At 39.5% G+C, this 144,179-nt stretch overlaps 3 protein-coding genes across 4 annotated transcripts; 1 reads left to right on the top strand and 2 right to left on the bottom strand.

Moving 5' to 3' along the window:
• Positions 1-45,961: 45,961 nt before the first annotated feature.
• On the bottom strand, positions 45,962-87,335 carry CA13 (carbonic anhydrase 13). Its single transcript, XM_023545844.2, has 6 exons — positions 87,067-87,335; positions 77,458-77,576; positions 62,307-62,402; positions 60,391-60,453; positions 58,856-59,011; positions 45,962-48,652 (listed from the first exon to the last, which is right to left on the bottom strand). The coding sequence occupies exons 1-6, from the start codon at positions 87,305-87,307 to the stop codon at positions 48,533-48,535; spliced, it is 795 nt and encodes a 264-aa protein (XP_023401612.1). The 5' UTR covers positions 87,308-87,335; the 3' UTR covers positions 45,962-48,532.
• A 20,437-nt stretch (positions 87,336-107,772) lies between these two features.
• RBIS (ribosomal biogenesis factor) lies at positions 107,773-115,542 on the top strand. Its single transcript, XM_010588380.3, has 4 exons — positions 107,773-107,948; positions 111,398-111,514; positions 114,843-114,959; positions 115,404-115,542. Exons 2-4 carry the CDS (start codon positions 111,401-111,403, stop codon positions 115,473-115,475), a joined length of 303 nt encoding a protein of 100 aa, XP_010586682.2. The 5' UTR covers positions 107,773-107,948; positions 111,398-111,400; the 3' UTR covers positions 115,476-115,542.
• A 3-nt stretch (positions 115,543-115,545) lies between these two features.
• On the bottom strand, positions 115,546-127,175 carry E2F5 (E2F transcription factor 5). Of its 2 annotated transcripts, none has more exons than XM_023545843.2 (6): positions 127,030-127,175; positions 124,680-124,723; positions 122,725-122,789; positions 121,351-121,618; positions 118,650-118,694; positions 115,546-116,285 (listed from the first exon to the last, which is right to left on the bottom strand). In XM_023545843.2, the coding sequence occupies exons 1-6, from the start codon at positions 127,050-127,052 to the stop codon at positions 116,176-116,178; spliced, it is 555 nt and encodes a 184-aa protein (XP_023401611.2). In that variant the 5' UTR covers positions 127,053-127,175; the 3' UTR covers positions 115,546-116,175. The 2 variants fall into 2 exon arrangements, with proteins under 2 accessions (XP_023401611.2, XP_023401610.2); XM_023545842.2 differs by having other exon boundaries at positions 115,548-116,285; positions 118,650-118,697.
• Between the last annotated feature and the right edge of the window lie 17,004 nt (positions 127,176-144,179).

The following is a 144,179-nucleotide window of genomic DNA, read 5'->3' as shown; positions in this document are numbered from 1 at the left end:
GAAGATGGCATAGGATCAGGCAATGTTTGGTTCTGTTGTACGTTGGATCACCACGAGTCGGAGCAGACTCAACAGTAACTAGATCACGACAAAGATGCAGCATGTGTGAACATCATTTCAATTGATGACAAGGTGAATATTGATTGCTAGTATTGGAAATACTTTTTACTAAAATACGTAATACAATTTAATTAAATTTTCAAAATTTTGAATTCAAATTTCAAATTTAGTTAATTTTTAAATTTTTAAAATTAATAAATTATATTTTACATTTTTCTTAATATATAATTTCAATATTTTATTAAAAATAATTTTTGAAAAATGAAAATTTAAATTTTTGTTTTATACATTTAATTTATATTTTGATGAAAATATGTTCAGATTTTATATACTTTGAACACAATCTATTTTTAAACATTTAGGTAATAGCTGTGAATAGAAATACAAATTATGTGAAAATCTTGGTCATAACAACATACTTGGTTGATTTTTTTTTTTTTTTTTCCTGAAATGAAGGCAGGAAAACAAAACATTGTTATTTAGGGGCATGAATTTTTCAGCCTATCCATCCAGGTTGAAATCCTGGCTCTGATATTGTCTTATAAACCAGAGCAGTCATCTTAATCTCTTGCCCACTTGATTTCCTCACCTGTAAAACAGAATTATTAAGAGCACCTACCTTAAAAACGTATTAGGATTTAAATATTAAATGAAATAATGAATGAGTTATTATTTGCAAAGACTTACAACTGTGCCTGTACATTAGATGTTAAGTATTTGCTAAATAAACACCTAATAAAATTCTTTAGATCTTACCATTTAATCATCACAACAACCCTATGAACTACACACAGGTTTTCTCCCCATTTTACAGATCAGAAAATTGAGGCTTGGCAAGCTTTAAAAGCTTGCTCAAAGCCACAAACCCAGGACTGGAATCCCAGTTTTGGCAGTGTCAGAGCCTGAACTTTTAACTATCAAATGAACTTTCTTTCAAGATGCAATCACTTAAAAAGTACATGCATATGCCTTGCCTCCTACATCACCTCTCCCAACTGGAGGCTTGTGCTCACTCTGACCACCATTGTCCAGCCCAGCCTGCCCAGGACCATCGGTGAGAGTTTTCATGGCACCCACTGGTGACCCAGGCACCCTCGCCCAGAACACTCAGCAACCGACCGTATGCACACACAACGCTCAATCCAGCAACCAATGAGAACGCACGCACAGCTGAGCAGCCAGACAGACACATCATCTCAGTCAGAAATGCCAGCTACATCCTCAGCAAAACCACAAGACCAGTGAACAAAGAACCATGCTCATACACTCACTCACTGCCCCACCTACCCAGAGATAGGAGGTGAGAGCTTCAGTGTGAAAACACTAGCGACCAGAGTAGCACATATGCCCTCACCTACTCAGATATATCAAAACAAAATAAAAATTCAGGATGCAGCAAACAAACATACAATAAATCAATAAATTGTATCTTGATGCCTCAGAGACAACAGACAATATCGAATCACTGAAAGAAGCAGATCAAGATGGTTCCAGCAAGTGAACAAAATAAAAAGCCGGAAAACCTTCTGGAGGAAGAAATGGTAATGAAACTACCTGATAAGGAATTCAAAAGACTAATACACAGGGTTCTCCAAGAGATTAAGGAAAACACAGACAAAATCAAAGAAAACGCAGGTGAAACAATAGAAGAATTCAGGAAAACAACACAAGAACAAATGACAAAATAACAGACAATTAGAATCCAGGCAAAAACAGCAACTAGAAATCTAAAAGTATAACAATAAAATTTTACAGATACACAACTTAATATAAGGCTATAGGAGCAGAAGTGAATTATTGGGAGATAGACTTAGCTAAATTGAGAACAAATCCCTTGACACTGATTTGTTTGAGGAAAATTCAGAAAAAAAAAAATGAAGAAAAAAGAAGACAGCCTAAGAATTATGTGGGACACTGTCAAGAGGAAAAATCTGCATGTGATGGGAGTTCCAGAGGAGGCGGGGAGGGGCAATGGAAAACACAGTGAGAATTGTCGAAGATTTGCTGACAGAAAATTGCCTTATATCAAGAAAGATGAAAATGAGCAAACCTCTTACAGGATAGATGTCCCCCCAAAAAGTTACCAAGACATATTGTAATCAAACCTACCAAAACTAAAAAAAGAAAGAGCCCTGAAAGCAGCTCAGGAAAAATGAAAAGTCACTTACAAAGGAAAACCAATAAGACTAAACTCTTATTATTTGGCAGAAACCACGCAGGCAAGAAGGCAAGGGGATAACATACATAAAACCTTGGAGAAAAAAATTGCCAACCAAGAAGTATATATCCAGCAAAATTATCTCTCAAATATGGTGGAGAAATTAGAACATTTCCAGATAAACAGAAATTAAGGGAATTTATAAAAAAAACTGGACCAATCTTAAAAGAAATATTAAAGGGAATCCCTTAGGCAGAGAACCAACAACATCAAGCAAGAACCTGAGATTAGGACATAGGACAGAATCAACCAGATACCAACCCAAATAAAGAATTCCCAAAATCAAAACAAAGCTAAAAAACTGAAAACTGGGAACCAGAGAAGTCAATTCGTAGATCGCTACAATGTCAAAACAAATAGAGGGAATAAATGGTGTAATTATAGAATTTTCATATGGAAAGAAAGTCAAGGTGATATCAAGAAATAAAAGACTGTTTAAACTTAGGAAGATAAAGGCAAATTTCGAGGTAATCACAAAGAAAGGTAACAAACCTACCCATCAAAATAAAAAAGGAGAAAAACATAAAGCCCCAATAACCACAAAATCAGCGACAATTAAAAAAAATGAAAAGAACATCCATAGACAAAAAGAAATCAGTGCAGAAAATTAAACACAACATAAAAATTGTTGACAACACACACACACAAACAACAAAATGACAGCAGTAAACACATACCTGTTGATAATCACACTGAATGTAAATGGCTTAAATGCACCAGTAAAGAGCCAGAGAGTGACAGAATGGGTTTAAAAAAAAAAAAAAAAATGACCTATCAATATGCTGTCTATGGGAGGCACACCTTAGACACAGAGGCAAAAACAAATTAAAACTCAAAGAAAAGAAAAAATATATCAAGCAATCAATAAGCAAAAAAGAGCAGGAGTGGCAATATTAATCTCTGACAAAATAGACTTCAAGACAAAATCCATCATACAAGATAAAGAAGGACACTATATAATGATTAAAGGATCGATCCACCAAGAGGACATAGCCATAATAAATACATACACATCCAATGACAGGGCATCGAAGTACATAAAACAACCTCTAACAGCTTTGAAAAGAGCAATAGACATTTCCACAGTAAATTGTAGGAGACTTCAACACACTACTAGAAAGAAACTCAACAAAAATACAGAAGATCTAATTGCTACCGTCAACCTACTTGCTCTCATAGACATACGGAACACTCCGTGCAACAGCAGAAAAGTATACATTCTTTTGCACAATGCACAGGGATTATTCTCCAGAATAGACCAAACTTTAGGTCCCAAAACAAGCCACAAAATAAAACCCAGAACACAGCACTTTCTTTGATCACATCACTATAAAAGTTGAAATCAGTAACGGGAAGAGTGAGGAAAAAAATACTTGGAAACTTAAAACTACTGGGTAATAGAAGAAATCAAAGATGAAATTTAAAAATTTCCTAGAATCAAATGCAGTGCTCAGGGGACAATTTATAACAATAAATGCACACATCAAAAAAGAAGAAAGGGAAATATCAAAACATTATATCTGGAACAAATAGAGAGCAGCAGAAGAAACCAACAGTCACCAGAAGAAAGGAAATAATAAAGATTAGAGAGAAAATAAATGAAATAGAAAACAAAAACAATAGAATCAACAAAACCAGAAGATGTTTCTTTGAAAAGATCAATAAAATTGACAAAACAAAAGAAAAGCAGCAGAGGAACAAATAACCCATATAAGAAATGAAATGGGAGACACTCAAACAGAACCAACTGAAATAAAAAGGATCATAACAGAACTTTATGGAAAATTAGACTCCAACAAGCTTGAAAATCTAGAGAAAAATGAATAAATTTCTAGAACACACAATCCACCTAAACTAACACAAACTGAGGTAGAAGAACTGAACAGGCCCATAACAAAAGAAGAGATTGAGAGGCAATTAAAAAAAAAAAACAAAAAAAAAAAACCTCCCTCTCCACTCCCAAAAAAGCCCTGGTCCTGTTGGTTTCACTGGAGAATTCTGCCCACTATTCAGAGAAGAACTCACACCAATACTACTCAAACTATTTCAGAACATAGAAAAGGAAGGAGTACTCCTAAATTCATTCTATGAAGCTAGTGTAACCCTGATACCAAAGTCAGCCAAAGACACTGCAAAAACAGGAAATTACAGACCAATATCCCTCATGAGTATAAACGCAAAAATTCTCAAATAACTTCTAGCCAATAGGATTCAACAGCATATCAAAAAATAATACACCATGATCAAGTAGGATTCATACCAGGTATAGACAGATGTTTCAACATTAGAAAATCAATCAACTTAATCTACCATGTAAATAGAACAAAAGAAAAGAATCATACGATCATCTCAGTTGACCCAGAAAAGGCATTAGATAAAGTCCAACACCAATTCCTGATAAAAACTCCTGGAAAAATAGAATAGAAGGGTAACACCCCAACATAATAAAGGATATTTATTTAAAAAAAAAAAAAAAAAAAACAGCATTATTCGCAACGGAGAGAGACTGAAAACACCTCCCTTGAGAACAGGAACCAGACAAGGACGACCTTTATCACCACTGCTATTTAACATTGTGCTGGAAGTCCTAGATAGGCAATAAGGCAACAAAAGGAAATAAAGGGTGTACAAATTGGCAACGAAGAAGTAAAACTATCCCTGTTCCAATATGATATGATACTATACATAGGGAACCTCAAATATCCCACAAGAAAACTACTGGAACTAATAAAAGGATTCAGCAAAGTAGCAGGATAAAAGATCAACATATAAAAATCAGTTGAATTCCTCTACACCAACAAAGAAAACTTTGAAAAGGAAATTGGGAAAACAATACCATTTACAATAGCTCTAAAAAGATAAAAACAGAAATAATTCTAACCAGGGACAAAAAAGACCTATACAAAGAAAACTACAAAACAGTACTACAAGAAACCAAAAGAGACCTACATAATAGAAAAGCATACTATGCTCATGGATAGGAAGACTCAGCATTGTGAAAATGTCAATACTACCCAAAAAAAAAAAGCAATCTACAAATATAATGTCATCCAGATCCAAATTCCAACATCATTCTTTAACAAGATGGAAAAACTAATCACCAACTTCATATGGAAAGGAAAGAGGCCCCAGATAATTAAAGCATTACTGAAGAAGAAAACAGAGCAGGAGGCTTCACACTACCTGATCTCAGAACAGCCACAGGAATCAAAACACCCTGGCACTGGTACAATGACAGACACAAGGAACAGAATTGAGAAGTCAGACATAAATCCATCCACCTATGGTCAGCTGATCTTCGACAAAAGGCCAAAGTCCATTGAACAGGGAAGAGTTAGTCTCTTCAACAAATGATGCTAACAAAACTGCATATATATCTGTAGAAAAATGAAAAAGGACCCATACCTCATACCATACAAAAAAAACTAATTCAAAATTGATCAAAAACCTAAATACAAAACCTAAAACTATTAAGATCATGGGGGAAATAATAGGGACAATGCCAGGGGCCCTAATACATGGCATAAACAGAATACCAAACATAACTGAAAATGCACCCACAAGAAGGAGATGCCCCCATGTGTCTGTCAGTTTGTCGTACTGTGGGGACTTGCCTCTTGCTGTGATACTGGAACCTATGCCACAGGTATTCAGATACCAGCAGGGTCGACCATGGAGGACAGGTTTCAGTGGAGCTTCCAGACTAAGACAGACTGGGAAGAAAGACCTGGCAATCTACTTCTGAAAAGCATTAGCCAGGGAAAACCTTATGAATAGCAGAGAAACACTGATATAGTGCTGGAAAATAAGCCCCCCAGATTGGAAAAAAAATGGAAGGCACTCAAAAAATGACTGGGGAAGAGCTGCCTCCTCAAAATAGAGTCGATCTTAATGACATGGATGGAGTAAAGCTTTCAGGACCTTCATTTGCTGATGTGGCACGACTCATAATGAGAAGAAACAGCTGCAAACATCCATTAATAATCGGAACCTGGAATGTACGATCTATGAATCCAGGAATTTTGGAAATCATCAAAAATGAAATGAAACGCGTAAACATCAATATCCTGAGCATTAGTGAGCTGAAATGGACTGGTATTGGCCATTTTGAATCAGACAATCATATAGCCTACTATGCTGGGAATGACAACTCGAAGAGGAATGCTGTTGCATTCATCGTCAAAAAGAATGTTTCAAGATCTATCCTGAAGTACAACGCTGTCAGTGATAGGATAATATCCATACGCCTACAAGGAAGACCAGTTAATACGACTATTATTCAAATTTACGCACCAACCACTAGGGCCAAAGATGAAGAAATAGAAGATTTTTATCTGCTGCTGCAGTCTGAAATTGATCAAAAATGCAATCAAGATGCATTGATAATTACTGGCGATTGGAATGTGAAAGTTAGAAACAAAGAAGAAGGATCAGTAGTTGGAAAATATGGCCTCAGTGATAGAAACAATGCCGGAGATCAAATGATAGAATTTTGCAAGACTAACGACTTCTTCATTGAGAATACCTTCTTTCACCAACATAAACGGCAACTATACACATGGATCTCACCAGACGGAACACACAGAAATCAAATTGACTACATCTGTGGAAAGAGACAATGGAAAAGCTCAATATCATCAGTCAGAACAAGGTTAGGGGCTGACTGTGGAACAGACCCTCAATTGCTCAAATGCAATTCAAACTGAAACTGAAGAAAATCAGAGCAAGTCCATGAGAGCCAAACTAAGACCTTGAGTATATCACACCTGAATTTAGAGACCATCTGAAGAATAGATTTGACGCACTGAACACTAGTGACCGAAGACCAGGTGAGTTGTGAAATGACATCAAGGACATCATCCATGAAGAAAGCAAGAGGTCACTGAAAAGACAAGAAAGAAAGAAACGACCAAGATGGATGCCAGAGGAGACTCTGAAACTTGCTTTTGAGTGTCAAGCAGCTAAAGCAAAAGGAAGAATTGATGAAGTAAAAGAACTGAACAGAAGATTTCAAAGGACAGCTTGAAAAGACAAAGCAAAGTATTATAATGACGTGTGCAAAGAGCTGGAGATGGAAAACCAAAAGGGAAGAACACGTTCGGCGTTTCTCAAGCTGAAAGAACTGAAGAAAAAATTCAAGCCTCCAGTTGCAATAGTGAAGAATTCCATGGGGAAAATATTAAATGACTCAGGAAGCATCAAAAGAAGATAGAAGGAATACACAGAGTCATTATACCAAAAACAATTAGTCAATATTCAACCATTTCAAGAGGTGGTATATGATCAGGAACCGATGGCACTGAAGGAAGAAGTCCAAACTGCTCTGAAGGCATTGGCAAAAAACAAGGCTCCAGGAAATGATGGAATACCAATTGAGATGTTTCAACAAACAGATGCATTACTGGAGGTGTTCAGTCGTTTATGCCAAGAAATATGGAAGACAGCTTCCTGGCCAACTGACTGGAAGAGATCCATATTTATGCCTATTCCCAAGAAAAGTGATACAACCAAACATGGAGATTATAGAACAATATCATTAATATCACACACAAGCAAAATTTTGCTGAAGATCATTCAAAAACAGCTGCAGCAGTATGTCGACAGGGAACTGCCAGAAATTCAGGCAGGTTTCAGAAGAGGACATAGAAGCAGGGATATCATTGCCGATGTCAGATGGATCCTGGCTGAAGGCAGAGAATACCAGAAGGATGTTTACCTGTGTTTTACTGACTATGCAAAGGCATTCGACTGTGTGAATCATAACAAACTGTGGATAACATTGTGAAGAATGGGAATTCCAGAACACTTAATTGTGCTCTTGAGGAACCTGTACATAGATCAAAAGGCAGTTGTTTGAACAGAACAAGGGGATACTGATTGGTTTAAAGTCAGGAAAGGTGTGCATCAGGGTTGTATTCTTTCACCATACCTATTTAATCTGTATGCTGAGCAAATAATATGAGAAGCTGGACTATATGAAGAAGAATGGGGCATCAGGATTGGAGGAAGACTCATTATCAACCTGCGTTATGCAGATGACACAACTTTGCTTGCTGAAAGTGAAGAGGACTTGAAGCACCTACTAATGAAGATCAAAGACCACAGCCTTCAGTAAGGACTGCACCTGAACATAAAGAAAACAAAAATCCTCACAACTGGACCAATGAGCAACATCATGATAAACGGAGAAAAGATTGAAGTTGTCAAGGATTTCATTTTACTTGGATCCACAATCAACAGCCATGGGAGCAGCAGTCAAGAAATCAAAAGACACATTGCATTGGGTAAATCTGCTGCAAAGGACCTCTTTAAAGTGTTGAAGAATAAGATGTGCTTGACCCAAGCCATGGTATTTTCAATCGCATCATATGCATGTGAAAGCTGGACAATGAATAAGGAAGACCGAAGAAGAGTTGAAGGCTTTGAATTGTGGTGTTGGCGAAGAATATTGCATATACCATGGACTGCCAAAAGAACGAACAAATCTGTCTTAGAAGAAGTACAACCAGAATGCTCCTTAGAAGCAAGGATGGCAAGACTGCATCTTACATACTTTGGACATGTTGTTGGGGGGATCAGTCCCTGGAGAAGGACATCATGCTTGGCAGAGTATAGGGTCAGCGGAAAAGAGGAAGACCCTCAACGAGGTGGATTGACACAGTGGCTGCAACAATGAGCTCAAGCATAATAACCATTATAAGGATGGCTCAGGACCGGACAGTGTTTCGTTCTGTTGTGCATAGGGTTGCTATGAGTCGGAACCGACTCGACGGCACCCAACAACGACAACAGTTCATACAGATAAAGTTCGGCATTCTACACTGGTGAATAGCATCTGGGGTCTTAAAAGCTTGTGAGCAACCATCTAAGATACAACTATTTGTCTCTTCCTGTCTGGAGCAAAGGAAAGTGAAAAAAACTAAAGACTCAAGGGAGCAATTAGTCCAAAGGACTGACGGACCATATGAGCCACAGTTTACACGACCCCAAGACTAGAAGAACTACATGGGGCACAGCTACCAGTACCAACCATTCTGACTGGGATCACAACAGAGAGTCCCGGGCAGAGCAGGAAAAAAATGTAGAACAAAAAATCAAATTCACAAAAAAGACCAGACTTAACTGGTCTGTTGGAGACTGAAGAAACCCCTGAGACAATTGCCTTAAGACATCCTTCTGAACTGGAACTGAAGCCATTCCCAGAGACCACCTTTCAGGCAAATAATAGACAGGCCAGTAAACTAAACAATAACACCTGAGAGGAACGTGCACCTTAGAACCATCAATTATATGAGATCAGAAGAACAATATTTGGCCGAAAGCAAAGCTGAGAAGGCAGGAAGGAGTAGAAAATCAGGATGAAAGGAAATGGGGAGACTACTGACACATTGAGGGGAATAAAACCAAGGCCATGAAACACTTTATTTACAAACTATCAAATGGGAATCTAATTTGCTCTGTAGACTTCCACCTGATGCACAAGAAATACATATATGTATATATACATATGTATTATAAAAACACAGTACTAACTCTTAATGCTAAATTTCCTTTAATTTTTCTGAAATTGTCATAATGCTCTGAAAACATTTCAAGAGAAAAAATGTTTTTAATCTAAACAGCAAACAATAGAGTTTAGTAGGCAAAAAGTCAAAAAAGCAATACATTATATGAATAAATCAATAAGCCTAAATACTAGTATAAGTCATTAGCCCTTAGAAATACAACTTGCTCCTAAGTGACCTGGTATATTGAATTATTTTATGAACACTATTATGTTAATTCTGGGGTACCAACAGGAAGTTCATGAGAATTATAGCTACCTACCTGAAGAAAAAAGAAAAAATTAAGTTACTCCTGTCAGGTCATTTTTATAGCAGAGACAATGACTTTAATATTCTTTCCTAGAATGAGTTAGAGTGATCCTAGCCTTTGCTGTCAAGTCAGTGTCAACTCATAGTGACCCCATAGCATCATGTATAAATATCATTAAGTAACTTCATAGGATTTGAGGTGTTGCCACTGTATTATGCTACCAGGTTAATAAACTTTTCATGAAACACTCTTTGCCCTCAATGATTTCATAATCTAATAGAGAAATAAAAATGACCAACGCTGGTTTCGTAAGATGTCCCTGCTAACATGGCCTGAAATGAGAGATATTTAAGTTTATAAACCTAGGAATATTGCGTAATTCTATGTTCACCAGGGCAGAGTGAATTACATGGTATAGTTAGAAAAACATACTGAGATATAAAACAAACGGCAATGGAGGAGTCAGGATATGACGGAAGATGTTAAGTTGCTTGCCCTGTTGAAGCAAGAACAGCACCCATGAGTAGATTTGATCAAGATGGCAATGTCATACTAGAAATGCCACGGATAGGAGTTTGTACTAAGTCCATAGAGTAATCATTTACCAACCAAGAGAGGAAGGCTGCTAAAATTGAGAGAATGATGGGTGAAAAAGACAGAGAGACTCTCCGAGATGACAGTTCCTGAAATTCAATGTATTCTTCCTGCCTTAGGCTTTGTTATTTCTGCATTCTCTAAGTAAAAAATAAAATTACACTGATTACCAGATGCCATATAGGTGATTCTCACTCACAGAGACCGCAAGTGAGTCAGAGTAGAACTGTGCTGCAGAGGGTAACCAATTACCAATATTTTGGAAGTAGATCACCAGACATTTCTTCCGAGGCACCTCTGGGTGAACTAGAACCTCCAACCTTTGGGTAGCACGTTAGCCATTTACAGCACCCAGGAACTCCTCTCTAAGCATGCTTAATGCTATTCAAGAATCTGTTTTCTGCACATAGTAACTGTAGATCCTAGACAGTAAAGGCACCAGTAAAAAATATTAACTTTTTTTTCTGTTTTATATTAGCTATCTTTTTTTTTTTTTAATTGTGTTTAGGAGAAAGTTTACAGTGCAAATTAGTTTCTCATTCAAAACTTTATACATAAATGTTTTGTGACATCGATTGTGATCCCCGCAATGTGTCAACACTCTTCCCCTTTCATTCTGGGTTCCTCATGTCCATTTGTCCAGTTTTCCAGTCCCTTCTTGCCTTCTCGTCTTGCTTTTGGGCTCATTTGGTCTTGTATACTTGATTGAATGAAGGAGCACCTTCCTCACGTATGTTATTATTTGTTTTATAGGTCTGTCTAATCTTTGGCTGAAAGCTAGACTTCTGGAGTGACTTCAGTTCAAAGTTAGCAGGGTGGCCAGGGGCCATGGTCTTAGGGGTCCCTCCAGTCTCTGTCAGGCCAGTAAGTTTGGTTTTTTTTGTGTGTGAATTTAGTTTTGTTCTATACTTTTCTCCTGTTCTGTTCAAGACCCTCTATTGTGATTTCTGTTGGAGTGGTTGGGGTGGTAGCTGGGCACCATCTAGTTCTTCTGGGCTCAGGCTGGTGGAGGCTGTGGTTCATGTGGTCCATTAGTCCTTTGGACTAATATTTTCCTTGTGTCTTTGGTCTTCTTCATTCTTCTTTGCTCTGGACAGGATGGGACTAATAGGTGCATCTTAGATGGCAGTTCACCAGACACTACTTACCAAAGTAGGATGTAGAACATTTTCTTTATGAACTATGTTATGCCAATTGACCTAGATGTCCCCTGAGGCCATGGTTCTAAGCCATCAGGCCCAGTAACCTGGTCCCTCAAGATAGTTGGATGAAACTCCCTGAGGGACCAAATTACTGGGCGTAGCACTGGGGACCATGGTCTTGGGGGCCATCTGGATCAATTGGCATAACATAGTTCATAAAGAAAATGTTCTACATCCTACTTTGTTGAGTAGCATCTGGGGTCTTAAAAGCTGTGAGCAGAAATCTAAGATACTCCACTGGTCCCACCCGTCTGGAGTAAGGGAGAATAAAGAAAACAAAAGGCACAAGGGAAAAATTAATCCAAAGGACTAATGGACCACAACTACCACAGCCTCCACCAGACTGAGTCCAGCACAGCTAGATGGTGCCCAGCTACTACCACCAATTGCTCTGACAGGGGTCACCATAGAGGGTCCCAGACTGGGCTGGAGGAAAATGTAGAAATTTTAATTCACAAAAAAAGACCAGACTTACTGGTCTGACAGAGACTGGAGAAACGCCTACAGTAGGGCCCCTGGACACTCTTTAACTCAGTACTGAAGTCACTCTTGAGGTTCACCCTTCAGTCAAAGATTAGACAGGTCCATAAAGCAAAGTGAGACTAAATGGGCATACCATCCCAGGGGCAAGGACAAGAAGATAGTAGGGGACAGGAACGCTGGTAATGGGGAATCCAAGGTCAAGAAGGGGAGAGCATTGACAAGTCATGATGTTGGCAACCAGAGTCACAAAACAATATGTGTATTAATTGTTTAATGAGAAACTAATTTGGTTTGTAAACCTTCATCTAAAGTATAATAAAAAAAAAAAAGAAAAAAAGATGCTTCTAAGAAGCTTCTATGACCTTGCCTTAGTCAAGTTGTACAGACTTCCCCTATATTATGTATTGTCTTTCCCTTCACCAAAGCTAACACTTGTCTACTGTCTAGTTTGTGATTTCCCCTACCCACTCCTCTCCTCCCTTGTATCCCTCAAAGACTGTTTTATTCTGTGTGTAAACCTTTTCTTGACTTTTTATAATAGTGGTCTCATATGATATTTGTCCTTTTGTGATTGATTCATTTCACTCAGCATAATGCCATCCAGATTCTTCCATGTTGTGAGATGTTTTGCAGATTCATCCATGTTGTGGGATGTTTTGAGGATTCTTCATTTGAAAATTTGCATTTGAAAATGCTGTATAGTATTTTATTTAAATTTTTAAAATGAATGTGCAGATGAACTAAGGAACACTGAGCTCAGTCCCTGTCACTGTTCATCGCTGACATAGTATATGGCATTAGATCATCAGGTTCTAGGAGTTCCCATGATACCTGTAGCCTATTAGAGACAAGTATGTAAAGTGTCAGTGTGGAAAAAGACAATTTGGACATTTTGTTAACAAAGCAACTGAAAGATTAGACTCTGCTGAAATTAACTCTGAGAAAATACCTTTGTAATGCCCTAAATCACCATAGCAGTGTTTACTCACTTCCTGAAAGAGCAAGTCAACCGTAAGAATGGATTCTGTTGGCAAGAGCTAAATTCTTATGTAGCAGTGTTTTTAAAAGCTGGTATTAATCACACTGAGCTTTGAATGTGGGTGGGCATGCTGCGTTAAACGCTCTGGCATGGAAACCTTGCCCTGATAATCCCTGAGCTAAAAATTTAAAAGGCATCTCGGCAGCAGGAACACTGGCAACGCTGTCCTCTTCCGTGACCAAACCAGTACCTTTCATCATTGTTGAACCATCTTCACTTTACTTTCCCAGGCACTGCTGCCTTGTAGAACCGTATCTTGCTGGTATTCTCTAAGAAAAATTCATTTAAAAAATTTTAGGAGACCCAGAATGCCTCACTACTGCTCAGAATTCCATGGAGATTGGGAAGAATGACACTGCACCTGTGCAGGAGAGCACCCCCCTTCTTGAACAGAATTGTGAACTTGCCACCGTCTGGTATTTTCCAGCATATGTGGGTGAAGGATATAGGATTGTGAACAGGTTCAGTGTATAAAAATTATAATGGATGGATTAAAATTACCCGTAATCCCACTATCCAAGCACCACTGCTAGCACTTTGGTATATAATCTTCCAAACTTTGTATTTCTCTGTGTGTGGTGTGTATGAGTGTGTGTGTGTGTGTTACAGATTGAGACCTTATTCTCTGTTAATTTGATTTTTTTCATTCATAAATAACTTATCAGTATCTTTCCATGTCAATGAACACATTTCTACAAGGTAACCATTAATGACAAAACAGCATTCTATTAAGTGGGTGAGACATAATTTATTTAACAAATCCCTTCTTGTTGGACATTTAAGTTGTGACCAATATGTGTTTTTACAGACATCTTCATGGTGATCGTCTTGCACAAAATGTACATAAATATTGTCACTCTCCCTTTAATTTTTTTTCTTGATAAAAATTTACAGAAGATCAAAAGTTATTCATATTTTCAAGCTTTTGGAATATAATTTCCCCCTGAAAGACATCCAGTGTCATGGGGACTCTGAGGTATGCTCTTCTATCACAGGATCACCTCCACCCTGGACAATCATCCAAATTGGAGTCTAATATCCCCTTTGATAAAGAGGACTTCCTAAGGAAATCCTCTTTTACGGGAAATTTTTGCTTTCTTAAATCTCACAGACTAGTCTTAGCACCCAGAGCAGATCCATTGAGCCAATGTGCTGCATATTTATGTCTGAAATTCTGTGGCAGTTTGATGGTAGCTTGAAGAAATGGGGGGGGGGGGGACGAAGAGATTCAGGACCTACCTTCCTGTCCCAGGGAAGAAAGTGGGGGCAAAATCATTCTTCCTCAGATGGGATTTGGGACTCCAAGGCCATCCTCTCTCTTCCTGCAATTAAGTCTGAAGTCACAGACATGAAGGCTTGAACCATGGCTCTTGCCCTTGAGATTTATATTCACAGAGTGTAGTTACTTTACTGTGATCATTGCCTCCATTACCTTTCCAAGAATACCCTGCTGTTCCCTCTCTTCCTGCATGCTTTTTATAATCCTTTACAAACTATGCAGCCCTGGTGCCCCAGTGATTAAGAGCTGTGGCTGCTAACCAAAAGGTTGGTTATTCGAATCTACCAGTTGCTGCTTGGAAACACTACAGGGCAGTTCTGCTCTGTCTTATAGGGCCACAATGAGTTGGAATAGACTTGATGGCAACAGGTTTTGTTTTGGTTTTATAAACTGTATACCTCCTTTTGTATACTTCTTTCTTGCTCTCTTTTATACACCATCTACATTTCCCCATTGCACAAAGTTCTTCTATCTGTAGTTTCTTCCCTGTTTCTCAGTCTCCTCCTAGATGATGTGGCTCTTTCTAAGACAGGACAAGACCTAGAACACTAGTGATTTGGGAGTAACTTGGGGAATGGTAGTAAACATCTAAAAATGATCTAAAATGCACAATGCTGAGGGAAAAATAAAGGACAGAAAGGATTCACCTTTGGCACTACGGAAAGATGACCTGAACGATTTTCACTCATCGAGTCAGTAGTCAAACTGTTCAGCAACTGTTGTAAAGCCAAAAGTTCATTTACAAAAATTCTCCCTCTTGAGAGTGAAGAACACCAAGGTCACACGATAACTATGAGCCCAAGAGACAGAAAGGGCCACATGAACCAGAGACTTACATCATCCTGAGACCAGAAGAACTAGTTGGTGCCTGGCCACAACCGATGACTGCCCTGACAGGGAGCACAACAGAGAACCCCTGAGGGAGCAGGAGATCAGTGGGATGCAGACCCCAAATTCTCACAAAAAGACCAGACTTAATGGTCTGACTTAGACTAGAGGAATCCCAGCAGTCATGGTCCCCAAACCTTCTGTTGGCCCAGGACAGGAACCATTCCCGAAGACAACTCATCAGACATGGAAGGGACTGGACAGTGGGTAGAAGAGAGATGCTGATGAAGAGTGAGTTACTTGTATCAGGTGGACACTTGAGACTGTGTTGGCATCTCCTGTCTGGAGGGGGGATGGGAGGGTAGAGAGGGTTGAAAGCTGGCAAAATTGTCACGAAAGGAGAGACTAGAAGAGCTGACTCATTAGGGGGAGAGCAAGTGGGAGTATGGAGTCAGGTGTATATAAACTTACATGTAACAGACTGAAAAAAAAAATTCTCCCTCTTTACATCTGAATTACTGTGGTTAGAAAGAAGGCACAAATAAATTTAAAACACAACATACTTAATACTTTGGAAATTATGTTTTAGTGGCTTATTAACACATCTTTGTCTTTTTCTTATTTATAGCTCCTGGTGGTTCCAAAAAAAAAAAAAAGCCTTACATGCACTGTGCTATATTTTGACTATATTTATGTATAATATTGCACATTCCTGCATGTAGCTGCTCTAAGTTATATTATTTGAATAAAACAGTACATATGCTAATGATTCCCATCAGAGCTTGGGTTCCTGCTCTGAAAAAGGTAAAAAAAAAAAAAAAGTCAAAATAAAAATCAGCTAATCTGAGGCTGAGATAACTCAGTTTTTGCTTATTTTTCTAATATGTTCAAATACAGTTTTGTTTATGACGGTTGTAGAAAAATGATATATATCTGGTTTTGCTCCATAGATAGAATACAAAACCCAACTTTTGTAGGAAATCTTTACTGCATTTCAATACTCAGTAATATGTAACAAGTGTAGAAAAGAGAATGGTCCAGTCTTCTTTGTACAAAAGCATTTGTTTTGAGGATGAGTGAGAATTACTACAGTCTCACAATAGGCTTTGAGTTCTTCCTCCCTCCGTTATTGGATGAACCTTTTAACATGTTACCTGGAGTTTCTTTTAACTTCTCACCTGTAGTTCCTCTTATGCAAAATGTGAGCAGTACAAATCAGGATCCTTTTGAAGACGAAAGGAAATATTGTACAAAGTGATCAGTAAGTGTTAGTTCTCAGCAGTGAACTACACACACCAAGCCAGAATCTACTTTCTTCACAAGAATTTATATGATCTTTTCCAGATTTCCCAGGCAGGGGCTGAAGATATTCTTTTCTCCTTATTCCAAAAGAAGCATTACTTCCCTCCAATTGAGCCACACTACTGAATGGGATCTGCCTGCCAACAGAATATTCCATGAAGAACCACAGCAAGTTGTGCATTACTTCCTTGTTCCATAAGTCAGACTCCAAAGTTTTCTTGCCAGGAATTGATAATTATCATCATCATCATGTATCCTCACATTAGTTTTCTATTGCTGCTGTAAAAAATTTACTACAAATTTAGTGAATGAAAACAATACAAATTTATTACTTATAGTTCTGAAGGTCAGAAGTCTAATGCAGATGTCACCGGACTAAAATCAAATGGTCAGCAGGGATGTGTTCCTTTTTGGAGGCTCTAGGAGAGAATTCGTTTCCTTGCCTTCACCAGCTTCTAGAGGCTGCCCAAACTTTTTGTTCTTGGCCCCTTTCCTACACCTTCAAAAGCCAGCGATGTAGCAAATTCCTGACCCTGCTTCCTTTGTCACATCTCTTTCTCTAGCCACAATCAAGAAAGTTCTCCACTCTTAAAGCTTTGTGCGATTAGATTGAGCTCACTTGGATAATCTGCGATAACCTTTCCATTTTAAAGTTTCAACCCTTAATCACATCTGTAAAGTCACTGTTGTCATGTAAGGTAACGTAGTCACAAGATTTGGGGATTAGAATGTGGGCATCTTCCGGGGACCATTATTTTGCTTACTACAATTCTGAACAGTTCAAAGGTCTTTCATAAAAATGAGGAGGCACACCTTCATGTGATGCCCACACTGAGTATGTTTCTTGAGGCCTTCTTCCTAAATGCATCCCAGAAAGCTTTCTGATCTCAGACATAGTACCTCGTCTATCATCCATCCTAGTGTCAGTGATTGTCTTTAATTATTAAGCCAAAACTTACCTTTTCTGTCATTACCCAGATCATCTTTTGTAGATTCCTACATCACAGATTGACATATTACATTTCCAATGTAATTGCTAGGCTTTTCTGGAAAATGGTGGCAAAAGGCATCAGATTTTTTTTCTACAAGCATTATTGAACTTCTGGAAATCTGCCAGGGAAAGAAAGATGATACATTAAAAGAGTTGAAAATAATATCACAGAAGGTCTCCGTAATCAATAAATAATATTGCTTACATTATGAAGAGCTCATCACTGCTTTGCTAAAAATCTCCATAATAAACTTTTCTGATTCTTCACTATTTTACATATCCAGTGGCTTTGCATTTACACAATGGAGCCAACACTTGCTCCTCTGCCCCAAAGAAGACCAACAGTACATCCCCTCCTATAACAGGACTGACATTTGTTTCTACGGTATTTTTCAAGGTCACCCACTTCACAGCAAACATTATGATAGAATAAATCAAGCACTGTATTATCTTTTATAATCTTAATAAACTCACTCTCAAGAGATGAACGAAGAAAACTAGCAATACAGGTAAGGAAATTCTAAAATGTCTTTCTAAAAATCATCTATTCTAGAACATCAGCTCACATATCATACAGGAGATAACCAATGCCACTTGCTGGGAAAACATTTGACTTCTTAAATAGGAACAGATTTAATGGGTTCATTCTATTTTCTCTTATTTTTTAAAAATGAATGTCTTCCTGCTCAGAGGCAAGGGCTGAACTACCCAACCTTTTGACATCCCTTCTAGTCTTGTGATCCCATGCATGTGGATTTTCCTCCTTGTGTAGTGGAAGAATGACTCTTGTCTCTGCACAAGTCCTTTTATAGTAACCTCTGACCTTTACAAAATGCCAGTTGACTGTCTCAGGTTGTCTCTTTTTATGTCATGGTGCATTAATAACTGAGACTCCTTGTATCATTCGGACAACTTAGAGGAAGTCTATACCAAACACTCCAGCCCTATAAGACGATAGGCTTGTACTGAAATCGAAGACTGATGCAAGGCTCCCTTCTGGTTATCTGATTGAATTCTGATTGACGTTCTACCTTTACCAGGAGAAGGCTGAGGATACTTGTGGGGATACCATTGCTTTTGCTGCTAGCACTATGGATTCTTGGAACAGCAGAGAATCTCAGCAGGGTTCTGGCAGCAAAGGAAGCAGGCTTTCTCTGTATTCTTAGCACCACTGCTCTTCTCCCAGGCATCCTAGTCCACCGTGGGGCTGGCTGCACGTGGTGGAAAAGGGAGAGAGTCTAAATCTGCAGCACATCCAGTGGAAACAGTCAGGGTTGTGCCCTTGCTGGTAGAAAAAAAGGAAATACTCTTAAGTGTCAACTTTTCTGAATAGTACAGACCAGAAATTAGACATACTTTATACGTTTTTGCTACTTACACATTTAACATACCATATCCACTCTTATTTCAAGCAATTAAAAAAAAAATCCAAAGTTAAGAAAATTTTTCTATATTAAATAAATAAACTAATATAATTCATGCTTATATGTCTACCTTCCTTACAAGATTATGGGCCTTTTCAGGTCAGGAGCTATGTCTTAATCATCTTCGAGTGCCAGTGTCCATCAGTGTGACTGGAACACTGCAGGGGCTCCAGAAAGCATCATTAAATAAATAAATATTGGAAATAATCAGTATTTACTATTTTTTACAATGTAAACATTTAAATAAATATTTATTTTTATCATATAAGCATTATATTATATTATATTATATTATATTATATTATATTATATTATATTATATTATATTATATTATATTATATTATATTATATTATATTATATTATATTATATTATATTATATTATATTATATTATATTATATTATATTATATTATATTATATTATATTATATTATATTATATTATATTATATTATATAATAAATTATAACAAATAGTAAACATTCGCTATTTCAATAAACCATTTTTTAAATTAATTTACCAGTGCCCATAACCTATTACAAATGAATGCATTCATTAAAAAATATGTTAAATAAGCACGTAAAAAAAAATTTTTTTTTTATGTGTCTGACACTGTGCTAGCTCTAGGACGCAAACATGAATAAGACACACTCCCTCCCCCGAGGAGTTGCAGTTTGCCAGGAGTGGGAGACACAAATACAAAGAACTCTAACAAGGCGGGCAGCGCTATGATCAAAATACATATGAGCAGAGCTGAAAAAAAAATCTTACTTCTGCCCAATGGAGGGAAGCTGTCAAAAGCCTCTACTCTTCACAGTAGAGGCTACATTTGTGCTGGACCTTAAAGGGACAGAGATAGAGAAAGGGAATTTCATGAAGAGAAGAAATATGAACGAAAGCAATGGCAGAAAAGAACAGAGTTTGTTTAGAGAATGGTAAGGTTGTCTGGAGGGACCAGAATGCAGAGGAACAGCAGGGAGAGTGAAAGGAAGTGAGACTGGAAAAGTGGGCTGAAGCCAGAGAGTGAAAGCTCTTGAATGCAAGACTAAGGTGTTTGGGCTCTACTCTTTGGGCAGTATAACCCTCATCAAAGGTACGTACCCAGGGAAGAACATCACCAGCTCTGTGTTTTAGAGAGATGACTGTTATGATGATGAGGTGGTTGGAATGAAGGCAAGAGAGTTGGGAGGTTATGATAATAAAGGCTTGAACTAGGGCAACGGGCGTGAAGAAGAGTTTCTGTATCAAAAATAGCCCCTAGTATTGCATACACAACATTCAGGTTCACTGGTGGGATCTGAGTGTCAATATGTGAGGTTAGTCCAATCACTACCACGCCCATACAGCCAAAGTTAAAATCAACTTATCTGTGCAAAAAGGCATACATGTGACTTTTGACAGTTAAAATCTCAGCATCTACTTGAATCCATATTTAATAAAGAAAAACATTCTTTCTCTGTTTGTTCCAACCCTAATGTTGGCATCGATGTGACACCTTAGACTGAATGTCTGTGTTTCATGAGAAGAGAGCTTAGCATCAGCAGGGCTCTGTGTGACATTCTTCAACCATGTGACACTACCCTGCCATGGGTGATGTCATGTGGAGGTGAGGAAATACTACAATCACTCCTTGTCCTCTCTGCTGGGCTTGCAGGCAAAGATGCCAGCTGGAGGGTTTACATGTTTCACTGAGGGAAGTAAACTAGAGCTTTTGGATGGAAAGCAACTTTTACTGTTCATATTATAAAGTACAGCGCAAATTACCACAAAATCTGGAATTTACAAGCTAGGAGTTACACCCAGTTTTTCAGGTTCTCTAAATTTTCTACCACCTTATCCAATTTCTTAAAAAGAATAACAAATTATCTAAACTTTATAAGAGCAAGACTCACTATTGATTCATTTTTTTAATACCTAAAGACAAAAATGTTAGCAGTTGTGATTGCCATGGAGGCAGGAATATGAGTGATGTCTTCCATTTTTTTCCTTTGTCTTTGATAATGTGATATTTTTCGAACCCCTATCTGTATGTGTTAGGAGTCTCTGGGTGGCACAAATGGTTACGCACTCAACTTGTAACCACAAGGTCGATGGTTTGAACACACCTAGAGGTGCCATGGAAGAAAGGCTTGGCAACCTGCTTCCAAAAGGTCATAGCCTTGAAAATCCTATGGAGCTAATTCTATTCTGCAGCACATGGGGTCACCATAAGTAAGAACCAACTCAAGGGCAACTGGTTTGGTTTTTTTTGTTTTATCTACATGTGCTAAATATGTTAACATTTCCCAGTAGAGCCTGGGGAATGAGCAGCACCAGTTAAGATCTGCCCTATCTTTCAGAGTTAGATAGGGGAAAGTCTAGTTTCCGACATCAGGGTCACTTGAAGATGGCTTCCACGATTCCAGGAGGACCAGGGGCACTTACCTTTTCTGTGGTCCTTAAAGAAACCTTCGTAAATGGCCCCTGGAGTTCTTCTACCTAAAGAAACTTCTTCAGAGTTAACACCTTTTTTTTCATTAATTCTCCAGTCACCCATTATAGCACTTCAGTGAGCTGAAACTCCGTGCTGCTAATCCACACAGCCATACCAACCTCCAGTTTGGGGCATAACAACCTACCTTTTAAATTAAAAAAAAAAAAAAAAAAAAACCTGCTGTCACCAAGTCGATTCCGACTCATAGCAAACGTACAGCACCATAGGACCAAGTAGAACTGCCGCATGGGGTTTCCAAGCAGCAGCCGGTAGATTTAAACTGCTGACATTTTGGTTAGCAGCTGAGTTCCTAAACACTACTCCACTGGGGCTCTCCTTTTAAATTAGGGTGATCCAAATACTCTAATTGATGTTACTAGTTTTTTGTTCCTGATTTTGCTGTTTGCTTTTTCAAAGGTGTTACTATTGGACTGTGGGCAAAGGGCGGCTATGTTCACACTGGCACTGGCATCGTACACTGCTTTACACAATGTAATTTGGCAATATCACTTACAATACTTAAAAATCTTCATGCACTTTGGGCCTAATCCAACTCCTGGAAATTTATTTAATAAACAATTAAAAGGAATAAAATAGTATTATATACAATGATGTTAATAGCAAAAATACTTATAACAATAAAAAAGAGAATCATAGGTTACGGTACAATTAGTGGTATTTAAGCTTTGATTTAACACTGGATCATTTCTTCAATGAACTATTATGCAAAAGCTAAAGATGTAAACTGGTTTTAAACATTTTCTTTTTAAGGAGGAGTTGCTCCAGGTGAAGCAAGGAAGTAGGGTAGGAACCAAGGGCACCAAGAACCACAGTATGAAAACAACTGTTACGTCACTTTTGTTGTCACCACTCTGTCCTATAGGGTCACTATGAGTCAGAATTGACTCAACAGCACACAAAAACAACAACAGCAATATGAACAAATGCTTATAAAGTAATGTTAAATGAGAAGAATGCACTACACACACGCCCCGTATATATATATACAGATATATATACACATATACATATACATGTCTTAGTTATCTAGTGCTGCTCTAAAAGTCAAAAAATACTGACTTAAGACACAACCTAATCTTGTAGATTGAGCCCTGCCTTATTATCATGACTGCTTCTAATCCTGCCTCATTAACATCATAGAGGTAGGATTTACAACACATAGGAAAATCGCATCAGATGACAAAATGGTGAAGGATCACACAATACTGGGAATCATGGCCTAGCCACATTGACACACATTTAGGGGGTACACAATTAAATCCATGACAATTTACAACTGTATAAAATATGTATAAAAAACTAAGAAGATTGCAAAGATGAATAGATTGATTTTCTCGTACAATATTTTTCAGAAATATAACTCTATTTGATGAAAATATATTTAATGAAGCCTCCAATTAGCTGTAATTCTTTGGGCAACTAATATGGACTTTCTCATTCTCATCTGTCATTTCAGCATTCTCATCTGTCAAACAGGAGAATTTATAGTACCCGCATCATGGGGTTATTGTGAGCTGCCAATGAGTTAATTCACATAAAGTGCTTAGAACGGTGCCTTAAAAGGATTTTAGCTATCATTAGTACAGTGTCATTCCACCAACTTTCATTATAAGGTTTTTGAGGTACAGCATGGAAGCAAAAAAGAAATATTCAGATTTAACCAGCCATCCCTCTCTCGTTCTTTTACTTGGCACGGTAAAAGCCTACCTACACTGACCTAGGAGGCTGCTTCTGCCCTAAGGCTTTTCACTGAAGGCAGTCAGGGAACCACAGAAAATAGCTGTTGTTAGGTATGCCTCTAATATTTTCCTTATCAAATCTCTAATGAGATTAGCAAAATCAATATAGCTACTTGAAAATCATTCTTTTTGTATATATATACTGAGTTTATGATTTTTTTTACTTTAGGCTATGTACTTATTTTCGATGATTTATTCATTGCAAATATCTTTTTTCAACAACATCACCTGCACCTATACACTTGGACTTCGCCAGAGGGAATACACAGAAATCAAATCAACTGCATCTGTGGAAAGAGACGATGAAGAAGCTCAATATGATCAGTCAGACCAAGGCCAGGGGTTGACTGCAAAACAGACCATCAATTACTCATACACAAGTTGAAGTTGGAGAAAATTAGAGTAAGTTCACGAGAGCCAAAATACAACCTTGAGTATATCCCACCTGAATTTAGAGACCATCTCAAAAATAGATTTGACTCATTGAATACTAATGGCTAATGACCAGACGAGTTGAGGGATAATATCAAGCAAATCACACATGAAGAAAACAAAAAGTCATTTAAAAGACAGGAAAGAAAGAATAGATCGAAATGAATATCATATAAGACTCTGAGACTTGCTCTTGAACGTAGAGAAGCTAAAGGGAACAGATGAAATGAGCTGAACAGAAGATTTCAAAGGGCAGTTTCAGAAGACAAAGTAAAGTATAACAAGTAAATGTGCAGGACAGGGATCCAGAGTTTAGAAAACCAAAAGGGAAGAACACGCTCAGCATTTCTCAAGCTGAAAAAAATTGAAGAAAAAATTCAAGCCAAGGTTACAATGTTAAAGGATTCTATGGGGGGAAATATTTAATGATGTAGAAAGCATCAAAAGAAGATGGAAGAAATACACAGAGTCACTATACTAAAAAGAATTGGTCAACGTTCAACCATTTCAGAAGATAGCACATGACGGTACTATAGGAAGAAGTCCCAGCTGCACTGAAGGCACTGGCAAAAATCAAGGTTCCAGGAATTGACTGCATACCAACTGAGATGTTTCAACAAACGAACGCAACGCTGGAGGTGCTCGCTCATCTATGCCAAGAAAATTGGAAGATAGCTACCTGCCCAACCAACTAGAACAGATCCATATTTGTGCCCATTTGAAAGAAAGGTCATCCAACAGAATGCAGAAATTATTAAACAATATCATTAATATCACAAACAAATAAAAATTTGCTAAGGATCATTGAAAAGCAGTTGCAGCAGCACATCAACGGGGAACTGCCAGAAATTCAAGCCGGATTTAGAAGAAGATGTGGAACAAGGGATATCACTCCCAACAGGGACAAAGACTTGAAAAGCAAAGATGTCGCCTTGAGGACTAAGGTGTGCCTGACCCAAGGCATCATATTTTCATATGCATGCAAAAGTTAGACAAGGAAAAGAATCACTGAAGAAGAATGGACACCTTTGTATTATGGTGTTGACAAAGAATATTGAATATACCATGGACTGCCAGAAGAACGAATAAATCTGTCTTGGAAAAAGTACAGCCAGAATGCTCCTTAGCAGCAAGGATGGCGAGACTTCATCTCACATACTTTGGACGTATATTTCAGGAGGGATTAGTTCCTGGAGGACATCATGCTTGGTAAAGTAGAGGGTCAGCTAATAAGAAGACCCTCAACGAGATGGATTGACACACTGGCTGCAACAATGGACTCAAGCAGAACAATATAACGTTTGTGAGGATGATGCAGGACCGGACAGTGTCTCATCCTGTTGTACATAGGGTCACTATGAGTCAGAACCGACTCAGCAACACATAACAACATATGTTTTCATTTAATCTGATATTCTATACACATTCAGATTGAGAAAGTCATTTAAAATAAGATTTCAATATTTAAATACATTGGCTAAATATTTAATGAGAAGAAAACGAGCCATATTTATATGATGCTACTTGTCATATGGAGTCCCTGGGTGTTGCAAGTGGTTAAAACACTTGGCTGCTAACCTAAGGGTTGGAGGTTTGAGTCCACCCAAAGATGCTTTGGAAGAAAGGCCTGGTGATCCACTTCTGAAAAAACAGCCGTTGAAAAGCCCATGGAGCACAGTTGTACTCTGACATGCATGGGATTGCCATGAGTTGGAATTGACACCATAGCAATTAGTTTTTGCAACTGGACCTGTCGTACAAATACAGGGTCAGTAGAACATCTTATTGTTTTCTTCTCTCTGATATTCATCTGTCTTCTAACATTCTCTCTTCATCTCCTCATTCATGCCTCTAATTTTTGAGGCTGTTGATCCTGTTATTTCAACCTTACATCTGAAGCTGTAGTTTCTTAAATATACCAGCATTTATTTTTACACCAATTCCAGTCGGTTAATCAGCAAACCATACTGGCATAATTGATGTCTAAGTATGTTGATTAAAGCCTTACAATTTTCTTAAGGCTTATTCACTATCAAAATGGCATTAAAAGGAATATTTTGTGTCTTATTAAGAGAGAGACCTTTTCTTTCTTTCTTTTTTTTTTTTTCCTTTTTTCATCAGAACTTTTGAAAACTTTCATCTGCTAAGTATCAAACATCAGCAGAGACACCTAGTGGCAGAACCTAAAAGGAATCTGGAACTATTAGACTGTTCTTGTGCCTTCTTAGTTGAAAGTGCCAGGTCAAACAGTGACAGCTAACGTTTCTTGAGTGTGCCAGGCACTGTGATAATTTCTTTAAGTGCCTCACCTATGTAAGATGCACAGCAAGCTTATTTTCTTAATACTGCTGTTATTCTCATTTTATGGATTGCATAAGTGAGACTTGGAGAAGTTAAGGAATTTCCCCGCACTCGTGAGCCACTGCACTTCATCCTCTTTCCTTCTGATTAAAATCAGTATTTCCTTCATGGTAACTGCTTTTAATCTCAAACCTAAAAATATGCACAGAGAAGTGCTGGTATTTGGTGATCCAGCTGTGGGTGGGTAGAGCTAGGGCTCCTGAGTACTTTTCTCACTCTTTAGAAATCAGTAACCTGACTTCTCTAGAATTCCAAAGCAGAAAAAGATCTTAATCATGCTCCTGTAACTTTTTTATGAACAAAGTATGTTTTTTCATTCCCATAAGTCTAGGAATCGCTTCTGAGGAGTGGACACACGTGTATGGATGGGTAGGTATGTAAAGGGAGCAAGAGAGAAAGTAGAATGGATGACAGTAAGAGTAGGGCAGCAAACTACTCCTTAATGAAATCTCTGAGCATTGAAGGCACAGATGTGGCCTTGACCCAAAGAGAACTGGAAGGGGCTAAGATTGAAGAAAAGCTCCAGTTGGCCTTCTGACGTCACTGTGAATCTCAACAAAAAAGGGACATGCTAAAGAGGAAGGCAGAGTAGTAAAAATGACACAGAGAGCCTTGGCTAAGTAAACCTCTCCTATGGATTGAATTGTGCTCCTCCCCAAAAAATGTGTGTCAACTTGGCTAGTCCATAATCCTCAGTATTCTGTGATTGTTCGCCATTTTGTCATCTGTTATGATTTTCCTGTGTGTTGTAAATCGTACCTCTATGATGATAATGAGGTAGGATTAGCGGCACTTATGTTAAAGAGGCAGGACTGTATCTATGAGATTAGGTTGTATCTTAAGTCACTCTCTTTTGAGATATAAAAGAGAGAAGCGAGCAGAGAAACATGGGAACCTCATACCACCAAGAAACAAGAGCCAGGAGAATAGTGCATCCTTTGGACCCCGGGGTCCTTATGCTGAGAAGCTCCTCGCCTGGGGAAGATTGATGACAAGGTTCTTTCCCCAGAGCAGACAGAGAGAAAAGAAGCCTCCCCCTGGAGCTGGCACCCTGAATTTGGACTTCTAGCCTTCTAGACTGTAAGAGAATAAATTTCTCTTTGTTAAAGCCATCCAATTGTGGTATTTCTGTTAGAGCAGCACTAGATAACTAAGAATTTGGTACTGAAAGTCGGGTGCGGCTCTAACAGATACCTAGAATATGGAAGCAGTTTTGAAACTGTGAATGGATAGAATATGGAAGAGTTTTAAAGTGTTTAAAAGTAAAAGCCTACATTGCCTTGAAGAGTCTGTTGGTGGAATTATGGACATCAAAGACAATTCTGGTGAGGACTCAGAAGTGAGGAGAGCCGTTACACTGGAGATGGTGAGAAGCAACAGCAGAGAAATGGCACCAGCAGAACTGAGAGGCCAGCATGAGGCAACACTGGAGTCAATCCAAGGACAAGAGAGCTGAGTGCTTTTGCACAGGAGGCTTCCTGGTAGATTCGGGTACCTTCAAGCACTTATTGGTGGAGCTAGGCTTACCGACCCACAGAGCAAAAGCACTGAGTACCTTCCAGCTGAAATTTGCTGGCAGATTGGTGTACCTCCAGGCACTTACTGGTGGAGCTAAAGAGTTTTGGAACACTTGCCTCAGCAGGGTAGACAAGGGCTGTGAGGCTCAAGGAACCAAGAGGCCAAGGAACCAGGAAGCAGAAGCTGAAGAGAGAAGGAACAGAGGAAGCAGAGCTGCTTCAATCTCAAAGGATAGGACCATGACCTCTGCGGTCTCAAAGGGTGGAGACGCCACTCAGATGAACTAGGAAAATGGGGCTGCCTAAAACCAACGGAGCAGAGTTGCTGATCCAGTGGGCCTGGAAGGTGAAACTGAAGCCAAGGTTGAGGGGCTTCCACCCAGAAACAGGAGAGGGTGGTCAACACCCAGAGTCTGAAGGGCAGAGCTGCTGTTTAAATGGCCGCAGAGAACAGAGGATTATTTTCAAAGCCTTGAGGAGTAATGTAATGTGTTCTGCTGACTTGCTTGATGCCTGTTATCCCTTCTTTTCCTTCAGTATCTTCCATTTGTAATGGAAATGTCTAGCTTGCGCCTTTTCCACCGTTGTATTCTGGAAGCAGACAACTTGTATTCTAGATTTCACAGATGAAGAGGAATTTTTGGATTTAGGAGTTGGAGTTGATTCAAGATTTTGGCTGTGATATGATGGGGTGAATGTGTTTTACATGTGGCAAGGACATGAATTTTGGCGGGCCAAAGTGTGGAATGTTAAGGATTGAATTGTGTCCCCCCAAAAATGTGTGTCAACTTGGCCAGTCCATGATCCCTCATATCGTGTGATTGTTCCCCATTTTGTCATCTGATGTGATTTTCCTATGTGTTGTAAATCCATGATGTTAATGAGGTGGGATTAGGGGCAGCTACGTTAATGAGGCAGGACTCAATCTACAAGATTAGGTTGTGCCTTAGTACGCATATTGGTTTATGACATTGGTTGACAACCCCACAATATGTCAATCCTCTCCCTTCCCGACCTTGAGTTCCCTATTACCAGCTTTCCTGTCCCCTCCAGGGTTCTAGTCCTTGCCCCTGGGCTGGTGTGCCCTTTTAGTCTCATTTTGTCTTGTGGGCCTGTCTAATCTTTGAATGAAGGGCGAACCTCAGGAGTGACTACAGTACTGAGCTAAAAGGGTGTCCAGGGGCCATAACAGGGTTTCTCCAGCCTCTGTCAAACCAGTATGTCTGATCTTTTCTTTGTGAGTTAGAATTTTGTTCTACATTTTTCTCCAGCTCTGTCCAGGACCTTCTATTTTGATCCCTGTCAGAGCAGTCAGTGATGGTAGCTGGGCACCATCTAGTTGTACCAGACTCAGTCTGGTGGAGGCTGTGGTAGTTGTGGTCCATTAGTTTTTGGACTAATCTTTCTCTTATATCCTTAGTTTTCTTCATTTTCCCTTGCTCTCAAAGGGATGAAGCCAATGGAGTATCTTAGATGGCCATCCACAGGCTTTTAAGACCCCAGATGCTACTCACCAAAGTATAATATAGAACATTTTCTTTATAAACTATGCTATGCCAGTTGAGCTAGATGTTCCCCAAAACCATGGTCCTCACAGCCCTCAGCCCAGTAATTCCATCCCTCAGGGAGTTTGGGTGTGTCTATGGAGCGTCCATGACCTTGCCTTGTACAAGTTGTGCTGGCTTCCCCAGTATTGTGTACTGTCTTACCCTTTACCAAAGTTTAAGTTATGTCTTAACTCAATCTCTTTTCAGATATAAAAGAAAGACGCGAGCAGAGAGGCATGGGACACTCATACCACCAAGAAACAAGAGCCAGGAGAATAGCGCATCTTTTGGACCCAGGGTCCTCTCACTGAGAAGCCCCTCAACTGGGAAAGATTGATGCCAACACCTTCCCCCAGAGCTGGCAGAGATAGAAAGCCTTCCCCTGTACCTGGCACCCTGAATTCCTAGACCTCTAGCCTCCTAGACTGTGAGAGAATAAATCTCTCTTTGTTAAAGCCAACCACTTGTAGCCTCTGATAAGGAGCTTTTGATAAGAAGTCTTTGATAACCACTGTCAGATCAAGCACCCTTTGATCTAGTCCTTCTCCTTGTATATAAAAGGAGAACAACACTCACAGATGAGGCTCTGTAATGGATTGAATTGTGTCCCCCAAAATATATGTCAACTTGGTTAGGCCATGATTCCCAGTATTGTGTGGTTGTCTTCCATTTTATAATTGATGTAATTTGCTTATGTGTTGTAAATCCTAATCTCTGCTTGTGGTTAATCACACAAGATTAGATTATGTTACAGAGAATTAGGGTAGGATGTAACACCCTTACTCACGTCACGTTCCTGATCCAATGTACAGGGAGTTTCCCTGCATCACCTTTTATCTTAGAAGAGATAAAAGAAAGGGAAGCGAGCAGAGAGGAGGGACTCCATACCATGAAGAAAGAAGAGCAAGAGCATGTGTCTTTAGACCCTGGGTCCCTGCACTGGAAAGCTCCTAGTCCAGGGGGAGATTGGTGACAAGAACCTTACCCCAGAGCTGACAGAGACAGAAAGCCTTCCCTTGGAGCTGGCACCATGAATTTGGACTTCTAGTCTCCTAAACTGTGAGAGAATAAATTTCTCTTTGTTAAAGCCATCCACTTTTAGCGTTTCTGTTTAGCAGCCCTAGATAGTTAAGACAGGCTCTATCTCATTTGTAGAAAATTTAGGGTAGGGTTACACATTTACACAGGTGAATAGTACCACAACATTAGAGCAGGTTTGATTCCAGGAAATTTAAATTCAAACTTGCTTCAGCCTGAGCGCCCTTCCCCTTGTTTTGTGCTTAGAATAGGGCAGTTGTGGCTCAGTGGCAGAATTCTCACCTTCTTTTTTTATCCAGGAGATCGGATTTGATTCCCCAGCCAACACATCTCAGGCACAGTCACCACCCATCTGGCAGTGGTGGCTTTTGTTTTGCTATGATGTTGAAGAGGTTTCAACAGAGCTTCCAAGAAAGGCCTGGCAATTTACATCCAAGAATCAGCCAATAAAAACCCTACAGGTCACAAAGGAACACTGTCCAAACCACAATTGATCATGGCGAGGGCACAGGACAGGGCAGCGTTTCCTTCTGTTGTGAATGGGGTCACCATGAGCAGCTAACAACAACAATAGGAGGTAGATAGCAGAGGATGAGGCCCTATCAATGTTTAGTGTTAATGAATACTTTTTCAACTTTCTCTTCCCTGGTTGTGGCAGAGGCAGAGCCTAGTGGGACCAGTATGGTGCTCATAGTTAGACTAAGTATAACCAGAGGAGGTGGTGGGGCTACTCTCAGAGGCCATACTGGCCAGTAGAATATGCAACTGCGGGGAGGGGATTAGAACAAACGAGAAGAAATTGCAAGACACTATGTGTGAACTGGCTTGACTTACTCCTGAGCACAAATGGAACACTCCCTAGGAATACGTAGAAATATTGAGGAGAGGGAGCCTTTGGAAGGGGCTGGAATTCTGCATTACCAGATGGGAGGAGGACAAGCACCGTTGAATATTAATGGACTCTTGTGTCCAGTCTCCTCTCCCTGGACCCAATCTACTCCCCACCCCAGGAGTGTTAATCAACTCTTTTGATCCAAGATTGCCACCTGGGGGTTAACATGAGGAACAAATCAATGCTGTCCATGTCACTTCCTTTTTCCCCTTTAGGGAAATTATGCTCACCTAATTTTTCCTTTTAAAGTTTAGTTCCTATTCATATACTATTTTTATTTCACTGCGTATTCTCCCTTTCAAACACTGTTTACTCCAAGCACATCTTTCTGTTCCTTCTCCCCATCCTCTCCTGTGCTTCCTTCCTCTAAAGATGCGTCTCACCCACCAGTGTTATTTTGGAAGATCTGGTACCGTGGGTGAAGTGATAACCCTGAGTATTGAGAAACATGGCATCTATTAAATTGTGAGTGAGGGCCCTCAAGTGAGTAGGCTACTTGACAGTGAGATTTATACTTTTGAACATGGCGAGGAAACTTTTAGGAGTCTTTCAAAGTAGCAAAGCACTATTGTATTTAATAACATTTAAATACATGGATAGCACTCATATTTATATCTCCAACCCAACCCTGAGCTCTAACCCTTCCCCTGAACTCTGAGCTCATATATTCAACTGCCTATGAGGCAGCCGTATGGGATGTCTCCTAAACCAGTAGCCAGTTGATGTGGAATCAACCCTGACTCATGGCAACCCAATGTGTGTTACAGTAGAACCGTGATACATACATTTTCCTATGGCTGATTTTTCATAAGTAGATCACTCAGGCCTTTCTTCACAGCTGCCTCGGGTAGCCTTTAACCTCCAACTTTTTGCTTAGCAGCCAAGCACTTTAACAATTTGCATCACCCAGGGACCATGAATGTCTCATTAAAAAACAAAAAACATTGCTGTCAAATAGATTTTGACTCATAGTAACCCTATAGGACAGAGTAGAACTGCCCCATAGTTTCCAAGGAGTGGCTGGTGGATTTGAACTGCCAACCTTTTGATTAGCAGCTGAACACAGCCACTGTACCACCAGGGCTCCTATAGACACCTTAATATTAATGTGTCCAAAAAAGATCTCTCAATTCCACTCACAATCCCCCTATTCTGCCCTGCAACCTCCTTTTCTCCCAGGCTTCTTCATCTCAGAAAATGGAACCACCAGCTGCTCAAAGCTCATAGTCATCTCACTCTCCTCTCTTTCTGTCAAACCCTCATCCAACCAATCAGCAAGTCCTGTGGGCTCTACCCTAAGTTTCCCCACTGGTCTCCCTGCTCAACTCTTGCCTCCCTACAGTCTTCTCCACCCAGCGCCAGAGTGATCCTCTAAAAAAGTACATCAGAATGCTTCATTCCACTGAGTTCCACCCTTTCGCAACTTCCTATCACTCGTAATAAAACCCAAGGTCCTTACCAATGCTTGTAAGGCTCTGCATGAGCTGTCCGCTGGCTGCCTCTCTGTTCCCAGTGCCTACCTGTCTCCCACCCACTGCAGCCAGCACAATACACTCCTTGTTGTTCCTTGAACTGCCCTTTTCAAGGCCTTACATCTGACATTCTCTTTGCCTACAAAGGTCTTCCCCAGGTAGTCACTTGGGCCACTCCCTCATTCATTCAAATGTCGCCTCCTTGGAGAAGCTTTCCCTGCCTATCACTCTTGTTCTCCTTACCCTACTTTATTATTTTTTTCATGGCACTTAACATAACTAACATATCCCAGTTTTTTTTTTTTTTTTCACTATCATCTGTCTCTCCAACTAGGACGTAACCTCCTTAAGGACAGGGGTCTTATTTTGTTTACCAGTGTCCCTTGTGCCTAAACAGTGCCCAGCACGTGAAAGATGACAATATTTAATAAACAAATGAATATTTCTTTATGCACATTTGAAATAACATGTAGATTCACAATGTAATCCTTAATTTTCTGAATAATCAGTTTTATACTTCCGTAGAAGGCTGAATGTAGAACTCATAATTAGCTATAACTCGGTAATATGTCAGCTTTCATGTTATATGGAATGTACAGTTTCCTGTAAAAACTTTTTAAAGATATTTTAATCTTTGAGATGTGAGTTAGTAAAACAATGCAAACACATACATATTTACAAATCACTTTCAATAGTTCTTCAGTACTTTGAAAGACTCCTTCCACAACTATAAATCTTTCTGCCAAGTGAGAACCTCAAAATTCCTCATAACTTTTCCAATCCCACTAATCTTACTAATTTTTAACAAGGATACACTTCATTATAAATGACCAGGAAGTTTTGCTTGAATAAAAAAAACTAGGTAGCCTCGAATAAAGGCAATTAACAAAGCTCTCTTGTTCCTCTCTTCCTTAATGTTGTTTGGGGTGCCAGATTAAACTTTGTGTTTTTCTTGATAGAGTCCTTTAAGTAAAAAAGAATAATTAGGGCTCAAATTTCAAATTCTTGGGATAATTGAGCAAATTCAGCTAAAAGCATGCTCTGGGTAGCTACAAAGCACAACAGAACTTTTCATCCTTTAGAGGAGGGAGAACTTCCAGCTTGTGTTTGTTCAGGCTCCGATTGCTAAAGGGAAAACACAGAAAGAATATCTAGTACACAGCAAAAAAAAAGAACAAATAGATGTGGTTTTGGAAATTGTTGTTTCACTGCTTGATCTCAGGACGTCCAAGAGAGATGGAGAAACCCAACACGGCTTAGTCCTTATGTCAAGAGAAAAGGACGCTGTTAGGAAAATGATATTTGGGAGACCCCCTTGGGATCAAGACTGCAGGAGTTTCGTGGATCTCAAAGTTTTAGGTCAATAGCAATCCTGAAAATTATCTTCAGAAGTCTTTATATCTGCAAAACCTTGATTTAGTCACGGAATTGGGATTAGTCTGACTCTTATTTATCATATTCAATGATCTTATTTATCATAGTCAGTGCCTTCCATCTGTATCCCTGATTTTTTTCTACTGATTCTCACATCAGCTGGCTGAGAAAACACAGCATCTACCTATACCAAAACTAAAGTTTCATTAGAAAAAAAAAAAAATTCCCATGAAAATAAAAAGAGATGAGTTTTTGGCTGGGTTCTCTAGAGAAGCAAAACCAGCAGAATGTATAAATATATATATATAGAGAGAGAGATTTATAATCAAGGAAATGGCTCATGTGGTTGTAGAGGCTGGAACATTCCAAGTCTGTGGGTCAGGATAAGATCTCATCATGGATGTAATTACATTATTATATGACTGCCAAACTACATCATAACAGCCAAACCACCAAGACTTACGATCCAGCCAAGCTGACACACAACCTTAACAATCACAGGGTATAAAAAGATAACAGGCTATACTGAAATTTTTTTTTTTTTAGTATCATTTTTTCTGGAATTAAAACCTTTGTTTTCCTTTTTTATCCATTCAATAAGCAGGTTTAAACAGTAAAATTTTCAGTACTTTGTGCTGTATTGATACATTCCCTCAAGAACTTGAGGAGGAAACAAATTGAGTTTAAAATTCTATACATAAGTGAAATCATTCTAATAATTGAGCTTTATAACCCACACCTTGTGGATAAGAGCAGACACATGAAAAGTCTTCGTAAAGGGCAGAATAGCTTTCAGATTTAAAAGTCTTACTTGACTGCATGTCTTAACATGTGTAAAGTAAGGATGTGAAGTTCCTCAAAATGTTAAACATAGCATTACCATGTGATCCAGCAATCCCACTCCTATGTATATACCCAGAAGAATTGAAAATAGGAATGCAAATAGTTGTACACCAGTGTTCATTGCCACAGTATTCACAACAGGCAAAAGGTAGAAAGAGCTTAAACATCCATTAATAGATGAGTGGATAAACAAAATGTGGTATATCCATAAAGGAAACATTAGAGGAATGAAATCATGATACATATAACAACATAGATGAAGATCAAAACCATTATGCTGAGTGAAATAAGTCAGTCACAAGAGGACAAATATTGTAGGATCCCACTTATATGAAATATGTAGAATAAACAAGTGTATAGAGATAGAGGTTTATTCGTGGTTACCAGGAGCAGGGGGGAGGGAGAGGGAAAAGAAGACTCAATGCACAGAGGACACTGAGTTTCTATTAAGGGTGATGGAAAAAGTTAGGAACAGATCAGGGTAATAGGATTGAACAACATGAATATAATTAATGTCACAAAACTGTACATGTAAAGAAAGTTGAAATGGCAAATATTTTGTTACATATATATTTACTACCACCCACGCATCTGTCAGTTTGTCAGACTGTGGGGGCTACATGTTGCTATGATGCTGGAAGCTATGCTAACGGTATTCAAATACCAGCAGGGTCACCCCTGGTGGACAGGTTTCAGTGGAGCTTCCAGACTAAGACAGACTAGGAGGAAGGACCTAGCAATCTACTTCTGAAAAAAAATCAGCCACTGAAAACCTTATGAACAGCAGCAGAATATTGTCCGATATAGCGCTTGAAGATGATTCCCCCAGGTTGGAAGGCACTCAAAAGACAACTGGGGAAAAGCTGCCTCCTCAAAGTAGGTGGTGCCACGTCTACCTTAATTACGTGGATGGAATCAAGCTTTAGGAATCTTCCATTGCTGATGTGGCACAACTCAAAATGAGAAGAAACAGCTGGAAACGTCCATTAATAATTGGAACATGGAACTATGAAGTATGAATCTAGGAAAACTAGAAATCATCAAAAGTGAAATGGAACACATAAACATCAATATCCTAGGTTTTAGTGAGCTGAAATGGACTAGTATTGGCCATTTTGAATCAGACATTTTGAATGACAACTTGAAGAGGAATGCCATTGCATTCATAATCAAAGAGAACATTTCAAGATCTATCCTGAAGTACAATGCTATCAGTGATAGGATAACATAGCCATATACCTACAAGGGAGAACAGTTAATACTGCTATTATTCAAATTTATGCACCAACAACTAAGGCCAAAGATGATGAAACTGAAAATTTTTACTAACTTTTCCAGTCTGAAATTGATCAAACATGCATTGATAAAGATGCATTCGTAATTACTAGTGATTGGAATGAGAAAGTCGTAAACAAAGAAGAAGGATCAGCAGATGAAAAATATGGCTTTGGTGATAGAAAGGATGTGGGAGATCCCATAAAAGAATTTTGCAAGACCAACTACTTCCTCATTGCAAATACCTTTTTTGAACAACATAAACGGTAACTATACACGTGGACCTTGCCAGATGGAATATACAGGCATTAAATCAACTACATCTGTGGAAAGAAACCATGGAAAAGCTCGATATCATCAGTCAGAAAAAGGCCAGCAGCTGACTGCAGAACAGACCATCTATTAATTGCTCATATTCAAGTTCAAGTTGAAGCTGAAGAAAATTAGAGCAAGTCTACAACAGCCAAAGTACAACCCTGAGTATATCCCACCTGAATTTAGAGACCATCTCAAGAATAGATTTGATGCATTGAACAATAATGACCCAAGACCAGACAAATTGTGTGATGACATCAAGGACATCATACATGAAGAAAGAAAGGTCATTAAAAAGAGAAGAAAGAAAAGACCAAAATGGATGTCAGAAGAGACTCTGAAACTTGTTCTTGAATGTCGAGTAACTAAAGCAAGTGGAAGAAATGATGAAGTAAAAGAGCTGAACAGAAGATTTCAAAGGGCAGCTGGAGAAGACAAAGTAAAATCTTAATAATGACCTGTACAAAGACCTGGAGTTAGAAAACCAAAAGGGCAGAACACACTTGGCATTTCTCAAGCTGAAAGAACTGAAGAAAAAATTCAAGCCATGAATCGCTATAGTGAAGGACTCTATGGACAAAATATTGAACGACACAGGAAGAATCAAAAGAAGATTGAAAGAATCCATAGAGTCACTATACCAAAAAGAATAAGACGATGTTCAACCATTTCAGGAAGTAATATACAATCAAGAACAGATGGTACTGAAGGAAGAAGTCCAAGCTGCACTGAAGACATTGGCAAAAAGCAAGGCTCCAGGAATTGATGGAATACCAAATGAGATCTTTCAACAAACAGATACAGTCCTGGAAGTGCTTACTCATCCATGCCAAGAAAATTGGAAGACAGATACCTGGCCAACTGACTGGAAGAGATCCATATTTATGCCTATTCCAAAGAAAGGTGATCAAACAGAATGCAGAAATTATCTAACAATATCATTATCATATGCAAGTAAAATTTTGCTGAAGACCATTCAAAAGCTGTTGCAGAAGTACCTTGACAGGGAACTGCCAGAAATTCAAGCTGGATTCAGAAGAGGATGTGGAATGAGGGATATCAATGCTGATGTCAGATGGATCCTGGCTGAAAGCAGAGAATATCAGAAAGATGTTTACCTGTTTTATTGACTATACAAAGGCTACTTTGTTGTTAGGTGCCGTTGAGGCAGTTCCGACTCACAGCGACCCTATGCACAACAGAATGCAACACTGCCCCATCCTGTGCCTTCCTCACAATTGTTGTTATGCATGAGCCCATTGTTTCGGCCACTGTGTCAATCCATCTCATTGAGGGTATTCCTCTTTTTCACTGACCTTCTACTTTACCAAACACGGCGTCCTTCTCCAGGGACTGATTCCTCCTGAATAAATGTCTAAGATATGTGAGACAAAGTCTTACTATCCTTGCTCCTAAGGAGCATTCTGGCTGTACTTCTTCCAAGACAGATTTGTTCATTCTTTTGGCAGTCCATGATATAGTCAATATTCTTCACCAACACCATAATTCAAAGGCATCAATTCTTCTTTGGTCTCTCTTATTCGTTGCCCAGCTTTCACATGCATATGAGGCTATCAAAAGCACCGTGGCTCGGGTCAGGTGTCCCTCAATCTTCAAGGTGACATCTTTGCTTTTTAACACTTTAAAGAGTTCTCTCGCAGCAGATTTGTCCAATGCAATGTGTCATTTGATATCTTGACTGCTGCTTCCATGGGTGTTGATTGTGGATTCAAGTAAAATGAAGTCCTTGACAACTTCAATATTTTCTCCGTTTATCACGATGTGGGCTATTGGTCCAGCTAAGGATTTTTGTTTTCTTTCTGTTGAAATGTAATCCATACTGAAGGCTGTAGTCTTTGACCTTCATCAGTAAGTACTTCATGTCCTCTTCACTTTCAGCAAGCGAGGTCTTGTCATCTGCATATTGCAGGTTGTTAATGAGTCTTCCTTCAATCCTGATGTCCCCTTCTTCATATAGTCCAGCTTCTCGGATTATTGCTCAGTTTACAGATTGAATAAGTATGGTGAAAGGATACAACCCTAATGCACACCTTTCCTAACTTTAAACCACACAGTATCCCCTTGTTCTGTTTGAACAACTGCTTCTTGATCTATGTACAGGTTCCTCATGGCATGATTAAGTGTTCTGGAATTCCCGTAATTTATAATGTTATCTATAATTTGTCATGATCCACACGGTCTTCTTCCATAGAGATGTACAGCCTTGGAGACCCTATGTGGTTGCTATGAGTCAGAACTGACTCTAAGGCTGCGGGTTTGGTTTTGGTTTGGAGATAAAGCTAACATTTCTGAATGGCTAACAAAAATTCTATTATCATGGTCTCATTTTGAAAATCATCCTCTTGGTGAGGAGAATGTTTCAGACTATTCCAAGTCTAAAGATATAAAACATTTACTTCTTCTGTTTTTCATGAGACCATACTCAACCAAGAAAACTTCTGATTCTGATTTAATTTCCTGTGTATGGTAGCCTTTCTACCGTTGCTAAATAATATCGCTTGAAGGAATGGTCGGTCATGCTGATTCAAGTACTTCAGCTAATTAAGACTTATACATTATAAATTAATTAGCTGACTTTCTTGTTTTATACATTATACTTGTGAGCTCAGATGTGGTGAGTCTGCACTTGAGAAAGGGGATTTTTTCTTTTTTTTATTGTACTTTAGATGAAGGTTTACAGAACTAGTTTCTCATTAAATAGTTAGTACACATATCGTTTTATGACATTGGCTAACCACCCCACAACATGTCGACACTCTCCCTTCTCAACCTTAGGTTCTCTATTAGCAGCTTTCCTGTCCTCTCCTGCCTTCTAGTCCTTGCCCCTGGGCTGGAGTGCCCCTTTAGTCTTGGTTTGTTTTATGAGCCTGTTCAAACTTTGGCTTAAGGGTGAACCTCAGGAATGACTTCATTACTGAGCTAATAGAGTGTCTGGGGGCTATGCTCTGAGGGTTTCTCTCATCTCTGTCAGGCCAGCAAGTCTGGTGTTTCGAGTTAGAATTTTGTTCTACATTTTTCTCCACCTCTGTCTGGGACGCTCTATTGTGATCCCTGTCAGAGTAGTCAGTGGTGTCAGTCAGGCACCATATAGTTGTACTAGACTCAGTCTGGTGGAGGCCATGGTAGATATGGTCCATTAGTCCTTGGACTAATCTTTTGAGAAAGGGGATTTATTGCTTAGCTTTCTGATCTTGCTGAGTGAAGGGTTTGACTCTAGACCTGGAGAATTTCATCAAAATATACCAGCTTGTGAGACTTCTAGGAAAATAGCCTCCTGATCCACAATGGCCATTCATACCCTTTTGCATTGCTATGAACTAGTAAGAAAATTTAAGTATAAATTACCTGTCAAAATAAATTGTTGCTCTTTTTCAAGAGAAAAAGTAAGAACTGGAAGGGGTGGGTCTTCCAGTTCTTACTTGGAAGGGAAGGGAAAGAAAGGATTACAGGAAGGGGAAGGTCAATAAACTTTAAAGATGAGATCAGGAAGGAGTATGGGAAAGAAACTTGGAGTTTAGAAGAAGAAAAGAGAATACACTGGACAAAAACTTTTCAAACCTGAATGCTTAGAAATGAGGGTTGGGCAGTTTGCTCAGAGTAAATAGCAGGTGGAGAATTTCTGTTCAAGAATCCAGGTAACTGCTAGGTCAGGACCTCAAATGACTATACATTAAGTAGTTTGGACTTGATTTCAAGGACTAAGCCCAGACCTATAGAAACAATTACATTATTCCTTCAGCCCCTAATAAGAATCAATGGAAATTGCTTGGCCTTAGACTGGCTGTTAGGAAATAAAGCGGTGAAAAAGGAGGTGACAGAAAAAGTAAAGATAGGCCATACAAGGAAGAGTGAGCCTCAAAGTGCCTGGAACACAGTAGTTAATCCTATGTCAAATAATGTGAGACTCCGACTACAATTTACCTTTCTATAGGTAGGTAATATGTGTGTACATATGTATATGGTTTTATTATAACACGAGCCAGACTGTTCACTACAACTGACCACAACTCTTATAGGGGTGCAGAGAAGAACAGAGTCAAACACTGAATCACGGCATGGTCTATGGGAGTGGTTCTCAATTCTTTTGGTCTCAGGACCCTTTATACTCTTAAAAATTATTGTAACCTCCAAAGAACTTTTGTTTAAGTGGTTTGTAGCTATTGATATTTACTGTATTAGAAATTAGAACTGAGAAATTTTCGTAGTATTTATTAATTCATTTAAAGATAAGAATAATAAATTCATAATTCACCAAATAAATAATAAACTAAGATAAATAACACATTTTTATTGAAAATAACATTATTCGGCAAAACAAAAAATTTAATAAGAAAAGTGGCATTTATACTTTTGTATTTCACTTCAATGTCTGACTAAATAGAAGACACCTAGATTCACACAGCTCCTTCTGCAATCAATTTGTTGTCATGTGCTGTTTTGCTTGAATTATTTAGAGGAAATGCAGTCTCACACAGATAAGTAGTTAGAAAAGGGAGGACCAAGTTAATAGACTCTTCAGGTAATTGTGGGTATTCTTCTTCAGTACTCCACCAAAACCTGACAAGTGGTGGTTTCTCAAAGGGTAGCTCCTTATCAATAAACCTATCAATAAGTTTTCGTACTCCGATTAAAAGCTATTGGCCTATCTTGCATCTTTAATGAATTTTTTGTCTGTTCACTGATCATTTGGAAAATTTGGGTTCACTGAGTTATTCATATCTTCAATATACCTATAGGGTCACTATGAGTCAGAATCAACTCGATGGCAACAGGTATTGTTAACATTACCACCAATCTCATCAGAAAAGTGTTTAAGCATTGAGAATCTGGAACGCTTACAGAGGCAGGTACGAGTTTGCCAAAATCCTAATTTCTCTTGAAAGTTCTAATTTTATCATTGGCAACAAATATTTTCGGTTATTTTTCTTAAAGTGGCAAGCTCACTTTGTTCATTCCCAAGAAGCTAATTCCCAGATACCCAAGTCTTAATATCCATAGTTTGTCAGTTTTCTTTCCAGTAAAAATGATGTTCCATGAAAAAAGTGGTAACTCAGCTGGGTTCAGCTTGCAGTTCATCACCTAAGTGCTTTTCCTAGAGATAATCACTGAACTTCCATATGTAGCAAAAGTCCTTCATGCAGACTTCCCATTTTGTTCCATGACTATTAAAAGGCTGTGTACTTAGAGGTTAAGATAAAATAAAATAAATATTTTTTACTTAAGGACAAGGACATTCTTAAGAGAAACTGATATTTTTAAACTGTGATTGTGTGGTGGTGGTGAAAAAAATGATTACTAGTTCAGTTTCCTGCCACAGCCATGATTTGAGTTGAAGACACCTGCAGTTTTACCCCTCATTGCTTTTGCACCAGCAGTGCAAATGTCAAAAAATTGAGAAAGGCAAATAACAACTTAGTATTATTATCAAAGAGTTTTGATTTCATGAACCTTCTCAAAGTGTCTCCACAACCCAAGGCATCTGCAGAACACACTTTGAGAACAGCTTATTTATGCCATGGCATCCTTGAGTGGCACAAACGGTTATGGGCTTGGCTGCTAAACACCTGGGGTTACCATGAGTCAGGATCAACTCGACAGCAACTGGTCTATGGCGTGAGGTGTGGAAGAAAACTTCCTGCTTCTCCAGATGATGGCAGTAGGTTTTCCTCGGATGAGAGATATGAAGACCTTGTCCACAACTAGGATGGGCCGTGCATGTTTGTACACCGCCCTGAGGAGAAGGTATATCCATCCAGTCACAACACAATGGACGTACACACCTTCCCACACTTATCTTGGAGTAATTTCACAATCAATAAACTTGTTAAGGGACAAACCGATGGAGTTTTTAGGTGAATAACCCTTTATGGGCATTTCCTTATCTCATTCAGAAAGAATGAATTTTAAGATTTGCTAATTCTATATATAGCTGTAAGGACATAAACATACCAATGATCATGAGGATGGCACAGGACCATGCAATGTTTCATTCTGTTATACATAAAATCTCTATGAGTCATAGCTTACTCAATGGCACCTAACAACACATATAGCTAGAGGTTTTATTCATCCATTAGTTCAACCAACAAATATTCTTGAGCAACCTGTAAGGACAAAACCAATTTAAAAAAAAAAAAGTTGACTTCAAGTCAATTCTGACTCATGGCAACCCCATGTGAGTCAAAGTAGAACTGTGCTCCATAGTGTTTTCAATGGCTGGTTTTTTTGGAAGTAGATCATCAGGCCTTTCTTCCAAGAGGGTGGACTCTAACCACCAACCTTTTAGTTAGCAGCCAAGTGTGTTAACTGTTTGATCTACCCAGGGATTCCTGTAAGGACAGAGCCCTGTGAGTGCCTGCATAATCAACCCATGTTTGTTGCTAGAATAGTCCAAAGATGGCTAAGCTTCATTGGCATTCCAGAGAAACCAGCAGGTGACAGAACACAGTGGCCAGAATTCAGTGTCTACATGCGAGCACCAGCTGAATTAGATTACCAAGCACCTCTCCCCCACTGAAATGCCAAGTTTACCAACGACAAGTTGAATACCTTGGTCTGACAATCATTACTCTTCACCATCACTGTGGAAATGTACCTATTTCTCACATTACCAAAGAATTAACAGAAAAATTAAAAAAATAAGTTCTTGTGCCCTCATTGAAATGCTGACTCTACATTTGTCTTGAGAAATTTCATTCCCTTTGGATGGTTATTTCCTCTAAGGTTGGAATGATCTCGTGAGTTTTGAATCTTTCTAGGCAATTTTTTTTTAGGCCTATCTTCAGCCACTTTTTCACTCCTGAGTGGACATTTGCTGTTTTTGCTACTCAAACTCATTTTTCCCTTCTTCATGTACTAGCCCCAGTTTTCCTTTCCTGCAGTACCCTCTCCCTCCCCTTAGTCCATGTAGTTTTAAAAGAGGCTGATTCTACCTCCTTTCAGAAGCAATTGTGCCACTTAAACCAAATAATCAGCATATTCTATCCATTGACCACAACAACTGGATTAAGGATGGGCATGTGACCCAATCTAGGCCAATAAGCCTTCAAACCAGTATATATATATATATATTTTATTTATTTATTTATTTTTTTTGAAGTATTTAGGAAAGGAAACTCTCTTTTTTCCACTGGTTTGGCTTCATACTGGCAGAAAGTAATATCCTGTCAATATGAAGAGGAGTCTGACTGTTAAAGGAGCCCACAGAAATGGAGGCAGAGATGGAGAAGAAGGGAGACTGAGGCCTGAGCTGAATGCCTGACTTCAACCATGATGAAAACTAGCTTGACCCCCAGATTTTCCAATTCTGTGGATCAATAACTCCATTATTTGCTTGAGCCATTTTGAGTTGGAGTTTCTATCATTGTCAGACAAAGGGTTCCTAACTGATAAATGTCCCTACCACCAGGCACCAGGTCCAAAACCACATAGAGACCAAATTTCCAAATATACCACACTAATAAACTTTCATGACTTTGTTAATTTCTCCAGAATTTCTCTATCCTCTCTATGTCACCATAGTACTCTACAGATCAAATTAAAATACTTAGCATTTTGTATTAATGCAATTTGTATGCCTGTGCTGGAAGATTTTGAACTGTTTGAGAGCAGGAACTGTATTGATCATCTTTACATCCCTAGTGCCAAACAAAACACTTAGCATTTACAAGATGCCCAATATGATGTAGGTAAATTAAATTTCCAACCATATTTCAAAGGCATCAACTCTTCTTCAGTCTTCCTTATTCATCGTCCAGCTTTCGCATGCATACAAGGCAATTGAAAACACCATGGTTTGGGTCAGGTGCTCCTTAGTCCTCAAAGTGATATCTTTGCTTTTTAACACTTTAAAGAGATCTTTTGCAGCAGATTTGTGTAACAACCCCAAAAGAAAGACATGTGGCATAGTGAATCCTTTTAAGACAGAACTTTGGTAACTATGAATAAACTTGATGGTGACAAACACACAAGGAAATATCACTGTTAAGTCCATCTCAATAAATTTCAAGCTGACTACTACTGACTTACACTATAGGAAAAAAAATTAGATTTCCAGTGTTGGGGAGAAATATAGCAATGATCTTCCACCTCTGGAATCACTGAGATGAGATCCAGCTTAGCAATCATTTGCATGACCTGCATAATGGAGTTCCCCAGCCCTTGATACCTTGACCCATCCTAGGTCCATTTGCCCTCTGATCCATTTCTGGACCTTGCTTTGTTCTGTACCACAGTAGGGATGACCTCATATTTCCATCTTATCCGGCTTCTGACTAGGTTCCACAACAAAGAGTAGTGGGAGTTTGTAAGATGACATGAAGGAGGAACACAGAGTATTTCTCCTTCTCTCTCTCTGCCTCAAGTAGTGTCTTTGTCTCTAAGAAAACAAGTTCCTGCTGGGCAGTCCTATTTTAGTTCCTACATCAGCTGGGTGACCATGGCCTCTGAGTTCCAGTAACATTGCCTCCTTTTGTTCCTCAGCCTAAGGGTGGGGGTATCTTTCTGCTCTTGCCAATCTCTTGGTTGCCTCACTGTCCTGTCTTGAATTTTCAGCATCTTCATTACCCGTGTAATCAATTCCCAGAATTTAATCCCCTCTATTTTTTTTTTTTATTTAAAATACTAGGGAGCCCTGGTGGAGCAGTGGTTAAGTGCTCGGCTGCTAACCAAAAGGTCAGCAGTTGGAACCCACCAGCCACTCTGTGGGAGAAAGATGTAGCAGTCTGCTTCCATAAAGGTTTACAGCCTTGGAAACCCTATGAGGCAGTTCTACTCTGTCCTACAGGGTCACTATGAATCAGAATTGACTCAGTGGCAATGGGTTTGGTTTTTTGATTTATTTTAAACACTCAGAGTGGTTTTTATTCTGCTGGTGGAATCTGATTGATACTGTGCTGTTTTTTTTTTTTTTTTTTAATTTCAATATCATTTCATTAAGTGATATAACATCTTGTGTTTGTACCTAGGGCCCTCAGAGAGGTTGTCTATACCTCCAACTCCCTCCAATATCAGCCAATTATAGATGCTTAGGCTTACCTCCATACAGGTTGTTGGTTCCAGAAGTCCCTGTTGAAATAAAAATCCTTTGTGTAAGATTTTATTCTAGGTCATACTTCCCATAAGGAACTTAGTAATGCTGAGTTATGGTTCAGCTGATATCACTGAGACACAAACCCACGCAGAGTTTCTGCAACTCTCGCTCTATGAGCACAGCTAAGATAAACTAATTGCTCTCTCCACCCAGATGAGCTCGTATTGAAGACAAACTCATTTGAAACAAGGAAGTTTAACATACCCACGTTCTTTCAGACTGAAGGAGACATGACAACTAAATGAACACTGAATTAGATGGTAATGAGAAAGCAATGTTAATCTCACGGTTATTTTGGTGGTATGGTTTAGGAGAATGTCCTAGCTGGTAGGAAATACACACTAAAGTTTGTGGGATGATGGGACATTAAGTTGGCAACTTATTCTCAAACAATTCAGAAAAAGAAAAAAAAATACTGTTGTTGAAATTTTGCTGTGAATTTGAGTTTTTTTCCAAAGAGTATAAAAATATAATCTTATTCTGTGTGTTGCATACATAAGGACCTGATATTGCTCAGAGTGTGTCTCATTTTCTTTATTGTTGTGGAAAACAAAAGAGAACTATACTAGTATTTACAACTCTTTATTTTTTTAAAGAGAGGCAGTATAACAATTTTAACACACCTTAAACTTTTTGCCTCTAAGATATAAATTAGCAGACAATCTTCAAGGAAATCAGGTCTGCGTAGACTTCTTTAGTCTACTAATGCACAATTTGTAGCATAGAATGGGTCCAATACTGTAGCAGAAACCAGATTACAAAATGGTAACTCACATACGCAATAATGAAAATTCCCATCCTACACACCCCTCCAAATATAGCAACTGAGAAAACAAGATTCCTTCCCTCACTAGGATACTTTACAATGAGTCTTTCCAAACCAAAGTTTTTTCACTCTACACTGGTATTTTTAAAACCATTAGAGCTTCTGATTCCACAAATTAAGTTTAATAAGTACTCTTTTAAAAAGAAAAAATTTTCAAAAGATAACTTATCATTTAGTTTTTATATTACAGTGCATTTGATCTCAAACAGAGAAAATTATCAAAGATATCAAATAAAATCGAACAAAAATATTCAACTCATCAAATGTTTACTAAGTGTCGATCTCCTGCAAAGCTTCATGCTAGATAGACATTGGGAGGGTCAAAGAACGACAAAGATAGCCACTTTTTACTCTCCAGGAGCTTACATAATGCACCAGTATTCATCATTATTACACAACTTAATTATACTCATTTATTGTATAAGGCAAAATATTACAGAATAATTTCAATTATCAAAATCTACATCTGGAGGAAAAGAAGTATCTGAAGCAAATCATCAAAATCAAGGAAACTCAGATAAATTTCTCTCAGAAGATGACAGTGGTATATAGCATTTGTTCAAGTTTTATATGAGGTTGACAGGAGATCAAATTAATGCTTACTGCCACCCCATGTTTCTACCAGAAAGAGCAAAAGGATTTCCTCCCCTTCATCCTTCACCAAAAACAAGCAAAATATATGAGATAGTAGGTTAAAACGAATATCCAGAGTCACCTTACAAAATTATTAAAAGGCAATACGTAAACTGAGGGAATGTGTAAAAGAGGAGCTGAGTTTTGACACAGTGATGGGCTGAAAGGTTTATAGACTGATTGTATACACCCACTCCTCACTTATTGACATGGTTAGGTTCCAAAAACCAGGTTATTCTGTGAAAATCGGCATTACGCAAAAATGGAAGATGACCATATCACATCACAAAATGGAAGATGACTACATCATTACATAACTGCCAAATTACATCATTACATAACTGCCAAACCACTGAGAATCATGGCACAGCCAAGTTCACACATAACCTTAACCATCACAGCCACCATTACTCTCATCTCATATCAGTGTTCGTTACCGCCAGACTTACGTTGTTAATGTGCAAAAGAGTCAGATAGCTTTTTTACTATTGTCATAAATACGAAAGGTTGGATAATGAGATAGTCGGTACGTGTAAAGTAGGTATATTTATATGAGACTCAAAAAAATTTTTCCTCCAGTTGGCCTAACAATGACCCATACCAGATTTCTCCCAGCCAAAGGGAGGAAATCCACTCACCATGCCCTGTGCTGGTAGCGTGTAATCCGTTAGCTTCCAAGCCATGTTAATTCCATGAATTCCCAAGTATTGTATCTTGTCAATTATTAGCCAGTTCATCATTAACATTATGGTATGAGTATGGTATATGGCATAATTCATTAAAGAGTAAATAGCCATTTATATCCTGACGAATATCTCACCATACACTGTATGGATTATTTGTGAACTGTGGAGTAGACCATTAAGTAGCTGTATCTCACCCCCTATAACCCTCATAGTGTTCTCTTTATTAAAGGTACCATGCAATTCAAATCAGCAATATAATAATCTTAACAAAAATTCACTTTAAAAGGAAATATTATCTACTTTTTATGAATTGGAATAGTATTAAAACATTAAGCAGAGTCATTTGTTTAGAAAAAGGTATCACAATTTCAAAATTCTGGAAATAAAATTAAGTTTTTAACCAAACATTACTGACAAACATGACTAATTCAGTCTCTCTGGCAAGGTAAATTTTTTAATACATGCTGAGGTTTGTGATGTGTGCCATGTCCTCACGCAGGTAGGAGTAGAGGTATATCATAGGTTTTGCTACAACTCCCACAATTTTAACTGCTTGAGTACCCATACGAGCAAAGTTTGATTAAAGAGATCTGCCTTTCTTTGTGGTGCTAAAACTGACAGCAAAATGTTACCCATCGATCAGACATCTAGGGAAAAACTGTTAGTAGGGGTGTTGTGCTCTGTTTTGTTTTGTGTTGTCTCTCCACAGTCATGTTTGGGATGGTCCACTGGTGACAACTTTCAATGGAAGGAGGCTCTCACTTTGCGGCCCTTCAGAGGCTGTGGTGGACGGTGATTGCTCAACAAAAACGCTGCTGCTTCACCCTCAGCTGTACAAAGGAGGCTGCGGAATTTGGCCAGCTGTTAAAGAAAAGACAGGAGTTGGTTTAAGCACTGAAAAGTCACAGCAATGATACAGAATTGCGCTGTGTAGAAAGCTAAGAAACATATAACCTTTACTCTACCAGGACCTACAAATATTGCAATGAAATTTTTCTAAGTTATGGGTCATAATAAAGCAACTCTTTTGCCAGTGGGCTCAAAAATTAAGTACCTAAGCATTCTTTACTGGAAGATCAAAGCCAAAAGAGGAAGCAACATTTAGAATGTGGTGTAAAGGGCACATATCTAGAAATCAGAGAATGTCACCCAAAAAGGCAGAGTGGTACAATGGTGCTGCACTGGCTTTCAGAATTAGGTTCATCCTGGTTCTGCCACTAAGCAGCTGCGTGATGTTATACAAATCATGTATTGTCTCTGGTCCTCAGTTGCCTCATCTATAAAGTATATCGGATTAGATTTCCTCAGTAAGTGTCTTCCAGCAACACCTACAAGCATTCCAATATATCATGGCCCCGATATGTCATGTGCACTAACCTATCATGGCCCTGATTTTCGTGGGAGACATGTGGTGATGCTCCTATAGGACCTTGATCCTATAGATATCATTTCCTTTAACTAAAAATCTTTGTTCCACCACACTTAGGCCTTGTAAACCTCTAACTATGGAAAAAACCTAGGACCTTTCAACAGCTGATAATTTTTAAATACACTTCAAGTGCTATCAGGCATATTTCTCACCAAAAAGAGTGCAATTTTTTATTACTAAAGAAAAATGCTTATTTACCTTACAAACTTCATACAATATACAGAGTAGGAAGAAGGAAATAAAAATTACTAAACCACCCAGATAGAATTACTGTTAGCATTACAGAGTATATTCTTCCAGGTGTTTTTCTACGTAGAAACACACACATACATTCTTAATTTTTTTTTTTTTTACAAAAACGGGCTCTACTATACATGCTGATTTGAAACTTGATTTTTTTTCACTTAATATATATTCTAGACATCTTAGCATACCAGTAAGTATAAATCTACACTATTATTTTTAATTGTTATATATTTTTCTATTATAAGTATGTTTTATAAGTTATTTAACAACTTCTTTGGGGGTTTAATATTATTCATTAAGACTAAAACCTTATGGGGCAGTTCTACTCTGTCCTGTAGGGTCTCTATGAGTCAGAATCCACTCAACGGAAACGGGTTTGGTTTTTGTTCTTTTTTTCCTCAGTAGCACAGATCTGCAATAGTAAAATGAAGGCTGGGTAAATTACCTGAATAAGTCTGTCTCCTCAAAAATGTTCACCAAAAATACACTGCCCATTAATACAAGGAAGGTCTTGGTGTTTGCTTTGCTTTGCTTTAGTGAGGACCAATTACTCTGTTACTGGGAATGACTGCGTCAGTTCTCCAAGCTTTAATAGTCACCTAATCTGAGAGTCAAGCAACTTTAGGACTTACCAGTCAGGTTTCCATCATCATTTACCTGAAGTCTAAAATGTTTCTTGTACAGAACTAACCAGGATGGGAGGCAGAGGGGAAAAAGGTCCTTCACAATAAACAGACAACAGTTGAGAGCCATGCTCTATGGAGACAGGATCAACCATCCTATACAAGCAGCTATCCAAGCATGGATGTCTTTTAAGAGTACAGATATGGAGAGGACGAGGCAAGTATTTACAACTTGCTATTACACATGCTTCTGGGAATTTCTAAAATTAGACCAGATCATTATAGTCAAAACAAAGTGAGACTTAAGAGATTCTCTGGTAAAATCAAGTAGCAGAGGCCAACAAAATCTAATCTCAAAAAAAAAAAAAAAAAAACTGTCAAGATCATGAAAAACAAGGCAAGATCAAGAAACTGTCACAGACCAAAGTAGAGCTAAGGAGACATGACAACTAAATGCAATGTGGTATTCTAGATTGGAGCCCTGGTGGCATAGTGGTTAAGAGCTTGACTGCTAATCAAAAGGTTGGCAGTTTGAATCCACCAGTGGCTCCTTGGAAGCCTTAGGAGGCAGTTCTACTCTGTCCTACAGGGTTACTATGAGTTAGAAGAAACTTGACGGCAACAGGTTTGGTTTGGCTTTGGTTTATCCTGGATTGGATCCTGGGACAGAAAAATGCCGTTAACAACAACAACAAAAAAAAACTAGTGAAATCCAAATAAAATCTGGAGTTTAGTTAATAGTGACGTACCAACGTTGGTGTGTTAGTGTTGACAAATGTACTTTGGTAATGTAAGATGTTAACATTAGAGGAAACTGAAACCAGATAAGGGATATACAGGGAGCTCTGTAGCAACCTGTCTTTGCAACTTTTCTGTAAATCTAAAATTTTTCTAAAATAAAGTTTATTTAAAAAAAAATTTTTTTAAATCAAACAAGAAAAAGAAAAAAAAAAACTAATCCCTGGAACCATGGAGAAAACACCAACCCTCCTGCAGATCCTGGAAATCCTGGTCTGCCTGGAGCGGCCACTGGAGGTGGCTATGCAGGAAACCCTTGTCCTGAATCAGGACACTGACTCACGGGTCTCACCCAGTATGACTTGCCTCCCCAGTGATGCTGCTGTTTACTTCGATCATCTTTATTTCCTCCATTCTTTTGGCTGCTCTGGAAGGTGATCATGGCTTCCTACTTCTCCAGAATCTTACCCTTATCTATCTAGAACTGGATCTTATGCTAGATCTTTCTCTAAACAGTGTGCTCATTTGGGTAGGAGTCTCACCGAACCCCTTCCCTTTTTGGCTCTGGGTCTCCCAATCACATAGAGCAGCCAGTTGGTCCCTACATCTCCCAGCCCTCACTCAAATTTGCTCCTCTTTCCTCCAGAGTCCTCGCCACTACACTGGCCTCTAAAAGCGCCTACCAGTCTCATCTCTTAACCCAGCCCTGGGCTTCATCCAGGCAGAAAACCTGTCCCTCTGTCACTAAGCCTGATTCAGCATCTATATAATCCCTGGCAAAAGTCTTCCCAGTTCAGCCTTGAGCCTGAGGTAGGTACAACCTGTTTTATTGTTTTTTTCTTGGCTCAAATACTAAAATTGTAATTTCTTTGTGTTGTAACCCCAGTAAGCTAAGATATTCTTTTCTAATGTTTCTGTGAACAGCTTTATGTCCTTCACCTGCTCAAAAATCTTTAATAGCACTCCACTGCCTGCAAAAGTTGAATATAATAAAAACAAGCTGTTTTACTGAACTTTATCTATGGGCCAGGCACTGTGCTAAGTGCTTTATATTACATTATCTCATTTAATCCCCAAAACAACACTATTAATAAATCATTGCTATCATCCCCATTTTCAGATCCCCATATGAGTTGGAATCGACTCAGTGGCAATGGGTTTGGTTTTTGGTTTTAGGTGGTGCAAACAGTTTGCTAAACTAATAACTGAAAGATCAGCCATTCGAACCCAGCAGCAGCACTGCGGAACAAAGGCCTGGCAATCTGCTTCTGTAAAGATTACAGCCAACAAAAATCTGTGGAGCTGAGTTCTACTCTGTAAAGCACGGGGCCTCCATGAGTCAGAATCAACTTGATGGCAACGGGTCACATAACACAGGTAGTCCCTGACTTAGGCAAGGTTCTGTTCTGACAACTCTGTTGTAAGTCGGTTCTGACATATGTCAAACACCTTTTTTTTTTTTTAGTTTTCATTATTATTACCTTTTATTATCAGTATCTTTCTAAATTCAGCAGTGTTTTGAACAATAAATCATAAAATTGAATATCTGCCCATAAACATTTGAGAATAACATCAGCAAATTACACACTGCAACATATTACTAATGATAAGATGTACAAAAAAAAAAAAAGGGCAGTCATGCGGCTCATCATAACTCAAATACATCATAAGTCACAGCCTACCTGTGTTATGTTATCTTACCCGCATTTTACAGATGAGGAACCTGTGAGATAGCCAGAAAGTTTCAGTACATAAGCCATCTGGCAAATAAGTCATATATTAACCACAACACTATATAGTACCTCTAGCTTTTCACTTTTTTGCCATTTCCCCTAATCAGAGAAAAATAACAGAATCCAGAATCTCCACAACTAAACATTCATAATGTCTAAAAAAATAAAACCAAAACCACTGCCATCAAATTGGTTCTGACCCATGGCGACCCCATGTGTTCCTGAGTAGAACTGCTCCATTGGGTTTTCTTGGCTGTAATCTTTATGGAAGCAGATTGCCAGGCCTTTCTTCCACAGCACCATTGAGAGGATTCGAACCACCAATCTTTAGGTAAGTAGTCGAGCACAAGCCATTTTTGTCACCTATGGACCGCTAATAAAGTCTACGATATAATAAAAAATTACCCAGTATACAAAGAATCAAGAAAATAGAACACATTCTCAAAGAAAAGAAAATCAACAGTTTGACCCAAGATGAACCAAATGTTGGAATAAACAAGGATTTTAAAGTGGATATTATAATTACCTGATGGTTTTCTGAAGTTAAACAAAGCATCTTTTCAATGCATGAGAAATCTCAGCAGAGTAATGAAAAGTCTCAGCAAAGAATCACAAAGAATAACAAAAAAACAACTAGCGATTCTAGAACTAAAAAAGTACAGTTTCTAAAATAAAAAAAACTCACTGGGTGGATTTAACAGCCAAATTAATATGACAGAGAAAAGAGCAAACGAACATGAATATAGATCAATAGGAATTACGCAAGGTGAGGAGCAGAAAAGAAAAAAAAAAATTTTAAGAGCTTCACAGACCTTTTAAGTGATATTAAAAGTCAAATGTACGTGTAACTGGAATTATCTGGAGGAAAGGAGAGAGAGACTGGAGCACCCTATACACAAAAATTAACTCAAAGGTAATCAAAGAGTTAAAATTATTCCTTAAATTAGGAATAACTTTAAAATAGTAAAATTTGTGGCATATAGTTAGGCAAAGGTTACTTAAACAGGATGCCAAAAGTACAAATTATAAAAGATAAATAGATTAAACGGAGTTCAACAAGATTGAGAACTTTTCCTATTCAAAAGACATAGTTAAAAAAAAATTAAAAGGCAAACCATAGACTGGGAGAAAATTTTTTCAAAATATGTATCTGACAAAGGGTTTTTATCTAGAATATATACAGAACACTTGCAATTCAATAATGGAAAAACAAACTGCTCAATTTAAAAATGGGCAAAGGACTTGAACAGATACTTCATGAAAGAAGCCAATAAGCATGTAAAAAGATGCTCCACATCACTAGACATCACAGAGAAATGCAAATTAAGGCTACAGTGAGGTACCACCATATACCTACTAGAGTGGCTAAAGTTAAAAAGACCAATAATCCCAAACTGACAAGGATATGGAGCAACTACAAATTTCATACATTTGTGGTGGAAATGTAAAATGGTGCTGCCTCTTAAAAAAAAAAAAAATATGGCAGTATCTTATAAAATCGAACATGCATTTACGGCATCAGCAATTCCACTCCTAGGTATTTACTGAAAACATATGAAAATATGTCTACACAAAAGTAGGTATGCCAATTATGCCTAATATCTAAATATAAACCAAAACTCACTACCTTCAAGTCAATTCCAACTCACAGTGACCCTACAGGACAGAGTAGAACTGTCCCAGAGAGTTTCCAAGGAGTACCTGGTGGATTCGAACTGCCGACCTTTTGGTCAGCAGCTATAGCACTTAACCACTATGCCACCAGGGTTTCCTACCTAAATATGGATAGCTATTATTCATAATATCCAAAAACTGAAAGCAATGCAAATGTCTATCAATTAGTGAACAGATTTTTTTTTAATGTGGTATATTAGCAAGAAAAATAAAATAGATGAATCTCAAAAATATGCTAAGTAAAAAATGTCAAAAAGAAAAGTCTATCAGCCTCAGACCAGAAGAATTAGATGGTACCCGGCTACAACCGATGTCTGCCCTGACAGGGAACACAACAGAGAACCCCTGAGGGAGCAGGAGAACAGTGGGATGCAGGCCCCAAATTCTCATAAAAAGACCAGACTTAATGGTCTGACTGAGACTAGAAGGACCCCGGTGGTCATGGCTCCCAGACCTTCTGTTGGCCCAGGACAGGAACCATTCCCAAAAGCAACTCTACAGACTGGGATTGGACTGGACAATGGGTTGGAGAGGGATGCTGGTGAGGAGTGAGCTTCTTGGATCAGGTGGACACTTGAGACTATGTTGTCATCTCCTGCCTGGAGGGGAGATGAGAGGGTGGAGGGGGTTAGAAGCTGGCGAAATGGACACAAAAAGAGAGAGTGGAGGGAGAGAGCGGGCTGTCTCATTAGGGGGAAAGCAATTGGGAGTATGTAGCAAGGTGTATATAAGTTTTTGTGTGAGAGACTGATTTGATTTGTAAACTTTCACTTAAAGCACAATAAAATTTTTTAAAAAAGAAAAGTCTATGTAACGGATGATTACATTTAAATGAAATGCTAGAAAACACAAAATTTTAGTGACAGCATGTCAGTGGTTGCCTGGAGCCAGGAACAATGGAGTGCAAAGGGGCACGAGGCAACTTTTTCTGGCCAAGGGATGTAATCTATATTTAATTGTGTTGGTTGTTGCAAAATTGTGTGCAGTTACCAAAAGCATCAACCATACACTTGTTGTTAGGTGCCGTCCAGTCAGTTCCGACTCAAAGCGACCCTATGCACAACAGAACGAAACACTGCCCAGTCCTGTGCCATCCTTACAATCGTTGTTATGCCTGAGCTCATTGTTGCAGCCACTGTGTCAATCCACCTCGTTGAGGGTCTTCCTCTTTTCCACTGACCCTGTACTTTACCAAGCATAATGTCCTTCTCCAGGGACTGATCCCTCCTGACATGTCCAAAGTATGTAAGACGCAGTCTCCCCATCCTTGGTTCTAAAGAGCATTCTTGTTGTACTTCCTCCAAGACAGATTTGTTCGTTCACTTAAGATTCATGAATTTTATTGTATGCAGACAGAGCCCTAGTGGCAGCGGTTAACAGCTACAGCTGTTAACCAAAAGGTCAGCAGTTCGAATCCACCAACTGCTCCTTGGAAACCCTATGGGACAGTTCTACTCTGTCCTACAGTGCATGCAAATAGTATCATAATAAACCAAAAAAAAAAAGTTTTTTTTAAAGGAGAGAAAAATTAAAGCCAAGTATTTTGCACATTGAATTTCAGCAATCAAGCAAGGCAATTTAGATAATTTAAGATAACCCAAAGAGACTCAGCAAGAAAATCAGCCTTCCAAAGTGTCAGAAAGCAGTGCATCTGCTCACTGGCATGGCAGTTAAGTCAAGAATTTAATACTGAGTGTTTGACTCTGAGGCAGATAAATGTACTTGAATCAACAAAAAGAAAATGAAAAGCATGTGATTCATCCTTTAGGCCAAATAGTGACTAGGCAAGAAAGAGCAGTAAAAAAACCTAGAAAAAAAGTCTGGCACCAACTTACTAAAAAAAAGGATATTAATCTTCTCAGCTAGTGACATTATACAGTGGAATTGGAAAGTGAATAAAGCAATTGTTCCTCCATGACTCTGAAAAAAAAAAAAGACCTGCCAAAGTTGAGACTGAAATTATCTTTTGGAATAACTCTAAATCAATGGAACATATAAAAGACATTTTCAGTTCACTTTATAAAAAAGAGCTAAAAAATTTAGTAATTTTATCAGCCCTCTCATGTTTTGGATTTTTTAAAATAACTTTTTAAATTTTTTAACAGTTTTAGATTTACAGAGTTATTGCAAAGATTGTACTATAAACCCCACACCAGTTTCCTCTATTACTAACATATTAGTATGACACCTTTGTCACAATTAATGGACCAATCTTAGTATATTAACATTAACTAAAGTCCAAACTTTATTCAGATTTCCTTAGATTTTACCTAATGTCTTTTTTTCTGTTTCAGGATCCCATCCAGGATACCACATTACACTTGGTAGTCCTGTTTCATTAGGCTCTTCTTGAATGTGACAGTTTCTTAGACGTTCCCCCCCACACCCTGTTTTTTTTTTTAAATGACTCTGACAATTTTGAGGAGTACTGATCTGGTATTCTGCAGACTGACCCTCAATTGGGATTTGTCTGATGTTTTTCTCATGGCTAAACTGCAGTTAGATTTTTTAAAGTATATATTTGCTTATTCTTTAACTCTTAAAATCACCGTAAAATTATATTAAAATAATTTGAAGTATTATCCAGATAGCCACCTCAGTATGGTTAGAAATTAAAACACCTGAATGTGTTTCTGCTGCAGTAGATTTAAGTGAACGCTTCAAAGTGAAATATCAATCACAGTACAGCTCTACAAGGCAGCTAACATTTTATGTATTCCACTGTATAAAAATCACATTAATATTTAATACTAACTGAGCCTCCTAGCGATCCCATAGTAAGCAGCTATAATTCCTAAACTTCAGAGAGTTATTTTTAATAAGGTTAACTGTGTTTTTCATGGAACTAAATTATATATTTTGATATACCGAAATCCAAACCCATCGCCAGTGAGTCAAATCTGACTCATAGTGACCCTATAGGACAGAATGGAACTGTCCCGTAGAGTTTCCAAGGAGAGCCTGGTGGATTCAAACTGCTAACCTTTTGGTTAGCAGGGGTAGCTCTTAACCACTATGCCACCAAGGTTTCTGTATTTTGAGATATTCTTTTTCAAATCACTGGTGGGTTGAAGAAAAAGCACAAGTTATATTTCAAGCAGCTTTAAAGAACAAAGATATCCTTGAAATATGAGAAAAAAATATCCCCTTATCATTAACTACCTTGATACTATAATTAATAACTTTTACTATTAACCTGCTGAAATTTAACACAAAGGCGAGGAAAAGTAAACCTGTGAACCCAGTGCTGTTGAGTCGATTCCGACTCATAGCGACTCTATAGGACTGAGTAGAACTGCCCCATAGAGTTTTCAAGGAGCGCCTGGCAGATTTGAACTGCTGACCGTTTGGTTAGCAGCTGTAGTGCTTAACCACTACGCCACCAGGGCTGACAAACCTGTGAAGAAGAGAAAAATGAACTCCCTTTAATAAGGCCACTGAACCAATGGCAGGTCATTTTTCTGAGGATACAGCCCACCTGATTTATGATGGGAAGAAATTCAGTTTTCATGTCAGTCAAGCTCTGGATTTCTAACCAGACTTTTATCAAATGTTTTAAGAAGTACGCCCCAGATTATTATTTACCTTGAATCCTAAAGACAAGGTCAAGAGAATTCTGAGAAATGTCCAGCAGAAGGCTGAAGATGTTCAACACCCTAAGGGGAAATGTTACCTGACAAGATCTGGGTAAACTTGAACCAGTTCTAGCCTTTGATTTGGGGGAAAAATTAACAGCTTGGCAAGTGGACAAGCCCAAAACAGAAGTACTTTATTAGCTGCAAAAATCACTAGATTATGTTCATGCTAAAATACTGCAGCACCTACTTCAAAGAAGAGGAGGGAGAACAGAACAAAATATAACCTACTAAGATGCACAGCACGCCAGAGCACATAAAATCACGTGGTCAGGTTGACCCATCTGCAGGGTTCTAGAGCTCTGAGCAGAGTTTCTGAGCATCAAAGATATCCTAAACTTGGCAGAGGCTTGGCCTACAGTGGGGACTCAGGGGACATTTATCAGAACCGAGTAAATGTCTTCACTAGAGAAGTATACGGGGCCAGCCCACAGAGCCTCTCAACAAATGCTTAAAAGCTTCTCAGACACCCCAAAAACGTTTGGTTAACAAAAGCCGTAAGATCACTTCTTCTTAAACTTTTACGCTTTCAGTGTTTAGCAGGCTGACGTGTTTCTGAGGGTACTTCATCTATCCCTGTTTGCTTTCTAAATGTGAAATCAGTGGGAGAAGCAGGTCTAGGGGCTGAGGCCCAAAAGGAGAATGTGATCTTCCAAGAGCCTGTCTCATGATTTTGCCCTTTATATCCCAGCCTGCTTATATCCCAGACCAAACAAAAGACACAAAAGCAAAACAGTTATAGTGTCCAAAATGGTGTTTCACTTTCTTCATGTCTGTGTGCACATTAAATTGCAAAATATTAGAACCGGGAAAGAAATCATCTTGCCATAGAAGTCACATAAAAAAAAGGACACGAATCTCATCTGCTCCAACCAACCATTCAATCAATGAAGGGAAAACACAGGCTTCAACTGCAGGTTAAAAAGTAAAGATCCAGCCCAGTTTCCTCTGAGTGAATCAGGATCAGTCTGGAAGAGGTGATGTACCTGTTGAGAGCTGATATTTATAGGTTGCTTTAAAACGATCCAAGTGACACTCTCCAGAAGAGGTGGGACTGTGAGGGAACCAGGATATGTCCAGTAGTCCCGAGACGGAGGAAGCAGAGACGCTGGGTCAAAATTTGTGAATCGAGTTTGTTTTCCCTAGAGGAAAAAAGAGAATTCCCACAAATTACAATGGTACAGCTTGCTTTCCAAAGACCTCAAAAAACAGACACCCAAGGAAACAATACGGAATTGTGTAGTATCTGCCTTTCAAAAATAGCAATACCATACCACTTGGATTTATTTAAGAAGCATAGAATTTGTTTTAATATAAGTGTTCTTTAAAAAGTGTTAAAGATGCATCTGCAAAACTCCAATACCAGAAGCTAATTATGTAGAAACAGATTTATCAGTGGTTATTTTAGATAAGAGGGCATAGGTGGTTCAGGTCTAGAATTCTCGCCCTCCATGCAGGAGACCAGTTTCGATGCCCAGCCAATGCACCTTGTGTGCAGCCACCATCCGTCTGTCTGTCAGTAGAGGTTTGCATGATGCTATGATGCTGAACAGGTTTCCGTGGGGCTTCCAGACTAAGGCAGACTAGGAAGAAAAGTCCGGCAATCTGTTTCCAAAAATCAGCCAATGAAAACCTTGTGGATCACAATAGTCCAATCCCCAACCAATCATGGAAATGGCACAGGAGCAGGCAACGTTTAGTTCCATTGTGCATGGGGTCACCATGAGTCCTGGGCCAAATTGCGAGCAGCTAGCAACAACAACAATAATTTTAGGTAGTTTGACACTCTTTCATAATTTTCAAAAAGTGGTACTGAGTTACTTCTGCTCTACTGGTCTAGTATGTTCCAAACTTGCTTCAAAGCAGACAGCATAAGCTTGTGCCTAAGATCTTGGACTTTAAAAAAAGGTAAGAAAATTCAGGAGAGAACAGTCATAGGAATATATTAACCCATTACCATCGAGTTGATTCCGACTCATAGTGACCCTATTGGACACAGTAGAACAGCCCCAAAGGGTTTCCAAGGCCGTAATCATTACAGAGGAGCCCTGGTGGCAGAGTGGTTTAAGATCTCAGCTGCTAACCAAAAGGTCCACAGTTCGAATCCACCAGCTGCTCCTTGGAAACCCCATGGGGCAGTTCTACTCTTTCCTGTAGGGTTGCTATGAGTCGGAAGTGACTTGACTGCAACGAATCTTTATGGAAGCAGACTCACATCATTCTCCCATGAAGCAGTTGGTGGATTCCAAACACCAAGCTGGTTAGCAGCCAAGCGCTTAACTACTGCACCACCAGGGTTCCTTAAGAACATGTTAACCATTACCCAAAAAACCAAACCCGTTGCCATCCAATCGATTCTCACTCAGGCAGCCCTATAGTACAGTGTAGAACTGCCCCATAGAGTTTCTAAGGAACACTTGGTGGATCTGAACTGCCAGCCTTTTGGTTGGCAGCCGTAGCTCTTAACCACTATGCAACCAGGCTTTCCTGTTAATCATTAGCAAAGAATAATTCATTTTACCTTTTCTTTAATGGAATCCAGAATGTCAGTAATTTTTTGCAGTTGGGGATTATATTCACCAATCTAAAAACATGAAATTTCAAAAGAAATTGTTACTGTAGCAGATTTAATCTGAACCACTCCATTTCAGTCACTATTTTTTTTTATTATTATTATACTTTTAAAAAGCTAATCCAACTCAGAACAAACATCGATTGTTCTATAACGAAACTCTCTTTCACCTGCTGGCCTTATCATGCCAGAAGAATCTGAACAACAAGATAATATTACAGGACTCCTTGGCGGAACTGTCAGTTTTGGTTCCAAAACTAGTAGTAACAGCTTCATATTTTTCAGCTTTATAAATGTGTAAGATACAGGTTACCTTGAGAGAAACCTTGCTTGGGAAACTCTAACAGCTGCACTACTAAGCCAGTCAGCCAGCCAGCCCTGGTGGCATAGTGATTAAGAGCTATGGCTGCTGCTAACCAGAAGGTCCGCAGTTCAAATCTTCCAGGTGCTCCTTGGAAACCCTATGAGGCAGTTCTACTCTGTCCCCTAGGGTCGCTATGAGTTGGAATTGACTAGACGGCAATGGTTTTTTTTTGTTTGTTTATTAAGCCAGACGTGACTTTCAGACCCTAGGTCTAAATTGGCTATGACCACTGTCACAGTTGCCATTGAATTGCCTCTGACTCATGGTGTCCCCTTGTGTATCAGAGTAGAACTCTGCACCACAGGGTTCTCCATGGCTGATTTTTCAAAGTAGATCATCCAGTCTTTCTTCCAAGCCATCTCTGGGTGGACATGAACTTCCAACCCTTTGGTTAGCAGTCAAGCACATTAACTGTCTGCACCACGGAGGACTCTTAAACTGACTATAGTGGCATCAAAACATCTCCCATTTTCAGCCTAAAACAAGTTGAGGTCCCAAGTAAGCAGAACTCCTCAAAAGAGTATACAGTGAAACTTGTGATAGCTGGAACCCAACGGGACTCCCTTGTTTTCCCGGGTCTTGCAAGTTTTCTGCCTTTGACAGGGTGCAATCTTACCACTTTTCTATCGCTCTCTATTGGTGAAAAATAAGTGGGTTTTCCTTCTCTGAAAAGTTTCCCCCTTACACAGTTTCTGGCTTTTCCAAGTTTTACCATATGTAACTCTTTTCATTACTACGGACATCATGAGTCATCCTGAAGGTTTTACACACTTGAAAACTAAAGTGAATTCTCTTTCTGGTCCCACCTGGATCCCACTGCCACCACTCCCATGTGGAGGCTGAAGGACGGGGCTATTGCTCTCCACACCACTCTCTGCCTTTGCCCCACGCTTCCTCCAGTCCCAGCTCAAGGAGTCATCACATCACACACAGAGGTATGTGACATGGCAAATATACACACCCTGCAAGAATGTGGTCACAGTGGGAGCTAAGCAGCCCAACTCGCCCACAGGTGTTATGACAATGATAATTGTCTGACCACGTGTGAATATCAAAGGGAATTACAACAACAATTTTTTTTTTTTTTAATTAGTATGTGTGGAAACAAGCCACTGTGGCCAAACTAGTGCTTCAAGAACCAGGCACTTGAACTTTATTCTTTCCCATCTCCTAAATACTGTGTAATCAGGAAGAGCCCAGAACAAGGTTTTTCTTCTCAAGATCTCAGCTGCTACTTCTGTTGCTATGGTTGTTGCTGTTCTTGTTGCCACTGTTGCTATACATATTAAAATGATCAATGGATAATAAATCATAAGACAATGTCCTAGGCCCTTAGATGAACCATAAACTCATATATGTTCACTACTCATTTCCAAAGAGAAAAATTAAACCCAAAACTAGTTTACCATTAACAAAATGATTGAATGTGTCTACTCCATGACTGAAACTTTTATCCAAAATCACTGACTGATTATGTAAAATGAAATCAGTTTATTCTTACCTGTAAAAATACTCCCAAGACAGCTAGTCCATCAGGCTCATGAGCTGCCTCAACGAAGCTGGGATATTTGTCTGAATTCCAGTGAACAACATGGAGCTGAAAGGGAGGTACACAATATAATTAAAAAAAATTTTTTTTTTATCTTTAAAAATGTGAATGCAAATAATTCCACTTTGGTGAGTGGTGTCTGGGGTGTTAAACACTAGCAAGCAGCCATGTAAGATGCATCAATTGGTCTCAACCCACCTGGAGCAAAGGAGAATGAAGAACGCCAAAGACACATGGTAAATATGACCCCAAGAGACAGGAAGGGCCACATAAACCAGAGATTCCATCAGCCTGAGATCAGAAGAGCTAGATAGTGCCCAGCTACCACCGATGACAGCCCTGACAGGGAACACAACAGAGAATTCCCGACGGAGCAGGAGAGCAGTGGGGTGCAGACCTCAAATTCCCATAAAAAGACCAGACTTAATGGTCTGACTGAGGCTGGAGGTACCCCAGAAGACATGGCCCCCAGACCCTCTGTTAGGCCAAGACTGGAGCCATTCCCGAAGCCAACTCTTCAGACAGGGATTGGACTGGACTATAAGACAGAAAATTATACTGGTGAGGAATGAGCTTCTTAGCTCAAGTAGACACACGAGACTATACGAGCAGCTCCTGCCTGGAGGTGAGATGAGAAGGCAGAGGGGGACAGGAGCTGGTTGAGTGGACGCTGGGAACACAGAGTGGAGAGGAGGAGTGGCTGTCACATTAGGGGCAGAGCAGCTAGGATTACATAAAAAAAAAAAAAAATCAAGGTGTATATAAATTTTTGTATGAGAGACTGACTTTAATTGTAAACTTTCACTTAAAACACAATTTAAAAAAATGAATGCAAATAAAACATTTATATAGATGTTCTGGTATTGTCCACTCATATGTATAATGTATTATTCACAAGAACCTTAGACAGAATTCTTGTATTTATTTTTGCCCAAAAACTAAAGTACAAGGAGTGAATGATCACGGTCACTTAGCTAGACTGTGGCACATTTTATTAAAATCTACATCACCATTTAGAATGCCCTGGAACATCCTGCTGAGCCCCTCTAGCCCTAACAATCTCTGGCAATTGTTACCAAACAATATGGGGCTCCTCCAGGCCTTCCACAGAAATGCAATTGGAATTTAGCAGGTGGTGGCAGAATCCACTGAACCAAACTTAGGCTCACAAATAGGTGGATTAGTCAACATCTACACAGTAGGTAAAGAGCCCTGGTGGTGCAATGGTAAAGCACTCAGCAGTTCAAAGCCACCAGCAGCTCTGCAGGAGAAAAGAGCTGGAGATCTTCCCAGGTTAAGATTACAGCCTAGGAAACTCTATGCAGCAGTTCCACCCTGTCTAGTAGGTTCACAATTAGTTAGAATTGACCCGTCACCATACAACAACAACAACGCACAGTAGGTCTTCAGGGACAATGTGCTGCTAACTTGACAGGTCCAGTTCTTCTGGAAACTTCCCAGAGGGATGCTTTCTGCTATAGTTTAAGACTTTTATGGCTTGAAAATGCAAATTATCATTGAGTAACTATTTTAAGCACTATTCACACATTCACAGCTTCCTATGAATATGTTCATTCCTGTATTTTATTGACTATGCAAAACCATTCAACTGTGTGGATCATAACAAATTATAGATAACACTGCAAAGAATGAGAATTCCAGAACACTTGGTTGTGCTCATGAGGAACCTTTACATAGATCAAGAGGCAGTCATCCAGACAGAACAAGGGGATACTGTGTGGTTTAAAGTCAGGAAAGGTGTTCGTCAGGGTTGTATTCTTTCACCATACCTATTCAATCTGCATGTTGAGCAAATAGTCAGAGAAGCTGGACTATATGAAGAACTCAGCATCAGGATTGGAGGAAGATTCATTAACAATCTGCGTTATGCAGATAACACAACCTTGCTTGCTGAAAGTGAAGAGGACTTGAAGCACATACTAATGAAGAACAAAGACCACAGCCTTCAGTATGGATTGCACCTCAACATAAAGAAAACAAAAATCCTCACAACTGGACCAATGAGCAACATCATGATAAACAGAGAAAAGATTGAAATTGTCAAAGATTTCGTTTTACTTGGATCCACAATCAACAGCCATGGAAGCAGCAGTCAAGAAATCAAAAGACACATTGCACTTGCCAAGTCTGCTGCAAAGGACCTCTTTTTTTTATTATTTAAAAAAATTTTTTTTTATTATGTTTTAAGTGAAAGTTCACAAATCAAGTTAGTCTCTCACACACAAATTTATATAAACCCAGTGCTGTTGAGTCGATTCTGACTCATAGCGACCCTATAGGACAGAATAGAACAGCCCCATAGAGTTTCCGAGGAGCGCCTGGTGGATTCGAACTGCTGACCTCTTGGTTAGCAGCCGTAGCACTTAACCACTACGCCACCAGGGTTCCCACAAATTTATATACACCCTGCTATATACTTCTAGTTGCTTTCCCCCTAATGAGACAGCACACTTCTTCTCTCCACCCTGTATTCCCCATGTCCATTCAGCTGCAAAGGACCTCTTTAAGGTGTTAAAAGGCAAAGATGTCACCTTGAAGACTAAGATGTGCCTCACCTAAGCCATGGTGTTTTCAATTACCTCATAACCATGTGAAAGCTGGACAGTGAATAAGGAAGACCAAAGAAGAACTGATACCTTTGAATTGTGGTGTTGGTGAAGAATGCTGAATATACCATGGACTGCCAAAAGAATGAACAAATCTGTCATGAAAGAAGTACAACCAGAATGATCCTTAGAAGCAAGGATGATGAAACTACGTCTCACATACTTTGGATAGGTTATCAGGAGGGGTCAGTCCCTGGAGAAGGACATCATGCTTGGTAAAGTGGAGGGTCAGTGAAAAAGAGGAAGGCTCTTGAAAAGATGGATTGACACAGGGGCTGCAACAATGGGCTCAAGCATAACAACGATTGTGAGAATAGTGCAGGACCAGGCAGTGTTTCATTCTGTTGTACACAGGATCACTATGAGGTGGAACTGACTGGATGGCATATAACAACATGAATATGTTCAGATCATTTGTTGACAGAAAGTTTTAATGGGAAAAAAAATAAGCTTCCAGGTCTGGGAATCAAAATTGTCTGAGGAAGAAAATAAAGGCAAGTGGTGCTACTGAGGGGAGGAAAAGAGAAAGAAGGGAGGGGAAGGAGGGCGGGACTCTGGAAAACAGACTTCACCTACTTCACAACTCTACTGTCATGCAAACCACCTTCTGCAAAAGCCAAAGGTGTCCCAAATGTTCTAGCATAGTAAACAAAGTAGTGTCCCAAACACGCAAACAAATGTGAAAGATTGTAGAATAGCAATGAGGCAAAACCACTTTAGCAGAGTCTTCAGTCTTTGTGAAAGGAAGGATAAAGTGAGATAGAAGCAAAGGGCCATTAGGCATGCCCAAAAGGTTTGGCTAAAATGGTAAACAGTGACATCCAGGTCATGCTGTCAACTCGCACCCATATTTCAGACTGACTTCAGATAAATCTCCTTCTAATTAATCATTTTGACACATCAGAGATGAAACACTTAAGTGGACCCTCATGCCCAAATCACCAGCCTGGTTGACTGTTTAGAGTCCTGCGTAGTGCACTCAGAGATAACCAAAAGGTTGGAAATTTGAGTCCATTTAGAGGTGCATCGGAAGAAAGGCCTGGTGATCTGCTTTCAAAAAAATCGCCACTGAAAACCCTATGCAGCATAGCACAACTCTGACACACATGGTGTTGCCATAAGTCGGAAACGACTTGATGGCATCTGGTTTTTTCAGCTGACTGTTACAAAATAATTTAGTACACTCAAATACATGGTTTTATCCCATCCTTTAAATACAGTTCCACATCTACAGCCATATTACCCTGAATACGCCTGATCTCATCTAAATATAACTCCACATCTGACAGGCAACTAATATGAGGAAGGGGGTTTTCTGGATAGCAGAATTATTATGAACAGTGAACCATGAAACTGTAAAACAGAGCACCATCCACAAATCAAGTAAAACTATGAGATATCCAGATGGAAAATAGGAAAGTGGATTCCTCTGGTCCCATGTTCTAAGCTGGTGTGAGATAGCTGAGGGAGGAAAGAAACCTGAAAACATTAAATGATGAAATAAAGATTCATTTGGCTCACGTGAGACAGATGACACTCCCCAGTGAGGGAGGGGCTGAGGAGGTAAGGTTGTTTTAAATGGCTCACTGCCCATCTATCAGTTCACTTAGCAAGAGATGACATCAGAGAGAAAGATGCAAAAGACCACAAAAGAAAGTCAACAAGATATTTCATAATCAAACTTGCCAAAACTAAAGACAAAGAAAGAACCTTGAGAGTGGCTAAGAATAAATGAAAAGTTGCCTACAAAGGAGAACCAATAAGACTAAGCTCTTATTACTCAGTAGAAATGATGCAGGCAAGAAGGCAAGGGGATGACATATATAAAGCCTTGAGGGAAAAATTTGCCTGCCAAGAATTATACATCAGCAAAACTGTCTCTCAAATATGATGGTGAAATCAGGTCATTTCCAGATAAATAGAAATTAAGGAAATATGTAAAAACCAGACCAAAATTATAAGAAATATTGAAAGGAGTCCTCCAGTTGGAGAACCAACAACATCAGACAATGATGCAAGACTAGGATACAGGACAGGTCAACCAGGTATCAACCCAGAGAGGGAATTCACACACACACACACAAAAAGCTAAAAGGCCGAAAAATAGGGAACAAGAGATGTCAATATGTAAACGAAGACAAAGTCAAAACAAAAAATGGAATAACCAGGAAAGTCATAGAATTTCCATATGTAGAGGAAGTCAAGCTGATATGAAGAAATAAAAAACTTGTTTATACTTAGAAAAATAAACGTAATTTCAAGGTAGCTATAATTTTTTTTTTAATAAAGGAAGCTAACAAACCTATCCATCATAATAAAAAAAAAGAAAAACATAAAGACTCAGCAAACACAAAATCAACAATAATGAGAGATGAAAAGAAAATCCATAAATGAAAAGACCTCAGCAAAGAAAATTAAGTGGAACAAAGAAACTGTTAACACACACACACAAACAAAAGAATGACAGCAGTAAATTCATACCTGTCAATAATTACACTGAATGTAAATGGCCTAAATTCATCAGTAAAGGGACAGAGAGTAGCAGAATGGATTAAAAAAAATATGATCCCTTCATATGCTGTCTACCCAAGACACAATTTAGACACAAAGACATAAACTAAAACTCAAAGGTTGGAAAAAATATATAAGGAAACAATAACCAAAAAAAAAAAAAAAAAAATCAAGAGTGGCAATATTAATTTCTGATAAAATAGACTTTAAAGCAAAATTCACCATAAAGAAGGGCACTCTATAATGATTAAATGGTCAATATGCCAGGAGGACATAACCATAATAAATACATATGTGCCCAATGACAGGGCTCCAAAACATGTAAAACAAACTCTACCGGCATTGAACAGAGAAATAGACAGTTCAACAATAATAATAGGAGACTACAACACACCACTTTCAGTGAAGGGCAGAACATCTAGAAAGAAACTCAATAAAGATACAGAAGACCTAAGTGCCACAATCAATCAACTTAACTTCATAGACATATACAGAACATTCCACCCAACGGCAGCCCAGTATACATTCATTTCCAAAGCACACAGAACATTCTCCAGAATAGACCACATTTTAGGCCAATGAATATGGAAGACCAAAGAACTGATGCCTTTGAATTGTGGTGCTGGCAAAGAATACTGAATATATCATGGACTGCCAAAAGAATGAACAAATCAGTCTCAGAAGAAATACAGCCAGAATGCTCCTTAGAAGCAAGGATGGCAAGACCGTCTTACATACTTTGGACATGTTATCAGAACGAATCAGTCCCTGGAGAAGGACACCATGATTGGTAAAATAGGGGGTCAGTGAAAAAGAGGAAGACCCTCAACAAGATGGACTGACACAGTGGCTGCAACAATGGGCTCAAGCATAACGATTGTGAGAATGGTGCAGGACTGGGTGGTGTTTCGTTCTGTTGTACATAGGGTCGCTGAGTTGGAACTGACTCAACAGCATTTAACAACAACAATTTGAAGGAGAGCTTAGAATGTCTAACGGGCATCTCAAAGTTAACATATCCAAAACAGGAAGTTAATTCCTCTCTACAACCTTCTCCTGGACTTCCTCATCTCAGTAAAGGGCACAACCATCCTTCCTGTTGCTCAGCCCAAAACCTTAGAAGTACTGCTAGAATCCTTGTCCCTTCCTTCACTTCTGATATCCTTTCCTTTCGCTAGTGCCATTGACTTTACCTCTCAAGCATATCATGGATCTCTCCAGTCTCTTCATCTCCACCACCCTCATGGTCTAAATCACCATCATCTCTCACTTAGACTACTTCCATAACCTTCTAACTTATCTCCCTACTTCAATGTTTGCTTGTAAAAGCATATTCTCCACACAGTAGTCAGTTATAGTTGCTGTTGTTGACAAGGACTTTACTCCAGAGCCGACAGAAAGAGAAAGCCTTCCCCCAGAGCTGGCATCCTGAATTCAAACTTCTAGCTTCCAAGATTGTGAGAGAATAAATTTCTCTTTGTTAAAGCCATCCAGTTTTGGTATTTCTGTTATAGCAGCACTAGATAACTAAGACATAGCCTTAAAACAGTAAAGCAAGAAAGGGAAATAAAGGGCATACGAATTGGTAAGAAAGAAGTAAAACTATCTGTATTCACAGATGATATGATCATATACCTAGAAAACTTCAGAGATTCCACAAGGAAGCTACTGGAACTAACAGAAGAATTCAGCAAAGTGGCAGGGTAAATGATTAACATAAAAAAAAAAAGTTGGATTCGTCTATAGCAACCAAGAGAACTCTGAAAAGGAAATCAGGAAAACAATGCCATTTACAGTAGCCCTCAAAAAGATAAAATACTTAGGAATAAATCTAAATAGAGATGTAAAAGAATTATACAAAGAAAACTACAAAACACTACTGCAAGAAATCAAAAGAGACCTACATAAAATAAAAAGCATACTATGCTCATGGATAGGAAGGCTTAACATCATGAAAATATCAATCCTACCCAAATGGATCTATAAATATAACGTAATCTTGATTCAAATTCCAGCATCATTCTTTAGTGAGATGGGAAAACCAATCACCAACTTTATATGGAAATGAAAGAGGACTCAGATAAGCAAAGCATTATCGAAGAAAAAAGGAGGAGGCCTCACACTCCCCCACCTCAGAACCTACTTATAGATCCACGACAGTCAAAACAGCTTGGTACTGATACGACAGAGACACAGACCAATGGAACAAAATGGAAAACCCAGAAGTAAATCCATCCACCTATGCACAGCTGATCTTTGACAAAAGGTCGAAGTTGAAGAAATGGTCTGTTTAACAAATGGTACTGGCAAAACTAGATGTCCATTTGCAGAAATATAAAACAAGATCCATTCCTCACACAATACACAAAAACTAATTCAAAATGGATCAAAGACCTAATTGTAAAACCTAAAATTATAAAGATCATGGAAGAAAAAAATAGGAACAATGCTGTTGTTGTCAGGTGCTGTCACGTCGGTTCGAATGCTTAGTGAGCCTATGTATAACAGAATGAAACACGGCTTGGTCCTGCACCATCTCCACAGTCGTTGCTATGTTTGAGCCCATTGTTGCAGCCACAAAGAAAGCAGAGCCTGGAGTAGAGTGCATACTTTGGACCCAAGGTCCCTGTGCTAAGAACCTTCTAAACCAAGGGAAAGATTGATTCCAAGACACATGGATATCTCCAAGGGACGCCAGGCCCACAGACGGTGAAAGAGACAAGGGCCTTCCCCCAGAGCCAGAAGAGAGGCAAAGCCTTCCCCCATAGCTGACGCCCTGGATTTGGACTTCAAGCCCCCTAAACTGTGGGAGAATAAACTGTTTGCTAAAGCCCTTCACTTGTGGTATTTCTGTTATAGCAACACTAGATAACTAAGACAGAAGCCATCTCATTGAGGGTCTTTCTCTTTTTCTCTGACCCTCTACTTTACCAAATGATGTCCTTCTCCAAGGATTGGTCCCTCCTGATAACACGTCCAAAGTATGTGAGACAAAGTATCCCCAACCTCGCTTCTAAGGAGCATTCAGAATGTACTTCTTCCAAGACAGATTTGTTCTTCTGGCAGTCCATGGTACATTCAATATTCTTTGCCCAACACTGTAATTCAAAGGCACTAATTCTTCTTCAGTCCTCCTTATTCATCATCCAGCTTTCACATGCATATGAGGTGATTGAAAATACCATGGCTTGGGTCAGGCACACCTTAGTCCTCAAAGTCACGTCTTTGCTTTTCAACACTTTAAAGAGGTGTTTTGCAGCATATTTGCCCAATGCAATATGTCCTGTGATTTCTTTACTACTGTATCTATGGGCATTGTGGATCCAAGTAAAATGAAATCCTTGACAACTTCCATCTTTTCTCCATTTGTCATGCTATTGCTTATTGGTCCAGTTGTGAAAAATTTCGTTTTCTTTCCATTGAGGTGTAATCCATACTGAAGGCTGTAGTCTTTGATCTTCATCAGTGTTTTAAGTCCTCTTCACTTTTCACAAGTAAGGTTCTGTCATCTGCATATCGCAGGTTGTTAATGAGTCTTCTTCCAATCCTGACGCTGTGTTCTTCTTCATATAGTCCAGCTTCTCGAATTATTTACTCAGTATACATACTGAAAAAGTATGGTGAAAGGATGCAACCCTGACACACACCTTTCCTGATTTTAAACCATGCAGTATCCCCTTGTTCTGTTTGAACAACTTCCTCTTGGTCTATGCACAGGTTCTGCATGAACACAATTAAGTATTCTGGAATTCCCATTCTTCACAATGATATCCATAATTTGTTATGATCCACACAGTTGAATAACTCTGCATAATCAATAAAACACAGGTAACATCTTTCTGATATTCTCTACTTTTAGCCAAGATCCATCTGACATCAGCAATGATAGCCCTGGTTCCATGTCCTCTTCTGAATCCAGCTTGAATTTCCAGCAGTTCCCCGTCAATGTACTGCTGCAACCTGTCTTGATTTATCTTCAGCAAAATTTTACTTGTGTGTCATGTTAATATTATTACATAATTTCTGCATTCTGTTGGATTGCCTTTTGTTGGAATGGGCACAGATATGGATTTCTTACAGATGGCTGCCCAGGTAGCTGTCTTCCAAATTTCTTGGCATAGACCTGTGAGCACTTCCAGCATTGCATCTGTTTGTTGAAACATCTCAGTTGCTATTCTGTCAGTTCCTGAAGCCTTGTTTCTCATCAATGCCTTCAGTGCAGCTTGGATTTCTTCCTACAGTATCATCAGTTCTTGATCATATGCTACTGCCTGAAATGGCTGAATGTCTACCAATTCTTTTTTGTACAATGACTCTATGTATTCCTTCCATCTTCTGTGTCTTTCAATATTTTGCCCATAGAATCCTTCAGTATTGCAATTCAAGGCCTGAATTTTTTCTTCGGTTCTTTCAGGTTGAGAAATGCCTAGTGCGTTCTTCCCTTTTGGTTTTCTAACTCCAGGTCTTTGCATATTTCTTTATAATACTTTGCTTTGTCTTCTAGAGACTCCCTTTGAAATCTTATGTTCAGTTCTTTTACTTCATCATTTCTTCCATTTGCTACTCGACGTTCAAAAGCAAGTGTCAGAGTCTCTTCTGACATCCATTTTGGTCTTTTCTTTCTTTCTTGCCTTTTTAGTGACCTTTTGCTTTCATCATGTATAATGTCCTTGATGCCATTCCATAACTTGTCTGGTCTTCAGTCCTTAGTGTTCAATGTGTGAAATCTATTCTTGAGTTGGTCTCTAAATTCAGGTGGGATATGCTCAAGGTCATACTCTTGCTCTCATGAACTTTAAAATTTTCCTCAGCTTCAACTTGAACTTGCATATGAGCAATTGATAATCTGTTGTGCAGTCAGCCCTGGCCTTATTCTGACTGATGATATTGAGCTTCTCCATCATTTCTTCCCATAGATGCAGTCAATTTTATTCCTGTGTGTTCCATCTGGTGAACTCCATGTGCATAGCTGATGTTTATGTTATTGAAAAATGGTATTTGCAATGAAGATATCATTTGTCTTGCAAAATTCTATCATGTGATCTCTGGCTTCATTTCTATCACCAAGGCCATATTTTCCTACTACCGATCCCTCTTTCTTGTTTCCAATTTTCGCATTCCAATTGCTAGTGATAATCAATGCATCTTGACTGCATGTTTGATCAATTTTGGACTGCAAAAGTTGGTAAAAATCTTATATTTTTTCATCTTTGGCCTTAGTGGCTGGTGCATAAATTTGAATAACAGTCATATTAAATGGTCTGCCTCGTAGGCATATGGATATTATCTTATCACTGACAGCATTGTACTTCGGGATAGATCTTGAAATGTTCTTTTCGACAATGAATGTGACGGCCATTCCTCTTCAATTTATCAATCCCAGCATAGTAGACTATGTGATTGTCCAATTCATAATGGCCAATACAATTCTATTTCAGCTCACTAATGCCTAGGATATCAATCTTTATGCATTCCATTTCATTTTTGAATACTTCCAATTTTCCTAGATTTGTACTTCATATATTCCATGTTCCAACCATTAATGGGTGTTTGAAGCTGTGTCTTCTCACTTTGAGTAGTGTCACATCAGCAAATGAAGCTTTCCTCCATCCACATCATTAAGGTCAACTCTACTTTGAGGAGGTAGCTCTTCCTCAGTGGTATTTTGAGTGCCTTCCAACCTGAGGAGCTCCTCTTCCAACACTATATCAGACAATGTTCTGCTGCTACTCATAAGATTTTCAGTGGCCAAATTTTTTTAGAAGTAAATTGCCAGGTCCTTCTTTCTAGTCTTAGTCTGGAAGCTCTGCTGTAACCTGTCCAACATGGGTGACTATACTGGTATTTGAAATACCAGTGGCATAGCTTCTGGCATTACAACAACATGCAAGCCACCACAGTACGACAAGCTGACAGAGAAGTGGGGAGGAGCAATGCTAGGGGTCGTAATATGTGGCATAATTAGAATACCAAACTTAGCTAGAAATGTACAAACAGCAGAAGATAAACTAGATAACTGGGATATTGTAAAAATTAAACATTTATGCTCATCAAAAGACTTCACCAAAAGAATAAAAAGAGAACCTACAGACTGGGAAAAAAAATTTTTAGCTGCAACATATCCGAAAAGGGTCTAATCTCTAAAATATTTATAGAAAATCCAACAACTCAATGACAAAAAGGCAAACAACCTAATTGAAAAAGTGGTGAAGGACATGAACTGACATTTCATCAAAGACATTCAGGCATCTACAAATACATGAGGAGTTGCTCACGATCATTAGGCATTAGAGAAATTCAAACTGAAACTATAATGAGATACCATCTCACCCCAGCAGCAATGGTACTGATCAAAACAACAAATGCTGGCAAGGCTGTGGGGAAACTGGAATTCTTATACACTGCTGGTGGAGATGCAAAATAGTGCAACCACTATGGAAAATGGTTTGGCACTTCCTTAAAAAGCCAGAAATAGAAATACCATATGACCCAGTAATCCCACTCCTAAGAATATATCCTAGAAAAATAAGAGCCATGACAAGAATAGACATGTGCACACCCATGTTCATTGCAGCATTATTCACAATACCAGAAAGATGGAAACTACCTAAGTGTCCATTGACAGATGAACGGATAAAGAAACTGGTAGGCTGAAATAGTACACAACATAAATAATGGCGAAACTGAGAAACATCTCACAACACGGATGAATTTGGAGGACATTATTCTGAGTGAAATAAGTCAATTACCAAAGGATAAATATTGTGTGAGACTACTATTTTATATAGTTGAGAAAAGGTTTACACACAGAAACAAACATCTTTTGATGGTTTCCAGGGGTGGGAGGAAAAGAGAGGCAAAACCACTAACTAGAGAGTAAAAAAACCCAAACCCAATGCCGTCGAGTCGATTCCGACTCATAGCGACCCCATAGGCCAGAGTAGAACTGTAGACACGTGTTAATTTTGGTGAGGGAAAGGCAGTACACAATATGCGGCAAGTCAGCACAACATAACCAATGCAAGGGAAGACACTAAGAGGTACACAAGAATAAAAGGCAATGAAAGTAAATACTAAACATACACAATCCTGCAACAATAGTAAAAACAAGCAATAATTTCTGAGGTAGATATGTATGCTGAATAAGTGCGGGAGGGCGTACACGCATGTGCATATATAGGTTTGGCTGTGGATATTTCTACATACATATTTGTATCTCCTGCATGTATATTCATGTATATAATAGAGCACACAGGGGACACAGTCATGGAAACAACCTAGACATAACCAAACACATCGTGGGACTGAGCTACTGGGTTTGAAGGCTAAGGACCAAAGTCTCGGGGGACATGTAGGTCACCTGGCATAATATAATTTATAAAGAAAACGTTGTACATCTTACTTTGATAAGTAGAGTCTGGGGTTTTAAAAGCTTGCGAGTGGCCGTCTAAGACATAACTACTGGTCTCTTCCCATTCAGAGCAAAGGAGAGTGAAGAAAACCAGACTCAAGGAAACAATTAGTCCAAAGGGCTGGTGGACCGCAGGAACTACAACCTCCACCAGCCTGAGACCAGAAGAACTACATAGTGCCTGGTTTCCACTACCAACCGCTCTGACCAGTATCACAATAGAAGACCCTGGTTGGGGGGGGGGAGGGCAGAACGTAGAACAAAATTCATATTTATAAAAGGACCAGATTTACCAGTCTGAGAGAGATTGGAGGAACCCCCAAGACCATGGCCCTTAGATGCCCTTCTAACTCGGAACTAAAGACATTCTCAGAGATCACCTTTTGGCAAAATGACAGGTCTATAAATGAACAATAACATATGTGAGGAAAGTGCTCCTTAGAATAATGATCTACATGAGACCAAAAGGACAACATATGCCCCAAAGCAAAGATGTGAAGGCAGGTAGGGCAGGAAAACTGGATGCATGGAAATGGGGAACTCAGAGTGGTAATGGGGAGAACGCTGACACATGGTGGGGACTGTAACCAATGTCATGGGACAATTTGTATATGAACTATTGAATGGGAAACTCATTTGCTCTGTAAACCTTCACCTAAAGCACAATAAAAAAAAAAAAGAACATAACCAATGTCACTGAACAACTTGTGTAGAAATTGTTGAATGGGGACCTAAATTACTGGGTAAACCTTTACTGAAAACACAATAAATTATTATTTTAAAAAAAGAAATAGCCTCAAATAAATATTAAAGAACAGTATAAAGCTCTAGTCAAAGCATTATCAACTTCAAGAAGAGAAGTCAATAAAGAGGGCCCTTGCTTGGCAGGTCAGAACTCTAAGCCTCCGCCAAACTTCAAGCTTGTTCTTTTCAGGAAATTCCTTGCCAACTTAGAATAACCTTCTGTGAAAATATACTTGCATACTTATGAAAGTACAAGGTGTAACTACAAAGCAGTGCGATAGATTTTCCAGAGTTCCTTAGGAAAATTAGAGAGCAATGATCCTAAGCAGCCAGTTCTTAATCTCCACAGAGCTTTTGAGATTTAGTACAACATGTTAAAATAGAACACAAAACAAGGTTTGAAAGCAAGCACGAGAACTATTCAGTAGATGATATTAACTGAGACGTCATCCAGATTCAGAAGTCCCTCATTCTGCATTCTTGGTGTCTTTTGTCTACCACCCTAGAATACTTTGTATGAACCTTTTATTCATCCATCCTGAGAGCAAGGCAGGACCTATACTCTAATACACTTGGCCTCAAACAAAACTCTTTAGTAGGCAAAACGGACAGCTTCAAAGGGCAGCTGTACATAATGGGAAAGAAGTTCCACTTGCTGAATTTCTCTGAACAGCAGGGCTTAAAGGAGCATACAACTCCACAGCTCAATTACCATAAGAAAACCTGTCCTCACCTGGTAAAATTGCTCAGCCTTGCCTGGTGACTCACAAACCATATTATTTTCAGTTGGATTAGCTTTACTTACGTCATACAACAATTCGCTTTCATCTCATGGTAAAAGTTGGGTGTTAGCAACATTTAATCATATTACAACTTAAAGCATGTTACTATTTATCCTTTAACCAGTGGATTAAAAAAAAAGTAGAGCATTATTAATGAATATAATTATTGTTAAAAAAGAGTAACTACTCAGTAAAAAAGAAACAAGTCAGTAAATCCTTGTGCTATGCCTCAGCAATGGCCTGAATAATTAACAGATTCCATTTTATACCTGTAAATGTAGAGGTAACTAGAGCTTAGGAGGGTTTGTGTCCCCCTCGACCCCTGAGAAATAACTCTTTGCCATTTACCATCATCTATTTAAATGTGGACTTTATAAAATATTAGAATATATTTGTGTTTGGGCCTAAGACAAACATTTCTTTCTCTCCCTTCTCACCGGCCCTTTAGGACATACAAAAGCTATCTTAGCAACAGTTCAAAATTTGGTATCAGACAATCCCGGGTTTAAAATCATCTCAGCTGCTTCCTAGCTGGATACATTACTTAATATCTCCAAGCCTTCGGTTTACGCATTTCTGAAATGAGAATAACCCTAGATCTCAGAGTTGGCTTGAGGCTTAGAAGGGCCAAGTTTAAAACTTTCATACTGACAAACTCTCATATTGAATAAATAAAGGAGCTTCAGACACTGAGATGCCTAATCAGCTCCAGGATCTATTTGGGGTCAAGCGAGCTGTTCCCAAACCAAAAACCAAACCCATGGCCGTTGAGCTAATCCGACTCATAGCGACCCTACAGAACAGAGTAGAACTGCCCCACAGGGTTTCCAAGGCTGTAATCTTTACGGAAACAGAGTGCCACATCTTTCTCCCTCGGAGCAGCTGGTGGGTTCAAACTGCTGATGTTTCAGTTAGCAGCCGAGCGCTTAACCACTGCACCAATAGGGCCCCTTGAGTTGCCCCCAGAGCCCCTTAAGTCCCACCATGCTAGAAAACCTTGAATCACTGAGATGCGGCCAATGACTCACCTCGGCAGCATATTGCACTCCATCGACCACATGCTCGGAGCCATGGTCATCAGCGCACCCCCAGTGAAGGTGAAACTGTCGCAGCCTGTAGCTTCCAGTGAGTGGACCCCCTCGCAGAACTAAACACAAGTACATTTTAAATTGTTAGCAAGAAAAAAATACTTACACATGCTGCCAGAGCCCACAACATCTCCCTGAATTACTCCTCTAGGTCTCCTCCAAGGAAAATTTTCAAACGGTGATTCAGCTTGCTGAGAGAAATACAACTTTAAGGTATATGAGGAGCAAAAACAAACAGTTTCAAAGCAAACTACAGATTTTTATGGAACAGCTGGAAAACCCCAACACGCACAATGGTTAGGAAGTAGAAGAAATTAGGAATCCTTAGGGGTAAAGAATTGATTGGTTTAACTGAAGATAAGTCAGCCTTTTTGAAAAGGATGTGATAATGCAAAGAGCTCTGTTTGTGCCCTGTGGGGTGGCGCAGCATTATGGCTAGGGCATACTAGTTGCCAGTTGAATCCATCCTCACTCACGGTGACCCCATGTGTGTCAGAGTAGAACTGTGCTCCAGAGAGTTTTCAGAAGTAGAACACCAGGGATTTTTTCCAAGGCACCCATGGGCAGTCTTGAACCTCTAACCTTTTGGTTAGCAGACTTGCGCATTAACTATTTGTACCACCCGAGGAGTCCACGGTTAGAGAATAGGGTTCAGTGTTTAGAAGACCTGGGCTCACACTCTCTTGTACTAGCTTTGTGCTCTTGGGCAAAGTCTTTAACTTCTAAGCTTCAGCTTTTACATCTATAACCTAAAGATAGGAAGACCTCCTCCTAATGCCGTCACATGGAAAGAAAGGATGGATGCAAAGCACTTATCACTGCCTGGCACATGTCAGCATGCACGACATGTTAACTATTACTAACATGTTATTGTTGTTGTTATTATTACAAATATTGGCAAAGGAGGCACATGTTTCTGTATTTGCATTCTGTATTCTTGGGGGAACATGTGAAATACCGGTCAAACAGGGCAAAATTAACTCTTTTTTAAAAAACCCATTATGTCTTCGTCGCTTTGGCAAAGTGTATTTCACTACTAGTCTTCGACAAACATGATCTCTAAAAATATAGCAATAGAATTATAGCTTAGACATAGAGAAAAGCTCCTTAATAGAAAACATAGTCTGAAATTGTCTCCTCCTGATTAATCTTTATTGGGCATACTTAGAAGGATATGGGAGGATAAGAAAGTGGCCGATGTTGAATGCGCCTCAAGCATTACTAAATTCTCATCAATACCCAGTAGGATTAGTGTTAGATTGGTGGGGCAGCCTTAACAGTAGCTTTATTTAAATTACTTTCCTCTATCAAGATACTATATACATATTGTCTCAAAATCTGTCAGTTATGGCCTGCCATATACAAGAAGCAAATATATTAAGAGATATATACAGTTTTCTACACACACAAAAAAAAGGGGGGGAGGGGAAAGAAGGGGAAGATAATACATATGCCGAAAGCACATCTCTTTTTGAGCTATATACTATAGGACCAAGAATGATCCAGATTGCCATCTATATTGACTGGTTCAGCTGAATTCATTTCTCCCTTACTGAGCTCAAGTTAAGAATCTACATCACTGGCATCTGGGTCTTAAACGCTAGCAAGTGGCCATCTAAAATGCATCAATTGATCTCAACCCATCTGGAGCAAAGGAAAATGAAGAACACCAAAGACACAAGGTAGTTATGAGCCCAAGAGACAGAAAGGGCCACATAAATCAGAGACTACATCAGCCTGAGACCAGAAGAACTAGATGGTGACTAGCTACAACCGATGACTGCCCTGCAGAGAACACAACAGGGAATTCCTGATGGAACAGGAGAGAAGTGGGATGCAGACCTCAAATTTTCGTAAAAAGACCAGACGTAATGGTCTGACTGAGACTAGAAGGACCCCAGAGGTCATGGTCCCTGGAACTTCTGTTAACCCAAGACTGGAACCATTCCCAAAGCCAACTCTTCAGACAGGGATTGGACTGGACTATAAGATAGAAAATGATACTGGTGAGGAGTGAGCTTCTTGGCTCAAGTAGACACATGAGACTATGTGGGCAGCTCTTGTCTGGTGGGGAGATGAGAAGGCAGAGGGGGACAGGAGCTGGCTGAATGGACACGGGGAACACAGGGTAGAGAGAAGGAGTGTGTTGTCTCACTAGAAGGAGAGCAACTACAAGTACGTAGCAAGGTGTGTATGAGATTTTGTATGAGAGGCTGACTTGATTTGTAAACTTTCACTTAAAGTGCAATAAAAATTAAAAAATTATCCCTGCAGTCATGGTCCCCAAACCTTCTGTTGGCACAGGACAGGAACCATTCCCGAAGACAACTCATCAGGCATGAAAGGGACTGGACAGTGGGTAGGAGAGAGATGCTGATGAAGAGTGAGCTAATTTTATCAGATGGACATTTGAGAATGTGTTGGCATCTCCTGTCTGGAGGGGGGATGGGAGGATAGAGAGAGTTGGAAGCTGGCAAAATTGTCACGAAAGGAGAGACTGGAAGGGCTGACTCATTAGGGGAAGAGCAAGTGGGAGTACGGAGTAAGGTGTATATAAACTTATATGTGACAGTCTGACTTGATTTGTAAATGTTCACTTGAAGCTCAATAAAAGTTAATTAAAAAAAATTAAAAAATTAAAAAAAAAAAAAAACAATCTATATCACTGGTTGATACAGAGTTGGTGTAGTAGTTGGAACAGCAGCCTGGGAATCAGCAGACCTGGGAATAGTCCCAGCTCAGCTGCTGAATTATGTGATCTTTCAAAACTCACTTAAGCCTCTCGGCTTCAGCTTCCTTGTCTATACTTGTGTTTGTTTGTCTGCCTATTTCTAATCAGGGGGTTGGACTGGGTAGTCCTTAACATCTACAATTCTAAAAACTGCCAATTAAAAAACTGTGAGAATATGTAACAAAAATCTTTGGGAAGGTTGAATGGCTGGGGTTTCTTTTAGATCCATTTGGATTCAGATTTCTTAACATTAAATAAAAACAGCTATTTTCAAATCCCTCTGGAAAAAAAAACAAAGGACAAGAGACAACCACTTATACAAGACTCTAGGGCTTGCTCTTCAGTCACTGTTACAAAAAGAACAATTTTACTGTTTCTTCTCCCTCTAGATAATGTCCATGAGGCCAGAGACCATGTCTGTGGGGCCATTGTTGTGCCCATGACCTAGCACAGTTCATTATGACAGAGGAGATGAGCAGTATTTGATGAATAAATGAGTAAAATATTTGATTAGCTTTTAAAAAGAATACAGCTTCAAAGATCATTCACAGATAAATTAAAAGGCACATACCTCTAAGTGATAACATAGTCTATAGTGTGGACAAAATGGCACTCCAAAGGAAAAAAAATCAACAGCTCTACTGTCCTCTTTTTTTTTTTCCCTTGCTGTTGCATAATAAGACCTGAGCTGAACCATGAAGTTATTACTTCACAGATAAAAAAGCAGATTAGAGAGCTTGAATGACCAATGTGGAATTGACTTTGGGAAAGGATGCAAGCAAGCTGGCTCAGGAGAAAGAAAGTGATACAAAAAAACACACATTATTAGGGAAACATCCAAGAATAATGGTTGATCATTGTAAAGCCTACTCTGAATCCAGGGTTTAAAACCAGATTAGCACAGCCCTGCTCAGTTAAGCAACAAAGATTGCCTTCACATATTTGAACTCCACATTGAGGTATTTCAACTAAAATATCCAAGCCGAGGTTGGGATCAGCAAGTGTCTCCTTGAGGAGCCCATTCTCTTAGAGCAATGCTTCCAAAGAAACACAGAGTGGGAAAAAGGGAGTCAAAATATCAAGGCTTATTTATCATTGACTCTGAGACAGTCTATAATAAAACAGCTAAACTATGATATGCACTGTATCACAGCTATGAAAATTTTTAATGAGAATGATCTAGAGTTTTCAAGTGTCAAATTGTTCATATTACTCTTCAACCTAGATAAATAAATAAATATCATTACCTCCATTTTATATCTGAAAAGAAGTCATCATTCCTCCAAAGTCACACTTGGCATAAACAATTTATTTATCCTTTCATTTAAAATTTTTTTTTAAATCTATTGCAAATAATACAGTATTACAAGAGGTCTACAGAGATTAAAGAACCAGATTTAAATGCCATAAAACTGTGGGAAAAAATTACTATCTCATTAAAAGGGCCTTTAAATTTGAAGGCAGGAAAAAGATGTGGCAGCCTGCTTCCATGGAGATTTACGGCCTCGGAAACCCTACGAGGTCACTGTGAGTCAGAATCGACTCGATGGCAGAGGTTTTTGGTTTTATATAAAGACCAATAACGTTGTGAGATTGGAAATGTATGTCCTTCTCTATTGAGTTTGACTTCTTAAACTTCAGTTAGGGATTTGTTAACCCACTCATTTTCCTAAACTACACTGTAGTCAGCTGCTTTGCAGTGATGAACAAAGTTGGCAGTAAGATCCAGAAAAAGTAATTTAAAAACCAACATATTTGTCTGCTATTACTTACTGTCCATCCCACTAGGACACAAACTCCTTGAAGGCAGAATGTGTTTTTTTCCCTGGATCCCCAGTGCCTAGGATAGTGCCTGGCTCAATAAATATTACTAGCATCAAATTAGAGAGAGAAGCCTCCTATAGAGGTACTCCTCCGCAAACACTGGTTTGTAAGGTTGTTATCTAGATTTTGGGAATTGCTGAAGAGTATATTTTTAGGACTAGTCACGTGAGTCAGAATTGACCCTAAGGCAACTAGCAACAATAACAAAAGGTTATGGCCTCATCACTGTATTGTCATCTGGTTCTCCGAAGAAAGGCTAAATTAACCCTATCCTTACTACATTTTTTTCCCCTTAGTATATATTTTTTTTTTTTGATGGAATGTGTTTTCAGTATTGGAATGCACACTTGCTAATTGAGTATTTTTAAAGTTTGGGTTGGTAACATGGATTTTGAGAAATATGATCTGGAAATACAAGCCACCAATGAGGCAAGTGGCACTGTGGCGCCACCAATCTGTGGTATGAAAAATACCAACGAGAGCTATGTAGATAATTTATTGCTGGCGCCTTCCCATTAGGTTACATGGGGAGCCTCTGGTTTTCCAAATATGACACAGAAAAACCAAAATAAGCCCACCAGGGCTCCCTATCATAAAGGAAAGCCATGATTATGCTTGCAAGCCTTACCTCACAGGAATAAGGAAAAAAACGGCGAAAGTTTACAAAATCAACATATCCAGGAAGCGCCTACACAACAAAGAGGCTCCAACTCCAGTCTGCTGTTCATGCGTTTCAAAAAGGATCCACCTTGACACTAAATGCATTGGAACGGGAATAATGCCTAACCTCTGAGGTCCAGGGAGCCATGGTGGCACTGTGGTTAAGCCTTTGGCTGCTAACCAAAAGGTCAGCAGTTCAAACCCATCAGTCGCCCCTTGGAAATCCTATAGGACAGCTCTACTCTGCCCTAAAGGGTCGCTATGAGTCAGAATCCACTCAATAGCAATGGTTTGTTTTTGTTTTTCTGAGGTCCACAGGCATAAAAAGTGGCTGATATACTGTTAACCCAACAGTAATGAAATTAACAGCAGATCTCTGTTTTGCTTGGAATCTAGGAAAAGAGGAACCAAAGAGCACAATTCTGCCAATATTGTAAAATGAGAGAGAGAGAGACGAAAGGACATGGATGTTTCCAGGAACTAAGAACTGTATTCCTTATAAAGCCAGAAGAGCCTGTGTTAAATCGGGCTTCTGTTACTCTGAGCAAGTTACTTTCTGATCATTCATTCATTCAAGAATTATTAAGAGCTTACTGCAAGCCAGTAATGGTGTTCAAAGGCAAGAATGCAAAGATGAGCAAGGCTGTCCCCAGCCTCAAGGAACTTAAAGTCTAATGAAGGAAAGAGACGATTACAAAAAAGTTCTATCATTTATAATTTTTAGCTGGAAATTTTAGCTCTCCAGTGAGGACGACACACCTAATGGAGGCTCCCTCCCTATATCTTTTGCTGATTTGTTTGTTTTTTAATATATAATTTAAGATCTTGTGAATTTGGCTGACTTTCATCAGTTATCTAGAAGTACACAGCTAGATCACAACTGAGAAAATGACAATTTCTAGTTTCTAAAGATAAAAATTAAGGAAAAAACACTGAATCCATCAAATTACTGATATTCCTAGAAGGCCTTTCTTACCACGAAGCCAGCTTCCTTCCCTTTGACATCTATTTAAAATTTGGACACACAGATCTTATCTATAGAAAGCACATAGACCATTGCTGTTGTTGTTACCATTATTATTATATTGGTTACTATTGCCTACTATAAGACAACACCACAGTTTTAAAAAAAGTAAATGTTTAAACAAATAATCCACCAACATTTGACTATTTAGGTGTTGGAATGTTAAATATTAATTGATTTCTGGTAGTTGTAATTTTATTGGGGCTTTATGTGCGCTAATGCTCTAGGTACCCCAATGTCATATCATGGTATTTTTCATGTCCTCCAAGAAACACATGAAAAAATTTATTTAACTTAAAAAAAAAAAAAAAAACACAGTCCATCAAGTCAATTCCAACTCACAGTGACCCTACAGGACAGAGCAGAACTGCCCCATACGGTTTCCAAGGAACAGCTGGTGGATTCGAACTGCTGACCTTTTGGTTAGCAGCCGAGCACTTGAATACTCACTATGTGCCAGGCACCATGTTAGGTGGATGAGTGAGTAAGACATAGTGCTGCCCACCGGGAACTTTTAGCTCAGCATAAAAACAGAGAGGCCAGAGGCAGTTACAATACAGTGTGGGAAGTACAGTGATAGGACATGCCCAGAATGGCATGGGAGTCACAGCAGAGGTGGTGCAGCCAGTCAGGTGCAGTTCCAGAGAGGTAAAATCCTGTCTTGGTCCAGAAAGACCAGTAGCGTGGGTGATAACATCTTTGTCTTTCCTCATCAAATGACTATTTCCCTGTCTACTACAGCCAAACAGAATTCTTCCTAAAGAATTTCACACCCCTTTTTAACGGACTATTAATTTCTGAAGGGCAGCTCCTCTCAGGTTAGCAATGGCATATGTAGCTGCCCAGCTAAATAAGCCCTCCAAGAGAGGAAGATTCCTGCCTATAGGTTTGATTTATGGGACTATGAGTTAATTTGCTCCCTAGTCACTTCTTTGTAAATTGGACGTGGTTTTATTCCAATTAGTTTGCTACAGAACGAATCTTTGTATCTTCTATAGTTAACCAAAGAAAAAGAAAAATAAGTTGCAACTTATTTTGCTTAACCATTGTGGTTCTATTAATACCAAACATAACCATGGAACATTCCCTTTTGGTTTATCTTCAGGAAAAAGAACGAGACTCACGACCCATATTTATATAGCTTCTGTCTTGGAGGAGTGCAAAGTATAATATGGACATTTTCAATTAATTCTAGTAATTTCTTTGTGATCTAAATAGGACAGAGACCTTTATTTTATGGAAAAGACCACACACTACTGATCGCAAACAAAATGCCAAATCTGGAAACACAGACTAATTTCATTAATTAACCTAGGGAGAAGGAAAATAGAAGAGCCCTGGTGGCACTGTGGTTAAGTGCTTGGCTGTTAACCTAAAGGTCAGCAAGTTCCAACCCATTGACCGCTCCACGGAACACGTGGCAGTCGGTTTCTGCAAAGATTTACAGCCTTGGAAACCCTATGCGGTAGTTTTACTCTGTCCTATAAGGTTGCTATGTGTCGGAATCATCTTGACGGCAATGGGTTTTTTGGCTTAGAGAGAAAACCAAAGAAAGATGGAGTGAGAGAAAGACAGAGAAAGAAACACAGATAAGAAAAACTTGGATCGTCACAAAGGATGTCTACATTTATAAAGAAGAGACATAAAGTTTTAGGTGACATACAATCTCATTGCTTATTTTAAAACTAGGAGTGAATAGCTTCCGGTTATTTTATGTTTACTTTTTATAGACAATATCAAACTACAATTATGAGTGGTATAAACTTTGTATTTAGAAACTTTAAACTACTTCTACAATGAACTCATTACATCAACCATATCTATTAATATAGATTTACAAAACTCATAGTTTCAAGGAAACGGAATTGAATATGTATACAAAAGCACACCAAAAAAACCCTTGGAAACACTGTGTTAAGCTATTTTAATGCCTATTTTACAGTGCTCTGATAAAAACATATCACTCTTATGAATTTGATAAATGGAAGAAATTTGTATGGGCTTATAATTTTTGTTAACTATAAAGTTTTAAATAAATAAATAAATATTAAACTCCATCTGAGCTTAATGAATAAGTGAAAATATTCTTCTAATTAAGGATTGTTTAACTTAATTATATTTTTCATTAATAGAGCAAATATGCATCACCCTAATACTAAACTAAAAATAAAAATTATTTGTCAGAAGCCTCAAATACTGTTCCAGAATATGGTTCTTCCTAGTTGTCGCCCTTATCTCACTTTTAAACTTGATACCATCTATTCCTTGGGCAACAGGTATGCCTGAAGGAGGATTACATGTTCATGTTAAGGAAATGCTCTTTTCTACATTTCTTCATTTAATGAATAAACTAATAAATAAAATGAAGTTTTTTTTAATTGGTCCATTATTTGTTCACATTATGAAAGACTATCCCATGAACACATCAAACAAAACCTTTATTACAAGTTCTAGTAAAGTATGAATAAGAAATACACAGTACATAAAAATGTTTCAAATATTCCTTTTTTTTCCTTCAAATAAAACTTCTACCCCCCACCCCATCACAAACTTTCATTGTTACAAGAGGATGGTGTATAAATTTTAATATAAGCACAGCTGATGCAATCTAGCTTTTTAACCAAGTGTGTTAGATGTATATATATTTTAACCTGGAAAGATGTCTATGAAATATTTTTCAATGCAGAATAAAACGTTTCAGGGTAAATCAGCATTATTGCAAATTTATTTCTAAAAAGAAAAGGCAAAAACATAAACGAATGATACATATATGTGTATATGTGGCTAAGCACTGAAATATTATGAAAGAATGTACACATTTGGTCAGTTTAGGAGAGGTTGTGGGGAGAAAGAGACTTAAAAATTTTATCATACATTTCTGTATTATTTCATTTACTACTAGTGTGTATTGTTTTTGTAATTAAAATAAGAGAATAAGATATTAAAAAATGTGTTCTATTAAGTCACAGGTACTAACCAACATCACAGTGTTTGCAAATAAAGACTAAAATAATTATGACTAAAACTTCCAAAAACAAATCAAGAATTGTTTATAAAATACTGTTAAATGTTAATATTTTCATAATGATACATTCTAAATGAAGGTATAATAAGAAGCTAAGATCATTTCAAAAGATCATTTGACACACCCTTTTCTAAATACTCCTTATCACTTCAAGATAAAATTATCTTAAGTCCTAAAAACATGATATGTCATTTCAAAAAAGAAAAACATATGCTTCAAGGCAAATTCCAAGTCAGTCCAGTTTCCAACCCCCTTACCCCTCAAAAAAAAAAAAAAAAATCCAACCTGATTTGTCCTCCGTATCATCAAAGCCAACACTGAAGGAATGGCCACTATTGCTGATGATTTTAGCCGAGCTTGGGTCATACTTGATAATCAGAGGTCGGAGAGAAGAGTCATATTTCACTTCTTTGGTTTTAATCTCAATCGGAGATTGCTGATCCCCATCAGCAATAGGGAATAATTCATTCCAATGAATAGGTCCTGAAAAATATAAGAACAAAAGAAAAGAACTAAGTTCTTTCATTTGGCAAATATTTGTTGGATACAATGCACAGTACTTGAGGCTGAAGAAAAAACATGGATTAATAAGATCCTCACCTTCAGGAGCTTAGCATCTCGGTTTTTTTTTAATTTTTATAAGATTAGTTGTTTTTATTACAAATATGAAAACTACTTGGTTTGCCTTAAATCATTATCAGCATTAAACTAACCCTTGTAGACAAAAGAGTGTGTAGGTTTTATAAAGTACTTTTCAAGGAGTACTCTTCTACTAAGCTAACAATAACACAGTTCATCATAGAGAACAAGGAGATTCAGTCTCAGCTTTAAGAGTAAACTGTGGTCACTCCAGAGGTCAACAAGTTTACATGCTGGGAGACTCAAAGGACCCAAGAAAGCTGTATAGGAAAGAAGGGGAGTGCTCCTTAAATATTCTGTCCCTACTTCATTCTTTTGTTACTCACTGGTATCTTCCAGGGCTACCCAGGTCTCAACTCAATTACACGTGATGCACAACAGATACACCAGGGAAATATATAATTTTTTTCTCACAGGATAATCCAAATATAACGACTCCACCACGTCAAGAAATGTTTTGTTTTTGATTATCTGTGGTGGAGTCAGGTTGCAATTTATTTCTTTGTATGTTGCAGAAGGTCCTTCCGTACAGTGGTGTCACTAGGGTTGATGTCATCCAGTGCGGTAACTCATGGTGTCCCCCCCCCCCCACGGACCTTCTCCTGAACCAGACCATACAGAATCCTAATATTTTTTGTAGTAATGTTACTCATAAGTCATAACTCACATATATCTCTCCTTTTCCTTTAATTACAACTTTATTCTCAAAAGTTATTGATACAGGTTCACAAATACTAATTACCACAATACTGTAGCTAAAACACCAGAAAGTCTGGCAAAATCATTGAGTATAAAAACACCAGCAGCAACGAAAACACCACCACATGCTTGTAGTGTGTACAGATGAAACTACGTGATTTGAAGCATCGTTGTAACTGGGTAATAATGACAGCTCTGACCGGAGCACATGAGAAGGTTCGAAAAGCAAATCAGCATAGAGTTTTAGCCTTGTTGGTAAACTGCTCTTTTTCTTAAGAGCAGACCTTAAGAAAAATGTTTTTATTGTTACAACTAACTACACGGATATTTTTATAGATAGGCATTTTGGTGTCACCCCCCCGACAGTGTCACTAGGTGCAGTTTGCACCCCCTTAGTGACATCACTGCTTCTGTGGCTATTTTGCAAATGCCACATTTGAATTCCAACACAGGGAACAACTGTTATCCTGATCTTCCATTTAAAAAGTCAAGACTGCATCAAGTTCACAAATCAGAGACATGTTTGCTAAATTAATGTGAGCCAATAAGCTGGCAACTCACTGGTCTGTGCTCCTCCTTCCTCCGGGAAGCACTATAAAACCAACGGCTGTGGCTTCATGTGAACTCCAAGTCATTCTACAGATGTGATTCACTTTACATGTTGTTTTTGTTAGGTACTGTTGAGTCAGTTCCAACTCATAGAGACCCTATGGACAATAGAACTAAACATGCCAGTCCTGGCCATCCTCACAATCATTGCTATGTTTGCCCATTGTTGCAGCTGTGTGTCAATCCATCCTGTTAAGGGTCTACCTTATTTTCGCTGACTTTTTTTTTTTACCTTACTGAGCATGATGTCCTTCTCCAGGACTGGAGTCGAGTTGACTCTGACTCACAGTGACCCTGTGTGACAAAGTAGAACTGCCCCCATATGGTTTTCTAGGCTGTAATCTTTACCAAAGGAGCCCTGGTGGCACAGTGGTTAAGCACTCGACTGCTAACCAGAAGGTCAGTGGTTCAAACCGAGCAGCCGCTCTGCAGGAGAAATATGTGACAGTCTGCTTCCGTAAGGATTTACAGCCTGGGAAATTCTATGCGGCAGTTCTACCCTGTCCTATAGGCTCGCTATGAGTAGGAAATGACTCAATGGCAATGGTTTTTTGTCTGTTTGTTTAATCTTTACAGAAGCAGATTGTCAGGTCTTTCTCCCATGGAACTGATAGTGTGTTCCAACAGCCAATCTCTTGGTTAGCAGCTAAGCGCTTTACCATTGCTCCACCAGGGCTCCTCCAAAAATCGAGTACTTATTAAAATGACATAGCATGACAGTTAATTAAATGTCTATTACTAACATCAACAACCATTTAAAGAAAGATAAATTTTAAAGTAAGATTTAAAGAAATGCACATATATCACAGTCATCGACAGCTTTCAATTTCCTAATCCGAAACTGCTTATTACTCTTCATTTTGAGAAGAAGAAAGCATAAATTCTTTCTTTCACATATGTCTCAGGTACAAAAAGACATAGCATACATACATAAATGCACATACATCCTCTCGGAAGTCCTCTGGGGAATCTGGCACTTTGGACATCAAAGCAACTTGGACATCAAAGTCCCTGCTTACAATTTATTTACAGAGGGTACTAAGCTCCCTTGTCAGCACTCATTTACTTTTCTGAGTATTCTTTCTGTGTAACAATCTAGTTCTTTTTTTTTTTTTCCTTTTCTGATGTAAAAAAAAAAAAAAACTATTTAACTGCTACCAAGGATGAGTTAATCTAATGAGAATCAGATTTCAAATACGCAATGCACGTGTCACAACATGTTGCTGACTTTTTTCCTATCAGGAAAGGGTTTCTTTCTCCTCCCAGTTCCTTTACTCCTGTTTCCAGTTCTTTATGGCCAGAAATGTCTTTTAAAGCAGACGCAGGCCAAAATGAAGAAAAATAATATTACTTTGCATCAAAGACCCAATAATATCTATTAACCACTATGGTAGTTAAGAGCCCCCCCTTTTTTTTTTTTAATTTTCCGAAACTTTCAGCTTTAAACCCACTCACACATGGACTCACCACGAGTCAGAACTGACTCAATGGCAACTGGGACAGGTAAACATAGTTTTTAAATATAGATGCATGGTGGCTCCTCAAATTGATTCAGGAACTTTTGAACATCCATGGTGATATACAGTTTTCAGTGACTGTTACATTTCCTAAACTAAACCAATAAAATTATCCAAGGTTAGTCTCAGAAGCTGAGAAGTTTATGAGAGTAGTACAACCTCCCGAGCTTCGCCTTTTGATGTTCCCTTTGATCACTGCTGTCATTCCAGGTTTAACTTTTCCTTTTATCTGCCCATTCCCTGGTTCCTGCTAATAGCTCAACAGACAAAAACAACAAAACTTGCCTAGTCAAGATACAACACGTTCCCAGTAAGGATGCTGCCAACGTTAATCTGCTTAAAGGCCTGGTCCTCAGAAAAGAAGCTCCTCTAAAAGGGACTTGCCCTACAATCCTTAGTAAATACAGGAATTCACTCTTTGCTCATGGCTTTTCTAAGATGGATTGTAAGCTTTTCTGAATATGAGCTTCAGTGGAGCCAGTATTTCCTAAACTATTAATGAGTAATCAATACCATTAATTAAAAATATGTTTCTTCTTAACAGTAGTGAGGGCGGATTTGGCACCCAGTAACAGTTCAATAACAATAATAAAAATGATTCCAGCAGAGAAGGAAATTAAAAGAAACTTGTTTAGTGGGGTATTCTTTCCCCAAACATAAATTGGCAGGTAGCAAAATGTAAAATTTTAATTACGGCCTCAGTCACAAAACAAATCTTCCTAAACCTACCTTTCATTACTAAAGTTCTAAATTTCACCTGCTGCCATTTTTAAACTAGCAGGTAAATCATAAACCTCAATTAGAAATGGAACTTTTCTGTTCCTTTGTGAAAGTAAGCTTTCCATAAAATTTGATTATACAGTACTATTCAGTAATACGTATGCTAATCCAGGGAAAGTATTTTATTAGTATTTGTCTTAGTTACCTAGTGCTGGTATAATAGAAATACCAAAAGTGGATGGCTTTAACAAACAGAAATTTATTTTCTCACAGTTTAGGAGGCTGGAAGTCCGAATTAAGGGTGCTAGCTCTAGGCGAAGGCTTTCTTTCCTTTCGGCTCTGCAGGAAGGTCCTTGGCTTTTTGAGCTTCTGCTCATAAGTGATCTGCATCTCTCTTCCCTCATCTCTGCTTCTATCACTGGCTTTTTTAATCTCTTTTATATCTCCGAAGAGAATGACTCAAGGCTCACCCTAAACTAATCCTGTCTCATTAACATAACAAAGACAACCCATTCTCAAATGGGATTATAATTACAGGCATAGAAGTTAGGATTTACAACACATATTTTGGGGGGACAGAGTTCAATCCATAACAACCCACCCTTTGGCCCCCAAAAATTCATGTCCTTGTCATATGAAAAATACATTCACCCCATCACATCATCCCAAAAGTTTTAAAATCAACTCCAAGTCTGAATTCCATCCTGGGGCAAAATTCCTCTTCATCTGTGAACCTGTGAAATCTAGAATAAAAGGTATCTGCTACCAAACTACAATGAAGGAACAGGCACAAAGAAGACATTTTCATTACAAATGGGAGAAACTGGAGAAAAAGAAGGGAAAAACAGGCACCAAGCAAGTCCAAAACCCAGTGGAACAGTTTACATTATGTCTCAGTCATCTAGTGCTGCTGTAACAGAAATACCACAAGTGGATGACTTTAACAAAGAGAAGTTTATTCTGTCACAGTCCGGTAGGCTAGAAGTCCGAATTCAGGGTGCCAGCTCCAGGGGACAGTTTTTTTTCTCTGTCAGCTCTAGAGGAAGATCCTTGACCTCAGTCTTCCCTTGGTCTGAGAGCATCTCAACACAGGAATCTCAGGTCCAAAGGATGCGTTCTGTTCCCGGCGCTGCTTTCTTGGTGGTACAAGGTCCCCATGTCTCTCTGCTTGCTTCTCTCTTTTATATCTCAAAAGAGATTGGCTTAAAACACATCTAATCTTGTAGAACTCATCAATATAACTGCCAATAATCCATCTTATCACATCATAGCGATAGGATTTACAACACATAGGGAAATCACATTAGATGACAAAATGATAGACAATCACACAACACTGGGAATCATGACCCAGCCAAGTTGACAGACATTTTGGGGGGATGCAATTCAATCCATGACCCATTAGCTCTCAAGACTTGAAAATAATCCTCTACTCTCTGAGACTATCTAGGCAATGACCCCACCCTCCAAACTCTGGGTGTTGGCTGCACCCTCTGAATTCTGGGTGGAGGCCCTTTGGCCCTGGGCTTCAGGCCACCTTCCAGACCTTCTGGGATGGCAACTACACTCCCTCAGCTTTAGGTGGTCCCATTCTCCTAGACCATCTGAGTAGTGACCCCACCCCCTCAGCCCTGGCAGGCCTTGTTCTTCTGCCCCTTAGTCATGGAAGCACCACCCCCTCAACTTTGGCCCCATCCCCCTGGCACACCTTAATGGCAGCCCCACACCCTGGAACCGAGTTGGAAAAGATTTGATTCTTTGAAACCTAGGAGGCTGTGCCCCCTCCTTTGAGATCCAGGAGACTGTGGCCCCACCCCTTGAAACCAAGAAGGCCCTGCTTCCTGTGCTCCTTCCAGCAGTTTTGCTGATCTCCTATCTGCTCCAGGGATGATCCTTTTCTTGTTTGGGGGACAACAGATGTAGCTCCTTTGGCCTATTTCCTGCCTGTAGAATTCCAAGGATGCAGACAGCATTCTCTCCTTTCATTCTCTCTCTGTCCCCTTCAGTCTGAGTAATGGGTCTTCTGCTGTGGTAAGTTGGTTAGATCCATCAGTCACAGGCTTAGTCTCTTTAACAAAAGATTGTGTAGCCACATCTTTGGTGAACATTCTAGGACACATGTCCTTAATTTGTACAACAGAATTTTCCAAATCTTTAAGTTCTGTTTTCATTTGCACAGTTCATTTTTAGGTAAGTCCGTCTTATTCCTCTTGCATGTTACTATAAGTGGCAAGAAGAAATCACATGGCCCCTTTAAAATCTTGCTTAAAAATCTCATCAGCCAGGTATCCAAGTTCATCACTTACAAGTTCTACCTTCCACCAAACATTTGAACATAATTTAGACAAGTTCTTTGCTACTGCATAAAAAGCATCACCCTTCCTCCATTGGCCAATCCCATGTTCATCATTTTCTTTTAAAGCCTCACCAGAACCACATCTAACACCCATATTTCTAGCAACATTCTGTTCCTGGTACCATATGTATTCTCTAAGGTGACAGGGACTTTCTCTATAGCTCTCCTCACTTCCTTCTGAGCCCTCACCAGAATTACCTTTGATGTCCATAATTCTACCAACAGTCTCTTCAAAGCAATCTACGTTTTTACGTTTAAGCACTTTAAAACTTTTCCAGCATCTACCCATTACCCAATTCCAAAACCACTTCCACACTTTAGCTATCTGTGAGAGCAGCACCCTCCTCTTCCTGTACCAAAGTCTGTCTTATCTGGTGTTGCTGTAATGGAAGTATCACAAGTGGATGGCTTTAACAAATAGAAATTTATTTCCTCACAGTTTAGGAGGCTAAAAGTCCAAATTCAGGGTGCCAGTTCTAGGCGAAAGCTTTCCTTCTCTGTTGGTTCTGGAGAAAGTTCCAACTTCTGCTCCTGGGTGATCTTCATGTGGCTCAGCATCTCTCTTTCCCCATCTCTGCTTTTCTTACTTGCTTGTTTAATCTCTTTTATGTCTCAAAAGAGATTGCCTCAGGACCCATCCTACACAAATCTTGCCCATTAACGTAACAAAGACAACCCATTCCCGAATGGGATTATAACCACAGGCACAGAGGGTAGGATTTACAACACATATTTTGAGGGAACACAACTCAATCCATAACAGTGTTAGTATTATTATTATAAACAGCCCTCATTTTGACAGTCATTTATATAAAGCTTTCTTGATCTACTTAGAAACTATCCCAAAAATCATTATTTGAAATAATCAAGTTAGTTTAACAAAAAAACAATAAAAAAGTTTACTTTTGATGATTTAGGATATACAAGAATAAAAGAATACATTTTATTTTTATTGTTGCTCCTATCAGTAAACACATTTTTACCAATGCCTTATAATTTCAATAACCCTCAATCTGCTAGGATGAGGGTGGATGAGAGGAAGAAAGAGTGGAGAAGCAGCCCAAAAAAATAACTTCAATTCCCAAAGATTATCTAAAGATTTACTAAAGTCCACAGTAGTTGCCAACCAACTGCAAATTGCTATGGGAATATTTTCTGGTAACAGCTATTAAGAAATTTGCAGTATTTTGTCTGCCAATAAGCAACTTAATCTTCAGTGTTGCAGTGCAAGTTATTAAGATTTCTTAATCATATTTTCGAAGATTTTTTATGATTTGTTACACCTAAGTGATAGCGAGTGAACTTGCCCTCAATTCATCAAAGCATGTTGTAAGGCTTCTAATCTCCATACCTTTAATTGATAAGTGTTTATTACTAGGGAAAGTCCTGGGTTTTTCAAGGTGAAGGAATATATGTGAAAATTGAGGGTTTAGGTAACCTTGACAGGACTAACACACACCAACCCTCACCACCCCTACTATCAAAACTCCCCAAAACCAAACCCGTTGCAGTTGATCCCCTGTAAGACCGAGTAGAACTGCAGCCCCACAGGGTTTCCAAGGAGCGGCTGATAGATTCAAACTGCCAGCCTTTTGGTTAGCAGCCGAGCTCTTAATCACTGCACCACCAGGCTCCCCTATCACCATCCCCCCTCCCCAAAAAAAGTTTTCTACACAAGACTAGGGTTTTTTTTGGTACACAAGACTAACCCTGCCCTCCGCTTCCTGCACGAGGCTCCGGGAAGCGCGGCTCAATTTAAAAGGGAACAGAAAAGTTACTCCCAAGTGCAGGATCAGCAGTGTGCGGTCGGCGGGCGCCGGGACAACGGGCAGCACCCTCCGGCACCCGCTTTGCAAAAGTCCAGTCCGGACCGGTCCCCGCAGGTCTCTCCGCCCCCATCCGACCCCCGGCCGGATCCGCAGAAGGCGCTCACCGTTGTGCTCGCCGTATCCCCAGCTAAGCCTTGACATGGTCTCCGAGTGGAAGGCGGCGGAAGATGTGGCTGGGCGGCGAGAACCAGGGAGGGAAAGGGGCCGGCGCGCGAGCGGACGGGCGGGAGCCAGCCTAGGGCGGGGACCGCGGGGCGCCGCTGAGCAGAAGTGGGAGCCCTACATCCCGGGGCCAGGGCGCTGCCGGCCTCGTCCGCCAGGGGGCGGCGGAGCGCGCGGAAGGCACCTGGGAGCGCGTGGGAAGGGTGCCCGCCGCGTGAGAAGCTGGGCTGAATCCTGGGGAGCGAGTCCTTCCTATTCTTAGTTTGAATCCGCTAGAGGAAGACTGAGTTTGATAGAGGGAGAAAAATATAAAATCAGAGGGTTTCCAGAGATTTCTGCCTTCTGGGAAGTAGTCACCCTAGAGAGGAAAGTATTGCCTAGAAGGCTGTCCTGGAAATGAGTCACCTGGGCCTGAAGCTGCCGGGCTGGGAGTTGGGGATTCTGGTGATGACGGCGAAGAGGTTGGCAATGGCCGTGGTGATTACAAATGCTAAACAATAATCATAATGATAATAGCCACAAAAAAATAATTTACTATTTATTAAGGAGCTATGGCCGGTAGCCAAAATTTCGGCGGTTCTAAATCACCAGCTCCTTGGAAACTCAATGGGGCGATTCTACTCTGTCCTACAGGGTCGCTACTCCACCGCAACAGGTTTTTGGTTATTAAGACTTACCATGGACGAGGATCTAGGTTAAGACATTTACCTATTAGATCTTCGCAATACTCCCTTAAGGAAGATACTGTAATATTCCTATTTAGGACAGGAGAGAGAAATAAGGCCTAAGAGAAATTCAGTAACCGGCCCCAGGTCACACCGCTAAGAGAGGTCGGAGATTCCTTTTAAACGGGAACAGATTCTGGCCGTCCACCTGCTCTCATCCTACCCGTCGCTGTAACTCTAACCTCCTGCAGGCTGTGACCCAGAGGGAGGCAAAGAACCAAACCCCGTAGCTGATACTTAGGAAATTCTGCTGCCCTTCCACAGGATAGAGAAAAGCAAGTTTTCAGCCCATCTTTTCTGGACGTTGATAGGCTTGCTGCCTTAAGACTGAAGACGGAACTAACTGCAGAGCCTTGACTGTTCTGGGCTCCGAGTGAAAAATAAAGAGAACTATCTGACCCACCAGGATTATGATAACAGGATTTTTGGTTATTGATTATTCATTCTGCCTGAGGGGTTGAGTTTGGGTCAATTTGAAATTGAAATTGAACTGCACAGTATTATTTACTGACAAATTTATGACAGGAGCTTCTTAGTGGGACTAAGAAGAAAGGCCTGAAGAGCTAATTCTGAAAATCAGCCAATGAATACGCCATGAATCACAACGGTGGGATCGGCAACCTATCATGCGATCAGGACAGGGAGCATTACATTCCCTTGTGCCCGGGGTAACCACCAGTCAGGGCCCACCCAAAAGCAGCCAACAACAGGCTTAAAAAAGAGTAAAGACCAAATGCAATGTGTGAGCCTTGACTTGAAAAGAGTGATAAAGATTTTCTGGGAACAATTGGGGAAATTTAAACATGGACAGCGTATCCAAAAAACCAAACCCAGTGCCGTCGAGTCGATTCCGACTCATAGCGACCCTATAGGACAGAGTAGAACTGCCCGATAGAGTTTCCGAGGAGGACCTGGTGGATTCGAACTGCTGACCTCTGTGGTTAGCAGCCCTAGCACTTAACCACTATGCCACCAGGGTTTCCTTACAGCATATAGATAGTATTATTGAATTGATGTTATTTTTCTTAGATGTGATAATGGCATTGAGATTGCAGAGAAGAATGTCCTTACTCTCAGGAGAGGAATTCTGAAGCATTAGGGCTGAAGTGGCTGAAAGACTGCAAACGCCTTTCAGACACCTCAGTCAATAATTGGTGGATCTAGCTGAAGCTATCTGGGTGCTCATGATACTACTCTTATAATTTTTTTCCAAAAAATTGAGGGACAAAAAACTTCTACTTCCTCAAATCAATGGACCCATGAACTTGCTAAACAATCTTTCGGTTCGGTCCACTTCAAGCTTCCTTTGCAACAAAGTGTAATTAAATCTACTCTCCTCTTCAATGAACCAGACTCTGTAAATCAATAATGTGCAGCACTGATAAGTTATAAATCTAGCCATAGAAATACTTAAGTTTAGTTGCATAGATAAGGAAAGGTCAAAGTATGAATTAATGTTGTTTCATAAGGGCACGTACATTGCCTCTTTGTCTGTGATGCACATTTTTCCAGTTGTTCCTTTTAGGAATTCTAAGTGTGAGTCAGAAGTGGCTATAACATCTGATTTTTATAGAGCAAGAAACTAAGATGAGCATGGATCCCCAGTTACCTGAAGAGGCAAGCCCCACAGTCCAGGACATAGCCCCAGTCTGCAAAGTCCCAGGTTCAAGGTGCTCCCTATCTGTGCCTCATTTCCATCCCTCATCAAGTCCTATGATTTCTGCAGCTGGGACTTATTAACCACAGGAATGCTTTATCATCCAGTATCTTATATACAGTGTTGATTTTATGTAGTTGATACTACACATGGTTTCCATTTTTCTGATTTCCCGTTGCTAAAGGTTAGGATTTGCTTGTTAAAGGAGAGGGTCAGTGAAAAAGAGGAAGACGTTCAACGAGACTGATTGGCATGGTGGCTGCAAAAATGACCTCAGACACAGCAGTGGTTGTGAGGATGGCGAGGACCAGGCAGTGTCTCATTCTGTTGTGCACAGGGTCACTGTGAGTTGGAACCGGCTCAATGGAACCTAACAACAACAAAAGGTTAGGATTGTGTAATCAATCTCCCAAGGAGGCACCTGAGGCCCAAAGGGGTTAGAGGACTTGCTCAAGTGACAGAGGTTTCATGCCAGGACAGGGATTCTCAGACTAGAATTGAAAGGAAGGCTTCAATAAATCACCTCTAAAGTCACTTCTCAGATTATAGCTTTAGAAACTTGAGCCAAATATTTCCTCTGTCCTAAATTGTCAGACAAGGCCACATTGTTAAAACCCTACATTCTACATTTTTGTTCTTTATTTAATCTCAGACAGGTTTCTAATAGAAATTTATATGCACCGTATTTGGAAGTGTTTTGTATCTTATCTGAGCATATTATAAATGTAGGGAAAGTGTGATGGAGAAAAAAATGAGAGCTAAGTTTATTTATAAGGAAACGAGGTTGTATAAACATCAGATCAATGTTGGAAAGTCCAAATAATTCAGGCCAAAATAACTCAGCTGTCCAAGAATTCAGTTAATAGTCCCTTGGCTTGGAGTTAATATATCAGTGTCACTCTATTTCTGCCAACTCTTTGAAATATAAAAACAGAGAAATTAAAGGTGCTAACAGGTATGTAGATAAGACAATCTGTCATCAGGACTTATCAGGATTACCTCCTCTCATTTGTCCTCTAGGAAAGGGCACTTACACGTGGCCCCGTCTTACCACCATGCAAAGCTTGAGTTATCCTCACTCCAAGTTGCCCACTTGCATCCCACCATCCACCACTGGAGGCATGCTGCACTAGCCCCACCCACCTGGCAAAGCCTCCAGCTCCCACCAACCCTGTGCCATTATCTCCTTTATAACCTATATTACCAACCCCACCCTCTCTTCTTGGTCACTGCCATCAGCATGCTAACGTGCTCTAGAATTTTCTATCTTTAGGATGAAAATCCTTCCTTGAACATACATCTCATCATGCTACCCATCCCACCTCTTTGGCATTTCTCAGGTTCTTCTTTCTGTATCCAGCCCTTAAATGCTAGCACCAGCTTACCAGTCATGTGAGTGAGCTACTTTAGAATCTGATCCCCTAACCCAGCCAAGCCTTCAGATACTACAGCGCCAGTCAACATCTGGCTGTGAAACCTCATGAAAGAGCCTGGGCCAGAACCACCATCCAGCCAAGCATCTTCCAAATTCCAGACCCACTGAAATCATGAGGTAGTAAATAAGGATTGTGGCTTTGAGCCACTAAGTTTTGGGGTGATTTGTTACCCAGCGTTAGAAAACTAACACAGCACCTAACACAATGACAAAAGCCCGGACTTCATGGAACTTATACTTTAGCAGGGAGAGACAGATAATAAACAACATAAATAAAATATATATGATGTTATACAGTGATAATGGAACATCAGAGAAGGGGGGGTGGGATGTTGTGATTTGATGGCAGCTAACAACAACAGTCAAGGAAGAATTCATTGAAAAGATGACATTTGAGAGAAGACCTGACATGGGAGAGACAGCCATGCAGATATTTAGGGGGAGAGGGCTCCAGGCAGAAGGGATGAGGACCAGGAGCACATCTGGCACGATTAAAGAGCAGTAAGAAAACCGGTGGTGTCCTTGGGTGGTGCAAATGGTTAACCAAGAGGTTAGTGATTCAAACCTACCCAGAGGTACTGCAGAAGAAAGGCCTAGCAATCTCCTTCTGAAAGAAACCCAGTAGGGCTGAAGTGGTCTGAGGAAGGGGGAAGAATAGCAGATAAGGACAGAGAGATAACATTGGCAGTGGGGGCAAAGGGTGATTATGTACGATTCACAGGCCATTGTAAACTCTTTGGCTAATATTCTGAGTGTTGTAGGAACATTGGAGAATTTTGTGCTGAGGAATGACATGGTTGATTAACATTTGGCAAGATTTCTCTGGCTGCTGGGTTGAGTAGAGATTAAACTGGGGGATCAGTTAGGAAGCTATTACCATAATCTAGATGAGAGAAAGATGACGGTGAGTTGGATCAGAATGCAATAATTGGTGCTTGTTCATTGTCTTCTTTACACCTTTTTGAATTTTCTACTACTCTTCACTCTGTTCTAATCTAAAAAGTAAAACTAATACTTTTTAAGAAGCCAAATGTTTTTAAAATATCTTATAATCCTCAGTATTTTTTGTTGAATTAATCATAATATATGATGCTCAGATAATTTTTAGTAGGATCTCTACACAACAGGGTTGCTATAAAACAACACAAAGAAAAGGAACTTGAAAACTCGTTGCCGTCTAGTCAATTCTGACTCATAGCGACCCTACAGGACAGAATAGAACTGCCCCATAGAGTTTCCAAGGAGCACCTGGTGGATTTGAACTGCTGACCTTCTGGTTAGCAATTGTAGCACTTAACCACTATGGCACCAGGGTTTCCCAGAGAAAAGAGGAGAGTCAAAATCATTTACGTTTTTTTGTGGTAACTCTAAATACAACAATTTCAACTGGAAAACCAAATCCTTGTTGAGCTTTAGAGAGTTTGAGAGTTTATGTTATCCATTTAACATGATAATTACAAAGTACAGAATCTTTTTGATTTTTAGTTTTAAACACTGCTGAAATTTGGAGTGTCAAATTGTAATTTCATAGGATACTCCCTTCTTTGCTTTTGCCAGTTTTCTGAGTTTTAAACACGAACCTACTAAATATCTCACTATTCCTCTAATTTTTAACCATTACTTGCATTTTAACCAAGCATCATAAAAAATGTGAAAGGACTTATTCTTTGAATATTTTTATTGCTTTTGTGATATGTATTTGACTGTGGAGCCCTGGTGCCACGGTCAGTGTTTAAGAGCTTGGCTGCTAACCAAAAGGTCGGCAGTTTGAATCCACCAGCTACTTCTTGCAGACTCTATGGGGTAGTTTTTCTTTGTCCTGTAGGGTCACTGTGAGTCAGAATCACCTTCACGGCAGCGGGTTTAGTTTTCGTTTGTTTGCTTATTTGAAACTTCAAGTAGGAGCCCTGGTGGCGCAGTGGGTTAAGCACTTAGCTCCTAACCCAAAGGTCAGAGGTTGGAACCCAGAAGCTGTTCCACAGGAGAAAGATGAGTCAGTAGGCTTCCATAAAAACTTACAGCCTTGGAAACCCCATGGGGCAATTCTACTCTGTCGGATAGGGTCTCTATGAGCCTATGAGTCAGAATAGACTCCACGGCAGTGGGTTTGGTTTGGTTTTGGTTAACCTTCAAATATTTAATATTAGAATCCTCCTTTGTGACCGTAATTAGCTAAGGTTCAAGATTTCTAGGCATTTGGCCAGGAAAGTACTCTGGATAAAATCAGCTTAATGAAATGAAAACATATTTGTGGTACACCTATCGTTTCCAGGGAACATTGCTACAAGAACATAAAAAAAGTGTTTTTCTAGGTATCTCTTAGTCATGCTAATACTGAGAGAGCAAAGAAATCATTGTATTGGCTACAATCCCTTGCCTAATTTTTATACCTCAGGCAATTTTAAACAGGTCTTTGCAATGTACCTCCAATATATTAGAAATACATAATTCTGGATGGAAATGCAAAAGTGATTAAGTAATGGAGCCTGCCCTTGAAGAGTGTATAAACTCGTTGAGAGACAAACACACGTGCCAGTAACATGTATTCGAACTATAGAAAATATACAGTGAAAAGCTAAAGCCTATTCCTACCCCCCAAAGCTTTATAAAAGCCCGCTGATGTGAGTCATTTCTCCTTCACTACAAAGAGTTAATCACCTCTTTTCATTTACTGCTTCTTATCTTCCAGGTATTTCAAGGAACCTGACCTGGATGGAAAGAAAGAGAACCCTTGTTTGTTCTGCTCTACTTTCTTACGTAGAATACATAACAAATGTTCACTCTCTGTCTAAAAAGAAATGCTTCTATCCCTGAGAGGTTAAAAAAAGAAAAAGACTTGCCATTGCCACAATCGATTATGAAAATTTTCATGATCTAGTTGGGTCCTTCCAAGAAATGCACATTATATTTGGGGGTAGAAACTATACCCACATAGAAACTATACAGAAATGCAGAATGCATACAATTTTTCCTGATTCTTCCTCATGCATTGATTACTCAGAGCAGCCATAGTAGATGCAAAGTGGTGGCTGGCTCTCCTCCATATTAGGCCTCATAGTTTATTTTCTGGACCACTGTCTCTTCACCTTCAGCCTCTCCTTCCTCCAGTCGGCTTTCACACCACCACCAAAATTAGCTCCCTGCAACAAAACCATCTCCTGTAGGGGGGAAGTTCTTTACTACCTAAAGAATAAAATCCCAAACTGTTAACCTGTGTGTCTTCTTTTTTTTCCTTCCTTCTCTCCTTCCTTTTCTTCTTTCTTTCTCCCCTCTCTCCCTCCTCCTTCCTTTCTTCCTTCCAGCCTAAAAGCCATTAGGTGGGGCCAAGCAAGGTGTATGTGGAGAAAAGGGGGGAATGGAGTGTACCGCAGCGAACCAGGCAGGGCCGGAGCCTGAACAGATTGAGGAAACCATCTATGCAAGTAGGCAGTAGCCAGGAGTGGATTGTAGGAGCCTAGCGGGGGTGAGAAGGGCACTCATATGGAGCATGGAAAGAGGAGTGGCCGTATTTTCACCTACATCTCCACGCACCCACTCTTCCAGCCAGATTGGATTTCTCCAACTCTTACCACATCAGCATGTTCGTCTCTGGGTCTAAGGTTTGTTCACGCTATGCTCTATTCCTAGAAGGCCTTATAGGGCCATTTTTGCCTGTGAAAATATTTTTGCTGCTACGTATTAAGGGAACGTCATAAACTGTAAATATTTAAATCAAATTCAGTCTGATTCTCAACTTCCACTCCTAGCTTGGCATAAAAGTCAATCTCAGCCTCAGGCATATGGAAAGCATTGGCTAACCCAGTATCCAGAATATAGGAAAAGTTCTCCAGTCTTTAGTCCATCACAGTGGCTGCTGAGATGCTCAGTGACAAGGTCAGGTTTCATTTAAAGGCAGGCAGCTTCATCCTTTCTTTGACACTCACTGGTGCAGGAATCTTGTGCTATAGCTGCTACCGCCAAGGTGATATGTGTCAAAGGCTGTGTCTTAAGCACTTGGCAGAAAGTCCTTCACCACCCTCTCCCCAGTCATTTCCCCAGTCTCCAGAAGCTCACCTTTTTCCCTAGGATTAAGCCATTTCCACTTTTTACTCCATCCGCTAATCCCATCTCGCCTGTCAGTTTGTGGTATTGTGGCTGGCTTGCGTGTTACTATGATTTTGGAAGCTATGTCACCGTTTGTCAAATACTAGCAGGGTCACCCATGGCGATCAGCTTTTCGCGGGGCTAGCAGACTAAGACAGGCTAGGAGGAAAGGCCTGATGATCTACTTCTGAAATTAGCCAATGCAAACCTTATGGATCACAACAGAATATTTTATGATACAGTGCTGGAAGATGAGCCCCCTAGGCTGGAAGGCACTACACAATAGCCATAACAATGGGCTAAAATGTGAAGATGGTGCAGGAAAGGGCAATGAATTTTTTGTTCTATTAGACATAAAAAAAAATAAGGTCACCACAAGTCAGAGCCAACTTGATAGTAACTAACAACAAGGAAGTTCCAGGTAGGAGGGTTTTCCGCGTATTTGGAAACTTCCTTTTTCAGCCCTGAAATACAAAAATCATTGACAACTGCTAGAGACAAAGACCAAAAATCCTTTGTTTAGGAGTCAATTCTGACTCGTAGTGAACCTACAGTACAGAGTGGAACTGCCTTCACAGGGTTTCCAAGGCTGTAATCTTTATGGAAGCAGGCTGCCACATCTTCCTCCGGGGGAACAGACCTTTCAGTCAACAGCAGAGTGCTTAATCCCAAACCACCAGGGCTTCTTGCCTGCTTAGGATGCTAGAAAGAAAAATGTCTTTCATTCTTTTAAGCTTCCTAAATTTTTGAGAATAAAACATTAATATCTCAACCAATTATGCCACCATGCTGCTCATCTTCCAAGTCAGGGGTCAGCAACTTTTTTCTGTAAAAAATCCAAACCCGTTGCCATAGAGTCAATTCCGACTCCTAGCAACCCTATAGGACAGAGTAAAACTGCCCTGTAGAGTTTCCAAGGGGCACCTGGTGGGTTCAAGCTGCCAAACTTTTGGTTAGCTGCCGTAGCTCTTAACCATTATGCCACCAGAGTTTCCTTTTCAGTAAAGGGCCAAATAAAAAATATTTTAGGCTTTGAGGGCAACATGTTCTCTGTGTAACTACTCAGCTCAGCTGTTGTAGCATGAAAGTAGTCATAGGCAGTATGTAAACAACAAAGCATGACTGTGTTCCAGTGAAACTTTATTTATGGACCCTGAAACACAAATTTAATATAATGTTCATGAGTCACTAAATATTCTTTTTATTATTTCAACCATTGAAAATGTAAAACCATCCTTAGCTCATGGGCCATACAAAAAAAGATGGAGGGCTGGATCTGGCTTTGGGATGAAATTTGCCAATTCCTCTCTGAGATAAACAAATGAGAATTTTATGACTATTTCTTTCCATAAATAGCACATTTTTGTGTATTCATTACAGTCCTTGCCATTTTGTGTCAAAAATCATTCTGTGTGCATATGTGTGTCTCTCCCAGACTATTGTACACTCCATAAAAAAAAAGAATGTGTTATGTACTTCATTTGTGTTCCCACAGTGCCTAGGGGTTCCAAATATTTTGATTGAATGCAACTGAGTAGTGGGGAGAAGTCTGAATAAATGAAACAAATTTATTATGGAGTATCAGTGCACAAGGCTGGCTTTGTTCTGATAGAAGACTATGAGTTTTTGTTATACATGGTTTGTAATTATTTATGTGTGCTCTCATTTTCCTCTTCTCCCTAATTATCTTTGTTTACTTGTCGAATGGCTTCCAAGACAGCTCTTAGAGGACCAGGTCTGTATAGAGAACTCTGCATGGCTGAGTCTCAAGAGGAAAACTGAGGTTTTTTGAAAGGTGCTTTTTCCATTTGTGATTTTATTCATATTCAAGGTTGTTATAAAAAATGGAAATGTGGTATTTGCATATATTTTTAAAGACTAAAAATTCAAAGCTGTTGTTTTTCTTTCTATACGCATAGCTTATTTGTATATGTATATGGCTCTATACGTATAGCTTGTATGCATAGTTAAATATGGCTCTTAGAAAATTAACATGCTTCTTTCTTCTGTTTTAGTAACTTATGCTTTCATATCTTATATCTCATTAACTCCACACAATAATCCTATGAATTAGATAGGGCAGGATTGGAGTCATGACTCTTTCAGATAAAAGTGGTTTGAAAAAAACAAAACAAGGTAATTTAAGCTAAAAATGTAATGTTTTAGCTCAGGTAACTGAGAAGCCTAGGGATGGAACTTACTTCCATTTATGACTGAATGAAAGGTCTGAAATGATATCGTCAGCGCTCTGTCTTCTATCGTTCAGCTCCGTTTCCTTTTTATGTTGCCCTCAATCTCTCTGACTTCAGACAGGCTTCCTCCAAGTTCCTGGAGGAGATGGCTACCAGTAGCCTCAACTTCACATTTTCCAGCACAAAGACACCACAGGCAAAAGACCACATCCTCCACTAGCTCTAATTAAAAAATCTTTGGGAGGAGGACTGTAATTATCAGCCCGGCCAGGACTACTTGAGGGGAGAAGAACATTCCCCATGGACAGGGATGCTGAACAGATAATGAATGTTCTCTAAAGTGGGTATAATGGCCACTTACAGGAAACACAGGCATAAAACCAATAACTTCACATTCAAACTAAAAAAACCAAACCCACTGCCATCAAGCTGATTCTGACTCACAGTGACCCCATAGGGTTTCCAAGGCTGTACATCTCTACAGAAGCAGACGGCCACATCTGTCTCCTGCAGAGCCACTGATGGTTTCAAACTGCTGACCTTTTGGTTAGCAATCACTGTAACCACTCCGCTTCCAGGGCGCAAGTAACCATAATTATGTCTGCCTTTTTTGCTTCAGTATTTGTGGATTACTCTGGCCTTATAAATGATTCTAATGGTTTTCTGGGGCTTTGGTTTGGTTTGCTTTTTTTCCTCCCACACATTATGGACCTAGCCTTATTCCAGCATTTTAAGGTATATAAAAAAAAAAAAAAAAAACGCTCTTTAGAAAGAATACAAAACTTGAATAAACATACATTGACAGATAATTATTCCTCTTTCTAGTAAGTTTCCCAATTTAGGGAACGGGCATAAACATAATAAAACAATTTATTTAAAAAATAGCTAATTTTTCTACCAGCAGGCAAGTAGCTGGTTTGGCAGAAAGGGAACCTGACCCAGGGCCAGCAGACATGGATTCCAGTCTGGCTTTGCTAATTACTGGTTGTGCGGCTGCTAGCCAGTGACTTAAATTCTGAACCATAATAGTCTCCTATCCGCAAAAATGGGGTGGTGTTGGGGGCCTACTGGTACAGTGGTTAAGAGCTATAGCTGTTAACCAAAAGGTGGGCAGTTCCAATCCACCAGCCCCTTCTCGGAAACCCTATGGGACAGTTCTACTCTGTTCTATAAGGGCACTGTGAGTCGGAATTGACTACACGCAACAGGTTTGGGTTTGATTTTTGTTTATTATCATTTTATTTTGTATACTCTCAGATACTGAAAAAGTAGGTGGAGTTGTCTTGAAAGTTACAAAATGTTATATAATTGTCAGCACTTTTACATTTGTTTGAAATCTGGCTTTTCCTATGACCTGACAACGTAGAGAAACACATGAAAACCGTTAGCTTAAATAGGGAAATTTCTTTGGAAAAACTGAGTCAATTTTCTAGAAAACCCAGCGCCTCTTTATTGGAACACACACACACACACACACAAAAGCAAAAATGTTTCTTCTAAATGTTCTAGGTTCCCTAGTACTTGTTTTATTTGTATGTTTTCGTATTCCTGTGCCTGGCTTCTCTGCTGTGCTGTAAAAAATGCTCTTTCTGAAGGAAGCTACAATGAGAAAAGCATTTCTAACTTTCCGTTCATTACAAATTTTCCCTTCGGAGATTGCAGCTCAACAACTATTCTAGCCGCAAATTTCTTCCCACCCAAACCGAGCTCCAGACGCCACCCCAGGTGCACAGCGCCACCTCCCGGAAACGTGGGCAAAGCCAGCCAGGAGTCAGCGGCAAAGGGCTACTTGTGTGACTCTCCTCGAGGCTAAGACGACTGAGAGACACCTCGGATGGTTTCTGTACACATAACCCACTGCCATCGAGTCGATTCCGACTCATAGCGACCCTACAGGACAGAGTAGAACTGCCCCATAGAGTTTCCAACACACCACCCGGGAAATCCAGACTTGGCTCTGTCTCTAACGCCTGTAGCTCGCGTGAACCGAGGAGACGTAGGCAACTCACTCACATGCAAAAGACGTTATTGGGGCGGTATTGGAACTCGCTAAGGAGGGCGGTGTCTACCAGACAGCGCTCCGCCGACAAGACTGGGCTGTGTGGGTGGAGCTTCGCTCGATAGGCGGAGCTCCGCTCTCTAGGCAGGACTCCGCTCGGTGGGTGGAGCTTTGTGCTCTCTGGGCAGGACTCTGCTTGGTGGGTGGAGGTTTGCTTTCCAGGCAGGACTCCGCCCGGTGGGCGGGACTACGCTCAGTAGGCGTGATTTCGCTCTGTGAACCACGCTCACTGGATGGGACTGTGCCACGGGGGCGGGGCTAAAGTCGGTAGGCGGGACCACGTTCGGTAGCAGCGGCTTCGCTCTGCGTACGCACAACGCTCCGTTACCGGTTAAACTGCGCTCTGGGACCTGTCTGAAGTCGATGGGCGGGACTACGACTAGTGCGCAGAAGCTTGACAGGATCCCTGCCCCCGGAAGTGTCTGGACCGTGTGCGTGCAGATGGCGTCACCTGGAGTCTGAGCAGCTGCACGAGGGTATCGGAGGTATGGTGAGAGGCTGATAAAGTGATTTTCCTGCGGGCGGGCGACTTCGGGGAGTTGGGGCAGGGCTAGACGCACCTCGTGCTGCTGCGGCCCAGAGGCCCGGCGCCGTCGCGCTCAGCCTTAGGGGGCCCTAGTCTGCCGTGAGCCTCCTGGCACAGGCCCGCATCTCCGTGCCTGTTGGGGTTTTTTGTTTCTTAGTTTGTCGTGATCGCAATTTCCGCGAGGTTGTCAAAGAATTTCCCTACCTTCCCAGCTAGTATATTACCTTCTCCACGAACCTTCCTCGTGTCCCCACCTCTACAGAACCTCTCCCTGTTGTGCCCCCATTTGTATGCTGCCTGTGACAGCACCTATCTAGACGTGTATCTTTGTGAATGTTTAACCCCAGCTAGGCTGACAAGTCCTTGGCGTCAGGACATACGTGTACGCGCGCACCTGGCATTCATAATTAAACAAGTCACAGTTGCCTAATACTAGATGAACAATTGGATGTTGGTTGTTATTGGAAGGATTTTATTTTAATTTGGGGGGGTTATTAGTGTATTTTCTAGTTTGCCCGCATTCATCATGTATTTTCCACAGTATCTCTTTTTGAAAATAGGAGTATTTTGGGGGTGTAAGAGTTGTCTCTCTGTTTAGTTTCCTGAGGTTGGTCATAGGCTGGAACTTGAAGTAGGGTATAATTTTCAGTCAAGAAATACAGTGTGAACAAAGGAAGAATGTACAGGGTGTCCTCAGAGAACAGTTAGTAGGCTAGGCTGGCTAGCACAATGTGTATAAAGAGGTGTGAGGTGATACCTTTGGCAGATTTAGGGTAGATTCAGGTTGCCAGTCATATGCCAGGCCAAGGCGTAGTTCCCTTAATGCACTGGGAGAGCCGTAAGAAGGCCTTTAACATTTGGAAGGTTCATCACATAGAACTGTGCAGGATAGACTTGAGAGCAGATGTCTTAAGCCAGGGGGTGGCAAACTTTGTATTTTAGACTTTGTGGTCCATAGTTGGGGAGCCCTAGTGGTGCTGTAGTTAAAGCACTCGGCTGCTAATGAAAAGGTCAGAAGTTCAAACCCACTAGCCGCTCTGTGGGAGAAAGATGTGGCAATCTGCTTCTGTAAGATTTACAGCCTTGGAAATCCTATGGGACAGTTCTCTATCCTATAGGGTCGCTATGAGTCGGAATGGACTGGATGGCAGTGGGTTTGGTTGGTCCATAATTCTAGGTGAAAGTGGCCATAGTAAGTAATGGAATGGGAGTGGCTATCTTCCAATAAAACTTTATTTACAAAACAGATGTCTGGCTATACCTCGCCCAAGAACAGAGTTTGTCAACCTCTGGTCTTGGAAAAAGGAGCCCCGGTGGTGGCACAGTGGTTAAGCGCTTGGCTGCTAACTAAAAGGTCAGTGGTTTGAATCCACTAGCCGTTCTGTGGGAAAGATGTAGCAGCCTGCTTCCATAAAGATTTATAGCCTTGGAAACCCTGTTGGGCAGTTCTACTCTGTCATATAGAGTCACTATGAGTTGGAATCCACTAGATGGCAATGGTTTTTTTTTTTTTCTTAATAGGTCTAAGCAAATGGACTTAGGGATTATCACAGTAACCCAGTCTTGAGCTAGGCAGTACTACTTCATGTTTTTTATTGCTTTTTTATGTCTTCATGAGGGGCAATATCACATAACGGCTACGTGCCTAAGCACTGCGTCTAGTCTGCCTGACTTTGAATCATGGCAACCCCTAGTTAATAATAGTGTGACACTGGGCAAATTAACTTCTCTTTGCATCAGCTTTCATCGGTAAAATGGGGATAATAGTATTTCCCACAAAGGGGTTATTAAGAGGCATGAGTTAAAAGCACATAAAATGTTAGCACAGTGCCTGTAGACCTCAATAAATGCCAACTATTAATATGTTTTAAATCATTCTCACTTGCATTATCAAAGGCGGATTTGAAAGATGTTTCTCAGGAAGAATCTACAGTCTTAACGCATGTGGAAAAATATGTTAAGGGTTCAAGGTAGGAGCCATTCACATAAAGGTGATATGGAAGCCCTGAGAATAATTCAAAGGAGAGAGGAGGATAGCAACTGGAGGATGAAGGATTGATTTTTGAAGAGATGCACACAATTAGGAGAGAAAGTGGGGAGAGAATAAACAGAAATGAAAAAGAAGCCAGAAAGGAGACAGAGAAGTCAGTCCCTAAAGTGTAAGAACCAGAGTGGCATGTGTGTGCCATCCAGTCAATTCCAACTCATGGTGACCCTATAGGAAAAGTAGAACTGCCCCATAGGGTTTCCTAGACTGAAATCTTTACAGGAGCAGATTGCAATGTCTTTTCTCCTGTGGAGTTCAAACCACCAACCTTTCGGTTAGCAGCCAAGTGCCACCAGGGCTCCTTCAGAGTGGCATACCAAAGAACCAAACCCTTTGCTGTCAAGTCGATTCCAAGTCAAAGCGACCCTATAGGACAGAGCTGCCCATAGGGTTCCCAAGGCTGTGGTCGTCACAGGAACAGATGGCCACATCCTTCTGCTGAGGAGCTGCTAGTGGATTCGAACCATGGACCTTTCTGTTAGCAGCCCCATGCTAACCACTACACCACCAGGGCTCCTCACATTGGCATCAAAACCAAAACCAAACCCATTACCGTCAAGTTGATTCTGACTTATAGTGACCCTATGGGACAGAATAGAACTGCCTGATAGGATGTCCAAGGAGTGGCTGGTGAATTTGAACTGCCAGCCTTTGGGTTAGCAGCCAAACTCTTAACCACTGTGCCACCAGGGCTCCAGAGTGGCATAGTGTTATGTAAACTAGCAGGATGGCTGGTGATGGCTAACGCTGCCAGATGTTGCAGAGAGCCGGGGGAAAAAAATGTTATGTCAATAATGTTAAAGAATTCAGCCAGCAAACATTAATTGAATGTCTCCTATGGGCCAGCTGCTGAAGATTCAGAAAAGAATTAGATACAGGTAGTCCCGACTTACAACTTACTTATTTGAGTTACTACGAACCACATTTACACTGTCCTTTTTTTTTTTTTAAATGGTACGTCTTCTCGTTAATAATATGTACTACATGCAGTGTTGCAGCACATAATTGGCTGATGTTACAGTTCTCATGCCAACCCCCAAAGACAAAGATCAGATTTATAAAGATACTGATAATAAAAGGCAATAATAATGAAAAATTTTTTAAATGAGGTATTCGGCTTACGTCAGAACCTACTTAGGATGCAGTCGTTGGAACAGAGCCTCGGTGTAAGTCGGGGACTGCCTGTACATACTCTGTGCTTGAAGAGTAGAAGATCTAGTGGGGGTAAAGGACCTGGGAATAATTATGAGTAAGAGGGATAGTCTTACACTTAATTGGTACCTTTACTTTAAGAATTTAAATTGATGTACAGTTCATAAATGTGGACGGCTTCATTGAACTCCCTTTCTTTCTTTTCCTAGACAATGGCCAAGAATAAACTAAGAGGGCAGAAGTCTAGGAATGTATTTCACATAGCAAGCCAAAAAAACTTTAAGTCTAAAAACAAAGCAAAACCAGTTACCACAAATCTTAAGAAGGTACGTATGAGTTAAACATGTTGACTTTATTGTTTAAAAGCAAAGTGTAGTTATAAAGCTACAGAAAAATGGAATGCTTTTATTTAAAGCAAAAGTTTTTAGCCTTTCTCAAAGGCAAAATGATTTTAAGCTTTTGTTTTAAAAAAGATGAAAAAGAACCTCCCTTTCTTGAATCTAAATGTTTGAAAAGAAAAAGTATTTTAACAGGAAGTCACAAATTTAATAGGTTTATTAGAGTTTAGAAATTGGAAAAAAAGCCATGGTATGGGAAACAGTTGTCATGTTTTGACTCAAGTATATCGAAGAACCTATTAACAGTCAACATATGGGACATCAGTCAACAACTGCTCTTATTCTCCTCAGTGATTCTTATCTCTCTGAAGAGATCTGGAACTTAAATGGAAACATGTAAAATGAAGATAAAATACTTTGTTTCTTAAAATGGAAAAATTTGAAAAGAAAATCCACTCACTCACTCACTGCCATGGAGTTGATACTGACTCCATACAGCTTCCAAGGCTGTAATCTTTATGCATGCAGACTGCCGCATCTTTCTTCACAGAGCAGCTGGTGGGTTTGAACTGCTAACCTTTTGGTTAGCAGCAGAGAATTTAACCATTGAGCCACCAGGGCACCTTTGAAAAGAAAGGGGCTTCTTTATCTTGTTTACTGTTCAAAATATTTAGAAAATTTGTTCAACACTGTAAGTGGATTACAAAATTCTTTAAGAAAATGTTTTCAAGTTTAAGTAGTAGGTGGAGTCACCTCTCCAAAACTCAGTAATTTTCATAATAATCCATAGAAATACAACATTTTAATTTCACCTTTCATTTGCTAGCAAAGTTTTTTAATTTAGCGATTTTATGACTATAAATGCTGTGAAGGAAATAAAGTTGGGCAATAGGATGGGGGTTGGGAATGGCAGTTTTAATAAAATTGTCAGGCAGCCAATTTATTAAAATTGTCTTCAAGGTTGACATTTGAACCATGACCTGAATGATAAGGAGCTTATAATGCAACCAGCAGGAAGAGTTGGGAGCAGCATGTTCTAAGCAGAGAGAATAGCAAGTGCAAAGGCCTCAAGCAAGGAAGAAGTTTGTAGTATAGTGGAGAAAGATTATTTCTTCTGGATAGGAGGCACTAGAACCTTTATGTATGCTGATGGGAAGGATCTCAGAGAGGGAGATATGGTTGGAGGTTTGGGAAAGTATGAAATAATTCTCTCTGAAAGTGGACTAACTTACTAGGGGTTGGTCATAAGATTGCCAGGCACTATAAAAAGTTAATTGAAGTTTGTGGTTGATATGGATTGAATTGGGTTCCCCCAGAATGTGTGGTGTAAATCCTAATTTCTGTGCTAGTGGTTATAATCCCATTTGGGAATGGGTTGTCTTTGTTGTTACCAGACAGGATTAGTGGAGGGTTGGTCTTTAGTCAATCTCTTGAGATATAAAAGAGTTTAAACTAGCAAGCAAGAGAAGCAGAGACAGGGGAAAAAAGATGCCAAACCACATTAAGATGGGCCAGGAGTAGCAGATCAGAAGAGACAAGGACCTTCCTCCAGAGCTGACAGAGGGAGATAGCCTTCCCCTAGGTCCAGCATAGCAAATTCAGACTTGTAGCCTCTTAAACTGTGAGAAAATAAATTCTATTTGTTAAAGCCATCCACTAATGGTATTTGTTATAGCAGCACATTTAACTAAGATGGTGGTTATTTATTTAAAGTGAAACCAGTCAATCATTTTCTATAGCTTTAGTTCCAGACATAGAAAAGGCTGATAGTAAGATTTAACCAGATGTTTGATCCAGGGAAGAGAAGTAATGAGTGTAAAGATATTCAGTGCTGGTCATAGAATCTGTGCTGACTGAGGCAAAAAGTGAAGATATGAAGATATGAAAAATAGTGAAACTGGTGGGAAGGGGTTTCATTGAGGTTGAAGTATTGTTAATAAACTCAGTGAAGTAGGACAGGAGGTGGTACAGTTACAGTAATGATATAGCTCAGGGTGATTCCATGGGAGTGGATGGCTGAGGTTGGCTATGGGAGAAGATTCTTGATGATGAGGGCCTCAAGAGACTAAGAGGCTATAGGATTAGATTTTTGTTGAAGCCACTAAGCAGTGATGACAGGCATGAGGATGAAGTGGTCAGTGAGCCAAGGCTTAAAATCTTTCATGAAGGAGCAAGTAATGGTGGCACTGGTAGGTGACAGCATTGAGGAAGGAGTATCATTCCATATTCTGGTGGAAAGGAGCGGAGGGTTTTGAAGGAGAAATGGTTTGGTAGCAGCTGTGAAGGAGAACACCTACCCCCCTACCTCTTAGACTAGAGAGGAGGGCTGCAGGAGAAGCTGTCCTCAGGGGCTGCCAGGTCTCCATGAGGCAAGGTCAAGGAAGGATTCAGAGATGTACTGTTAGAAAAGCACTAAAATAATTTGATCCAGGATGAAATCATAGTACCAGTACCTAGAAAGATTGCAGTCACCGTGGTGGCGCAGTGGTTAAGAGCTTGGCTGCTCACCAAGATGTTGGCGGTTTGAATCCACTAGCCACTCCTTGGAAACTCTGTGGGGCAGTTCTGCTCTGTCCTGTAGGGTCTGAGTTGGAATTGACTTGATGCCAATGGGTTTGGCTTTTTATTTTTTTTTGGTTTTATACCTGAAAAAGGAGCCCTGATAGTGCAATGATTAACCACTCAGCTACTAACCAAAAAGTCAGCCCTACCACCTCTCTTCTCCTCCCCCTCAGTTGCTCCATGGGAGAAAGATGTGGGAGTCTGCTTCTATAAAGATTAAAGCCTTGGAAACCCTATGGGGCAGTTCTACTCTGTCCTGCGGGGTCACTACACGTTGGAATTGACTTGACAGCAGTGGGTTTAGGTTTTTGTTGTTGTACCAGAAAAGCCAGACCCTGAGTGGCATGAATGGTTAAGCATTCAGCTACTAGCCGAAAAGGTTGGTGGTTTGAACCCACCCAGAGGCTCCTTGGAAGACAGCCTGGTGATCTGCTTCCAAAAGGTCACATCACAGCCTTGAAAACCCTGTGGAGTTCTACTCTGCACATACGGGGTTGCCATGAGCCAGAATCAACTCGAGGCAACTAACGCCATCACCACTATGTGTAATTCTTATTTTAAGAAACAAAACAAAACCTTTTGTCTAAAATTTCCCAGTGAGATTACAAGAATTTTAGTGTGGATTATTCCCACAAATTGGTAGGATAAATAGTTTTTAGATTTTTAGGTTTACTACAGTTAAATTAAGGTTGAATATATTTTGTAATAATGATTATGAGATCTTGGATTAATGATTTTTTTTCTTTTTAAAAAGATAAACATTGTGAATGATGAAAAAGTTAACAGAGTAAATAAAGCCTTTGTAGATATACAAAAGGAACTTGCACACTTCTCAAAAGGCCTTACCCTCGAACCTCTGCAGAAACAACTGGTAAGTAGAAATCATTTGCTTTTGTTATGGCACAAATACGAATTAAAGGCTAGTAAATTAAACTCCAACTTTTCAAGCCTGTCAGTTGAATCTAATTTTTAGGACTTGGCTCTATTGTATGTATAACATATTCAGTCACATTCAGGCTCTGAAACACCTGTGTCTGAATGTGAGAGTTTATTGTTCTATTCCCAGATATTGGACTAAACCAAAAAGAAAACCTGTTGTCATCGAGTCGATTCCGACTCGTCGCAACCCTATAGGACAAAGTAGAACTGCCCTATAGGGTTTCCAAGGACCGGCTGGTGGAGTCGAACCCGGTGACCTTTTGATTGGCAGCCCAGCTCTTAACCACTGAAGAAAGTAGATAATAGATTATATACAGGTCATTTTTGTTCACTGCTGTTATCTAAATTTTTAAACGTAATACTCTTCTCTCTTCAGATTCCGCAGCAGCATCAGGAAAACGAAGCAGTTAATGTTGACGAGGCTACAAGACTAATGGCTCAGTTGTAACACAGTGGTGATACATCAAATTCCTCCCCCCAAAAGACCAATAAATTTAATGTTTTATACAACTTTATTTTTAAAAATCTTGTTAATGTACAGGCATTGGCACATTTTAAAACAAACTACATAAACAGATCTTTCCTATAATCCAGGAAAGTGGAATGTCAGAAGTCAACAAAATGTGATAAACTTAAAGTGCTAAAACAGAAGGCACTTCACAAAATCTGTTCACTGAAACAGTTACCATGTCCTAGTTTACATCCTTCACTTTATAAGTGGCAGTGAGTGTCGGGTTGGATTGGAAGGACACAAAGAAGTACAGTTTTGTGGCAGTAGAAATATAAGACACACAAGTGATGAGCCCTTGGCCAAGTTTTGTTTTTGATGACCTGAAGTCTACTTTAACTTCCCTCTCATAAGAGGAAAAAAGAGAAGGATTCAGAATTGGGGGGAAAAAATAGTTGAAGTCCCAGAAATTATCAGGGGATAGGAGGATGGCACTAAATCACTCTTTCCCCTGAAGCAATCAGCCCTTTGTTTTATGGTGATGTTTTGTGAAGTAAAAAAGAAAAGTATTAGGGAAGAACACTTCAGAATCAGTGAACTAAAAAGGTGTTACATTCATTATTTTAAATACTTAGGTTATTGAGAAGTCTAAAATGTTACACAGTTAGAGGTAGATAACAGTCCCAAGTTTCCATGGAATCTAATAATTTAGTATCTGGACATCAAACAGATCACAGACTCCTTCATTATCATCTAAATTAAAGTTGTAGTCATCTGCCGGTGTAGGAGACAGCCGTAAGAGAGGGAAAACTGCAAGCAAAGAAAAACAGTAAAAATGGTTTCAACATATGGGTAATGTTCAACATAAAGTATCTGAAATACTACCAATCCAAATTAAATTATGTTTCCTATGATATATGTGAATTTTTAGCACTACATAATAGGAAAAAACAAAAACCAAACCCATTGCCGTTGAGTCAGTTCCGACTCATAGCGACCCTATAGGACAGAGTCAAACTGCCACATAGGGTTTCCAAGGAGCCGCTGGTGGATTCAAACTGCCAGCATTTTTGGTTAGCAGCTGAGCTCTTAACCACTCTGCCACCAGGGCTCCATATAATAGGGAAAGTAATGATCAAATGACTTGTGGTTTAGTGTAAAAACAATTTATGTTCATTACAGGTATCAGAAATCCTGGTGGCATACTAGTTAAGAGCTACGGCTACTAATGAAAAGGTTGACAGTTCAAATCCACCAGGCACCCCTTGGAAACTGCCCCTTGGGGCAGTTCTACTCTGTCCTATATAGGGTTGCTGTGAGTTGCAGTCAACTCCACAGCAGTGGGTTTGGGTTTGTGTAGGTATTAGCTTAAGAGATAGGGGTTACAATTTTTATTGTCACTAAAATGTACAATTCAAATACACTGGTCAAAGTATTTTCTTTGCTAAATAAGCTGCTACTTTGAAAACAGAAGTATGAAATAGACCTAAATTAATAATAAATCTGATATCCTCTGCTTCTACGTGAATGTTTAATTCCTAAGCGGTTATTGTACTGTTTGCTGACTTTACAGCTATCATTTCCTAGGTCTCTACTATATTTATTAGTAAATCAGAACTCTGAATCCAGGAGTTTATAGAAAGGTGAAATGGTGATTTCTGAACTAATTGTCATACTGTAGCTAATTGACTTTTTAAAATTTCTTTCAGATGAGATGATGACATGGCTAATGTTAGCAATAGTCTAGTGGCTTCACGAAAGTAGCTTGAAATCGGCCAAGTGGGCGTATTTATGCTAAGGAAATAGGCAAACTACTACAAATCAGGGATTTTCCCCACCAAAGAACCAGCTGTTAAACATTTACCAGCACACAGCTGGCTGTATCCCAAGCAGCTTGCTTTCCTGCCCCAAGAGATCAACAGAAAAGGCAGATAGTAATTTTGGTGATATATCTTGTGGAGCTACTAAAGAACTGGCATATCCTAGAGAGGTTACTGCTGGTGAAAATAAGCACCAGAACAGGGCTTCTTTCTTTTCTACCATGGTAGTTTATATCATGCTTTGTTTTGAGTCTGGCTGGGTATTCTTCGAGATCCTAATTTGGAATGTGACATGACCCATGATTTATGAAAAAATTGAAAAATGTGTAATTCCGGATGACTACATTTTAAAATAGGCTATAGTTTTCATATTTATTCCTCCTCATCATTTTTAGAAGAACCTATCAGTCAGGACAACAGGCATTTTGCATGAGAGGAGCCTTAAACTGGCTCAGACTTCAGCTGGGGTGGGGCCTCCTCTGGACACAATACTTTTTCCATACTCTTGCATCACTGCTTAGAGAAGAGCTAGGGTCTGAATAACTAGAAGTGGTAAGATGACAGGCAGTGGCTTGTGAGTGGCCACCTTTAAGAGTATACCACGGACTATGAATTCTAATCGCAAGAGGAGCCAGGCAGGTAACATGAAGGAAAGGCACAGGGGTAAGGCAGTGTTTGTGCTGACTGGCTCACTGCACAAAACTTGCTCTTAGACTGCCTAGCATTGTTCCTGCTTCAGGGCTGGAGGACAACATTGTACTTAATTGCAGAATGCTTTAATCCAAACTACATAAAGGTATTTTATTTTCAGAGCACCTCTGTAGCTAACTGAACAAAAATAAAATTAAATCACAAGGCTTTCTATTTGGATAGTACTTGATACCATTCAAATACTCTCAACACTGCCTCATAGAAAAGCTACTTAAAGCTCAGGAAGACATTTTGAAATGCTTATTCCCGCTTTCTCAAGTTTGGGCATTTCATTGTTCAACCTCTAGGTGTTGTTCCTGTAATGACAAAGCTGGGTTTTCAAATTTGTTAATGTAAGCATGTTATTTTCTTCTTGAGCCAGGTTCTTCAGGAGTGAAAAGGATCAGTGTGCCAACAGTTTAGACTTTATGCAATGAAGGTGACAAGTATCCCCTTAGGGACTGCTTTCCCTTAAAATACAGGCAAAGAAAATTAAATTCTAAAGAATGACTATGATTTACTTCAAGTACTATTAAGGGAAATTTCTCCTGAATCATCGAGGTAAATTACGCAGTTAGAAAACACAGGTTCCTCATTTTTTAAGTCATATATTTTATAATTTCTTTTTTGTGTATATATAAAAAGAACTTTTTAAACTACTTACCATCAGAAGACATTAATTCATCAATGATATCTCCACTGATAGATCCTGCTGGAAACAGAAATAAAGAAGTTTTGTTAATTTTCTGTTTATAGAGACAGTTATATTTAAACATAGGCAGTCAAATCAGCAGCTTGTTGACAGTGCAAAGTTAAAATACCAGAACTTTGTGGAAAGAAAATATTTATACTGGATAATTTTTTTTCATAGAATGTTCCAAATTGATGTAAGAAAAAAATTAACAACAAAGTATAATCATGAATTTCCTAGTTTTATAACTAAGCCGGAAGAAATCCTGAGTTCTCCAAGTTTATACCAAATAGCAAGTCAGTTATTCGGTAATAAAGGTACTATGAATTGATAACAAGAGCAACTTAATTCAAAAATCAATGTTAAGGGTGTTCAGGAGCTAAGGTGACTGATGAGAATCAGCAGAGCTCAGATACAGTAGTATGGGCTCAGTGGTTCTGGACAGCACTGGAGATACACCATGTTCAGTGATACTTAACTGACAGTCCACTGTGTAGATCAACCCCTTCAAGATACTGAATAGTTACCCTTAAAGGCATTACTATAAAGCTGTGCTCCTTTTTTTGTTGTTGTTGGGATCCTCTTCCCAATACCTTAGATTATGAAATAAATACTTTTCCATAGAAGTTAGAGAAAAGAGAAAAAACATCTTAAATATACTGATTGGAAAACTGAGGCAACAAATAGTTTAGGATATTTTCACTAAAGGGTATCGAAGTGTATCAACTCATTTTTCCCTTGCCTGAAATGACTATGGGACATTGCTATCCTCCACCCAATTGATGTAGGCATTTACAATCCCCTATAACATTGGATTGCAACACCGCACATCACTAATTTCTTGTTCTTAGTTCTCGGTTGTAAATTCAAGTTATCTTTCAGTTATGGGTCAGGCTCCCCAGTTTGCCAATTACAGAAGTTAAAAATTCTATATAAGAGTTTTCAAGATACCTGTATATATATAAGAAAGAAGCAAAGTATAGAAAAACTCCATCAACTACAGGGACGATAGACAGTACTTACTACTATGCCTGAATACAAGTATTGCTGAAGAAAGTAAGGAATATAGACCCAAAGTTCTTCAAGGATTTAGATTTTTCCCCTTTGGGTTAATTAGGGAGGAAAGTTCATGTTGAGGACTTTTTCTCCCATTAATCATCATTTCTCTGAAGGAACTCTGAAGTATGGCACCATTTGCTCTTGGGCACCTTTATTATAGTGCCATGAGATAAGCACTCGGGTAAGACTACCCAATCAGATGATACCCAACAGTGTGAGAGGCATGCCCCAGGTAATGCCTTGAATGACTGGGCCGTCTCTGTCAAGGCATCTCATCTGCTTATTGGGCCAAGACAAATCTTGTTGTCAGGTGCTGTGGAGTCAGCTCCGACTCACAGAGACCCTATGTACAACAGAAGGAAACACTGCCCAATCCTGCACCATCCTCACAATTGTTATGCTTGAGCCCACCGCTGGAACTACTGTGTCAATCCATCTTGTTGAGGGTCTTCCTCTTTTCCACTGACTCTCTACCAACCACGATGGCCTTCTCCAGGGGCTGGTCCCTCCTGATGATATGCCCAGAGTACATGAGATGAAGTCTCCCCATCCTTGTTTCTAAGGAGTGTTCTGGCTGTACTTCCTCTAAGACAGTTGTTCGTCCCTCTGGCAGTCCACGGTATATTCAGTATTCTTCACCAACACCACAATTCAAGGCGTCAATTCTTCTTCAGTTTTCCTTACTCATTGTCCAGCGTTCACGTGTATACAAGGCGATTGAAAATACCATGGCTTGGGTCAGGCACACCTTAGTCCTCAAAGTGATCTCTTTGCTTTTTTAACACTTTAAAAAAGTCTTTTACAGCAAATTTGCCCAACGCAATGTGTCATTTAATTCCTGACTGTTGCTTCCATGGGCATTGATTGTGGATCCAAGTAAAATGAAATTCTCGACAACTTGTCTTTTCTCCATTTATCATGATGTTGTTATTGGTCCAGTTGTGACGATTTTTGTTTTCTTTATGTTGAGGTGCAATCCATACTGAAGGCTGTGGTCTTTGATCTTCATCAGTCAGTACCTTCAAGTCTTCTTCCTTTTCCACAAGTAAGGTTGTGCTATACGCATATCACAGGTTAATGAGTCTTCCTCCAATCCCAATGCTGCATTCTTCTTCATATAGTCTAGTTTCTCAGATTATTTGCTCAGCATACAGACTGAATAAGTATGGTGAAAGGATGTATCATACTTACCCCATGATGACGGGATATTTTCCCTGCTCTACAGTCATAATTCTAGACACAATCTTAACCACACTATACTGTATCTGATTATATATTTCTATGAATTGTATATAATTGTCCCTATATGTATGTTCTGCTCATGAAACAAATCTGCAGTAATATAATTTAGGACAGGGTCTGCTTTTAAATTTTCCTCATAATACTTACCCCAGTGCTGGATGCAGAAAAAAAAAAAAATTTTTTTTTTTTTATGCAGAGGAGACCCTAAATTAATACTTGCTGATTAAATGAAGCTTACTATTTTGCTTCCTATATTATATACTGGGAATAATAATGTCACAACTGACAAATTCAGAAATTCAATCGCCAGCTTGTATAATGTATTCATATCCTCCTTCCTTCTTAATTTTTAGAACAAATGTTCTAAACCCACCTGAAGATAGGTCTGTAGCTGCTATCTGCTGAAGATTCTGGCTTCTTTCAGAGACATGTTGCTCAGGCAGATTATGAGTTGCCGTGTTGGGTTTCTGCGGGGTCACAGGAGTTGCCGGCTGAGAGGAGGGTTGTGTGAGGTCGTCAGGTGGAGGAACAGGAAACACCACAGGCTTAGAGGAGCTGGACTCTTTATTTATAAGCAGCACATGGATAGGTCCTGAATGACTCTTTAGATTGATCTGGTATTTCTTTTGTCCATTCTGGCCCTTTGAAGTTATTGGATATAAACAAATGAATATATATTAACATTTCTTGCTACCTTGAAATTTTGTATTATGTTAAAAATAAGACATGGAAAGTTACTCCAAGCTAACTAAATTCATACAACAAAACACAGAGTAGAGACCAAGGACAGGAGAGGATTTTGAGAGCTCTAAAATACTTGCCTCTAAAAAGCAGGCTTTTCTCAAATGCAGATCATCAAAAATTCTCAACTGTAGAATTCTGGCAACCACCCATTTTTAGTGTGTAATTATACATGCCAGTGCTCAGCAATGCTCCAAGCATTCTCCTCTGACTAGATTCCATCCCCTGGAGTTGGCTCCCATGGGTGTGATTATGGCAACAAGCTGACCTAATCAACAACTGTTTCACCACAAGTTAGAACTCTTTATTTCCTTTCAGCAAACAGAAATACAATTGATTTTTTCCCCTACAGATATGTAAATAAAAAGTTCCTCCATTTCAAAAGAGTAGTTTATACCCTGAGGCTTCAGAATCCAGTAATATAAATGCCTAAACCCAAAAACCCAAACTCCTAGAATAGCTGAGGGAGAGGGAAAAGATAATATTCTTTGGTCTGTTAGAATTTTAATTTCAGTTTATTTTAGAAAATTTGAATTCAAAAACACAAATCATAAAACTTACACAGAGCATACAGTCAATAAATGTTTTTGACTGAAAAGGCCAGCAAATGTTTTTTAAAAGATCCAATTTAAAGTAATCTAGTGTGTTGGTACTTATATTAAACCTTTTCCTCTCCTCAGTCAGGATTTTTATATCAGTTAAAACGTGGTCATTTAACAGATTTTTCACGTTTATTAACCACATCATCACTCACCTTGACAACTTCTAGCTCAAAATTTTTTAAAAACTTTATAATCAGTGTTAAATGATTCAGTCACTTCCCCTGTAATTTTACCAAATACTGAAAAATCCAAATTCAGATATCGGCACTTTCAGATTAATAACTTGAAAGCAAAAACTTGGACGTATTTACACACAACTAGCTCATTTCAGGAGGAAAAAAAAAATTGTCCCTCCTGAGACAGTAGATCCACTTTTCCCACTTATACAAAAGTACCCTACATACCATTTCTGGAATAGGTACCTCCAGCTGTGTACCAGAAGGTGCTTGAATGGCCAAAAGTGTATCACCTAGTTAAAAAAAAAAAGTTCAAATTGAAAATTTTAGAAAATACTATTGATCATGAAATACAGTGGTTAGATTGTGGGCTCTGGAGCCAGGAGGCTTGGTTTTGAATCCCAGGCTACTAGCTAGGTGACCCTGGGCTTTAGTAAACTGGAGGTGTGGCGGGGGGGCCACGGTAACCTACTGCATAGATTTGTTCAGAGGATTAAATAATACATGTATTAATAGTTCTTAGTATTGTTGTTATTGTGTGCCATCAAGTCAATTCAGACTCATAGCAACCCTACAGGACAGGGGTTTCCTAGTCTATAAATCTTTACAGAATGCCAGGTCTTTTATCCCACAGAGCGGCTGGTGGGTTTGAACCACTGACCTTTCAGTTAGCAGCTGAGCTCTTAACCTCAGTACTGGCTTTATTATTCTCATTAACAAAGTCACCTCAAATTATTTAGATAGCATCAGTCTGGTTAAGTATGAGATTCTTAAAATTTTTATTTTAATAAATAACACTGTATACTTGAAACATTTGAACTACTTAATGACTAGGGATAATAGAGACTTGGTATAAACCAAAAAACCAAACCTGTTGCCTCCAAGTTGATTCCAACTCATAGCGACCCTACAGACTAACCAAAACTAAACCAAACCCAGTGCCATCAAGTCGATTCCAACTCATAGCGACCCTATACTTATTTCTGAAGCAAAATTCTACGATAGTCCACTGAGTTGCAGATTAACAAAACTTTCCCAAGACATTCTCAGAAAGGTCAGGTAATAAGGCAAAGCAGAGCAATAAGGCCTCACATATTTTCAACATCATCTTAGAGGGAAAGTCAGATTCCACTTGAAAAGGCACTTGACAGAATTTTTTGTATGCGTGTAATACACAAGGCTGTAAGGCACTTGACAGAATTTTTTGTATGCGTGTAATACACAAGGCTGTCCCTTTAATAGTATCGGCATAATTAGATATAAATGTATATGCTAATTTTCATTTTACTGTGTTATGATTACAGGAATAATTCAAGTCCCCTCTGTCAGTCATCAATACATTCTATTGTCATTTCAAGGTGAAAGGATGGGGGCAGGGGAGGGAACAGAATTAGGAATAATTTTCTAAGCTATAAAATGGGTTCACCTAACTCTTTGGGTTCTATTTGTGACCACACACTTGCTGCGTATAGTTGATGGAACAGCGGCTGATGAGAGCCATGTTCTAGCTCAAGTTCTGTTACTGTTTGACTTCGGGACTATGGATAAATCCCTCTCTGATTTAGCTTCCCCTAGCTTAGTGATTAAGAGCTCAGGCTGCTAACCAAAAGGTCGCCAGTTCGAATCCACCAGCCACTACCTGGAAACCCTATGGTGCAGTTCTACTCTGTCCTATAGGGTCGCTGTGAGTCAGAATCGACTTGATGGCACAGAACAACAACAAGCTTCCCCCCAAGGAGTTATGGTGGTGCAGTGGTCAGCTGCTAACCAAAAGGTTGGCAGTTTGAACCCACCAGCCACTCCGCAGAAGAAAAGATGTGGCAGTCTGCTTCTGTAAAGATTACAGCCTTGGAAACCATATGGGGCAGTTTTACTCTGTCCTATAGGGTTGCTATGAGCCGGAGTCTACTCAAGGGCAATGGGTTTAGCTTCCCCCCAGGACACACACATTTTGTACCTACCAATGGAGGCAAATATTAGAGCTGTGAAAAGCAGTTATTGTCATGAAAACAGAAACGAAAGCAGCCTATCTACACACAACACTGCACAGTAATATAAAGGTCCACAGCTACTGAAAATAATGACTTAGTGTGAGTTGGTAGGGAATTCTGAATCAGTCTATGTTAAATTAAATAGGTTGTTCAGAGGAAGAATGTAAGAAAAACTTTACTGACAGTACTTACCATTAAAGCAATTACAGATGTCTTCATAAGTTACATAGGAAAATGTACTGTCATAAAAAGTTAAGGAACAACATTTATATCAAAGTCTAGGCATTTAAATTAAGATGATAAATCTTAAGGCCAAAATAACAAAATGCATGAAAGGGCTACCACACACGGTCAGATGAAAAAGAACAGAACTCTTTAGTCTAAAAAGGCAAAGGCTATCATAAGGGTCCATAAAATGAGTGCCCATACTTCGCTTTGAGAAAAACAGCTTCTCATTTTCATAGCATCTAAGAACCACAGAAAAGAAATGGCAAATAGGAAACATTCCTCATGGAGGCTTCTCAGAGAAGGGGTACGGGTGGGGAAAGGAAGGCTACTATAGGAGTGGAAGTCAACCTCATACGCCCCCACACTGAGAATCTTCTTGGGTCATAGTTTGGAGAATTGGGAGTGGCCAGAATCTTGGAAAGTAATGCAGCAAAGTCTAAGATCATCTAGTTCAATGTTCTTGAACTTTGGGGTGCCAAAGAACACAGCTTGAAAGCCCTCATTGTTATCAAACTGCTAAGGAGCTCTGATCCATAGAAAAGAAATAAGAAGTGAGATCATGGACTTGTTCACTGAATCTAAGACAACATCAAAAATAAGTTATATATACTTAGTCAAAAATTCAAGATGCTACAAGATAAAATGAAGTTAAAAGCTTCCATTACAATGCTGATACGTTCACAAATCAAGAGAATTAATGTACAAGTATCTAAAGAGAAGAAAATGATTTGTAAGAAATACATGGAGTATATCACTGTTTTTTTCCCCTCAATATAATATGATAGATACACAAGCCTTGGACCCACACTCTATAGTCAGTACTATCTTTGAGTTAACATTAGGCAGAAAGTATCTTGGAAAAGTATCTTGAATTCAGTGTAGGCCCATGGTATTTCATTTTCAAACCAAAAATTAATTTTTCAAAACACTGAGAGCGCCTGAATTTTTACTTTGGAACAATGAACATAATTATTTAAATATGCCTCTACTGACAACAACAACGGCACTGAATCATGGCTTCTAATACTCACAAACCCCTTTTGGCTAGCATATTGCACCCTAACAATTGGTAGACAGAAAGTAATGAATCTTTTTTTTTTCTCATTTCAATGGAGAAATAATGGGTGTACCTATAAATCAAAAAGGTAAACATTTTTTTTCCCAACTTGCCTGTTGTTTTTTTTTTAGTGTGCTTTAAGTTTACAGTTCAAGTTAGTTTCTCATACAAACATTTATCCATATATTGTTATGTGACCCTAACTGCCCTCCCTATAACGTTACAGCACACTCCTCCTTTCTACCCCAGATTTCCTGTGTCCATTCAACCAGCTCCTGTCGCTTTTTGCCTTCTCATCTTGCTTCTGGACAGGACATACCCAGTTAGTCTCATGTATCTACTTCAGCTAGAAGCACTCTCTTCACAAGTATCATTTTATGTTCTTTGTCTGAGGAGCTGGCTTTGGGAATGGTTTCACTCCTGGGCTAACAGAGAGTCCAGGGGCCATGTCTTCTGAGGCCCCTCCAGTCTCAATCAGACCATTAAGTCAGGTGTTTTTATTAGAATTTGAGTTCTGCGCCCCTTTTCTCCTGCTCCATCAGGGACTCTGTTGTGTTCTCTGTCAGCACGGTCACTGGTGGTAACAGGGCACCAACTAGTTCTTCTGGTCTCAGGCTGATGGGAGTCTTTGTTTATGTGGCCCTTTCTGTCTCTTGGACTCATATTTTCCTTGTGTCTTTGGTGTTCTTCATTCTCCTTTGCTCCAGGTGGGTTGGGACCAACTGATGTATCTTAGATGGTTACTCATTAGCTTTTAAGACCCCAGGCGCCACTCACCAAAATGTGCAGAATTTTCTTAATAAACTTTGTTATGCCAATTAACCTAGATATCCCCTGAAACCATGGTCCCCAGACCCCCACCCCTGCTACTCTGTCCCTCAAAGTGTTTGGCTATATTCAGGAAACTTCTTAGCTTTTAGTTTAGTCCAGTTGTGCTAACTTCCCCTGTATTTTGTGTTGCCCTTCCTTTCACCTAAGATAACTCCTATCTACTATCTAGTTAGTGAATACCCCCTTTCCCTCCCTCCCCACCTTCATAACCATCAAAGAATGCTTTCTTCTATGTTTAAACCTTTCAAAATGGTAAACATTTTTAATACTAATATAAATTTTTAGAAGATTATAAACCTTAAATGTTATATTTACTTTAAAAACTCTAAAAACATTAGAATAAAGCAATTGACCTTCAAACTGTAAGACTGTCCACTATAAATGTGTATTTTATAACTGTATGTATAACTTACTTAGAAAGGATATCTATTATTAATGGAGTCATCCATCACATTTTTGATGCTCTGCTGCAGCCACAACTTCTGCTGATCAAGTTCTCTTTCCTTCAGTTCCAGATCTTCAATTTCAGCTTTAAGGCACCTTAGCCTACCTATGACTTCTTTTGTATTGCAGCCGGCACCTACACCTCTTAAAAATATGTACAGATTAATAACCCTAGTGTCAGACCCAGGTTACCATAACTTAATTTTTGTTGTAATAATAACTGACTTAGTAATATATTCAAAACAAAAATCTCTATACACTCTTCTAAAAATACGTACAAAAATCATTAGAAAACAAACACCATACCTCTAAACATTATTTGCTTAGAAAATTTACTGACAAGAACAACCAAATTATAAAAATTCTCAACATGGTCTAGCGTGATTTCTGTCATCTGGAAGTTCAGGCTGGTGACTGAGATGCCAAGAGGCCATCAAAGCAAAATTGTCACACTTGGCATTCTCATGATGTAGGCTAAGATATTGGTAAATTATAACCTTTTAATGTTTAGTTGGAATTTGGGCTTAAAAAAAAAGTACCATCAAAGGGGCCAAATTTGAAGAAGAGAATTATTATTTGTTCTTCTGTCACAGTCAAACACACAACCATGCAATAGTTAACAAATGACAACCTGCATTACAATCAACTATAATGATTATAATCAATTACTGTGTATAAGACATAGTTCCTGTTCTCAAGGAGTTTATACTAGTTGGGGAGATAAAGACTTAGGCAGAGAGGGATTAATAATATAAAGCAGTAAGCAGTGGGTGCTATAGGAATAGCTTAAGGGGAAAAGTTAAGATTTGAGTTTTAAGGGTATAAAACAGCAGAGAAGACCAAGGAAACATCTCCAAACAGAGATGAAATATACTGAGGCTCAGAGATGAGTCCAGAGAAAAGCGAGAGGCCTGGTCAGACTAGGGCAAAGGAGAGAAACAGAGGATTAAGGAATGTTAGCAAGGCCAGATTTTACAGAGCACTGAGAAGAAAAGTAAGAGTTTTTAAAAAGGGCGCTGGTTTGTAACTTACTTCCATTGGATACTATTTTTCGACTTTTTTTCAATCAGGTCAATTCCTTCCAAGACATTGGTGATATCATAAATTCTTCTTTTTTGCCTCACAGCCAAAGTATCTGCAGCCTGTTTTTAAGAGAACAATGAAATAAAGGACAATTTGTAATTTAAAGTCAAAAGAGTTCCATCATTAAGTTCACAGCATGACAAGCCAATCCTAATCCCAAATTTAACCCAGTCAGTTGCTTGGGAACAATAGCTGGGTATGTTCAAAGCGTCTCCCAAACATTGCAAATACCAAAGAAATTATTCCGTTTATAAGCCCAGCAGACAATGGAATGGAAAAAAAAATTGAAGAGGTCATGACACAAAGCCTTCAAAAGTAAAAGAACACAATGAGAATACTGGAAAATCCTGAGGAGGAGTTGCTAATGGTCTACTGTCACTTCCCATCTTATTTTAAAGACAACCTTAATTATTTTCTGAAACTTAAAAAAATCACACCTCACTAATTTTTTTGGTAATAAGTCCAGATACTTGGGGGGAATTCTGAATTATACACACACTTTCAATGCCTTGCAATACACTACATTTTTTTTACCTAAAATGAAACCCAGGGAACGAATCACACAATCCCAAAACAAAGTATAAAATCAACAAAAAATCAAAATCTATAGGACAAGGTTGTAAGGCTAAGCAAATACTATATAAAACTGGGTAGTTTCACTCACATTAGATGAGATCAACAAAAACATTACATGCTATCATACTATGAATGAATTCAGGAATGTTGTGTTTTTCTGATGAATTCCTACTCAAATTTCTGAAATTTGTTCCTCAACAGAACAAAAAGAACCTCAAAGAAGTTACCCTATAGGTTTTTTTCAGAGTGGATTTGACAAAAGTCTACCTCAAATGGGGAACACTTTTTAAAACTCATGGTAAAAAAAGTAACGGAAAAACACATTTATGACCCTATTAACATAGTGATAAGAAGATCAATTTTCAGCACATTACCTGAATTAATGAACAGAATTGAGCTTCATATTTGGTTACCAGCTCCCCCAGAGCATCACAACTTCCTAGATTCTATAAAAATAGAAGCTACTATTAAAACCCAGCACAGCATATTGTTTGCCATCTGGACCTCTCTTCCTCTGGGAGCAAGCAACTGCAACAGACAGCTGCTGCTCACTTCACAGGCAGTATGGCCTTGGTGAAAGAAATGACACCGTAGATCACATGATAGAATTTTGTAAGACCAACAACTTCTTCATTGCAAATACCTTTTTAAACAACATAAATGGGCGACTATACATGTGGACCTTGCCAGATGGAATACACAGAAATCAAACAGACTATATCTGTGGAAAGAGATGATGGAGAAGCTCAATATTACCAGTTAAAAGAAGGCCAGGGCTAACTGTGGAACAGACCATCAATGGCTCACATTCATTTGAAGATGAAGAAAACTACAGCAGGACCACAAGAGCCAAAATACAACCTTGAGTATACCCCACCTGAATTTACAGACCATCTCAAGAAAAGATTTGACGCATTCAGCACTAATGACTGAAGAGTTATGGAATGACACCAAGAAAGCAAGAGGTCATTAAAAAGGCCGGAAGAAAAGGAAAGACCAAAATGGATGTTAGAAGAGATTCTGAAACTTGCTCTTGAACATCAAGTAGCTAAAGCGAATGGGAAGAAATGAAGTAAAAGGGGTGAACAGAAGATTTCAAAGGAGGGCTGGAGAAGAACAAGTATTATAACGATATGCACAAAGTCCTAGAGGTAGGAAACCAAAAGGGAAGAACGTGCTCGGCATTTCTCAAGCTGAAAGCACTGAAGAAAAAACTCAAGCCTCAAATTGCAATATTCAAGGATCTACAGGGAAAATACTGAATGACACAAGAACCATCAAAAAAAGATGGAAGGAATACAGAGAGTCAATGTACCAAAAGATTGAGGTGTGCCTTACCCAAGCCATGGTGTTTTCAATGGCCTCATATACATGCGAAAGCAGGAAGATGAATAAGGAAGGCTGAAGAATTGACACCTTTGAATTGCGGTGTTGGTGAAGAATACTGAATATACCATGGACTGCCAAAAGAACAAACAAATCTCTCTTGAAAGAAATACAGCCAGAATGCTCCTTAGAAACAAGGATGGTGAGACTATGTCTCACATACTCTGGACATGTTATCAGGAGGGATCAGTCCCTGAAGAAGGACATCATGCTTGGTAAAGTAGAGGGTCAGTGAAAAAGAGGATGGCCCTCAACAAGATGGACTGACACAGTGGCTGCAACAATGGGGTCAAGCATAACAACAATTGTGAGGATGACACGGGACCAGGCAGTGTTTCATTATGTTGTACATAGGGTCACTATGAGTCAGAACTGACTGGATGACACCCAACAACAACAACAATGGGGAAAATACTGATGAACACACAAAGGGTCAAAAGAAGATGGAAGGAATACACAGAGACACTATACCAAAAAGAATTCGTCGATGTTCAATCATTTCAGGAGGTTACATACAATCAAGAACCAATAGCACTGAAGGAAGAAATCCAAGCTGCACTGAAGGGAATGATGAAAAACAAGGCCCCAGGAACTGATGAAATATCAACTAAGATGTTTCAACAAACTTATGCAGCACTGGAGGTGCTCATCTGTCTATGTCAAGAAATCTGGAAGACAGCTACTTGGCCAACGGACTGTAAAAGATTCCCATTTCTGCCCATTCCAAAGAAAGGTGACCCAACAGAATGTGAAAATTGTTAAACAGTATCATTAATATCACACGCAAGTAAAATTCTGCTAAAGATCATCCAAAAGCAGTCACAGCAGTACATCGACAAGAAACTGCCAGAAGTTTAAGCCAAATTCAGAAGAGAACGTGGAATAAGGGATATCACTGCTAATGTCAGATGGATCTTGGCTGAAAGCAGAGAATACCAGAAAGATATTTACCTGTGTTTATTGCCTATGCAAAGTCATTCAACTGTGTGGATCATGATAAATTACGCATAACACTGAGAAGAATGGGAATTCCAGAACACTAAACTGTGCTAATAAGGAACCTGTATAAAGACCAAGAGGCAGTCGTTGGAACAGAATAGGGGGATACTGTGTGATTTAAAGTCAGCAAAGGTGTGCGTCAGGGCTGTATCCTTTCACCATACTTATTCAATCTGTATGCTAAGCAAATAATCAGAGAAGCTGGACTACAGGAATAAGAATGTGGCATCAGGATTGGTGGAAGGCTCATTAATAATCTGTGATATGCAGATGACACAACCTTGCTTGCTGAAAGTGAAGAGGACTTGAGTACTTACTGAAGATCAAAGACTACAGCCTTCAGTATGGATTACACCTCAATATAAAACACACAAAATCCTCACAAGTGGACCAATAAGCAACATCATGATAAACGGAAAAAAGATTGAAGTGGTCAAGGACTTCATTTTACTTGGATCCACAATCAACACCCATGGAAGAAGTAGCAGTCAGGAAATCAAACGACATATTGCATTGGACAAATCTGCTGCAAAAGACCACTTTAAAGCGTTAAACAGCAAAGATGCCACTTTGAGGACTAAGGTGCACCTGACCCACGCCATGGTATTTTCAATCACCTCATATGCATGCAAAAACTGGACAATGAATAAAGAAGACCAAAGATTTGATAACTATGAATTATGGTGTTGGCAAAGAACACTGAATATACCATGGGCTGCCAGAAGAATGATTAACTCTATCTTGGAAGAAGTATAGCAAGAACGCTCCTTAGAAGCAAGGGTGGCGAGACTTCGTCTCATGTACTTTGGACGTGTTATCAGGAGGGGCCGTTGCCTGGAGAAGGACATCATGCCTGGTAAAGTAGAGGGTCAGCAAAAGAGGAAGATCCTCAACAAGATGGACTGACACAGTGGCTTCAACAATGGGCTCAAGCACAGCAATGATTCTGAGGATGGCGCAGGACTGGGTAATGTTTCTTTCCGTTTTACATCAGGTTGCTAAGTCGGAAGTGACTCCATGGCACCTGACAAAAACAAAAACCTACTAAAAGCTAGCACAGCATATTGTTTGCAATCTGGACCTCCCTTCCTCTGGGACCAAGTGCAACAGACAGCTGCTGCTCAGTTCACAGGCATTTGGAACCTTAAGTGAAGGCCGGTTCTATCAATAAATTTTCTGTCCTGCCAAAAAAAGAAAAGATGACTATTTTTCAATCACTCAGGTTTTCTTCAGTAAGGGAATTCAGGCCTCAAACAGGGGGCCAACAGAGTAAGTATAATCTGGCAGAGAGAAGAAGAGCCAGAAAGGGAGGCTCTTTTGAGTCCCTAACTCTGACTTGGCACTGTCTCTTCTGAAGAACCAGAAAATTAAGAGTAGGACTAGGGATGCTTTCTCTACCTTCATTGCGTTTCTGTTCTTGAGTGTGAAACCAACACCACAGTAGAGAGGGCCAGGATTTAAAAATCAAAACTGTGCAACCAAAAAAAATCAGCTGCATACACATGCACACACACACACACAAGTGATGGGATCCTGAAAACAAGGTTGGAAAGGCCCCAAGTGACTCACTAAGTGCCCATAATGTTGTTGTTGATAGTTGCTGCTGAATCGATTCCAACTCATGGCGACCCCATGTGATACGAAGTCTACTGCAAAGTTAACTGTAACAAACTCAAGTTGAGGATTCATCTCTCACTTTCCTCAGAAGAGGCCCTCCTGAGACGGAGCCCAGGGCACTCCAAGCCGCTGCTCTGTGTTACCCGTATCTATGCACTCACACACAAAAGCTTTTACAACCATAGCAACGGCTCACTGGTTTTGGTATGAGAACATGTTTATGTGAACAGGACTACAAGGGCTCTCCTAGGTCACTGGGCAGAGCCACAATTTGACTGCCATCTTAAATTTTAAAAAGAAAAAGTATATTGTTTATACTTATTACTGTTTTAACAATCACCAAATTAACCCCTCATTTCCAAAACAAAACATTATTTCTTAAATACTTTTAAACAGTAACCCACTGCCGTGGAGTGGATTCTAACACATAGCAACAAGAACAGAACTGCCCCATAGGGTTTCAAAGACTGTAATCTTTACAGAAGCAGACTACACATCTTTCTCCCCAGAAGTCTTTCTCCCCAAAAGTGGATGGTGAGTTGGAACTACTGACGTTTCGGTTAGCAGGTGAGTGTTTAACCACTGCGCCACCAGGGCTCCTTAAACAGTATCTAAACATAAATGACCAATATGTACAGATACCACGTAACAAGGATCTCCAGAAGGCTTTTATTTTCGTGGCTGCACTGCATCATTCTTAAGAAGTTAGGTTCTGGAGTCAGGCACACAGATCCAATCCCAGCTCTGCCACTTCCCGTCTTCAGCTAGTCTCTTGAGCTCATTAAGCCTCATTTCCTTTTTGGAAAATGGAATAACAACATATACTGAATAGGGGTATTGTGGGGATTAAACTGGATAATCTTACTCAGCACAATGTCTGTTGCATAGGAAATACTTAAATGTTGGCTACTAGTAGACTTATCAAATACAGGTTGAAATAAGGGACTGGGCAGTGGGTAAGACTCAGAGCACAATGGCTAGCCTTAGATACTAGCAGGGCATATAAATAATTGAAGTCTGCAGAGTCCTGGGTGCAGAGGCAGGTACGTTAGTAGATTAGGGAAACGGTAAAAGTTTCCTCTTGCTTTTTTATTTTCTCAGTGAAAGGAGGAGAGTTGCTAATGGTTCTAGAAGAGAAAGTGTGAATGCTCATCTAGGAAAGTGAGACAGCAGGCAGTGCAGAAGGATGACTGGACGGCACTACTGGTCCTGTTTAAGCCTAAAACAAACCAAATCCGCTGCCATCGAGTCAATTCTGACTCAGAGCAACCCTATCAGACAGGACAGAATTGCCCCATATGGTTTCCAAGGCTGTAAATCTTTACAGAAGCAGACTGCCACATCTTTCTCCAGCGAAGCGCTGCTGAGTTCGAATCTCCAGCCCTTCAGTTAACAACCAAGCGTTTAACCACTGCACCACCAGGGCTCCTCCCTGTCAATCTAAGGAGAAAAAAAAAAGCCCTTGCCATCATGTTGATTCCAACTCATAGCAACTCTAAAAGACAGAGTAGAACTGGCCCATAGGGTTTCCAAGAAGTGCCTGGTAGATCTGAACTGTCGGTCTTTTGGTTAGTGGCTGTAGCTCTTAACCATTGCGCCACCCCAACAGCACCACTGTGCATTTTTCTCCATCCATGGAGAATTGTCTGGGTATAGACAAAGGGTAAGCAGAGAGTAAAGTCAGTCACCAACCTCATCCCACAGGTGCCACTGTAGCTGTAAAATAAATGTACACATGCATGCATCAAATTTACTTAAAAAGGCTACATTTTATTCTACCACAATTTGACCTATGTAACCATAAAAGGAGCAACTAATTGTACCCCACTCAACTCAGCTTACAGGAAAACAAAAACATAATCTCTGAAAAAAAATAGATCTCCCCTCTTCAAATGCCTTCTAAGACTATGACCTTTCACCAACGTAGAACAAAGTGATGTCTACAGTCTGAACAAAAGTAAAGCCTGCGCTACTTTTAGGAGGTGGGCAGGACAAATAAACCAGGGGAGCTGACAAAGATGGTACATAAGTGCTAAAGCGGCTTTAGGACTCATCTGGCCCCACCCACTCACTTAAACAAATGAGTCAATTAAGATGCAGGGTTAACTCTGGAAAGGAAGAGAGATTATCCGGTAGCTGTGAGTTAGGATTAGTTGCAGCTCATTTGTCCATGTGCGCTTCTGACGGAGCATGCTGTTGCATTCAAAAGGACTAACACCGAAGGATATGGGACACAGCCTGTCTTTCAGGTTCTCCACTTGCAAAGCAACTACACTGTTAAAAAAAAATACAGAATGTTTGATTTCAGCCCACAGTTAAGAATATCTTTTAAAAACCAGTAATGGGATAAATGGGTAATAGGATCTTATGTAGATATTATCTAAACTAACACAACAGCCTTGTAAAGGTATCATTATCCCTGTTTTATAGGAAAAAACCAATTGCCCTAAATTCGGACTCATAGCGACCCTATAGAAACAGAGGCTGAAAACTAATGAATAGTCAAAGTGGGATTTATCATAAATTAGAACTTTGTGAAATAAATATGTGGTAAAACATTTTCAAATGGGGTCATATAAAAGACTTATTTCAAAAGACTAAACAAGTTTGGTGCACAGCTAAAAGTTCCCAAGGTATATGACTGCATGATAAAGCAAGTCAAGTACCACTGGTCTATAGCAAGTTTCATTTGAGTTGTATAACTGGTCTCAAGAAGCAAAAAGATCTTCGTTTCCACTTAGTCATTTACTGAAAAACAATAAATAACAAAAATACTGCTTTCTTGGTGGTATGAGGTCCCCCTCTCTGCTCCCTTCCCTCTCCTTCTTATCTCTCCTGAGATAAAAGGTGGTGCAGACACACCCGAGGGAAACTCCCTTTACACTGGATCAGGGATGTGACCTGGGTAAGGGTGTTACAATCCCACCCTAATCCTCCTTAACATAAAATTACAATCACAAAACGGAGGACAACCAAACAGTACTGAGAATCATGGCCTAAGCAAGTTGACACATATTGCTGGGGGGAGGGATACAGTTCAATCCAAGACACATGACATTTGTGATTAACCCTGTGCATCACCTGGGGACTCCAAAGTGTTATAAAAGGTCTGAAAAAAGAGATTACCTAAGGTGGGGGCAAAAAGCTTCTGGGAGGCCACTTGTGTGCTTTCAAATTAAATACCAAAAAATAAATAACTTACTTAAGGACACAAGAAGCTCCCCACAATCAGCACTAAGCACATAATCAGCGGTTTAACGCCCAATCGGTATGCAGCGCCGAAGAAGAATCCTCCAAAAAATATCTTCATGGTTTTACTATCCCAAACTAATTGCTACTGTACTCAAATAATGTTTCTGAAAAGCATAAGTTTTGATTTTTTAATTTCTGATTTTATTTTTAATAAACTTTGCATAAGCTTTTAAAGAGAAACATTTTTACTGTCTTATGCAAATCACTCAGAAGAAAAAATATATTTGGTAAAATAGCTATTTAACTAGGGAAAGCCTGTTGAACCTTTGAATCTATAAATTGCAAGCTCTACAGAGTGTCTGTGTGAGTCCTCAACTGCATGCTTTGGAAATTCTTTTTTCATAACTACTAACTTTCTAAAACAGGAGCAAGAAGATTAAATATGCATCTGCTATTCTATCACTGGGACTTGCATCCACACATTTTATCTCATTCTGTTGTCAATATGGAGCCGTGGTGGTACAGTGGTTAAGAGCTCAGGCTGCTAACCAAAAGGTCGGTAGTTCAAATCCACCAGCTGCTCCTTGGAAACCCTTTGGGGCAGCTCTACTCTGTCCTATAGGGTCACCACGAGGCAGAATGGACTCGGCAACAACAGGTTTGGCTTTGTGTTGTTGTTGTCAATATGGTATACAAATTAGGAACGTGGGCTCTAGAGAGACCCCACTTACTAGCTGAGCAAACTGCTTAGACTCTAATTTCCTCATCTGTAAGATAATTTAAATACAACTATTACTGTGAGGATCAGATGAGTTAATATATTTAAAATACTTAGAAGAATGCCTGCTACGTGGTAAGTGTTACATTTGTACTAGCTACTATTATTAATATCCAATTACCTAAAGTAATAAAAAAATACTGTTCTTTGAAAGGCGTATCATGGAACGTAATAGAGCAACCCTTATCTATCTTGTATAACTCACTAACTTCAACAATTCAGAACACAACCAAGCACTCACAAGTAGGAAAAAAGGCTTCTGAACATTAAAAGTAGATATAAAAAGGTATGTTTTACTGTTCAAACAGTTCACCCCATTTGGAACCTATTTACTCCTACTTTTTATATGATTCTTAACAGTTGGGGCTATTTAATTTCAAGGACCACAGGAGAATCAGAAGTACCAGCTAGGACACTAGAGAGACACCTGGGCAGCAATCAAGGGACAAGCAATAAATTATGAAAAGAACAAAAAATCTCACAAAGCATGGAGAGCCAGGGCCATTTAGTATGGCAGTAGTCTAACGTACTTCGAAAAGTGTTAAGGCTATTACTTCTAAAGAATACAAAGAACAATATTCATCATGACTATCATGAGTTACTAAAAAAGTCCAATCTTGGACAGTATTTTCAGTTTAAAAAGACAAAGACATGTAATGCATTTTAGAAAATGTTCAAACCAAAATGGCAAATTTTTTTTAATAATAATGTTATATAATAAAAGTAAATGCTCAGCTAATCAGAAAACATGGCTATGGTCAAAATGTCATTATCTAAGGAACAGACAATGGTTTCAGGATACCTGGACTAATCATATTCAAGTAGAATATACTAGTCAGACCTGGATTTTAAAATAATGTAACGATCTCAAAGGAATTACAGATGAATGTAAACCATGACTTGAATTAAACCCAAATTTTTCTTTCATTTCAGCTGCCTCTGTAACCGTGACCGACAGCCTACTCTGAAAACTGATTAAAACCTCAAAACTACTGGGGTGTGTGTCACACACACACATACACACACACCCCCAACCCACTGCCATCGACCCTACGGCACAGAGTAGAACTGCCCCATAGGGTTTTGCAGGAGCGGCTGGTGGAGTTGAACTGCCGACCTTTTTGTTAGCAGCCACCAAGCTCTTAACCACTGTGCCATCAAAGCTCCAAAATGCCTAAAAACTGATTAAAACCCCAACACTGCTGAATTGTCTGTCTGCCTGTCTCTCGCTCTCTCTCATGCATGCACACACACACATACACACACACACAAAATCACAACAAAATGTCAAATACATCCTTTACTGGAAACCTGAAACTGTCAAATCTATAGAAAATACAAAAAGAAAAACATTCAGATTTGACTATCAAAATAATTAAAACCCATATAAAAGTTAAAAAGAAATAAACTGAAAAAGGTCTTAAGAAATGTAACAGAGATAAAATCTTTAATGTACAAAGAGCTCATACAGATGGGTCAGAAAACACGAAGACCACAAATTTAAAAAAGACAATCTACAAAAAAGGAAAAAAATAATCTTGAAAAAGTTTTCAAACGTTCACTGATTTAACAAAGGAATGAAAATTGAAACAATAAAAATATATGTCCACACAAGAACTTGTACATAGGTGTTCATAGCAGTATTCCTAATAGCCAATATTTGGAAGCTGATAAAGTATAACCAAAACCAAGCCCTTTGCCATCAAGTCGATTCTGACTCGTGGCAACCCCACAGAGTATACTACACATCCATGAAACAGAACACTACTCAGTGATAGAAACTACGGACCCGCAAAACATGGGTGAGTCTCACAAACATCACGCTGAGTGAAAAAAGCCAGAAACAAGAGTACACACTATTTCACCAGCATGAAACTCTAGAAATATCATTCTAATCCATGTAAAGAAAGCAGAGTGATGGTTAGCTGGGGTCTGGGGCGAGGCTGGCGATTGGGAAGAAGCCAAAAAAAAGGAACTCTGGGGTGATGGAAATGTTCCACAGCTGACTGTGAGGTGGGGCAGGGGCAGGGGAGGGGGGCTGCTCGCTCAGGGCACAAGTGCAAAGGGGTGCCAGACAAGGTGCAGAATGACATTCCCAGGGGCCACAAATATGAAAGGGGCCTGACTGAGGTAGGTACAACAGGGGGTAAGGCATTTCTGCTGACGCAGCACTGCTATCAACGTCTATTCATCTTTAAATTGGGGGGAGGAGGTCAATTTAGAGACTGGCCTTGGGCACTCCTTACCCTCACTACACCCCAGTCTGTGGGAGGAAGTGGTTACACAGGTATAAATATTTGTCCACACCCACTGAACTGTCCACTTAAAATGGGTTCCTTTTCATGTACGTAAATTACACGTCTATAAAGTTGACTAGTGGCTGCAACAATGGGCTCAAGCATAATGATTGTGAGAATGGTGCAGGGCTGGGCAGGATGGGGCAATGTTTTCATTCTGTTGTACACAGGGTTGCTGTGAGTCAGAAACAAGTCGATAGCACCTAATAACAACAAAGTTGACCGAAAAAGTAGATACTGTTATTCATCACCTTTCATATCTGAAAATGAAGAAATGAGACTATCAAATATTGAGTTTATCTAGCTATCTGACACTTGGATAGATCATTTAGACACTGTTTAAGTGTTTTAAAAGTTAAAAATTCATTTAACAACACCTATTATAATAACCTTGAGGTAGGTACTATTATTGTCCCCATTCTTGAAAATAAGAAAACTGAGGCTCAGTAACCCACCCAAGGCCACCGTACTTGGTAAAGTCAGGATTTGAACCCAGAGAGTTTAACTTCAGAGGGCATGCGCTTAACGAATATGCTGTGGTACTTCTGCTGTGCCCCTATCAGGAGTATACACTAACATCTTTTGTAAACCATTTGGCAACATTCATTAAAGGCCTTAAAAACGTTTACTATCCTTTGATCCGGTAATTCTTTAGTATAAATTATCAAAAACAGAAATAATTCAAAATGTCTAAATGCCTAAAATATTTTCTGAAGACATTATTTTAATATCCCCTGTTGCTAAATCCAGTGGACAGTACAAGTCCTGTTGTATCCTCTGCAGCACTTGACACTGGTTGTCTATTCCCTCCATCCTAAAACACTGTTCCCTGGCCTAGATGTCACCATGAGCCCCAGTTATGCTTAAGTCTTTACCTGCCTTCTCAGTCCCCTTTTCCTCTGCTGCTCCTGAAGTACTGGTGTTTCTCCAAATCTTCCCCTACCAACTAATAAACGAATCATTTCCAAATCAACACTGTTTCTCTCGTGCTCCAGACCCATAATTCCTGCAGACTGCCAGACATCTACTCTAGGATGGCCTACAGGCATTTCATACATATCCTGGGCTGAAATTCTCTTTTCTCTAACACCATCTTCTCTTTTCACAACTTCTAAATGAAAATTACCAACACCCACTTTCCTTGACCAAGCCACAGACTTGGCAGCAATTTCTTCCATATCTATGCACTCAGCAGCCAAGTTCTGTCACTTCTACACTGTAACATTACCTGAATCTCTCCACTTCTTTACATTTCCACTCCCCCAGTTCAGGCTTGAGATCTTCCCTAGATTACAACAATATTCTCTTAATACAACAGTCATATAAGTTACAGCTTCTTAAATGTACCCAAAGGAGTCCTGGTGGCACAATAGTTACACACCTCACTGCTAATGGAAAAACTGTGGGTTCAAACTCACCAGCCACCCGGTAGGAGAAAAGGCCTGGCGATCTGCTCCCATAAAGCTTACAGCCTAGGAAACCCTAGTGAGTTGCTATGAGTCGGAACTGACTGGACAGCACACAACAACAAATGTACCCAACTACTTCTCTGGCCTGTTGGCTCTACCTTGCTGGGAATGCCCCTTCACCTGACTCAAACCTAATCCCAACCATTCACTCAATTATTTTTTGTGCCAAAATGAGGCTGTTTGAGTCCGCACTGGTAACACACAAGAAAGACCGGTCCCTGGCCTCACAGAGCACTTGGTCTAGAGGGGAACACCGGCATACAAGTAAATAAAGAAACAAAGAATTCCCTATTGTGAGATGAAGTAATAAGGAAAAGAACAGGCTGCTGAGAAGGAAAATAATGGGGAACCTACTTTAGCCACTTTAGATTAAGGAGCCAGGAAATGCATTTGTACGAGTTTCCTATCGCCACTTTAACAAATTACCACACGTTGAGTGGCTTAAAGCAACACCTATTTATTATTTTACAGCTCTGTAGATAAGAAGTCCAAAATGGGTCTACGGGACTAAAATCAAGGTGTTAGCAGGGCTGTGTTCCTTCTAGGGAAAAATCCATTTTCTTGCCTTTTCCAGCTTCTAAAGGCCACCTGGAAACCCTGGCGGCATAGTGGTCAAGTGCTACGGCTGCTAACCAAAGGGTCGGCAGTTTGAATCCACCAGACGTTCCTTGGAAACGCTATGGGGCAGTTCTACTCTGTCCTATGAGGTCCCTGAGTCGGAATCAACTCAACAGCACTGGGTTTGGTTCGTTTGAAAGGCCACCTGCATTCCTTGGCCTGCGGCCCTTTCCTTTAGCAACATCAGGGCGAGTCCTTCTCAGGATGCCATCCCTCTGGCTCTCACTCTTCTGCTTTCCTCTTCCACTTTTAAGACCTCCTGGATAATCCTGAACAATCTCCTGATTTTAAATTCAGCTGGTTAGCCATTTTAATTCCCCTTTGCCATGTATACAAACATATTCAAAGGCCCCCAGGGATGAGGACATGGGCATTTTTGGGTCATTGTTCTGTCTACCACAGCACCTAAGAGGAGGGAATATTTAAGCTGAGACAAGCGGGTTGAGAAAAGTCACCAATCAAATGAATTAGTGTGTTTAGGGAGAGGGGTTAATTCAGGTCTCAACTAGAAACTCCTTATTCCTACCCTTGTTGAAAATCTTTCTTCTTCCTGCTCGTTCTTCATGAGCGGAAAGAGCCTTTCCACAATGACTGAGGCTCTTGCATCATCTCACTGGTCCCCGTGAACAAGCGATGGAGGAGATTCAGCTACATGCACTGATCTTGCACTTCTTTTAAAAATTTAAATCGCCAATTCCACAATCACGTAATATTCCTTTTCTCCCCCCTTACTCCATTATAAATATTACTCTCAAAATGGATTCGTTTCTTCTAAAAATTACTTCCTGAATTAGTTAATTTCAGATTTAAAAGCCAAACTTGGCTACAAAGCAAAGAGACCAGCAGAAACTATTCCAGAACTTATAAAAGGGGAATGTTCTTCAACAGCCACCTGGCAACATTTTCCCAAGAGTAACTCTTTCATCATTCCTCATCAGCCCCTAATAGGTCACTTCTGTTCCCCATTAACTGCCCTGCCTAGCAGAACAGTTGTTTCTGATTAGTGAATAAGTTGGAAAAGCAAAAGTAGAGCTCATTCCTTTGTTCAGTGGTTCTTGAACTTCAGTAGTCATCAGAATCACCTGGGGTACTTGTTTAAAATGCTGATTCCTAGGCCCCTTCCCCAGCTCTAAAAACCGAGTGCCGTCGAGTCGATTCCGACTCATAGCGACCCTATAGGACAGAGTAGAACTGGCCCCTAGAGAACTGGATTTCTCAGACCCGACATTTAAGAATGTTTAGAGTCTGTATTTTTAACAAGCATCCCAAGAACTTCTCATGCTGGGAAGCAGCAGAATCAGGACTGGCACTATCTTAAGCTTCAGGCCAATCTCTCCTGCCTAGAACTGGAAAGAAGGAGATGGCTAGCTCCCCTGCCTCCCCTCCACCCCCCCCCCTTTTTTTTTTTAACTCTAATAAAGTTGTTTTTCAAATCAAACGGTGGAGTAAGAATATCTTTTGCTCAGCATAGTGGTTCAAGACACTGATTCTGACATCAGACTATCTGGGTTCATATCTCATTTCCTGTTCATATTGGGCAAGTTAACTTCTTTAAACTTCAATTTCCTAACCAGCAAAATGCAGATACAATACCTCTTTTGTAATACCTCTTTTATAGTTTTGTTATCAGAATTAAGTAAGTTAATACAAGTAAAGCACCTAGCATAGTGCCTGTCATTTAGCATTAGCAATTATTAATCATTTTTATTAATGTTGCAGAGCTTTAGTCTCCTGAAAATTTTTAAGCATGTACTCAAGCTCTGGCCATCCTACCCACACACCTCTTCTTAGGCTAATTCTTCCAAAAAATCATTGATGCCATAAACTGAGACTTTAAATTATTTATTTCTTCCAAGGTGTGTATTAATCAGCTTATCATAAGTGGGTATTAGTCAGGAACCTGTGAGATAAGAAACACCATAAATATTTAATCGCATTAACCCAGGTATCATTCTGGCAATTTGTACCTAAATAATTACAATGAAAGAGATAAGCAATCTTGACTGTGCTTTAAAAAGTTCAAAGTGGCACCAAAATAGTAAATACAATATAAAAAGTTAATTAAAAATTATATTTAACAGGGATTTCAAAAACAACATATTCACACTTAGTCATCACTGTCCTAACTGATCTTCAGATTCTTAGGTTTGGAAAAACATAATCCTAATTTAATTTGTGAAACAATATAATCCCTAAAGCAACATATGGAATCTGCCATCAGTACCCTCATTTTACTAATTCTGACTTCCACTGCATCATCTGCTCCCGTGACTTTCTATTGAACTAATTCTGCAATTTTATTGTTAATCTTCTGGATTTCTGTTTGCTGTCTCTCTATGGATTCTTGCAGCCTGTTAAATTTGTCATTATGCTATAATCTCCTTGAATTCCTCTACTGCTTTAGTACCCTCATTTCAAACACAGGCTCTAAGACCTCCCCCTCATCCACCATAAATAGATTAAATAATCATGCATTTTCCCTTATAGGATAGATTCCATGCTCTTACGCAAACAAAAAATGTAAGCAAGTTTATTTTTTAGGAATACTGAAAGGTGGAATAGCATAGAGAATAAAAACAAATGCTCTAGTGTTAAAGCTTAGGTCTGTCACTTTTTACTGTGTGATCTGGGCCAAGTTATTTAACCTCTCTTGATTTCAGTTCCCTAAACTACATTCTTCCATTGATGTTAGATTAAATTAGTTGATCTATATAAAATGCCTGGCTTTCAATAAATATTAGCTATTATTAACACAAACTGGCAAACCAGATAGCTTCAAAGGACCATGAAATAACTGCTCAGTCCACCAGTCACTGGAATAAAGAGACAGTTAACTACTTCCACCCTCACTATTGTAAATAAAACTATTAGGCTGGGAGGAGGGATGCTGACTTTCTCAAACCATTTGGTTTTATACCAAAAAAAAAAAAAAAAGAAGCAAACCGAACTCACTGCCGTCGAGTTGATTCCGACTCACAGCGACCCTATAGGACAGAGTAGAACTGCCCAATTTTCCAAGGAGTGCCTGGCAGATTCAAACCGCTGACCTCTTGGTTAGCAGCGGTAGCACTTAACGACTATGCCACCAGGGTTTCCTAAATTATACCAGAACAGTTG

This window comes from Loxodonta africana, chromosome 14 (assembly GCF_030014295.1).
Source record: "Loxodonta africana isolate mLoxAfr1 chromosome 14, mLoxAfr1.hap2, whole genome shotgun sequence".
In the NCBI taxonomy this organism is placed as follows: Eukaryota; Metazoa; Chordata; class Mammalia; order Proboscidea; family Elephantidae; genus Loxodonta; species Loxodonta africana.
This window is presented reverse-complemented; position numbering and strand designations above follow the sequence as displayed.

What these genes read in the sequence shown, in the direction of transcription:
- CA13 (XM_023545844.2), bottom strand. Translation starts at nt 87,307, where the DNA reads ATGAAAGAACTTAGTTCTTTTCTTTTGTTCTTATATTTTTCAGGACCT. An exon ending in GAGTGCAATATGCTGCCGAG is followed by an intron (nt 62,403 to 77,457) that starts GTGAGTCATTGG and finishes CCTCCCTTTCAG; the next exon opens with CTCCATGTTGTTCACTGGAA. An exon ending in TGGATTCCATTAAAGAAAAG is followed by an intron (nt 59,012 to 60,390) that starts GTAAAATGAATT and finishes TTTTTCCTCTAG; the next exon opens with GGAAAACAAACTCGATTCAC.
- RBIS (XM_010588380.3), top strand. Translation starts at nt 111,401, where the DNA reads ATGGCCAAGAATAAACTAAGAGGGCAGAAGTCTAGGAATGTATTTCAC. An exon ending in TTACCACAAATCTTAAGAAG is followed by an intron (nt 111,515 to 114,842) that starts GTACGTATGAGT and finishes CTTTTTAAAAAG; the next exon opens with ATAAACATTGTGAATGATGA. An exon ending in AACCTCTGCAGAAACAACTG is followed by an intron (nt 114,960 to 115,403) that starts GTAAGTAGAAAT and finishes TTCTCTCTTCAG; the next exon opens with ATTCCGCAGCAGCATCAGGA.
- E2F5 (XM_023545842.2), bottom strand. Translation starts at nt 127,052, where the DNA reads ATGGATGACTCCATTAATAATAG. An exon ending in GATGACTCCATTAATAATAG is followed by an intron (nt 124,724 to 127,029) that starts ATATCCTTTCTA and finishes TTATGACAGTAC; the next exon opens with ATTTTCCTATGTAACTTATG. An exon ending in TGAATTAATGTCTTCTGATG is followed by an intron (nt 116,286 to 118,649) that starts GTAAGTAGTTTA and finishes CTTTGCTTGCAG; the next exon opens with TTTTCCCTCTCTTACGGCTG.